Source organism: Epinephelus fuscoguttatus, linkage group LG11 (genome assembly GCF_011397635.1).
Source record: "Epinephelus fuscoguttatus linkage group LG11, E.fuscoguttatus.final_Chr_v1".
NCBI lineage: Eukaryota > Metazoa > Chordata > Actinopteri > Perciformes > Serranidae > Epinephelus > Epinephelus fuscoguttatus.
Genome location: NC_064762.1, coordinates 11482867 through 11627045, shown reverse-complemented (window position 1 = coordinate 11627045; position 144179 = coordinate 11482867). Strand labels below are relative to the sequence as shown.

The following is a 144179-nucleotide window of genomic DNA, read 5'->3' as shown; positions in this document are numbered from 1 at the left end:
TAGACACAAAAACCACTTGGTTAGGGTCAGGAAAAGATCATGGTGTGGGTTAAAATGAAAAAGAAAGTGGCAAACACATAAGCCGTGAGCCTGCTCCGCCTCAAGCCTTTCCCAGCTGACCCAGAGCCGGTCGCGGCGCACCATACGCCTGCCGCGAGCCGTTCAGCACCGCGGACAGTCGGACCAATGGGCTGTCGGACCAATGACATGGACCCCTTTTGGCAATAGAAACAGATTTATGGCATTATCCCCGCTGGAGAACAGTGATGTCTCCGTGAAAAACAACCACTTTATGTGGCGTTCAGCAGGAATTGCACTGATGTCTCAGTAACCTACAATCGTTTGTTCATAGCGGTATCCTGGCAGGAAACACAAGGATGATTCAGTGCGACACAACCACTTTTCGTGGCACTATCCTGGCAGAAAATGTAGCATTGTGTCGGTAAAAAACAGTCGCATTTCGTAGCACTATCACCGCTGGAAAAGCAGGAATGTCTCTGTAAAAAACAGACAATCTTCATGGCTCTACCCGGCAGGAAACGCTGCAAGGTCTTGGTAAAATGCAGAGACGTCTTGGTAAAAAGAAAACACTTTTTGTGGTACCATGCATCCCTTTTTTGTGGCTGTATCCCGGCAGAAAATGCAGCAGTGTCTCAGTAAAAAAGCTGCTTTTCATAGCAGTATCCTGGCAGGAAACGCAGGAATGATTCGGGAAGACACAACCACTTTTTGTGGCACTATCCTGGCCGAAAACACAGCATTATTTCAGTAAAACACAACTGCATTTTGTGGCGCTACCACTGCATGAAAAGCAGCGATGACTTGTTAAAAAACAAGTACTTTTCATGTCCAGGTGGAAAAACAGAGAAGGGTCGCTAGAAGATGCCCACTCACTAAAACGCGACCAGTTTTGTTGGTCTCTAACAGTGGTCTGCAGCTTGGCAAGTGTCTCGCCCAGGTGTCACGACATCCACCATCCCCTGCCTCCACCTACAGATGACAAAGTCAGCTCATACACTACGTCACTTTAAAAACATTCATGTGATATTTATGTGACGTATCTGTGGTTTGCAGAAACGTACATTGCCGACACTTTCTCCTGCCGGCTGGGCTGACGGAGGAGAGAGATGAGAGAAAAGGAGGTGATAGAAAGCTGGAGAACATGATGGAGAGGAGGCGAGAGGAAGCGGGGGATTGAGGTGAAAGATGGGGGGGGGGGGGGGGGCTGGTGTGCATTGGAGGAAAAGGGGGGGAGAGGAATGAGAGGGCGGGCCACAGTAGATACAGATGTTGTGATTGTGTTTGTGTCAGTGTGAAATATGATTACTGTTCTCTCTCATTAGGGAGCTGATCACCCTCGTGCCTGCCACACACACACACACACACACACACACACACACACACACACACAGCAACAGTAGGAAAGCAAAGGCGCTAAATGGGTAAGCACGAGCATGTCAGGATATGTCGAGCGTGTGTGTTTGCAAGTCTGCATTTTGCACATTTTTGACTTGTCTGCATCCGTGCATGAGTGCGTTAGTGCCAACGTGTCTGCACGCGTGAATTCTCACATTTGTGTGTTTCTGTGTGTGTGTGTGTGTGTGTGTGTGTAGACATCGACATGTGTACGTCCTCTCCCCCGTCGTGGTAGCTGGTAAGTGATTCCACAGGCTGTTGGCGGGGCTCCAGCCCGGCTCAGAGAGGAGGAAAGACAGAGAGAGAGAGAGAGAGAGAGAGAGAGAGAGAGAGAGAGGGAGAAGTGAAGGCAGAGGAGAAACAAGCAAACAGAAAGAGAAGGAGAGGGTGAGAGGGAGAGAGGCAGCGGCTGTGTAATTAGTAGCAGGTTTTCTCAGCCCTCTGCTTCTGTTTAATTAAAAACTGAAAGAGGGAAAGAGGAAACAAGGAAGGAGAGGGAGCCCGCAAGAGCAAAAGAGAGTTTTGCATAGTTATTTTGTTTTTGCCAGGGGCAGGTGTGAGGCTGGCGCTGGGAAAGATGCCCAACAGCTCCAGGCGTCTCCCACCAGGCTTTGGGAAGAATAGTTAAAGGGATGAACTCCACCAACAGTTTGATTCATTCAGAAAGTGAATTAAAAGTGAATATATTTGGCTTTCTTTCACCTTGAATGACACACATGACGGATTTGATCTTGTGAAGTCATGAGGATGAAACTGATGAGCGATAATAGAGGCGATGATGTCGGAGGCTCCTTTTTTTTATTTATCCTGCAGCTGTGTATCAGGGCGATGATGACTCAGCAATATCGGCAGCAGTCGAGGTGCTGATGAAGAGTTCTTTCTGTCTTCTCTAACCCAGGGCTATGGATCCATATTGCTGAGCACGCTCTTTCTCTTCCACCACAAACTCCTTCCTTTGTCTCTTTACTCCACCTCAATCTTATCGCCAACTTTGTTGCTGTCATTAGTCTCGGCTTGTTGGGGATCACGGCCCTGTTTTTCCGTTTCTCAGTTTCTATTTGTCCCTCGTGTTCCTGCTCTGTGCCTTCCCTTTATCTTTCTCCCGCCGGTCCGCCACATATAGAAGCTTCCGCTATCAGGATTGTTTTGTCACGCACTGTTTTCTCACTTTCACACAATCTTCACCTTAATGAAACACAGTGGCAGAGGCTGCTGTTAGTGTTTGTTTCTCTGCTACATGCTGACGAGGAAAATCCCTGCTCTAGTTTTTTTCAGAGCCACCTTTTTTATTCTCCTAAACCTGCATTAATTGATTTTTTTCGGCCACCTGGGGGCAGCACAATTGGCTGTAAACATATTATCACCTCGTAAAGTTTTTATAGCGAACATCTTAGCAAACAAAGGGGAATGTTTGACTCTTTAGCTCCTGTGGCTCAGGGGGTAGAACAGGTCGTCCACTAATCAGAAGATTGGAGTTTCAGCCTCGGCTCCTCCAAAACCCCAAATTGCTCCTAGTGGCCTTGCTAACTTTGTGTGTCTGCTGTTTGGTGCAGGACATGTAGTGTTTCGCTTCTTCAAGGAATAGTGGAAGGGAACCAAAACAGTGAAGCTGCGAGCTGTAAAACCAAAACAATCAGCTGAAAGATGCTAAAACGCTCTGTAACACAGGGGAAGTGCAGATTTGGGGCATAATTCTTTGTGGGTTTGTCACTACAAGCAACCCCTGCACATTAGGCTTCATATCGTCATTTGATTCATGGTTAATATAAAATACTGATTTCAAATAAACACACAGATTTGAAGGGACAGTTCACCCCAAAATATTTATCCTCTTACTAGGGATACTAAGTACACCATTAGGCTATTTGTTCAACCAACTAAATTATCTGTATCTATAGCCCCTTTTACACTGCCAGACTTTCTAAAAATGTTGGGCCGTTTTGCCGGCAAGCTGCGAGCATTTAGACACACAGAGCCAGATTGGCAAGTTGATCCGAGGTGCCCAATTTTCTGCCTCGTAGGGTAGACATATTGTGTCATTTTCAACCTGGTCTGACTCTGCAGTCATCAAAATCCGGCGCTTGGGCAGTGACTTGCGGCATCAGACACTGACCAAAAAAAAAGCCGTCCTTTAATATCAGCATGAGACGCGGTGAGTCGGCATTTTGGTTAGGACATGCAGCTGGACAAGAACGAAAGTGAAGGCGGCGAAAGTCTAAGTAGGGTGGTCGGAAGTGGTGGTGGATGAGTCCAACAAACACCAACTTTCACCCGAGAGAGCGCTGTTTGTGTCCCGTAAGATTCTAAAACCAAACCTTGTTCTTTTTCCCTAAACCCAACCACTTGTGTTTGTTGTTGAAGGAAAAAAAGTCGTCAATTCATGGTGTTGCACTGACGTAGTGTGTTTGTTTTGAAAGAGACTGTATGTAAGCGTTCAATTTCCTGTGAGAACAGAAGTGTATCTTGAAAGAAGACAATGCATGTAACAGGCAGAATTTGACACGGCGTCCAGAACATCAACAGCCAACACACCCAGGGTACCTTTCATGTTGTATATGGACGTAGAATGTCCATGACTAAACATTGATAACAAAACCTTTACTCACACATTACTGTTTTCCCCTTATGAAACTGATTTGTAGCAGTTTTGCGAGGCACATCAAAATGATGATGTCCTGCAGATAAGGGGGGCATGGACAAATTAAATGTTTTATCATTTAATTTAAACGACTTGTTGCTTAAAACTGGAAAAAATTGTACAGAGAACCATCAGCACGGCTAGATAGACGTGAGAATATTTCTTTGCACCAAACCTTTATTTATTTGTGAGGTTACTTTGTGGTAGATGTTCCAGGTTGCTGTAGAAATTCAAACAGTGGGAGCTGCACAGCACGACCAGCTCTGAGCTGCTGGCGATGGCTTGTTAGCTGCATTCCAGTGATACAGCCTAGACACCGCTCATCCTCTCTGTCTTCACCTCCTCTTCCCCCTGTTTCTCTCACTGTATATCAATATATTTCCTTGTCAAGCCATGTTTTTCTCTGTCCCATACAGTGCTCTTTTTTTCTTTTAATGACGTGCTCTGCCTCTTTCTTCCTCTTTCTGTTTCATCTCCACATCTTGAGAAGTAAATGAGAGAGATGAACGAGCATTCGGTCAGGTAGGGAAATAAAGACAGGAGGAAAATAGAGATGGGGGGAGAAAGAGAGGGGGAGAGAGTGAGAGAAAAAAGGGGAGGGGAGTTGGGGAGTGAAGAGCTGCTGCCAAAGCCAGTCAGGTGGAGGAGAGTGAGGAGTAGTGAGATAAGGAGACAGCCAGAGAGCGGGAGCTAGCAGGCACCCGAAAGAAAGACACTGATACCCTCTCTCTCTCCCCCCTTCCCCTCACCACCACCTCCTCCCTTCCTCCCTCCACTCCCAGCCTCCTCTCCTCCTTTGTGCAGTGTCTCAACGGAGCTGCGTTTGAGTGGCAGGCCGTCACAGATCAGCTAGCAGCTAAAGCAGAGGGCTCTGCGTGTGCGCGTATATGTGTGTGTGTGTGTGTGTCAGCCAAGGCAGGGGGCTGCCAGCCCAGAGCGAACAGATCAGGGGAGAGTCTAAGTGGGTTTATCAGTGCCGCCGAGAGCCAACACACACTCACATGCACACACACACACACGCATGGCATCAACATGAACACACAACTGTCGCACACAAACGCAAAGTGAAGAAACAAAGAAGTGGGGAGTAAAACACACACAGTCAGATTTAGGCATATGCTCATGTGCACACACACACACACACACACACACACATATACATACACATAGAGAGGGAGAAAGGGGTATTAGACCCAACCAAAGCAAACCTGTGAGCGTGAAAGCGCCTTACTGCCTGCCTGCTAGCAAGAGATGTGACTGGATTCTTAAGCAGCCAGCTAGAGAGTGAGGGCTGCTAAATACACACACACACACACACACACACACACACACACACACACACATACACACAGCGCTCATATCTCAAGGTTCAGACGAAGGCTCGTGCCTCATTCTTCTTGTAGCTCGGTGCCTCGAATGCCCCTGCATGCTTGTTGAGGTAACGATTAGGTGTGTTTGCTCGCCGCTGTCTGTGAAATCCCCGAGTGTCATATCTTTATTTTGATCACATTTATTGACTTTTTGGGTCATTTTTAAGGAGGTGACGTTTTTATTGGATGGTGTCGTTTAGACAGAGGCGACAGAGGATGAAGGGGGCGGGGGGGTGGGGTGAGGGGTGGGGGGGGGGGGGGGTGTTAAGTATAAAGTACACCTTCAGCTCAGTACATGCAAGGACACTGTCTGATATCAGACAGAAATGTCAACTCGTTACACTACGTTTCCATCTTCAGTCTGACATTGCGTCCACTCACTGATTTCAGTGGGGGAGGGGGATTTGATTTTTTTTTTTTTTTTACCCAGTCAATAGAGACCAATATATCCGCCTGAATCTGACGTCATTTTACAACCTGGTCTCACTCCCAACTCATCAAATACCAACCTGTGGTCAGTGTCCATCTGCGTGAGATACCGAGGCATCCTTTAGTAACTGTATGAGACACACCAGGCACTGGTAGTTTTGATGCTCAGAGCAGCTGCTGTAGTATGGAGAGCATGACAAGCCACATAGTGGGCAGTAGAGGAAATGAATGGGTCAAACAAACTCTGGACTTTCACCCAGGAGACCACAGTTTGTGTCCCACACGTAATAAAATGTAACTTTGGGGTATTTTAATAACAGCGTAATGTGTTAGCACCAGTTAGTAGCAAACATGCTAGTTTTAAGCCAAACCATGATGTTTTTTTCTTAACCTAACCATGTACCCTTGTTCCTGAAAGTACGTTTTTAACCTATGTTCAAAGTTTATTTTGAAAACAGATGTTTGCATTTAAAGAGCAGAAACTATACATTTCCTGCGAAAATTTATTGCAAAATAAAGTTTATTTTGAAAGACACAATGCATGTAATGAATGTAAATTGATATGCTGTCCCTAAACGTCCAAAACTGGCGCAGGTGGAGTACCTAGAGCGTCAGGGCCACTGACCAAGCATCAGTATCTGACGAATTGGGTGTGAGAATGTGTTCCATTTTAAGTCCATGCCATGTTTTTACCAGGGTTTTAAGAGTGGGGCAGAGCAAAATAAAAACAAACTACAATGTCAGGGGAAAAATACAGGACGTTGATTTAGATCAGCCTCAACAGCGGTCGCCATTGTTGTCATTACTCTTTATTAGTTCCAGCAAATTGCTTGACAACGGCATTAAGCCTAGTTCACATTACATGATTTTCTCCCTGATTTTGCGTCGTGGAGACTATCATAATCTTTTGAGTGTTCATACCTGGCAACGTGTGTGTGTGTGTGTGTGTGTTTCTGTCAGCAGGAGTCTTGCCAACTCCGTTACGACCTGTGTGTGCACACCACAAGATTTCTCCACCGAGCCCTCGCCGACAGAGCCCCAGATAACGTGGTGACATCATCAAACTTGGAGACGACACATCGTAAAGGCATGGATAGTCTTTATTATCCTGGGTCCAAACACAACGCACTCCCTGTGATCCTGTGGACGCTGCCATTGTTGTTGTTGCTTGCCTTCCGGCTTGTCAGTGTTGCCAGATCCTGGGAGAGAAACAAGCAACCAGGGCTATGGAAACAAGCCCAAAAGAAGTGACTATCATGCGTTTAAATAACTTATTCGACGGATATATATAGAGGAAGGTGATGTTTAGAGAGCAAGCCCAAATAAGCAACTCCACTTTAGAAACAAGCCCAAAAAACCACAACCCGTGACTACCAATATTTGTAAGCGACTTTACAAAAAAACATGCCCAAAGTCGCGGCTAATAAGCAGACCTGGCAACCCTGCGGCTTGTCTTCCTCACATTTCTTCCATCTTCCTGCGTGCTGACGTGACACATATCCCACCTCTCACTGGCTGATGCTCTTTGTCAGTTGTGTCACACTTCTCCAGTTTTCTAGCATGCCAGATATCCAGTCCCAGTCGCAGACGAGGGGGTGACTTGCTCGTAGGCTTGTTCACACATGAGGACTCGTCATGGCAGACTATCTGCCGACTCACCTCCGACCCAAGGTGGCTCTCAAGATCCTCTGCGACGTCAGAATCGCAGTGAAAATTGTGTAATGTGAACTAGGCCCACCTGTGGCTAGTCATAAAATAAAAATATTAAAAATGATATTCTCCAGCTAATCATAATCAAATCAGAATGGCACTAAAACAAACTGAAGTCATTTCACCTCACATTTTGTTGAGGAACAGATATTTTTATTGTATCTCAGAGAATTCACATCTTTCTTTTGGTGAAAAGAAAACAACTTTAAAAAGCCAGGCTTTTCAGCTACTTGAAACAGCAACATATCTTTTTATATGAAATATGCCGATGCTTGATTTTTGTGTGACTTTTGTATTTTTTTCAAAGTTGTTGGGTATGCACCCTGTCTTTGCAGAGTCTCTTATAATTGGTGGCCCAGACGTCTTTTTGGCTACTGCTAGGCAGAAGTTCACAATCATCCAGATAGGAATTCACCATGATCAGCTTATTGTGAGTGTTTTTTATCAGAAGGCCCTATAAACTTATTCACTGTCCCATCCCTATCAGTGGTGCTGATTGTCTAAACAATAGCCCCTCGTTAGCCCTGTGATGTGTACACTGCTCAATGTAAGGGTGAACATTTCTACATTAAAATGGTTTATGGACACAGATTCATGAATGTTTGTAAGTTTTTCATTGAAGACTACAGCGCTGATAAATAAATTATGCATCAATGAAGAAGAGGAAGAAGTGGACTCTTTGTTTCACCTGATGAGCAGCAGTCGGTTTAGTCAGGTGAGTGTGTCAGTAAGTAAGTAGCCTGTGGCTACAGTGGCTTTAAGTTTAGGCTTAGCCACTATATTATCTGTACTTCATTCTTCCGTCTCTCCTGATTGAACTGTGGCCAGAGGCATTATGTCTTTGGGTTGTCCGTCCTTTCGTTCATCATTGTCATGAACGAGATATCTCAAGAACGCCATCTTGAAACTGCGCTGATTGTAGCCTATAGATCTTCTGTGCTGTCAGGTTGAAGATGTGTGTGAAGCATTCATGTTTGAGAACTTGTAGCTTCTTTGCAGCAGCATCCATATTTGAAACACTGTCAGCTGTCATATGAGTCTGGACAGACGTGGACGTAAACTGCAACTTGAGTGGTTCACAGAGACGACTTGAGGCGGTAATCCTAGTTTAGTTTTTCTTTATGCTGTTGATTGCATTCCCTAATTTGCTTGTGTTTTATTTATTTGCAGCACTTTTCCTAACGTAACATAAATTGTATATTGTTAAAATAATGAAGACGTTTTTCTTTGTGTTTTTTTTTTTCATTTCCCTACATTTCCTTAAACTGCTGTGCATTTAGCTCTCACAACCACTGTAAAAAAAACTCCACCCATATAGCATGTAAAGCCAATAATGAGCCATCATATTTGTTTCCAAGTTGGTCTCCATATATGTTAAGTGTGCACGATTAATATGTTAATTAAAACACGAGTGTGCGCGTGTTTGCTCGCCTGTGTGTGAACCTTCTCCCTCCTGGTGCACTGTGTGATATCTCTTTGTGTAGCAATGGAACAGGCAGGCCTAATTACGTCTTTAAGTGTGTAATTAGGAGCGAATGTAATTGGTGGTTTGCACACACAACACACTCCTGGTTGGAAAACACAAATCATGTCTGACACAATGCCTAACATGGCTATTTACTGCCGCAACGACAGGTAGTGTATGCACTGGCATGGAGGTTCGGCATGCACATTCAGACATAGGGTGTATGCAGCATTTATTTGAATGAAGACAGGACTGTGAGATTATTTCACTTTCAGATAAAGTGTTGATTTTGTGGGCGATATTTTTGCATTGCACTGCTCAAAAAAAATGAAGGGAACACTTAGTGGTCACAGTATAACACCAAGTCAGTTAAACTTCACCAATCTGTCCATTCAGGAAGCTCAAGCGATTGTGAATCAGTTTCAGCTGCTTTGGTGCAAATCAAAGTGACAACAGGTGCAATGGAGAGGCAAAAGCAAGACAACCCCCGAAAAGGGAATGGTTTTACATGTGGTGTCCACAGACAGTTGCTCTCTCCTTATCCTACTGACTGATTCTTCTCTAGTTTTGTGTTCTGCTAGTGTCCTTGTCACTACTGGTAGCATGAGGTGGTACCTGCAGCCCAATCAGGTTGCATGGTCACAAGAATGTTTGCTGTGTCTCAAGAACATGGAGGAGATACCAGGAGACCAGCCGTTACACGAGAAGAGGTGGACAGGGCCGTAGAAGGGCATCAACCCAGCAGCAGGACCGGTATCTGCTCCTTTGTGTGAGGAGGAACAGGAGGAGCACTGCCAGAGCCCTACAAACACTTTCAGTATGGTACCTTTGGAACCAAAAGTAACCCTTCAGACATGGTACCTAAACCCTAGTGTTTCCACTGCAAACAGTCCTCTTAAATGAGGGCGGGGTTGTTGTCACTTACTTTATTTATCGTCCACAGAACGAGGTTGCACGCCGACACTTTCAGGGCAAAATAGGCAGAAGTGAGAGTCTCTCCCATCGGTACCATCCATAGCTTTTTACAGTAGAAATGGAAAAAAGCGTACCGAACTATACCATACCGTACTGCACGGTGGTAACAGGGCTAAAGAAATGTGGACATGCCATCTACATTTGCAGAACAGCCAAAAGGAACGCCGTCTCTGAAATGCTCTGTGATTGCTCAAAGTCTCCTGTCATCGGCTGGATTTTCTTCCCTGAAAACAGTCAAAAGCGGGCGTAGAAGTCTGGTGTTTTCTCAGACCAGCTGAAGTACTATATGCTCAGAGATGATTGTGGGGTTTTCGCTTAGTGACACCAAAATAAAACTGCCTATCCTCACCTTATCACATATCAACGTTTGGTCATGGACTTTCCACATCAAGATACGACATGCAAGGTACCCCGGGTGTGTTGGTTATTGACGTTCTGGGACGCCATGTCAGCTTTAGCCTGTTACATACATTGTCTGTTTTCAAAATACACTTCAGTTTTCACAAGACATTTAACTTTTGCATACAGTCTCTTTCAAAATAAAAGCACTATGTCGGTACAACACCGTGATTTGACATTTTTTTCCTTCAACAACAAAAGCACGTGGTTGGCTTTTTAATCTTACAGGAAGTGAACACCAGCAACCTGGGTGAAAGTCGATGATTGTTGGACCCATTCACCACCCTTCCCACACACCATAGTTGGACTTCTGCCACCATAACTATAGTAAACTTTTGCTGCGTTTCTCCCTAATGCTGCCAGGCACCATTAAACAATAACGGCAATTGGCTGTGTATCATGCCGACATGAAAGGACGGCAGAAGTCTTTGACCAAGTGCCAGATTTCGACAACTTCAGAGTGAGACCAGGTTGTTTACAGAGCTCCCTCCAGCTCCACAGAAAACAGGCTGAGTAGTACTTAACTGATCTTCATGTGTAGAGTTGGTGGAATGCTCCTTTAAAATAAATCAAAGTCGTCATTGAGTAATTTCTGTCCGTCAACCGATCAATTTAATGATTATTGCTTTAATTTTAGAGTGAATACAAAATGTTTATGGGGCCAACAGTGGCCTCTACTGATACTGTACCTTGGTTTCCACACACACCTGCTCACACACACACACACACACACACACACACAGAAGGTGTAGAAGGACAGAAGGAGAGGGCGCGCAGAGAGAGAGATTGACAGCGCCGGCCTCCAGCCTCTCTCCTGTCCACAGAAGGGCTGTTTGTTTAGAGGAAATGACACGTGCTGCAGAGGAGGAAATGATCTGCTTGGCCCTATGTAAGATCCTCCCTGGCACCAAGACCACTGCACTCAGCTCTTTTCTCTCCTCCAACACGCCCTCACACACACACAAACACACACGCACACATGCGCACACACACACACACACACACACACGCTCCCCCCCTCTGTCCCTTTCTTCCCTTCATCTTCTCAGCTCTCCATCCATCGCTCGTCTGTCACGGCAGGAGTGCAGCCAATCCATCACGGGTCGGAGCTAGGCGAGCCGTTAGGGCGTGTGTGTGTGTGTGTGTGTGCGTATGTGTGTGTGAATGAATATGTGAGTTGTGTTTGTGTATCAAAGTACCACTGTAGTGCACACTGAACACCCTCTGTGCGCGTGAGTCCATTTTATGTTTGTATGCAAGCTCCCTCACACACACACACACACACACACACACACCTTTCCTCGCTCCTTCACCTTTAATAAACAGTGTGACTGGTGTGTGTGTGTGTTTGTGCGTGACACCAAGGAAGTAGATTGGCCCTGCCTCTCCCTGTGCTCTGCTGACAGATCGTTGGACCATGGCAGGCTGCAGAGAGCCACACCATGCTGGGATGGAGACTTATGATGAAATATCAAATTATGTAGCAGAGGAGTGTGTCTGCGTGGGGGCTCGCATGCACACACACACACATATATTTGTACGACAACACACCTAATCGAACTGTTGCCATATTCCACTATAAGTCTCCCACTGAGTCATTATGATCTGGTGGCGGCAACAAGCCAGCTTTACTGATGGCCTGTTGTTTTATTTACATAATACGTCTTCTTTAGGCCGCTGATGTGGTCTCTGTAAAACCACTTTGGATTTATGAGGCCATTTTCACGCTTGTTACCACAGGAAATATGAGTGTCTATCAGCATGTGTTAGAAAGGGAAAGAGTGAGAGTCGCAGCTACGAGCGGCGCTGACAGCTGCACACACACTGACATGCATTATGTGTGGGGATACACACACACACACACACACATACACACACAGGTCGCCGTGCTTTGTTTTGTGGTGACAGTGAATTGTGGCTGTGTGCAGAAAGCCAAATTCAGGCTCATAAAACATACCACAGCTGAGGCTTTGCACGGCTCTGTGGGAAGTGTGTGTGTGTGTGTGTGTGTGTGTGTGTGTGTGTTTCAGGTTAACCACAGAGTAGGTCTCCAGAGTTGCAAAGCCATCCAGGGGCGCATCGGGATCAAGTTAAGCCCAGCAGGGAGCTCTTGGCTGGGCATCAGTATGCACCACCACAGCCTCCCTGCACTGGATTTCATCAGTCGAGTGTGTGTGTGTGTGTGTGTGTGTGTGTTTGATGTTAAGTACCTGAGCTGACAGTGTGTATGTGTGTGATGGCGACAACGTATCTACAGTGAACTAAAACTAAACCAAAAACCAGGTCTGAAAAACATTTAAGTTAAATGATATAAAAGTAAAAACTAGACTTTAAAAGTAAAAGATATAAAACTAAAACATTATTACACACTTAGCAAACTAACTTAACTAAAATAAAAATGTACTGGAAATTTCTTTAGCTATAGAATTAGTCAGTTTGGTCAAATTTGTCAGCACAACAATGAGGAGGCGTTGGATATCGATGTGACTGTGAGTCATTTACCTTCGCACACCCCCACTATAATAAAAAACCTCAATCTAATAGTAAATCTTATAAAAACGTAACCGAAACGATCAACTGTACTAACCCTAACCCTAACCCTAACTGAACTGAAAACAAAAATTTAAAATGAAGTAAGAATGAAAACTAATAAAAAATACAAACTATATAATAATTCTGCATGGGAAGCACCTGAGCTGTTTGTCTGTAATTATTTTATGTGAAAGCATTGGTGTGTTCTTGTGCATTAATGCCCATGCATCTGAATGTGTGTTTATACATGCAGGGGCCCTGTCAACATTGATTCCTTACACTACTCGTTATGTTACTTTTCCGTTACACCCCATAACACTGGTCACGGAGTATCTCCCCAAACTCAGATGTGTGCCTCTGTGTGGATGTCTATGTAATCACTGGTCAGTGAAGCCAAAGCTAGATAGCGTGTAAATTATCTTGGGGTTTTTCTGTTGCCTGTGACCTGTACTTCTCCAAAGATCTGCCTGAAAGAAGTAGAGTCATTCATGGAGCAACACTTCATCCACCACATATCCAGCCACAAGCTTCATCACTTCTTTGTAGCTGCAGCTGTCCACAAGTAAAATCCAGTTTTGGTTGTTTAGCCAGTGCAGAGCTACAGCCAACCTCAGCGGCAGAGGAGGGCTCACTTTTGGTGGGGCGTATTTCCTGGAGCTTCACGTTGTTATATTGTCAGTTCTAGTAGCCGAGGTGTTTCAGACTGGAGGTTTGAGGACGTGTTTGTCGCAGTGGATAGAGTTTTACTATGACTACCTGCAGCAACAGTGTTCTTGTCATCTTTCCTCCCAACAAAATCAAGGTAACGGGAATATTTCCACCTGCGAGGCTCAGCGTTTCCATCTTCCAAACTAGCTTGCTGCTTTGTGACGTACCTGTGCAGCACGACAATTACTAAAATGAGTCTGCTGATGTGATTGTTGTATTCAAGTCAGTAGTGACGTGATAACAAAAGTAACGTAACGAGTTGTTTGGTTTTGGGGCAACTGTGATATTATTACTGAAATTGTATTAGTAATTAGTTACACTACCCGTTACTGGAAAAAGGAATATTAAATGCCCATAAGTCGGGGACTTATCTTCTCTAAATCTTTTTGTGAAATGTTGGATACTGATTTTTAAAGGAATACTTCACCCCTCAAATAATCATTTGCATATCAGTTACTCACTGTTACATTGACTCGTGCAGTCCAATCCAAATCTCATTTACCCTGTCGTATGCTCAGTACGTCCCAAACTTTTAAAACACTTCTACATAAACAGTCTCACACACAGACATTTAGCACACCTACTGGATTCCCAGTTCACGGTTGAGGCATGATCATGATCCAGGGTTTTTTTGTTTGTATTCTTATCTCTAGGATTTTATTTGTTAGTTTTCTGTTTGTACTCTTCCTCGTTTCATGTTCATTCATGTTTAAGCTGTTTCTTGTTTTATTTCATAGATTTACTCCTTATGTGTCATCTGCTTTTATTTTCTGTCTTTGTGCTTTCCCACCTTAGAGGCCGTTTACACGTACACGGTGATTTTGATAAACTGAGACATCTTCCTTCATTTGTGCCCTTCGTTTACACGCAAACGGAGATTTCTCCTCTGAAAACGAGTCTTTCTAAAAACTCCGGCCAGAGTGGAGATTTTGGAAAACTCCGGTTGCGCGTTTGCATGTAAACTGAGATAAACGGAGATAGACAGAGTTATAGGCAGTCGACGTCACAGTATGCTCCGGAAACCTGTGTCAAAAGTGCGACCTATGTTGCTATGGTGACAATGGATACATGGAAGGCTTGAGCTTCTCGTTACACTGCCACCTACAGGTTTAGCATGCTCTTGTGTACATATACACAGGTAAGTGTAAACAAAGATCTTTTTGAAAACAGAGACGGTGAAATGTCCGTTTATGAAAATAGCCGGCAACGTGTAAACGGCCTCTTAGTCTTTGTCAGTCACTCTGATTAGTTTCACTCACCTGTTCTCACTCCCCCAATCAGTGCCTCTCCCTCATTACCCAGCGACACACCTGCCCTGCGTCAGCCTCGTTAGTCCCTCCCTGCTCCAGAGTTTTTCCCAGTCTGTTCCTCTGCCTCATCACTTTATTCCCTTATCAGACTAGTTTGTATTGAAGTCCTGGTTTCCTGTTCGGTCTTTGTTGGATCTTTGATTTTTGTTTTTGAGTGATGTTCAGTTGTTGTTTCCGTGGAATAAAGAGTGACCTGTCTGAGCTCCTGTCGTCTGCTGACTCCTGTGTTTTGGTTCGCCTTCTCCACACCACATAACACATGCAAGAAAAACAAAGTTCTCCCCCCAAATTCAATATAACATGTGGTGAATAATTAATATAAATAGTCATTTGGGGGGAGAGATATTAATTTAAACAGTCGGAGAAGGATTGCTCACATCTCATAGACACACACAATGCTGGACATGGGGTCACAAGTTGACACTAAATATTTGATTAACCCCATTAATTATGTCGTACAAACAACACCAAAATTTGTTGGTTTTTCAGTGATTCATCGCTGCAGGTCCAGCAGCCCCCTAGTCATCAAACATGAGTGTTTTTTTAGTGACACGTTGCTATGTTTCCACCAGGGACAGTACCATAAAAAGAGATCATTTCAAGCCAGAATCTGATCTTTCCTTAACTCCTTACCAGGAACTTTTTGTGTCCAAACCTTATTTTTATGCCCAAAACCTGTTACTCAAACGTTGAATCAAGTTGTTTGGTTTTGGTGTAATTCTAATATTATTACTGAAATTGTATTAGTAATTAGTTACACTACTTGTTACTGTAAAATGTATATTATTACTGTTACTGCTCAACAGTGGTCGTTATGGTACAAACGTCAAGTTTAAATCATTCAAGCAAGTGTTTGACAATTTGTAAATTCAGCCTCCAGCCAAACAACAGAATACACAGTTTTGTATGTATGGATGTACTCACATTAACATAAATCATTGTAGCTGTTAAACTGAAGCAGTAAGATGAGTAAGAACCAAATTTAAAAACAGTATAATAAACTTCAGTCCACACAATGTCCAGCTTGGATTTTGATCATGAAATGAATCAAATTCCATCTGCTGATGAAGACCATGTGAAATGATCGAAAGCTCCAGAATCGATAATAAATGGACTTCGAGGTGAAATTGTTTGGTCAGCTGCTGTTTCCAAAGTCAAGAATAAACTTTTAAATTTGTTTGGATATTTAATATGAACAGTAATACATGGCCCATGAATATTAATAACTACAAGGCTGTTTGATTAAAGTCAAATTAAATTTGTTTTTTCTTCCACCATAATGGCTCCATCAGGGATCACCAGCCAATTTTATTTTGTGAGTATCTGATATTAATTTGTACAAAAAGAAATGGTTCTTCTCTAGTAATTGATGAGGTGTGGGATTTATTTGCAAAACTGAAATTATGACAAGAAGATGACAGAAACAACAGTCGAAGCCACATCGTACCGTTCAGCTGGGAAACAAGCACACCGGAATCAAAAGCAATTTCAGTATCGATGGCTCATGTTTCAATAAAAATCAATGGTACTTGCCTCATGTCAGGTAGGGTCAGCTCTCCAATTCAATTTCCTCCCGAGGTAGAGCTGCACCGACAGAGGTTAGAGGAAGGAGGGCATACGTCTCTGTGTGTGTGTGTGTGTGTGTGTGTGTGATGTCCAGAGATCACATGTACAAACGCACATGCACACACGTGGAAGACCAACATGGACCGATCGTAACAGCCTCAGTAAAGCTCCTCCAATCAGCAATAAGCTGCAGTGATGACAGTGTTGTTTCATAGGTTACATTTTTATCCTATGTAAAGACACCATATTTTGATGTTCCTCTCACAAGTCGGAGACAAGAGTGAAGTTGTTGCTGTTGGTCAATGGCCATTGGTGAGAATCTGTTGCCCTAGTCTTTACATCGTGTCCTGCATCTGTGGCACTGGTCAGCCCTTTCCAGCTTTTTCTCAGACAATTCGGCATGTTGAATCAGTGTCAGAACTGGCAGAGCCCGTTCTCTGACTGACAGTACAGCTCAGTGCAAGAGAAGAGAAAGTGAGGAAAGTAAACAAATAACTAAAGTCAGAAGAGTGTGAGATTTAAACAAACTCTTCATATCAGGTAAGATTATTTTTTTAGCCACTGAGCTCTTTAACATCATTAATTGCTAGCGCAGGGTAAATATCATTTGCTCTTTCAACATCAGGTTGCGTTGTTAATATGCTAACTGGCTAACTAGCATTTTGAATTTGACCGGTCAATCTTCCGCTTTGTCCTTTTTAAATGACAAACACAGACTTCCGCCACCTGCTGGTATGGAGAGTTGTTTACTCTCACACAGGTACAAAATACTAGTTGGTGTTGTCTGTAGTCTTTGCGGTGTGTTCAGGTGCAACTTTTTAGCCGAGACACAAGTGACATGAGGCGATGCAACAGTCCTTTGTTGCCACTAGTTCTTTGATGTTCACTGATGTTGGTTTGGTGTGTCTGCCTCAAGATGAAGAGCATACAATGAGCTGTAGAATCCAAATAACCACATTATAAATGTTATAACCTAGCATCCAAATCCTGCTGATATTCTTCTTCCAAACCAGCAAGTTCTCATCCCAGTGCAGCTTGATCAGTGGCACTACACTTCAAACTAGTTACACCTCTAGTATCAGTTTTTGGCGCTCATGGCCAGTGCTTCAGTTTCCGCTTATTAAATGCATAGTGTCTTTTCATAATAAACCTCTGAGTCAACCAATTACTTTAGGTTAAGGCGACAAAACTACTTGGTTTGGTTTAGAAAAAAGACCATGGTTTGGGTTAAAATAAGCACACTGAAGATGGAAACTGAGTGTAACTACTTGACAACAAGTTGATAACAAGTTGACAAGTCTGTCTGATATCAGGCGAGCTAAAGGGTGGCTTGTGTTGAAGAATCAGACACAGGCCTAGACACACCAGAGACACCCAGTGATCTCGTTGCCACTAGTTCAGAGAACTAGTCAACAAAGGCCCCCTATTGTGTTGCCTCATGTCACCCTGTCTCGGCCAAAAAGTTGCACATGAACACACCACAAAGACAACAGCAGACGGCCAACCAACTCGATGCTCTGAGCCTGTGTGATAACTCCAGCAGACGGTGGTAGTCTGTAATGGTCAATCAAAAAGGGAAACTAGAAGACCGTCTTGACGCTAGTTAGCCAGTTAACACATTAACATCACAATCCAGTGCTGAAAGAACAAAAGATATTTACCATGCGCCAGTGAACAATAACACAAACTATGGCTGAAGAAAAATAATCTAACTTTATGTAACAAGTTTGTTTTGGTCTCACTCCCTCTTGTCGTTAGCTTTTTGTTTACTTTCCTCACTTCTGTTTCTTTTTTCAGTGTTACCTCTCTCAGCGACAGCTCACCGGCTCTGTACCGTAGTTGGGTGAGCCAGTAACATCAGGCACTGAGCTAAACTGTCAAGTAGAGTGATTTCATTTACTGACAGGCTCTGCAGTCACCAACGCCAATTCAACATGCTGAATTGGTGGGAAAACAGCCAACGGCGTAGGACACACCACAGTGACAAGGGCCATGGGTGCTCAGTGACAGCCCAACACTGACCAACAGTCTGCTGTTGGCTTGGTGTGTCAGGGCCACAAGAAAGAAAGGTCTGAGTCACCGAACTCCAAGTACTCAGTCTCTCCTCCTCCGTCCTTCTCTACTGTAAAATTGGCACCATCATGTGTTTCCCGACTTGTCAATGCTGGAACGGCATTGAATGTGATCGTGAAGGACGGTGCATTTGGAAGTCAAAGTTCGCTTTAGTTGAGAAATCATGGCTCTGTGCCACTCGTCATTGAAAATAACTGTCTTACCCTGCGCAAAGTCGCACTTGAACATTTAGTGTGTTGTCTTTCACACTGTAATTAAAATGAATTCTCTCCCACGATTGACAAAGGGTTTTTCAGTTATGTGCTGGGCTCCTTCATGCACACAAAAGCGCACACTGTTACATTCGTATACATTCAGGATGTGTTGTACAATCCTCCTGGGCTGTGTGTGTACACATATAAAATACAGATGAAATATAGTCCTTCAAAAAGAAGGCAGAACACCTCCCACTTCCACTCACAACCCCATCCCTCTCCCCCTCTTACACACACATACAGATACACTTTACACTGGCTACGTGCTGATTGGACACGGGCAGGGGTTTGCAAACACAACTGCTAGTGACAGGAACTACGCTGAGCGAGAGAGATGAGAGGAGCCCCTGCAGTGCTGAGGATTGGGCCGCAGTCCTTCATGCTCTTAACGATGAAAACATCAAAAAACAAGACGAGCGGGCGAGGACACAGACAGCAAACGTCTTCATACGCTCAGAAAGAAACGCTGTCAATGGCCTTGAGGCTGGCGGGGTTGTATGTCTACCTCATCAGCCAGAACCTCTGTGGTCATGTGAGTTTATGAATGTTCAGGTGCTTTCAAGGAAGAAAGGAGAGAAGGAGGAAAGAAAGGAGCATGGATCACTGACCCCCAACCACCCCATTCCATTCAGATTGTGTTGCTATTTCCCGACTGATCTATGCCATCTGGCTGCGGATCTGAATTTTGGCACCCCATCCATGTGGAATGCCCCGACGCACGGCTCAGCTCGCAGTGAAATGAAGGGAAAATGAAAATGAAATGAGCTGAGCTTCTCTCCTGATCCTGGTCTCAGCTCTGTCCTCTGCTCAATCTCATCACCCTCCCTCCGTCCCTCCTCCCCTTCCTCCCCTCCTTCCCCTCTGTATCATCATCCTCCTCCTCCATCCTCTCATCCCTCCCACCTCCCTCACCCCTCCTCCTCCTCCTCCTCCTCCTCCTCCTCCCTGCCGCCACCCCTGGGTAATCAGTGTGCTCTCTCATTCCGTGGCACACGGAGACACATTGATCTGGCAGCGCGCACTCACGCTCGTGAACACACACACACACAGGGGTTGACTCTCACACACATTAACACACACACACATACATTGATCTGGCCCGCAGGTCAAGTTCAATAGGAACAGCCAAGCAGCCCTTTTTTTTTTTTTTTTTTTTTTTTTTTTTACAGACTAGCTCTGCGGTATACTGCAAGGAGCTCTCTCTCTCTCTCTCTCTCTCTCTCACACACACACACACACACACAAATACACACACACTTGATTTATTGTTATTATTTTTTAACCAAACAGACCCTGGCACCTGACTTTCACAATGAAAATTCACAAAGTAATTAATTTTCATACTTTCAGTACCAAAAGTGTAAAAAAAAAAACCCCAACATATTCACACAATTTCAATTCAAATTCAAGGTTAAAGGTTAAAACGTGATTAAAATATGTAATTCAGGATGAGCCTGGGTAAAGTTTTGGTCATAGTTTGTACAAATAAGTGAATTTTCTTGTTAGATCTGGCCGATATGAGCACACAGATGTTTGGCTACATGCACAAACAGTCCCTGGCACCTGAATGTCGCCATAGAAATAGGCAAAATAAATGAGATCACACATAGCTACATGATTAAATGACATCCTCAAGCATCCATCACCTTTATTTTTAATACTTTTAGACTTGAACAAGTCAGAAAACAACATTTTCATCATCATGGGTCAAGTTCAAGAGTACAGGTTGGAAATTGTGTAAAATATGTCAGTATTGCATCTGAGACAACGCACTTGCATATTAAAAAATAAGGTGGAAGTCTTCTTGAGAACATAGGAACCTCTTATGGATGTCTGACCAGCCACCTCGCCTGCTTACATGTGGTCTAACTATGAAGCAAGAAACCATTTCCACTGACCATTATTCTTTTTTATTTTTTGATATTATTTCATTCTGTTATTCTTGTCATTTTCTCCCTGTTAGTCATTATTATTACAATTTTATCTTGTCTTTACTGTCAGTGTACTTGTTCGGGGGGGGTTGTAAAATGTTAAAAACAAATAAGAAATAACTGAAAAGAAATATATGTCATTATGAATATCTCTGGATATGGTTTTGGTCATATTTTCACTTACATAAAAGTCAGAAAACACCCTGGTTGAGCCCACATGATCCACTTCACACAGATGTTTATGCACAAACATACCCTGATACCTGCAGTTCGCAATAAAAATAGGCAAAATAAAAGAGCTCACATATAGCTGCATGAGTAAACGACACTCTCAAGCATCTATCACCTTTAATTTAACACGTTTGGAACCAAACAAGTCAGAAAAACAACATATTTTCATGTTAATAAGACAAATTCAGGGTTAAAGGTTCTTTTTTTATTAAAAAATGTCATCTTGAATAACTCCAGATTAGGTTGTAGTCATATTTTCAGTTATTTAAAAGTCAAAAAACGCTCTGATTGAGCCAACACAGTCTGCTTCTGTTTCTGTCCATATCAGACATTTATTTTTTGAACAAATAAGTGTCTATTTTCCAGTGAGATCTGTCAGATAGGAACACACAAATACTGTAAACACTCACATACAGCTGCATGATTAAATGACATTCTCAAGCATCCATCACCTCTAATTTTAACACTTTTAGAACCAAACAAGTCAGAAAAACGACATATTTTGTGGTCATAGGTCAAGTTCAAGATTACAGGTTAAAATCTGATTAAAATATGCCATTTTGACCAAGTCTGGATAAGGTTTCAGTCGTTTCACTGATGTTAGAGTAAAGAAACACCCGGGTTGAGCCAACACGGTCCGCCTCTGTTTTTGTACATATCAGATACAAAACATGACATTTATTTTTGTACAAATAAGTGTGAATTTCCCTCTGAGATCTGGCTGATAGGAACACACAGATGCTGTAAATACATGCATCGTACAACCAAAGAGACGTGCACAAAAAAGACAGAATCAGAGAAACACTCACAACACGCTGGAGACACACGAGCCAACATCTCGGTGAGCAGGAGCATGCTGGGATTGTTTGGGAGGGGGAATCCCACTTGACTAAAATCTCTCTTTTCCTCTCCCTCTGTAATTTTTTTTCACTCTTTTATGATTCTGAAGTAATTTATCCCTCAGAGAGAGACGGAGACAGACAGACGGATGTACAGAGAGGGAGAGACAGCGGGGGAGAGGGAGAGAGTCCCACATTTGGCACTACACTTTGATTTAGCGAAGTAAATTTAATTTTGTTTGCTTTATGCAAAAAAGCGGCGTCGGCCTCGACTTCTGTTGATTTCCACTGGAGGCAGAAACATCGCTAATGGGAGCTAGCGCCGCACTCACCACAGCTACAGGGCTACGACACTAACCGAATTAGCCTCATGCATATATTTAATACAGACCTGCTGCACAAATTAGCCGAGTAGTATGTAGCCTAGCACCTCTCCAGTGAGGCTTTGAGATCTGAGCTGCAAATTAATTGGCTAGGTTGCCTCCAAGAGTAGCTCCTCTGTTTTTCCCCCCACCCTGAATTATGCTTTCCAATTGGCGAAACACATTTGATATGCATGGGGGAAAAAGCGTGTAAAGCTGTGTTCCTTCACAAAAGCAGTGTTTGCTCTCAGTCTGTGCATCTGCCACTCATATAATGGGACTAGATGTTGTATCGTTGTACAAGACGTGCAGCCCTGAATATACAAGATGCTCATATAGGCCTGCTGCACTGCTCTGATTGGGTATTTGAAGGTGAATTTGTATGTTCATTACCAATTCCACATGCTGGGAGACACTGTAATGAATTTAAGCAAATCTGTATCCCATGGTAACTAGAGACAGGAAATACTGGGGGACTGTGTGATTCCCTGAAAACTGTCACTGCTTAAGATACATTAAGAGAAGGGGAGGAGGGGGGATCTTGATAAGGAAGAGAGAACTCCATTTGTGCTTGTGTTAGAAAACAAGTAAGAGAAGAAGACAGAGATTAGTTTGATTACCACACTGAGAACAACCATTATTGCTCCCCGAGGTCTCTCCCCCTATCCATCTTGGTTCGATCCCTGGACATACACCTTGGCTCTGTTTCAGGGCGAGATCTTTAAATGTAGTTGTGGTTTCAAGTCGAGCCTCACACCATCGCTTTTAGGTAGGACTCTTTGTTTCTCACATCTTGATCTTGACCTTAGACAGTGTTAAAGACAGTTTTGGTTGCACTACGATACATTTCAGTACATGAAGCGCACAGATAGGGTTACTGTTGTCATGTACACACAGGCCTAGAAATACACACACATGCACAAACAGGACCTATACATGCATTAAATGGAGAAATGTCAGAGAGGGGGCTGCCTAGGACAGTTGCACCGAGCAGTTGGGAGTTCGGTGCCTTGCTCAATGGCACCTCGGCAGTGCCAAGGAGGCAAATTGGCATCTCTCCAGCCACCAGTCCATGGTCCGTAAGGGAACTTGAGCCAGAGACCCTCTGGTTCCCAGCCCAAGTCCCTATGGACTGAGCTGCTGCCACCCCAAATGAGTGGGTTTACCTGCCCAAGTTATTTTAACTTAGAGTGAGACCATGTGGAGAAGTTTGTGCTTTTTATACGGCATATGTTAACAGGAAATGAAGTTGAAAAATACTATTTTAGTTTGCAGATAAATTCAGGAGAACATCATAATTTCTCAACCCAGTCACCAGAATAAAGCTGGCATTGTATTTTTCTGCAAACCACAGATACATTTTTATGTCTCTGCATTTCATATGTAGTGGATATGTTCAAACTTTATGGTTCTCTACGTTTTCAATTTTATGTTGTGACAATGCTGTAGTTAACATTTGGTTAGGTTTAATGACAAAAACCACTTGGTTAGGAAAACATCATGTCTTGGCTTAAAATGCCTGGTTTGGTTGGTACAAACCAGGCTGGAAATGTAAAGATGTGTTGTTAAAAATACATGGTTTTGTTGGAATAAACTCAGCTGGAAATGCCCCTGTGTATCGTTAAAAAAATAGGTAGTTTTGTCACAGCAAACTCAGCTGAAAGAGTCCTGATTTGTCAGTAAAAATGTCCAGCTTTTTTGCAACAAACACAGCAGGAGATGCCCAACGTCTTAGTAAAAAATACCCAGGTTTGTCGCAACAAAGGCTGAAGATGCTCCAATATGTTGTTAAAAAATACTCTATTCTATTGAAACAATCAAGGCTGGAAATGTCCTGATTTTTCATTAAAAAAAATCAGTTTTGTTGCAATAAATGCAGCTAGAAATGTCTTAAAAAATACCTGGTTTTGTCACAACAAATCCAGCTGGAAATGACCCGATGTGTTGTTAAAAACTGCCTTGGGTGCGTTCCAAATTTCACACTTTTATTTTTACTTTTAGTTGGTACCGCAGCTGCCCTTCAAAAGTATGTACTATTACATGTAGTATGCACACAACAGGGACACACACTGCTGTCTCATAACTCTGGACTTTAACCCTCCTGCTTTTGTATCCGTTACCTTGGGGATAAAACAAAATGCTGTTCACCATGCTCACCAGAAATGGAGATTAACTGGCAGAGACCTGCTGTTGTTGTTACTTCACAATGTATGCAATTTTAATTTTTACGTTATAACTGAATACAAGGTAGATTCTAATATGTTATAGTCACCACAGTAAATTTAAACACTTAATATTCCTATTATTAATATTCGAGTGGTTGCCGTCAGCCATCAATGCAACTTCTGAGAACTGCCAATAAGCCGTGAACAAGTGGTCATGTGCTTGAGGCTGGCATGCTGCGTTTCATACTGCAAAATACATCCTGGTATTTTGGCATACTTCATTTCACATGCTAGTCTATGTACTGGGACATACTAAATCTTTTTCTGGCATACTATATTGTATGGATTTTGGAACACACAGCCTGTTTTGTCACAACAAACATGGCTGAAAATGCCCCCTCCATTGCCTGAGGAGAACCTCAGCTCATATATGTGTAAACTGAACTACGTTACTTTAGAAATGTTGATATGATACATGTGAAATGTACAAATGTACCTTACATACATTTTATTCTGGCGACTGGGCTGTGCTTTCTCCAGCTTTTAAGTTAAGGCCTGCTGTGGGTGCTGTATGTTGCAGCTGAGGGGGGAGCATTTTTAAAAAGGCGACACAAAAGTAAGAGGTCCTTTGAATAGAGGCCTCCCTCTGCCCTGCCCCCCAGCTGGTAGGATGCAGTGTGATGGTGGGACAGCTGGGGTCTCTGATGGAGGGACAGCAAACAGCAAAAAGTGTGGGTGGTGTAGAGTATACAGCAAACAGGTGACAGTGTAAAAACATTGCACACACTGCTGTTCAGAAAAGACATTCATTCATATGACCCTCCATTATTGTGCAACTCACTCGCATATCATCACTTTTAAAGTACAAATAATTGGAGGTACAGTGCTCAGCTTCACTTTAAAAACTAGTGACAACATGATGGACTGAAGTGGCTCAGACCTCCATCAAAGATTCAACTTCCTGCAGATGCAAACTCTTGTTCTGCCATCCTCCTCCTCCTCTTCCTCCTCTTCCCCTCTCCCTCCACATCCCTCTGCATCACTGCCATCCATTCATCTCCAAAACAGGAGAGCTCACCTTCGCCCCCCTACTCCGATTTGTAATTGACCAATTTACTAACTAGTGTTTGCACCTGTGAGTCATCAGTGTGCGGCCACCAATTGATCATTTCGCTTCAGCGTTTTGAAGCACAATGCTGTCCGCACCAACACAAGACACTTTAGTTATGAAGATTGTGCCAAATACGGTGGATAGTGTGCGGGGGTTTGGGGGGGAAAAGTGTGATTTAGAGTTGGCATCTGAGTGAAAAGCGGAAAATGTGCCTGCAGTTTTTTGGAGAACTGGTTTCAAGGGTTTGGGACGGGGGTGTCAGGTGTTTGTCATTGTGTTTCAGGTTCAGGTGTTAGCATGTAAACAGTTCAGACAGGAAATGTATTAAAACTATTCATACTTTGTCTTTAAATGTACTCAGTGTGAGAATCTCTGTTGGTGTAAGACACATCTGTAATATTTTAGATCACATGTTGGCATTCTTGCAGAGTCTATATCTCTGTAGACCTGCTTATACTTGTTATTTTGAGTGCATAACTGCATTCACACTGAGAAGGACGGCAAAATGCAGTGCACTGTGAGTACCCAGATAGTGCGCTCTAACAGTCAAAAAGTTGAGTGTGGAACATTGGATATTTCTCACCCTCACCATGGTCACCACATTCCCTACATAGTGGAAAGGGGCTGGACCACGAAAAATCATCTGACTATCGTGGTGAACATGGCCTCAACTACAGCCCAGCACGAAACAACAACATCAGTCTTCAACATGTGCCTACGCCTGCCCGGCTCCTCTAGCATGTCTCCCACTCCATGTCTCCAAAAACTAAGGCAGTGTCCTCCTTCTTGGTCTCCTCCTCAGAGGGCCAGCACACTACTGCATGAAACAGGCAGAGATGTAATCAGAGCAAACCAGCAGCAGCTGTGTCAATCAACTCACCTGGTACTACTCTCATTAGCCACCCCCCCCCCCCCCCACACACACACACACACACACACACCTCTCCCCTGTATCTGACTACTAACCACACCCACCTCCACAATGTGTAGTGGTATAAGCAAAGACAGTGGATAAACCAAGACGGTCCACTGCGAGTCAGTTTCCTGTATCAGTGTCACATGGGGTTCGCGACCACCACGCCCCTTTAGGAGACTAACAGCAGGTCCTGAGTCCATTGACTTCAGTGGGGGAAATGAACGTGATTACAGATTATGGCCGATTCTTTCGCCCCATAGTCACGGAAGCAAATATTGGACCCATTTATCACAAGCCACATATCTTCAGAACATTCCGACACCAAAATGGCAAATTTCAGACGGACAAATCATGGGAAAATTTACTTTGTTAAAGACCTGTCTCTGTCTCAACAACACACTCTCACGAGATCTGGCAACAGATAGCTCCTCTCTGGTGCTGAAATCAGTGCAGTTTCACCAAAGATACTGGATTAAAAAAATATTTTTTCCAGTGGATGTCTTAGTTACAACATGATTGAGCTAACCGGAGTAGTTTCATGTCGTATCTGACAACGGGAGGCTTTTAACAGATGTAACAGATCTTTGGTATAAGCTGTGTGATCTACGGCTGAAGTTACATTTGGTGCACGTTAATTACCATCTTCTCTGTAGAACATATTAGTAGCCTGTTAGATCTGTGTTCAGATGCTTGACAAGCTGTAACACTCAAAGAATGTGGCAGCCATCGTCAACTCTGATCATGTGGGGCTAGAGCAAGCTGATATTAGGCACGGACATCCATAGATATAAAAGTTGCTGCAAAAGCACGGCCATTTTTAATACAATAAATAAATAAGAAAATAATGAAGAAGCCAAGTGAGCACACAAGCAGATATAGCAAGCAGTGAGCAAAGATTGTTCATCAAAACGTTGTTGTGCAGCGGCCATATTTGATTGGAGAAAACACTACCCTGTCACAATTTGTGCTCTATGCTAGTATGGTTTATACAGTGTACTACATGTAAGTGTACTGAGGGAAGTATCTAGATAAGAAGATTGATGCTGCTGTAAAACTTCAATTAGTAGCCCAGGCTATTATTTGTTATTTTGCTTAAATCAACAGGCTTATGTTATTTTAAGAGTCCATATGGAATGGGCCTTTAATTCCTTTTATGTTCAATTGTTGCTTAGCAAAGATGGGGAAATGATCCAGTTGTGTTTTTAAACCAGAATGAATATTACTTGTATAAAAATTAGACTTCGAACAACAGTTACAAATTAAAATAATTTAATTTAGCTCCTGTGGACGCCTTTTTATGACAATCTTTTTACAGCACCCAAGGATTACGGCTTCCGAAATACTGACACAACACCACTTTATCCTGTTAAAACAATATTCACAACTTGGATTAATTTTATGAAAAGCCCTTTCTGTTATCAGCGGACCCTTACGGACTAAAGGAATATGAATAACTTACTGGATAATCAAGGAATGGACACATGTTCTGACTTTATGATCGCTTCAGAGGAGGAGAGTCACCTTTTTTTTCATTATGCTGGTTAAATCTGAATAAATTAGTCTTCTCTGGTGCTCAGTGTTTCAGTAAAATAAACTTAATTGAATTGTGGAGAATCTGAATCTTTAAACGTTTCTATATGTGCGATCTGAACAGCTATCTAACATTAGCTTAAATGGGCAGCCAACAACCTGGTTTCATAAAGAGCGTATAAAAATGAAATGTTTGGCAACCAGACCCGACGTTTAATTGAGACAGGCTATTATTTGTCAAAATCTGTAGCTACACCAGGCTAGTAAACGGGACTGGGCATTTAATTGAAGTTTTACAGTACTCTTGTGTGTGCAGTTAGCTTATTAGCTTAGCACAGACTGGGAAAAGCGGGAAGAGCTAGCTTGGCTTTGTCCAAAAGTAACAAAGTCTTTAAAACTCACTGATAAATATGTAAATCTTTTTACACTCTTATTAAGTGTAAAAACAACAAGTTGTGGTTTTGTTGTTTCCCTGTCTCCAGTATTTGTGCTAAGCTAAGCTAAATGGCTGCTGGCTGTAGCTTCATATTGAGCCCACAGACATGAGACTGGTATCGACTTTCACATCTAACTCTTGCAAAGAAAGCAAATGAGGACATTTCCCAAAATGTCGACATTATCAATTTTACTGTTTTGGGCTCAGAAATCTGTTCCTAACGATTACAGGAAGCAGATATCCAGTTAAGAAAGAGACGTAAATCTCTGCATTGGTAGAATTAGCTGATCAGACTATAGACGTGCAACAGTTTTTTCCTGCTGCTGTCTGTCCATAGCTACATCGATCAGTATCGGTAATTGATACGCAGACCTGTGCTTGTAAGATCAATCAGAGCAGTGATGTCCGTCCTCCATTAGGGTGTGAAACAGTCAATCATGCATGTCAGCTCTCTGTCTATAAGTCATTCTCACCTTCGTTATTGCTGCGCCGTGTGTACGACCGCAGACTGTTTGTTTCTCACTCTTTCACACACGCATGCCACACCTCCTCAAACACATTTATGAGAGCTGTACTCACTCTGCTCATCCTCATCGACGAGTCCAAATTTACTGGCACAATCTTCTAACTAGACGGAGTGCACATCCACATAGATACAACGAGATATGTCGCTGCTGAAGGCCCACACAGCACTCATTCATATCGACTACACTGGCACGGTAACCCATTGTGTGTCCATTTGCATGGACGGCTGCGGATTTATCTGTACTGTAGGCCATAGTGCCGACTTGTGTATGGACGTGTATGGAGATTTACTCCTGTTTTAACCCCAGGGTTAGCCATCAGTATTGATTGGAACAGACTTAGCCTGATTTTAATCCCTGCTTGGCCCAAGACTATCGATCAGGGCGCTGAGCTTTCAAGTGGGTTTAACGACCTACCTGCCCCTCCTCCCGCCCCTCGCTCCCCTGTTCCTGATGCACTCTGTTTCTAGTTGGGCAGAAAAGGGAGAGGTTTGTTATTGCACCCCAAAGCAGAAGTGACACGAGGTGTTAAGCTTGTAACCACGAGCCCACACACACACACACACACACCGGGCCATTACAGTAGGCCGTGACAGCAAGCTGCCCGTAAAATATGACTGCACTCATGCTTTTCCTATCTGGAGTTTGTGTTGGACATTATAAAGCAGGAGACGAGATGAATCTGTGCACCGCGACAGCAATGTCACGGTAAAAATACCTGCTGGTGAGTTATGACCACTCACCTAGAGGTAGGAGCGTCCCTTTATGTCTTTATGGGTTCTCTGAAGACAGTTATATGGGACAACATGGGAAGTCTTATAGGAGTCCTGGTGCCTTGGGAGTTGAGGAGTGTCGTGAATTTATGGTTCCACAGGATGGTCACCGCTCTGATTGGTCCGGCACAGTAACGCTGAAAATGGAGAATCTGAGCTTTAAAAGTGTTCGAATGTGTGTGTGTGTGTGTGTGTGTGTGTGTGTGTGTGTGTCTTGTGTGTATGTGTATGGGTGTGTGTACACGCACGTATCTGCTTGCCGGCCCTATGCAGAAATACAAATTTGAGTGCATTTCTGCTTCTGGAAACATTTGTCATTGTGTGTTCACTGGGTGTGTTTGTTGGGGTGTGTGTGTGTGTGTGTGTGTGTGTGTGTGAGGGATGGTTACTGTGCTTGGCGTTTCTCCTCCATTTGTCCTCCCAGAGGCAGATCAGGCGAAGGGGAAATAAATTGGAGAAAGAGAATAAATCAATGCTAAACTGAGCACCAGTGAGACCTCCTAACCCTGAAACTGTCACACACACACACACACACACACACACACACACACACAAAGTGAAACGTGTCCAGGGAAAATGGTGTGTAAGTCCACATATCCATACAAACCTCAACACACACACACAAGCTGAGGGAAGGGAAAGAAAGGGGGTGGTTTGGTGGATAGTTTCTGCACTGACACCTCCACTATTTACATTACATGTACACACACTTCCACTATCACCACCACTTCGGCTTTAACAGAAATTATAATTGCACTTAGCCTCTGTACATTAACAGACACTGTACCGATTTGTTACTATTCAATTGACATTTAAACTGCTTCTACTACTTACATACCAACTGACACTTCAACTACTCACAGTACACTTCATCTATCTCCAGCGCATTAACTTCAACTGACACTCAACTGGCCTTTACACACTGGGGACATTTTTTTGTGTTATAAATAATCCTGTTTCCAGTTTTGTCAGTGGACCCTCACGTCTACGTATGACATGCCAGGTATCTTCCTTACGTATGTTGTTGACGTTCTGAGACACCAAATCAGTTTTCCCATATTACATACACTGTGTCTTTTTAAAATAAAAAAAGCTTGCTAGATGCACACTGTCTTTTTCAAGAAATAAACTGAACATTGGTAAAACACTTTGTATTTACGTTTATTTCCTTGTGTAACAAAAGCACGTGGTCAGGTTTAGAAAAAACAAGGTTTTGCTCAACATTTAAACAGGAAGCAAACAGCGGGCTCCTGGGTGAAAGTTCTGGGGTTCGTTGCACCCATCCACCTCGACTCCAACCTGCCCTGTAGGGGCTTTCCAGCTCCTTGTATTACACTGTTACCACTGTTTTGAACTGATGCCATCCAGCAGCATTTTAAACTAATACTGCTGCAAGAGGTGGATTAAGGCTGCGAGTCAGGCAGACAGTAGGTGGAAAGCACCCTTTGAACAGCATGGGAAAACAGTCTAACGGATTGACAGGCTGGTAAAAGAATGGAGTAAAATATATTGTATTATTTTGTGTTTTTTATTCTATGCAGTTTTTCTAGTTATGTCCAAGAAATGTCCAGATTGTCTGTGTTTTCGCTTTGTGTGGAGCTACACACTGTCCATTGCTCTTTAAAAGTCAGTTTAACTGCTTTCATTGCTCATGCTGAACACTTACAGTTCAACTGCCTACAGTGCTTAGACCTTACATTACACAGAATTATTATTTTCCCTTATTTTCTGTCATATATATAACGTGACGATGTAAGATGTTCATATTGAGAGTGACCAGTTTCAAATAATGAGGTAAACGTGAGTAAAAAATAATCCCTGTGAGCAAAAATATCGAAAACCTCAGGCTTCAGACCGTACTGAATACTTTGTTTCCAGCATTTTTTTTCTAAATTTGAGCTTTATATAATCATCTGCTCCAGGCATGCTACTGCAAGTGTTTAAATCACATACACTGCTACATGTAGCTACATGCTAACATCAGGGAAACATATAATTTCGGGTGCTGACATTACTTTTCCCTCAGTTTTGGGTCATATTCCTGCTGGAACATGTTTGATCATCAGGGTTTTGGTTTAGAAGCTTTTAGGGGTGATTTGTAACAGTAGAAAGTGCTGCTATACTCTGTTACAGTCACGCCCGGCTGCTTTCAAAGATGCAAAGACACTGAGATATTGACCAATCAGAGCAGAGGGGGGCTTAAAGAGACAGGTGTTAAAACAGAGCGTTTCACAGAGAGGGTGAATAAGGTTGTTCCAGCACAGACAGTGTGAGGAAAATGAAGTGTTTTTTGAACATAAGAGCATGTAAACATGTTCAAGAAGAATCCCTAAGTAGAAGTATGAACTTGAAACTGAACACAATACGTCCCTTTACAATTTTGTGGGCTTTCTGCCTCTACAACTGGACTCTTCAACTAATTTCACTGACAATTAGAATACTCCGAGTTACATTTAAACTGCTTTTACTACCTACATACCACCTGACACTTCAACTATCCACAGTGCACTTCATTTGTATCATAATTTAAATTGTTTTCATTACCCTTTAAACACTTTGGACTGACAGTTTAACTCTGCTAAATTACAATTAAAATTTCAAATGCTTTTGAGCAATTTTCACTTTCAAAAGACACTTCAAATCCTTTCAGTGCTTCGGCTTCAGCTGACACTTCAACTGCTTTAAGGGCTGCAACTTAAACTGCAACTCCTGTTCAACATCTCAGATGCAAATAGTTAACTTTTTACAGCATTTTAACCTGTTAACAGTGTTTTCACCTGCATTTTTTTAGTGCTTGTCTTTAGGATTGTCTCTCACAGCTCTCTGCTCTCGAACATACACAGCAAACACGCTGTAGTGTGCATCGTATCAGAAGAAATCAGTGTATCTGTGAGTATGAGGAAACATGCTGGATGTATTTTCTGACTGCAAAAACCAAAAGACGGAGCACCCAAACAAGACATGCTGACATCGCTCAGCGGCTTTCACAGACACAGTCTGCACTGTACTGAGCTGAGGCTACACAGTCCGGGCTACAGATGGAGCCGAGCGCTGGCGGTTGGGGGGCAGAGGGAGTGTATAGATTGGGATTATGGGGGTGCATTGGAGAAAGGCTCTTCAGTGTGTTTTCTATTCAACCTAAGTCCTCTAAGACCTCCTCATCTCTTCTGAGAGCAGCAAGCTGAGATCTGATCTAATGCCGAGTGCCACATGCGAGTGTGTTTGTGAGAGAGACACAGCACTTTGATGAGAGCCTGCTGGGGATGTGAGTGTGTAAAAGTAATGAACGAGTCCGGAGTGTTTGTGTGCGTGCGTGTGTGTCTGTATCCTTGTGTGCTTACGTTTAGGGGTAATGAAGGAGTCCAGGGTTTATATATTTCTGTGTGTCTGTGCACTCTCCCTCATCCCTGAAGGGCTGTTTGGGGTATTCTGTGCAGATTTTGCTCAGGGGGGAGGTGGGTTCTTGGGGTCTTGCATTCAGATGTAATTAGCCCAGACAATGGCCTGGTTAAAGCTGGAATCCTTCGAGCCCCCTCTCCCTTTGATTGTGTGGGCCAGCTGTGGAGGAATGGCCATTATCTCCCTGTGTCCGGCAGCATAAAGAAGCCCCCCTGCCTCAGTTACCCCTGCGCTAGGGTTCCCACAGGGGGAGGGACATGGGCCGGTCACACACTGGTCTGGAGAAAGTGAAAGCAGCCAGAATACTGGTTCGCTTGCAAACATTCACTCACATAAACGGCTTCACCTCACACTTGAACCACTCTTTCTTACACTAATGTGCGAGAGCGGGTGGCACTATTTACACAGGAGCAAAAATGTGGCTGTTTTACATCTGGATTTGACTTGAATACGGTTTTATCAAACCAATCGCCAGAAAAAAATGAACTTTTCTGCAAATTAAGGCTACATTACATTTCTACTGTTAAATACACTTCCTTTAAAGTGGCTATTTGGTGGGCTTGCCTTTTTCTTTTTTTGAAAGATCCCTCCAGTTCATTGTGTTACACCCCCCATTCCCTAGACCTCTGGCAGGGATGTAACACTACGTTATTATGTAGTGGATACACAACAATGCTGTGGTGAAGGTGTGGTTAGGTTTAGATCCGAAAAACACTAGATTATTGTTAGGAAAAGATCATGTTTTGGCTTAAAACACAAAAGCCTCTGGAAAAGCAGGGAAGGGTCAGTAAAAAACACACAAGTTTGTTCGCTCAAAAGCTGCTGAAAAACGCCCAGGTTCAATGGCTTAAACACCACTGGGAAACATTGTGAAGACTCAGTGAAAAATGCCCAGGTTTTGTTGCTCAAACACTGCTGGGAAACATTGCGATTAGTCAGTAAAAAATGCCCAAGTTCTATGCATTAAACACCACCAGGAAATGTGAAGTGTTGGTGAAAAACACCAATGTTCAGTTGCTCAAATGCCGCTGGGAAACATCACGATTCATTGGTGAAAAACGCCTATGTTCAGCAGCTCAGCAGTGCTGGGAAACACCATGTGTCAGTGATAGACGGCCAGATGTGGTGCCGCAAACACCTCTGGAAATGGCACAAAGGGTTGCCAAAAAACAATTTGATATTTATTGGTCTCAAATAGAGGTCTGTAGCTTGGCAGCTGTCTCACCATCCACCATTCCCTCCACCCCCCAGTCTCAAACATCAGCTAATATATTCACGTTTAGTGGCACAAAAGCTGCTGGAAAAGCAGGGACAGGGCCGAGAAAAACCTCCTAGGTTCAGTGGCTCAAATGCTGCTGAGAAATGCCACAATGTGTTGGTGGAAAACACCCAGGTTTGGTGCCACAAACATCGATAAGGTCGCCAAAAAACAACTTGTAATTTGTTCGTCTTGAACAGTGTTCTGCATGTCCTAAGTATCGCTCCCAGGTGTCATGCCCTCCACCTCCCAGTGGCAAAATAATCAGGATATGATACATATGAAACGTACACGTTATGTTGCAGAAACACACAATGCAAACATTCTTTTTCTGGGAACTGGGCTGATTTCACAGCTGCATTTCTAAACCAGGACGAAGAACATCAACTTTGCCTGTTTTCAGAATTCATACATGTTACATACATCTCAGACAGTCAAATCTGTGACGTCATAGGGTATAAAGTCTGGAGCTGCTCCATGAGCAATGAATTGGGACAGATGTTGTAGATAATACCGGGAGCACCCAGGGGAATGATCAGAGTGTATGGGTACATTTTCTGTTTCAGAAATGAGAACACTATAATAGAATAAAGCTCATTTGGGTATGAAACAGAAAACAAACATTCTGTGGAACCACCAGATTAGGCTCCCATTCACTGTCCAGATTTATACCTGATGACATCGTAAGTATGAGACTTGCTTCTGCGGTTCCTGGCTTCGACAGAGAGTAGCTCACGTTCACAAATATTGTTCGAACAGTCATAATAACATATTGGAATATGAATTAAGTGAGTTTTCCTCTTTAAAATTGACATGTAAAGAGACACAGATGTCTTTATCTCATAGGTGTTCTACAGTGTGCGAGTGTGTGTTTGTTTTTGTTCCATCCGTGCGTGTTTCAATCATAAATATCTCATAGAGGGTTCTGCCTGCGCATAGGGACACTTAGGCCCATTAGACTTGTGAAGAAATTGAATCTTTACAGCACTGGGGCCATATAATTACTGTTAATTTAACGCTCAGATTCTTCATCATTAACTCTCACTCTTGAATACAGAACGAGGGACGCGGAAACACAGACAGTATGTGTGTGGAGCCGCTGCATGTGTTGAAAGCATAGCCAGCCCTTTGACTGAATTAACAGCGACCTCTTCGTCTTGTAAGAACAGGACTCGCATCGTTTATGCGTTATTAAGTCCTGTAATTGGGCAGCCAGTAGTTTGCATATTAGTCTATTAGGGTAATATGTTTTGCCTCTCTCAACACACGGCTTGCCAGAGCCCCTGGCGACACATTTGGTAATTCTCAGAATTACACCCTAATCATAATCCAGTGTTCTTTCGATCCCTATAATTTAATGTGCGTCACTTTATGTCTGCGCATCCTCAGCTTGATTATATTCAAAGTATTTATCAATTAACCTATCTCTTCCAGTTTGGATTTTTATTGTGCTGTGCTCTTTAATTAACAGTATAAGGTGGGTGTTATTGTCTTCATGTGCATTGGGTTCAACTATGAGTTTAAATCTGCTAAAAACATATACACATGTTTTCATTGGTGGCCATGATGTTGCACTGCACCTCTGCTTGAAGGTGAAACTTGCATATTTCCATGTCCTTTGAGGCTCCTTTAACCTCTTAATAGCTGTTATGTTTTACAGCCGGTGTCCCACTTTGAGCCAATAAAATCACATCTCCTAAATACCAGTAGTTGCCAAAGTAGGTCCAGGGACCCCCCAGGGGTCTAACAGGGTTTCAGGGGGGGCTCAGCAGAATGGGGATTAGTTTAATTTCAATATCGTTGCATTCATTTAAAGATAGGGCCAGCAGATAGTGCAAAATTAAGGCTTTGATGAATTTTCACCGACAAACTGCGCTGTTGTTTTCTTACCAAACAGTGCCGAGAGACAGAGCTGTATTATCACAGTCAACACATTTACAGCCCCCCGCTGCAATGATACTGAGTTAAAGTACAACTATACCAGAGTGTACTGAAATTAAGATGCTCATTATACAGAATGATGTGTTTGAGCAGTGGTGGATCCATGGGCGGATTGTGAGACAATGGACCCCTGGGCACAGATCTGCAAAGGCCCCACCACCTCTACTACACAGGAGCAAGACACACAGACTTTGTGGTGGTTTTGTGTTTCTTTGTAGTCACTTTTTGTCTCCTTGTGGTTGTTTTGTGTCTTCTTGTAGTTGTCTGCGTCTCTTCAACATGATTATGTGTCTTATTGAGGTCATTTTGTGTCTCTTTGTGGTTATTTTGCGCACTTTTGTCGTTACTTTGTGTGTTTTTGCAGTTCCTTTGCATCTCTTTGTGTCCTTTCTTGTGTTTCTTTGTAGTCATTTTTTGTCTCCTTGTAGTTGTTTTGTGTCTCTTTGTAGTCGTTTGGGTCTCTTCAATGTAATTTTGTGTCGTCTTGAGGTAATTATGTGCCTCTTTGTGGTTATTTTGCCCACTTTTGTAGTTACTTTGTGTGTTTTTGCAGTTCCTTTGCAACTCTTTGTGTCCTTTCTTGTGTTTCTTTGTAGTTATTTTTTGTCTCCTTGTTGTTTTGTGTCTTTTTGTAGTCGTTTGGGTCTCTTCAATGTAATTTTGTGTCGTCTTGAGGTAATTACGTGTCTCTTTGTGGTTGTTTTGCCAATTTTTGTTGTTATTTTGTGTCTTTTTGCAGTTCCTTTGCATCTCTTTGTGTCCATTTTGTGTCTCTTTGTAGTCGCTTTGTGTCTTTTCGTAGTCGTTTGGGTGTCTTTGTGGTTGTTTTGCCCATTTTTATAGTTATTTTGTGTGTTTTTGCAGTTCCTTTGCATCTCTTTGTGTCCTTTTTGTCTTTCTTTGTAGTCATTTTTTGTCTCCTTGTAGCTGTTTTGTGTCTTTTTGTCGTCATGTGGGTCTCTTCAATGTAATTTGTGTCTTCTTGAGGTAATTATGTGTCTCTTTGTGGTTGTTTTGTCAATTTTTGTAGTTATTTTATGTGTTTTTGCAGCTCCTTTGCATCTCTTTGTGTCCTTTTTGTGTGTCTTTGTAGTCATTTTTTGTCTCCTTCTGGTTCTTTTGTGTCTGTTTGTAGTCGTGTGAGTGTCTTCAATGGAATTTTGTGTCTTCTTGAGGTAATTATGTGGGTTTTTTTGGTCGGTTTGTGTCTCTTTGTGGTTGTTTTGCCCTTTTTTTTGGTTATTTTTTGTCTATTCGCAGTTCCTTCGCATCCTCTTCGTGTCCATTTTGTGTCTCTTTGCGGTCATTTTGTGTCTCTTCTTTGCAGGTACATGTTCATTTGACATTCTACATTTGGCAGGTGAAGGCCAGGGGTCCCCCTGACACTGTAGGCCCCTGGACCTGAGCCCGGTAGCTGGGTGGATCTTATAGATCAGTGGTTGCCAACCAGTGGGTTGTGGGTCCATTCTGAATGAACCACAAGTGGAACACAAACATGTCAGATTTGTGAAGAACAAGAAAAAAAAAAACACTTTATTTTTAAATACATTAATTTTCCGGCACAGAGCTTTTATTTTGAAGTGCTGTTTTGTTGCTGTAGAGTGAGTGACTAATCAACAGCTACCTAACAGCGGCAGCAAACTAGCTCATCAACATGGCAAACTGCAAGTATGATGCTGAATGTGTTGAAGTGTTTGGACCTCAAACTAATGACTAAGGAGACTGTTATACATGACATAGAGGGCCATAGGATGCCACCTAAAGCAGGGGCCCCAGAATCAACCCCTGCCCCACCACCACCACTGAAAACCCCCACAAATAAATAAAATCATAAGGGAAAAAATGATTCAAAGATCTAATGTACTCCACACCATGTGATATGGGCATGAGTTAAATAAATGAATTTTTTTTCATTCATATTTTTTTAGGGGAGAGGGAAGCTTAGCTCGGGCGTTGAATGTACCAGGTCCGGCCCTGTGTTTGAGAGTGTAATATGAATATATTTATATATTTCAGATGCATTACAGCATTTTAATGTTGGTGAATCTAATTGTTGCTCATATATTTTGGGTAGTTTATTCAAAAACAATGCATCAAATCTTATGAGGTCAGTATTTGTTTCGTATGTAACAGTTTAATCTGAGTGCCTATAGTTGTCAAATAAATGCACTGGAATAAAAACTTGTAATATTTGTCTGTGACTTGTAATATAGTTTGAGTTTAAAGTAGAATAAAATGGAAATACTGAAGGAAAGCACACCTGAAACTGTGTCTGGGTCTTTCCTCTGCTGTGTGAGGCAGATATGTGTGAAGTGCTTGTCATGGAAACACTGAGCTCTTGTTAGCTTTCTGTATTTTTGTGCATTTGAGGGTAGAAATATTTTTTTTGCCTCCCCACAACATTAAAAATCAAGGCCTGCTCCTGTGTTGGTAGGAGGTTTGGAGGGAAAGCGAGCCTCGCGTGCCACTGTGTGTGCACCCATCTCAAAGTTTACCCAACAAGCAGGTGGAAGGGGGCACGGTGGGCGCAGAGCAGGCTGACGGATCCATTCTTGCAGCCTCCTCTCTTTGGCCCCGAGCTGCCCTCTCCGCTCGCCCCCCATTATTTGTCCCGACGGCCGAGCGCGCGGCCCCAATGAGCCCTTTGGAACGGAACGAAAAGAAGGAGCGAATTGCAGCTGTGACGTGGGCGTTGTTGTTCCATTCACCGCGTTCGCCATGGCAACGGGGCAGAGGCCCTGGAAGCACGCAGCCCCTCTCTCTGGACAGCGTCCTGAGGGCAGAGAGGCAGCTGGAAGTTTCTCCTCGTGATCACTGCTCACTGTTTCATGGCGCAAAATATCCCAAAAATCCTCCTTGAAAATGCGTGAAAATCGGATTAAATTAAGGTTTGGCTTTTCTGAGTGTTTGGACACTGAAAGTTTTATTCCCGAGCGCATAAATGTGGTCACCACATTAATAGATGTGGAAATTCTGTGTATCTTGTGCAACTTTTACGCACCGTTTTGACGCACGAAACCAATAAACGTGACCCACTGACCCAGATTGATGCAAATAAAGACTTTTTTCTTTCCCTTTTTCCAAAGCTGAGTCTTTTCTGTGTTTACACTCGGCAGCCCGATTTCTCCCTCCACTTTGTACTCATGCATGCTGCAGGACTGCTAGTATTGTTGGGCAGAGTGATTGGGGTTTCTGTACAATCTCCCGTGACCAATGAGCGGGGTGCTGTCAGGGGTAACCACATCTGTCAACCGTTCTTGGCCAATAAAGAGCGGAGCGAGGCGGACCACAGGTGCGCGCCTCTGCGTCCCCTTGGCACAGCGCCCGGGAGATGCTGGAGAGAGACGCCTAGCTGCCCCGTGGCGCAAAAGAGTTACTGTCAAAGGCAGCCTCCTTTTAACTCCGGCTATCACTCTGGCTCCGATAGTTATGGCGACCGCAACATCCAACCACTATAGCGTCCTCACCACCCCCAGCAGCGCGCCGCCGCCGCACTCGGAGTCCGGGAGCATGCAGCAGGCGGCAGCGTACAGGGACGCGCACACCCTGCTCCAGAACGACTATAGCACGTTACCGGGCGGTGGACATCCGCTCAGCCACGCGCACCAGTGGATAACGGCGCTGTCTCACGGTGACAGCGGGGCGCCCTGGCCATCTAGTCCCCTCGGAGAACAGGACGTGAAGCCCGTGCTGCACGACAGTGACCGAGAGGAGCTGCAGAACTCCAGCAGTCTGCAGCAACAGCAACAGCAGCAGCAGCAGCAGCAACAGCGACACCCTCACCTAGCGCACCAGCAGGCGCATCACGACGCCAGAGCATGGCGAACCAGCACAGCCACCACGCACATCCCCGGTATGGCGACATCTGAGGGCCAGAGCCTGGTGTATTCCCAGTCCGGCTTCGGTCTGATGCCGGGGGGAGAGCAAGGGGGGATGCACCACCACCCCCTGCGGGACGAGGACCACCACAGCCACAGCCCGCACCTCAGTGAGCACGGAGGCGGCCCTGGGGCCCACCAGCAGTCTCTCTCACACCATCACCAGCACGGGGGCCATCCGGACCACTCGGACGAGGACACACCGACCTCCGACGAGTTGGAGCAGTTTGCTAAGCAGTTCAAGCAGCGACGCATCAAGCTGGGCTTCACCCAGGCGGACGTGGGACTGGCTCTCGGGACGCTGTACGGGAACGTCTTTTCTCAGACCACCATTTGCAGGTTCGAGGCGCTTCAACTCAGCTTCAAAAACATGTGTAAACTCAAGCCCTTGTTGAACAAGTGGCTGGAGGAGGCGGACTCCACCTCGGGGAGCCCCACGAGCCTGGATAAAATCGCGGCACAGGGGAGGAAAAGGAAAAAGAGGACCTCCATCGAGGTGGGCGTCAAAGGGGCTCTGGAGAGCCATTTTCTCAAATGTCCAAAACCGGGAGCAGCGGAGATCAACTCCCTCGCGGACAGCCTGCAGCTGGAGAAGGAGGTGGTGAGGGTTTGGTTTTGTAACAGGCGGCAGAAGGAGAAGAGGATGACACCCGCTGGGGGACAGATACCAGGAGGGGAGGACATGTACGGGGACACCCCTCCTCACCACGGAGGACAAACTCCTGTGCAGTGACCCCTGCGCGTTATGAGCAGAACACGGACCCGTTAACGGAGGAATAACGCCTCCTTTATTTGTTTGATTCTCTGTGCTGGACCCGCTCGGAACTGGACCTCAGCCAGTTTAAATGTTGGACCCACGGACACACACACACACACACACACACACACACACACACACACACACACACAGTGGGGATATACAGTGGCACTCAAGCACTAAAAATACGCATAGCAGAGAGGCTTGTGTGGAGAGGTTTCCTGCCTGCCTGCCGCGGAATATCGGGATACGGCTGGTGTGTGCTAACCAAAAAAATAAAAAATTAAAAAATAAATATAGAACAAAAAAAAAAAAAAATCAGCCACATTGATACAAAACGCTTTTCTATACCTTCAACCCGAGGCGCCCATGTGTCGTTATGTAATGTGTCATTAAAGAAAGGCAGAGGGGCCGATGTGGGCACGAGGTGTCCGCGGGGGGAGACGTATGAAGACAAGCTTTGGGGGGCTCGAGGAGAAGTCGCAGTCGGTGTGGTGTGTGGGTAAATAAACGCCATCTTTCCATCATAACAAAAGCAACAGGGGTTCTTCGCAGCTTGTGGCAAAGAGAGGGCTGAAATGGCAGACACCTGCTGTACGATGTTCTATATACAAGCCAATACCAGCCAACTGCTTCTGTTAATATTATTATTATTATTATTATTATTATTATTATTGTTAAAAAAATTCTGGTGATGAATTTAAGGTGATGCATTGGGTGTCAGCTGCAGCCATAATTTATTTAAATTTTAAAAAAAAAATACTTGCGTTAATTATTTTAAAATATTCAGACACTATAATAATAATAATAATAATATTGAGATAGAGACTGGTTCACTTTACTGCTTTCCTTTCTGTGCAGACATCTCTGTGCGCCTGTTTACAGTGTGTTTTTGCTGTTTGTTATTTCTGTACTTTTTCCAAAATGCTGTGATGAGAAAGACCGAGACTGTCCGGCTGGATGACTCAAAGCAATCCAGCCCATTTTTGCCTTCCTTTTACTATGAAAGATTTAAAAAATAATAATAATAATAATAAGACAAAAAAATAATAAATAAAAAAAAGACAAACTGAATATAATATCCTGGTACCAGCTCTGGCCGCAGTGGCTCTACTACTACTGTATGACTCATTCATCCTCTGAGAAGATTATTTGTGGGATGTATCTCAACTTTTTTTTTTTTTTTTTTTTTTTAAATATGGCTTCGTTTGTTTGTTTGTTTGTTTGCTGAGTTTTTCTCTCTCTGTCAGTCTGTGCCAAAGCACAAACACAGACACGTGTTCTTGTGCCACTTAAATCCTGTGATTAATAACCTGGTGTGATGGTGGGGGGTTACTGAGGAGGAGCAGTTGAGGGGGAGGTGATGAACCCTCTGACTGGAATCTGGAGAAAATATAGAAATTCAGAAACTCAAATCTCGTCTGAAGGATGGAGATGAGCGGAAGGGAAATGTAATATTTTAATAACCCCACAATGTGAATTTTTAAGAGAATTTCCACGCGACGTTTTTGCATTTTTGGAAACTTTCTGAATGTATCAAGCCAACGTGATGTCCCCTTTTTATTTTCCTTTAATTAATTATTTCATTTAAGATAAATCATAGCAATATTTTATGATTTGTTTTATAATAACCGCACCACAATAATGTCCTCATCTACACAATAACTGGCCCTTTATTTAAATAAGGCCCAATATGACATCACGTTTAATCCTTCAGCTGAATTTGAGTTTCTGAGGTGGACAAAAAAAAAGAAAAATTAAAAACCAAAACAAAATAGCATAGACCTGAAATCTGTGATCAAACGAAGAGGAAAAAGAAATCAACGATTGCACAATTTCTATATGCTTTTTGTCATTAAATCGTATTTGTTTTCTATAAAACTGCAGTCTTTGCACGTTTATTGATGATTATTACGTGTATTTATACATTATTTATTTATGTATCCTCATGCACGCGGCCTTGCATTATAATTATGGATTTGATCACTCCGTCTCGGCTGCTTTAAAATCGTCCTTCAGCTGTTTTCGATGTTGTGAGCACAGACACCCGTGAAGATGCTCACACAGACGGACAGTGGGCTCAAACTGAAAACACACCGTAGTGTTAATTAATATTTCCATCAGGATAAATATGGAAACTAAGTGACAGTTATGACGAGGCGTAATTCAGAACACCAAAAACAAGTGAAGCTTTTTCTGTTTGCAGACCTGCCTGTGTAAAACAACCTGCACACAGTCACACATCACAGGCCTGACTGCAGGTGTGGTGCAGCAGCTGGTGCATTATAAACTACATTTATTAGTGTATTATGTATAACCTGGCCTGCTGCCTTCATTTTACACCCTGAAATAATTATTAACATGTATTATGTAGCGTTTCCGCGTCCTAGAAAATCATTTGAATAATTGTAGAAATGTTAAATAACACATGCAACACGGAGATATTGTGTTAAAATTTAATTTTTGATTAAAAACAGAAGCCTGCACTGCAGTGTAAATTTAAAACAATATTTAATTTAACATTTGTTTTCACATATTCTTATATATTTTGATGCAGTAGCTTTTTCATATATATAATTTGACCTGTTATTTGGTTTCATCATCTTCAGCACATCTTCTTCCTCATGGTTGTTTTCACCTCATGGCTTAATATTTCTACATGTTTGGGCTGCTCGGTGGTTAAAACAGTCTGCTGGCGCCACCTAGTGGCTGGGTTGAAGTGGATGGAGGGTGGAAGGTGGCTGCTTTATCGTCAGTGAATGTTGACATGTCTTTTAATTTAGCAAAGCTCTTTTTGAATTATAACTTATAACCAGGGCCGTAGCTACAGTTTAGGACACTGGGTCACACCCTCTGTGTTTTAATCTGGGATTGCAGGCAGTTTATCAACACGATGGGAGTTACACTCTTAAAAATATGCTCAATTTTTAGTCTGATTCCAGTTATTTTCATGGACTTTAACACCAGTGACTCGTGGCTTCACTTGGACTTGAGTCTTTTGACTTGGAAATACCTGATACCTTCCCCCCGAGCCAATTTGGGAAGAGAAAATTAGACGTTTTTCCATTACGAGATGAGTTAGATACAACAAGACTGAACGGAAACTTGCAGAATTAATCCTGTTGTGCAGTGTTTTAACAGATAAAAACAATTTCTAAAAGTAATCCTAATTTTTTTTTAGATTTAATATATCATTATTTTATATATTATTATTGCTAAAATGGCGTTACATTTAATACAGAGTGTATTATGACTTGTGAAGGACCCAAAAGTCAAAGTTCAGGACTTCAGATTTGGCTTGGAACATGACTCAGATCCCTCTGTCTTGACTTAAGACTTGAGACTTACTTGTGACTTGCAAGACGTTGACTTGTCCCCACCATTCTTTTACAGATCTGTCCATTCACAGGAAGCTTCCTGGACATGATGATGTCACCTGGCACTGATTAAAAGGAAATAAGTTCAAATGCACTGTTATTTATTCAGAGTTTTGTTAGTTGTGTTAAATTTACAATCAGATGATGATTTTTTTGTCTTTGAAATAGCTGCTCCATGTAAATAAAATGTGCAGAGAATATAAATTAATGGCAAACTATGAAAAAAAAACCCTAATTAGATTATTTTATGGGAGGTTGGGGGACTCATGACCTCAGGGAATCGTGGTTACGGCCCTGCGTGTGACCTGTGACTCTTATTTATACTGTATAGTGACTTTGCTGAGGTGGACAGCACTGCTGCTGATTGGGAAATATTTAGTTATATTTAAAATGTTCAATTCTAATTCTATGTTGATTTTTTTTTTTAATAATTCAATTTCAATTTTATATAGAAAGCCAAATATCACAAATCACAGTTTGCCTCAGAGGTTTTACAGCACACAACATCCCTCTGTCCTTTGCTCCCTCACAGCAGATAAGGGTAAACCCCCCCCCCCCCCAAAAAAAAACTTAAATGGGGAAAACTTACAGCATCAGATCTCTGAGAATCTCTTTCATATTCAAGCAAAAGGCAGTAATGTAACTGAAATACTTGAATTGATATTGAATCGAATCAAATCTGTGCCTTGTGAATTGGAATTAAATTTGTTCGAGAAATATAAGGTATGCCTTTACTTATACATACGCACTACTTATATATCAGTAAAGACAAGTATAGGGACAAACAAACAGCAAAAAAAGAGATTACATAATGTAAGTCAGAGACATGCGGTAAAAACGAAAGGGGATAAAATAAACTATCCAAAATTTAAAAATAAGTAAATAAATAAAATAAAAAAGAAGAAGAAAAAATAAACAAATATACAACAATAATTTTATTTTTACAGTTCTCACATTTGACATATTTGGTTCAGAGGAATTTACTGCCTCTACAAAATGATAACAACAACAACAACAACAACAACAACAATAATAATACACAAATTTAAAAGTAATGCCAGAGTGGATGACAAATTTCCATGTCTTTTTAAATATACTCTTACTCTGTTTCTAAACAACTACAGAGAAATCACAGACTTTAATTTTCCTTTTGACAACTGAGTTATTTTATAATCTCAGCTTTGTTTGTATTATCCGGGCTTTTATTTTGAAATCTGAGCCAATACGTGCCATTTACAGGCAAAAAAAAAAAGAAAGAAATTTGAGACAGAAAAAAAGGATGTATATTTGTGGGTTGTTGTGTGTGTGTGTGTGTGTGTGTGTGTGTTAAACCAGGTCTAAACCCAGCTCTCTGGAGGACCCTGTTGCCTGGATTCTGTCCTATCAGCAGACGACCATCTGCCCTCCTCCCGGCCCTCACGCTCGTACAGGCATCCTCTGCATTATTCATATTTTCTGTACACACACACACACACACACACACACACACACACACACACACAAAGGCACATTCACTCCTCCCTGCACACAACGTCCCACCTCACACATCATGCACACAGCCACGTGTTAGACAGCCAGCTACACACACACATACACATACACACACACACACAGCTGCTACCTCTGACACTGTACGCCATCTCTGACTCACCAGAGCTGGTTTATACTCTGGTGTCATTGTCAGCTCTGAATTGTCTCCTCTGTCTTGTGTGGAAGGAGATCTCCCAGGGATCCCACACAATGGCCGCAGAAATGCAACCAGCCAAAGTCATCAAATATCATTCGTCTGTTTGTCTCTCTCCCTTTTCATGCCCTTTTTTCGCCCTCACCCACGCTCCGTCTCCGCAGCGGTGCTCCCACGACTTTCTCTTTCTCTGCCTTCCTTTTTTTCCCCTCCCCATTCCTCCAGAGCTCCGGCACAAGCACAAAGAAAAGGGCAGAGAGCTAATTCTTCTGCATTGTTGGGTGGGCTTTGTATTGTCATATGGTAGCAGGCACACAGGGAGAGGGATTAGGAGACAGATATATGCCAGAGCATACCCACCTCTAAGTGTTGATACAGAGCAGGCAGTGGCGACCCTAGAATGTTTTCAGGGTGGCGAGATGGGGGCCAATGAAAATCTGGGGTGTCGCACCAAAACTTAAGATCATAACTGAATTTCATGGATTTGCTTATGTTGTTGGGCGTGTGTCTCAGGTGTGCTGTGGAGGTACTGAAGGTGCAAACCAGAAGCAGTGATGCTCAGTGGATGTCACCTGAAGGAAGGGAGAGACCAAGTGAACAGAGGAGGCAGCTTTTATACCTTGGAAGCCCAGGTGAGCCTCATCAAAGCAACGACCCTCCCATGTCAGCCGCCTGCCTGATGAGGCTAGCTGGGACGTTCTCAAGGACCGTGGGAGGGGCGTCACACTGGGAACAAGCCTTCTCAGGTTTAGAGGAGACTCGTGGGTACACAGAGGCTGAACCTGTCCACACTTCTCCACACTTGCAGACTTTGCGGGCGCGTTCCCAGGAAGTCTGGGAGTGCTAAGGGCTGTCCAAATCCACAATTCAACCAGTCCACCAGGGGCCTGAAGCGGCCTTTCTGCAGACTTCCAGAGACTCTAGACTTCACTGATTGAATTGCCCACAATTCATTGCAACATGGACATGATGTTGTAGTTTTTTTCCAGTAGTTGGCTAAAAAATATTCTGTAGAATATTAAAATGCTACTTGAATCATGTAGGCCAGAAATAATATTTAACAACACCATGGCACAGAAATATGTAGAAATATAGGCTATGGGAATCAAAATGCGTTGTATTATTGAAGCCTACCCTATAGGTTGCACAGTGCCAAATTTATAAGCTGGAAAAGTGGCCGAAAAAACAACTAAGAAGACCTTCTGATGTAACTAATAGATTATGATATACCCAATTTTTTAAGTCATAGCCCAGTCCGTATTTACAACCATCACTATATTTGAATGACTGCAGTCTGTATGTTTTACAGAAATCAATTTTGTTCAGTCACAAAACTACCCTACACATGGGATTTATATCTTGTTATCTACAAGGACAGATGAGCAGACAGAATATGACAGTATTTAAAATGACTGTAACCGCCGCCCGAACGTTTCCATGGCAGTCTCAAGATCTGTCTATCAGCAGCTTGCAGTCTCTCCTCGCAGGCTTTACGTGATGACAGTGAACTCGTCACAGTACATACAACTGAAGGCCGCGAGGGCTCGGTCCTCAAGTCCAGAGGGTGGACATTTGGATTCAGCCATAGAAACCAATTTTATTCAGATATCTTGAGGCGACAATTCAAGGCCCCCATTTGAAAATTGCCATGTCAGTTGTTATTCAGCCCCCTTCCCAACAAGCTACGCCAACATAGTTGATACCAATGGACGATTCAGTTGTCTAGTTTCACAAGATACCCTATCTTTCCTTACAAACACTGTGTAATACAGTGATGTGGGCGTCCAATTATTTTGCCAGAAGGGGCGAGTTGGGGCAGCAATTGCATCAGGAGCCATGGACCCCCTGGCCTTCGCTTGGGGGCCAAACTGAGAGCAGGAGTCTTCAGTGTTTTCCAGGCCAATAAAGGGCCCCTTAGCTGAAAGAGAGACGGAGCAGGGACCCCCTGCTGGTCTACTGTAGTACTGCAGTCTAATGTATATAATTGAGTTGCATATTAAACTGGGCCTACAATAACATGTGCCATGAATAAGCATAGCCTTTAGTGCATACAATACTGAGCTATCAAAATAATGATTATTGGCAGATTCACAGATTTACAGGTGTGTCAGTGTCTCGAAAAGTTACAAAACAATCCACCACAAAAATGTCCCACTTGAATAATTATACACCTAATTGGCCGATATGTTTCAATGGTATGTAACTGTTAGCTAACCAGTTTGCCTCGCTGTTATGGACAGGTACCCAACAGTGCTTTAGCCTTAGCTAGCTAACATCATTGCGCAAGGATTCATGGATAACAGTTAGCCCATTGTCAATGTTGTATAATGTAAATGAAATGTTTGTTTGTTTTTTAAAATAGGCAAATATGGCTTTGCTTTGTGTTCATGTGTATTTTCAGACATATTTTAATTTTTGATAACAAAATAAAAATGTAAATTAATATACCAAACAATAATTTGGTGACCCCCCTGCAGTAACTCTGAGGACTCACTAGGGGTCACTGACCTCCTGTTGAAGACCCAGGCCATAGGTTGTCTAGTCTTTCTTTGCTAACTTAAAAACTGAGCATGCCAGAGTCTTTTAAAGACAGTTATATAGGCCAAAATAAAAATGATTTTGCCAGAGTAGAGGCAGCGTTTGTATCAAGAGGGCCTTGGACCCCCCTGGCCCCCACTCAGGAGCGCCACTGACAGCATTATTTTCCAATATATAAACGTGGTTTTTCATGCACAATTCAACACAATAACTGAAACAAAACAAGAGGAAAATACCACAGCTATATTTAATGAAATATTATGAGGAGTCCATTGTCATACAGCTTTTATCTCTAGGTATGATACATTCATAAGAACCTTTTTAATGAGTACAGAGCGATTTTCTTTTAGACCACATTAATTTGATGTTTTCCCCCCGGCTCACTTATTTACAGTTTGATGAGATATCACAAGTGTTTCAGCTCACACAACACCACAGAGACAATATGGCTTCTAAAGTCTACAAGCAGAAATCTCGATGGAGAGCGACACACACACTGCGGGGCCGAACCCCGACCTCTGACCTCTAACTGCCGAGGAACACTGAGACAAATGAAGTCGCCCACAGACTGATCTGGAAGTTGCAGTTCTCCTGCGCTGGGTGAGCTTACAGAGGGACACCGATCATCAGCCGATCAGCAGGACGGATGACCTCACCATGCTGATCTGAGCTCAAGCAACGAGTTCGGTTTTTTACCTCAATATTTCGTTGTTATGGTTTCGACTGGACGTGAAGCTCTGCAGGGTAAAACCTCCTCAGGGGTTTCTTTTTGCAGCACATGAGGGACTGTAACATCTGAACACAATGGTTTCAATATGATGCTATGAATATAACATTTAGCACATGACATCTCAAAATCATGGACACACATGCAACTACGGCAATGACTGGCAACATGAAGATATGCAGCTGTTTCAGTGGACGTCAGAGAATCTACAGTATTGCACAAACACACGGATCAATACACTTGATTGACTCTCAGCCACAGAAGAGAAACACGTGTAAACAGAAGAAGATAAGTGCAAAAACGATTAAAAGTGTCTCTTAAATTCAAGCACATCCACCATTGAAATCAATAAATATTAACATGAGATTAATAAATAATAAATTAACATGACATATATAAAAACATAAATCGTATGCTGGCACTGATATAAAGTAAACAGTCTGACTAATGTTGAGAGAAGGCAAGAACATGCAGGCGACGGGTTTTAAGACACAGAATCAAAGTTTGTTTTTTCAGTTTCAGGCGATATTACTGTTTGGAAATTAATCTGCAGCACACACACGCAAAGCCTTTATCATCTCCTTACTAAAGGCTTTCATTTATAGCCCAAAGTATTGATGCTGTTGGCGTTATTTTGTCAACTAGAGAACCCAGAATGCCTTACAGCAAAGGAGCTGCACAGATTTTTAAACATCATGCTATGGTACCCATCAACATCATGGTCTTACTTAAAGGTATACTACGCAGGATTTTCCCTTAAGAATCAATGTATAAACCAATACAGATGCACCTTAATCCCTCTCAATCTTCACTTACGGCCCACTCTCAGTGTGTGGTGGTGTATTTATCTGCAGACACTCAACTCTCTGCCTGTATTTTCCATTTGCAAAACAACAAAAAAAGAGGCAAAACCGCCACAAAGTTTGTGTCTTGCCCGTGTGTAAGAGAGGTGGTGGGGCCGTTTGTATATCTGTACCCTGGGGCCCACTGTCTCATAATCCCCCCATGGTTGCACACAAGAAAAAGCTACGAAAATTGATGACGTGGCACCGAAAAAACACAAATACAGCGAGGCTACGTGCCAAGCTGAGTGAATCTGTGGTTGGCTTTCACTTTGACTTTCAGTAACCGACAATCCTGCGTAGTATACCTTTAAACAAATGACATCAGAGTCACAACTGCATCTTTACAACCCTTAAAACCCGACCCTTTCCTAAGTGTCAGATTTATCATGTCGTACTGTTAATTCCTTTTTCACAATATACTGCTACATTTTAATGCTACGTATTTGTAACGCATTATAAATTTTTTGTTCACACAGTGCCTGACTGGTGCTGAATTTTAGAGTTTGAAACAGTCTATCTTGGCCATTATGACTTCCTTAAAATGTATGTGTTTAAAAAATACTGGTCAAGATATTGATTCTAAGTTCTTGGTTTAGTTTTAAAAGACGTGTACTGACTGAGCACGTGACATGTTGCAGTAAGAAATAAACTTATCAGTGCCCTCTAGAGGACAAATGATGTCATGGGGACAGTTTCCAAGTTAAATATATTTTTGGCATTACATTGCTGCACTTTCTTGATTCAAATTATGCCAGTGCAAACAGTGTATATCTGCATTAAGGCCTGGTCACATTACGATTCGCAGTGATTTCTATTCATTCCAATGGATTCGCCTGCAAAGTAACTTCTACCACCTGACTGAACTGAACCATGACAGTTTGTGTGTGTGTGTGTGTGTGTTGGGAAGGAAAGGCTCGGTTGTGAGTCCGTGTGCCATCATCACACACAGAAGGTGACTCATGCATGTGCAACATGGACAGAAGCAAACATACTCTAACTGTACACCCCTTTGTTTGCATCTATATCTCTCGCCTTCACGCACAGTAAGTTTGAATGTGCATTTGCTGAGTGACAAACACACATGAAATGGTCACACACCCCGAACACCACGCAGCCCAGCATATTAACCTGCATCTGCTCTGTTATTGCTGTACATCAATCCCTCAATTTAAATCACACAGCGTCTGTGTAAACAAAAACTTATTTTTCAGGATGGCTACTTCTTTGTGTGGCTGATTCATCGAGAGGCACCGACAAACAAATTGCATCATCAAAACAGAATAAATAAGCCAGCTAAAGAAATGTAAATATCATCTACGTGGAGTGTAAAGGGAGCGTTTCATTGGCACGTACCAGCCATGCACTTTCATTCAGACTATATATCTATGTCATCTATTTCTACATGATTGTGTGACTCGCTCTCAGTGCTCAGATGCATGAACGTCTATTTGACCTTAAGCTACTGTCCTCAATGACGATCTAAACTAGAGTTGTTCTAGTACCAATATCAGTATCTGAAATGTTTCCGATACCACCTAAAATGCTGGATCGAGTATCCACGAGTATTCAAGTCTAAGCACTGATACGATAGCATGTAATTTAATGATAAGTCTTAAAGTAGTCTCGCAGTTCTGCCGTGCATCCACTGGCATCTACTTTTTTAGAGCAGTGAAGAAGAACTGCTTTCCAGGTAAATAGTGTTTCGTTAGCTGTTGGCAAAATGTCAGAAATTTGGCAAAATCTATGTCGAATTGAGAGAGAGTTGCTGCCTCATGTGAGGGAGTTCAAGTATCTCGGGGTCTTATTCATGAGTGACGGTAGAATGGAGCGTGAGATGGATCGGCAGGTCAGTGCGGCTTCTGCACCGGACCGTCATGGTTGAGAGGGAGCTGAGCCAGAAGGCAAAGCTATCGATTTACTGGTCCATCTACGTCCCAGCCCTCACCTATGGTCATGAGCTCTGGGTAGTGACTGAAAGAACAAAGTCGCAGATACAAGTGGCCAAAATGAGTGTCCTCCGAAGGGTGTCTGGGTTCAGCCTTAGAGATAGCGTAAGGAGCTCGGACATGTGGAGGGGAGTTCGGAGTAGAGCCGCTGCTCCTTTGAGTCGATAGGGGTCAGTTGAGGTGGTTCGGGTATCTAAGGCCCAGGGGACGCTGGAGGGATTACATCTCGCCTCGGGGTCCCCCAGGAGGAGCTGGAAAGCGTTGCTGGGAAGAGGGACGTGTGGAGTATTTTGCTCAGCCTGCTGCCCCCCGACCCAGCCTTGGACAAGCGGATGAAAATGGATGGATGGTATCAGAACGGTACTCCGTATCAGCCTATTCGCCAGCTCAGGCATTGGAATCAGTATCAGACAGGAAAATTGGTATCGGAACATCTCTCATCCAAACAACACAGGCACCTGACAATGTATGCTGCCACATTACGCTTCTAATGCAGGGACAAATTATTGTTATCATTCTTTTTTTTTTTTGGCAAAACAATTGTCTTAATAACAATAAGTGCTTACGGCAGATTGCAGTTTACTACCCATTATCTTTCATTAACTTTTACTGCACTACTTAAACACGGGCAGCAGGCATTACTGTAACATCCCAGCTGCGGAGACAAACACAGGAGGTCCTCGTACTGATCCTAGACCAGCAGGGTGGGCGTTCATGGAGACTACTACAAGACAATCTGAAGGAGAAACACCTACAGTATTTACACCATATGACAGAGGGGGTGATTCTATATCTGCAGGCTATCTATACTATTTATACTCATATATAATCAATCTAATAAATCCGATCCATTTATATATTTACACTGAGTTCATTCACATGAATCATGAATCCCTGGACAGGTCCCTACGATGTCATGTCAACACAAGGCGTTAAGGGTTCAGTTAGTCAAAACACACGAGGCTGGGCGGTGCAAGTTGCTACGAGGGACATCGGGGGTCAAGCACATGTCGTTGCCGTGGAATCGGCGACGTGACAACAGGCGGTGACTGCAGGTGACCACGTGGAGGAGTTTCTCAGCAGTGGCGTCATTTACTCCTGGTGTTTTTCTAATCTTGTACTGCTTCTTCTCTGTTCTCTCTCCCTCCACTGAAACTTTACATTTCTATCTGTCTCACTCCCTCTGCTGCAGTAGGTCCTCCAATACGGTATGCACGTGAGACCTCCTCAACGTCTCCACTGACACAGGAGACACTAACAACACTCCCCAGGTATGTTCTGATCAGAGAGGTAGGGGGCATGTGTGCAGGCGGGACGCAGCTCCCTCCTGTGGTGTGCGTATGTGTGGCGTGTACTACACATGTACGTTTCGTCAACACTTGGGCTGGTCGATTTCAGAGCACTCCGTGTCCATGTCAGAGTCATACAGCGAGTGGCCTGTAGGGTCGCTGTCGGGCGACATGGGGTCCTTTGGTGTTTGAGCCTGGGAGGTGTGCGTGTGTGTGTCATCGTGGAAAGTGTCCGAGCAGGAGAAGAGGCCCAGGTCGGGGAGTTTGGAGGGCGCGTCGCTGCTCTCTGTGGTGTCGCTGTAGCAGAAGTCCTCCAGGTCCACAAACCACTCGGGCCAGAAACGCCGGCGGATGCGCTCGCAGTACATGGCCAGGTTGATGAGCTCACCTGGAGGAGGAGGACAGACAGACGAGTGGGTGAGGTGGTCTGAAGGTGTCGTGCAAGAAAAAACATTTCTAATACACAACATTTTCCAGGCTGAGAGAAAATGTCACTGATTAAGAAGCTGCAATTTAACTTGATGTTTTCATGTGGATGTTACAGTACGTCCTCTCAAAATGGATACAGAGGTCATAGTGGTGGATATCTCAAACTGTCCTTATCGTTAAACTTAACTTTGGATATGTGAGAAAACACAGCATGTTCCTTTCCAATGTGTGTGAATGGCTGAACTCACCTTTGATCAGCTGCTCCGGCCGTGTTCCTGGTAGCGTCCACATAGCCGGGGCCAGGTGACTGAACACTGCAGCGTCTACTGTCGAAAGCTTAGAGCCCATCAGATACTTCTTATCACCTGAGACGCAACACAGGAAAAAGACATGTAAAAGAAGTTAATACGGGAAACAGGGGGAAGCAGCTAGCCAGGCTCTGTTCATGCATACATTTGTACAGAAAATGTACACGAGAGGAAATGAGATGAGAGATCGATTGATGCATTCAGGGTCATGAATCTTTAACCTCACTGAGCACTGTTTGTAAAGTAACGACTCTTCCCACCACAGCTCTGCTACAGCCTCTCAGATCTGCCTCTCTTACATCTCCGACCGCAAACTGCCAGAGGTTGTGTTATCGATTCCAGGCTGCAGTGCCAACCTTTCACCACAGGAGGTCAGTATTGTGCTTTTATAGGACGAGTATAAACATGATGTCACTGGTTACAGTTCTCCTGACACATTGAAAAGCCATTGCAGTGATTTTATTTTGCCAAATAAGCTGTTGATCTGCATCCAGGGTAAACTATGTGAACAAACAGGCGACACAGATTGTCACACTCTCTCTGTTTTAATACAGACTGCACTCATAAATGCACAAGAAAAACTAATTTTGCTGCACTGAAGGTTTTCACGTGGCCATATTTGAAAGAACACTTCACCCGCAAATGATCAGTTGTATATCAGTTACTCACCCCATGTGACCTTGAATTCCTAAAGAAAACTTTGTTTTTCTTGCATGCCTCCATGGAGAACGGAGAATCACGGAGAAACACTTTCTTTTTTTTAATTGCAAGACAATACAAAACTCTAACAAAGCAGTGAATACAAAAGTGAATACAGGCCGGTAAATTAATTGTTGTCAGGGGATGAAGGGACACGGCTGTGTTGACTGTCGTGTGTGTTTGTGTGTCTTTACTCTACAGGTTTGACAGGAGAAAGGAAGAGAGAAGAGGAGACAACAAAATATAATAATAATAAATAAAATAAAATAAAATAAAAAATACTAATAAAATTTAGAAAAAAATAAATAACAAAAAATGTAAAAGACAAAAACTAATAATAACAATAATAAATAAGAAAAAAATATTAACAAAAACAAATTTAAAAAAAATAAGAAAAAAGAAAAAACACAAAAAAATCATTAAAAATAATAATAAATAAAAAAATACTAACAAAACAAATTTTAAAAAAGAAAAAAACTAAAAAAAAATCATTAAAAAATGATAATAATAAATAAATAAATACTAACAAAAACAAATTTTAAAAAATAAGAAAAAATACTAAAACAAATCATTAAAAAATGATAATAATAAATAAGAAAAAATACTAACAAAATGAATTTTTTTAAAAAAAGAAAACTAATAAAATAATAATATATCAACAAGAAATATTAATAGAGAGAAAATACTGATAAAATTTTAAAAAAATAAATAACAAAAAATTTAAAAGACAAAAACTAATAATAATAATAAATAAGAAAAATACTAACAAAACGAATTAAAAAAAACAAACAAGAAAACTAATAAAATAATAATAATAATATATCAACAAGAAATATTAATAGAGAAAAAATACTGATAAAAATAAATACAAAAAAAATATTATTATTATTATTATTATTATTATTGCAGGTGGGTTGTGTTTCTTTATTTCAACTGATCTGTCCAACTATGGATCTTGGATTATACTGCACGAGTTGTGTGAGAGTTTGTAAACACATGTTTTCATATAGTTTTGCTGTTGTTAAAGGCAGGCCCCTATGACTTCAATTCATCAATCATTTTCTCCATTTTTGTATCATCTGAGGCATGCGAGAAAAATTGTTGTCTTCAGGAATTCAACGTAATACAGGGTGAGTAAACAAATGACCATGGGATGGGGGTGAAGTATTCCTTGGGTTGACTCACATTCTTCTCTGCAAAAACATCCCCCACATGATCACAATAACCCCAAAAAATATACTATACTATCTTCCAAAAGATGTGCATCATCATTATTATTATTATTATTCCCATATTTCTCACCTAGCAGAGTTGCCAGGGTGCGCATGTCCTTCTCCATCAGGGCGTAGACTTCCTCCTCAGAGAACCGTCCAATCCCGTGCCCGTACATCTCCCTCTTGACAATCCCGCCAGTCAGGTGACTCAGGATCCACTTGAGCAGATCACTCAGTGGCCCGCTCACTGACAACATCTTCTGGGTCTCCTCCAGGTTGTCCACCCACTGACAGTAAGCTATGGTCCTGCAACACAAACACACAGGTGCATTTGTACACACACATAAACACATCTCAGAGTTAATATTTTACCTCATGCTCCTTATCATTAAACTGCACTACGTCTAAGACAATAGAAAACTGCTGTCTGGACTTCACTGGTCCCTCACCAGTAGAAATGCTCCTCCACCATTTTGGTGATGGCGCGAGACACCGCCTTCTCCTGCGGCGTCAGGCTCTTGTTGAGGCTCGCGCCCAGCCTCTCCTCCAGGAAGTCGATGATGAATTCGGTGCCACACACCTGCTCCTGGTTGTATTCAATCCATGGCATCTTTCCCTGTGGCGAAAGCTTCCCATCAAAGTAGTTCTGCGAGAGAGAAGGGATTCAGGAGAGGAGCGGAGAGACGGAGGAAAACCACAATAAAGAAGAAGACTTTAAAAGCACAGAATCGAGAGAGTGGCTGGCGATTGGTATTTGGAGAATTAAATTGGATCAAGACAAAACATTTAACAAAACATTTAAATGAAATTTTAATTATCCCTTGCAGGAAAACTGAGTGACGGCAGCAGCAGAGACTCAGCGCTGAACAATAATTAATCACAGTAAAAGTAATTAGAGCAGTCGAAGAAGAAATGGGGATTAACACATCCTCACACTCGGTCGTAAACACGCCATGTGAGGGGGTCACCTGAGGAGAATAAAAGCAGGACAGCTGTACCTTATAGGGCAGATCAACCATACGGAGGTAGGTCTCCATCTTAAGGCAGAAAGGGGACAGGGATGGGATGCCAGTTTTGGGCCTGGAGAACTGGTGGAGTATGATGGCATCTTTAGAGTCCAGCTCTTCCTCCTTTCTGTGTGGAGGACAGATGATACATTATAGTCACTTTTACTGGATATGGACAGACCTAGATAGATCCAAACTGCGTGTCATGCAGACAGCTGTCAGTCAATCCGCAGTGTTTAGGATACACGTCATTGTACACGCCCATTTTTCAATGTAAAGTTTGAGGTGAGGAGGAATTTAAAGTAGCATGGACAAAACGAAAAGACAGGGAGGAAGTGTCACAGTTTCTAGCCAGAGACATGATGCCCACGAGCACCGTGGAGAAAGACAGGTTCAAGAAATGAACTAAAGAGACAGACTGCAGGTGCGAGCTCCCAGGCAGGAAATGTTTTTCTCACACTGCTCTGCCGAGCTTTACGACGCGCGCTGTGAGAAGCTGGAAAATCATTTGGTGTCTTCAGATGTCAGACATTTTAGGATATTTTTCAAACTTGCAGCATCATCAAATTACATATCGTGATAAATATCGATATCAAACTATACGGGGAAATTATTGTGATAATATTTTGTGCCATATGGCTCACCTCGATTCCAACATGGCAGCTGTGTCACAAGCATTCTCATGTTACAGCTAAACAGTACACTAAAATATGTTTCTGAACACATTTGAGGTGAGAAATAGGCAATGCAGAAACAGAATTTTGATTCATATTTGATCAGCGCTGCCTAGTGTGACAGTTTAATTTCAGTTCACAAGCAGTGATTGACAGAGAGACTCCTTGGCTCTGATTGGTTGTTTCCTTCAGCCGCAGTAGATTCTAACAAATGCCATTAGAGGCAATAGAAGAAGGAACATGATATTCTTTCACAGAATATCTATCTCATGTAATACACTGTGGATGTAGTGACAGTTTGAACAAACATGACAAAAGTTATTTTCATAAAAGTTACCAACTGTAGCTTTGAGAGGATTCGACTTCCATTAGGAGACAAAAAGCAGATCCCCACAACACTGGAAATTAAATTTCAGCGTTAGGTTTCAGGTTACCTCTCGAGAGGCAGTGGCTAGGGTTTCATGTAACTATTCTTTTCAGTATTGAATAATATTGCAATTATTTTCAAGATGAATTGTTTGGAGGGAAGAAATGGCACAAAAATAGTGAGGGAAAAAAAGTCCATCGTAGTTTCCCAGAGTCCAAGATCACATCTAAGATGTCTTGTTTTGTACAACCAAATCCCAAAAACCCCAAACATATTCAGTTTATTATTATGGGGCAACCAGCAAATACTAAAATTTGGAGCCAAAGCAGACACTAGAAGATTTCTGCCTTGAACTCCTTTTTTCTCTCTGCCTGTCTCTCTCTACCCCTAAAAATATCTTTAAAAAAAAAAGAACAAATAACATCATCTAATAAGAGATAAAATGAGGAAGGCTAAAGCTAACAATCAAGATAATAAATGAGAAATAACATCAATAAAATAGCAATAAAATCAGCTCAAATAAAGTCGGGATATGCTTTCTGATAGAAGTACATGTTTAGATGAAACTTAAACTAAGCCAGTGACTCAGACAGCCTTATATGTTCAGGCAGGTCGTTCCAGAGCCTCGGGGCCCTGCTGGCAAACGCTCTGCCCCCTTTGGTCTTCAGTCTGGACTCTGGAACAAGCAGAAGACCTCTGCCCGAGGATCTCAAACTACGCTGAGGTTCAAAAGGGACTAACAGGTCTGAATGTAATCTGGAGCCAGGCCATGAAGAGTAATTAATAAGTTTTGTTAAAGGCGCTGCATGTAAGAATGTGGCCAAAACGGTTACTGCACTCAAATTCAAAATACTGCCGCGAGTCGTGTCCGCCCCCCCTCCCCTACAGATTCGAGGTTAGGGCTGTCAACGAATATTCTAAATTAGAATTTAAATTCGAATTTGAAATAAAAATGGACCTTCGAATGTGAAAATTGATATTCGATTGTAGAGGGAAAAAAAACCACCACCGCAGCTGTCCTCTTTGTGAGTGGGCGTTGGCATCAGACGCGCATTTCTCCACGCTGGTCGACAAGTGGTTCTGCTCCCAGCTGTTGTCTCCGTCACCCGGCTTGACACATTTGCTCGCGGCTCGTGCAGAAAATAGACCAGACGCTGAAACGATCGCCTGCGGCCTCGTGCCTATGACCGAATCACAGCCGTGACGATATACAGTACAACATCACTCCCCCTTGTGTGATATTGCTTAAATATACTCACTCTAGTGTTTACTTTATTTTCCATTTTCCTTGCTTCTGTTTTTCCTCTTCTTCTTCTTCTGTTTTGAATCTCATTTCGCTCGACTTCCTGATGGGTCCTAGCGCCTTGTGGGGCGGGTACAGCTGACCCAGCCAATCGTGCTCATTGTTCAGAGACAAACGTCACCCGTAAAGTGCAATTGGCTGGAAACATGTCACATGGGAACAGATGCCTTCAGGGCTCACAAAAAACACTCCGGCATACTGATTACAACCACACATTCATGAAATGGTCAAATTATCGTACATTTGGCCTTTTTTGGGATTATTGATCGTACATCGTACAGAGGGCCAAATTATCGTACAAATACGATAATTATTGTACACCTGGCAACGCTGACTGTAACTGTTGCTGAGACTCTGCTGACTGTGTGACTGGTAGACGGCGGTGGGTGGCGCAACAGGCCAAAACACAAATTCAAAACCTAAACATGATTTGCAGACTGCAAAAAAAAATTTTTAAATGCAAATATTCTGGCCGTACTATTGTTGTCGGTGAGATCAGTATGTTATATGAACATTATTCCTTCGTCTCTGTGACATATTAGGATGATTTTATGACTATTTGCTTTAGATTTCTTACATATAGCTCCTTTAAGCTGTTGGGGGATGCTTATCATTTTTTTTTTTAAATGTGTGTTTTTGTTTTTGTTGAATCAAATCGCTAAACGCTAACTAACACAAAGTATTACTCCAGTTGCACTGGTTGTACTGGACTTAAAGAAATACTTAAACATTCTGGAATTCTGGGATGTACACTTATTCACTTACAGCAGCTGAGAAGACTGGTATCACTCTCGCATCTGTCTGTTAGCTAAATATGAGGCTTAAAGCTAGCAGCCAGTTAGCTTAGCTTAGCATTGAGACTGGAAACAGCTAACCTTGGGGATGCACGATAATATCGGCACGTCATCGGTATCGGCCAACATGCTTTTATGATGTTAATTCCACTACAGAAGAGACTTGATGATCACTAGATTTAGATATGATGATATATCATTACCAGTATGGTCAAATGAGCTGTTACGTATCAGCATATTGGATATCGGCAACAAATCTAATATCGTGCATCCCTAGCAAAGCTGGCTCTGTCTGCTGATGACAAAATCAATCTACCAGCAGCTGTAAAGCTCACTGATTAACACAGTACATCTCAAAAACTTGAAGTGTAAAAATGACAATACAGAATGTGACGTTGAGTGCACACACTTTGGTCATAGAGATAACACAGCACATATCTTCCCCGTCCCAGACAGCCTATATATTCTCTAATTTTGGTTTTACGAGGGTTATGTGTCAGATAATTTATTAGCTGGGAGCAGCCACCTCCTGGAGCCTCTCTTGTTTCTCGGCAACCTGACAGTGACGACAGAGCTGTGCTAACTGCTTCCCTCTGTTCCCAGTCTTTATGCTAAGATAACTTACATGTAGTAGGATGTAGTGTGTGTGTGTGGGTGTGTGTGTGTCCTATCATGCCTGCATAAATTACTGATCTGCATCCAAGGTCCTTTAACCGGCCCCTGAGTGACCGTCAGCCCCCGGGGGCCATTTTTACTGCCAGCAAAGGCAAAACTGCAATGTCAAAATCATGAATCACACCCGTGTTAAAGATCACGTTGCACTCCCATGGACACAGTTCATGGACGAGGCCTGTCCAGGAGACGGCGACACATTCACGTGTGCACAGTACAGCAGAATGAAAGGGAGCTGTCCCCCGTGTGAAGTGCTGAGACGTAGAAAAACAGGCCTCAGAGTGGAGGAGCTGTTTGTGTCAGAGTGGTGCTGAACTGCCTGCAGGTTTTGGTGCACTAACCCAACGACAGCACGGTGTCTACTGTATATTATGGGGTGGTATTTAACGTCAGACTGGACAGAAACAATAGCTTGCGGAAAGGGAAGCTGCAGGCAGATGAATATGTAACTGCACAACGTAAATACATAACCTAGTGTGTTGGAGCTGTTTACATCAGAGCGTGTTTTGCCTTATAGCTGCAGTGCTTCAGTCTGAAACCAAACACCGGAACGTGTGTGTGTGTGAGAGGAACAGAGGGGGGATCACAATGAAGCAAACACAACATGAACCTATACATCATGTCGCTTTGTCCTTGAGATGAGTCAAAGTGACCTGCTGTCAGAGCCTGTAATGTTACATTATATGAGAGGGAATGCTCCTGATAAACAACAGAAATGAGGATTTGTGTTTATTGTTTGTTTGTTTTTAATCCAGATTGTTTTGGATGATGCAGCCAGAGATGTGAGGCATGACCCCTGACATGCATGTGCTGTTAATGCACAATAATAAGCCAATAAAGATGGAGATGATGTGTGTTTGTGAGGAGGAGGGGGGCTGGAGGTGGTGGAGGGTTCAGTTACATCACAATACACCCACTCACGATTCCTTCTCCTCCGCTCTCACCCCGCCCAGCCTGTCAGGATTAAGTAATCTCAAACCCAGGAGAAAATACAGCAGAGCAGGAGGAGGTGTGCAGCGGAAATATGAGGTTTGTGAAGGTGCATCCTCTGCGCTTTGGTACCTGATGGCCAGCAGTTCGTGCAGCAGATAAGCAGCAGCAGCCAGCAGAGCCCCTCCGGTCAGATACAGCGTCTTCCGCCACCACGAGTCCGAGCCCAGCGCTGACATGATCCCGCCGTAGTCCTGCAGAGGGTAGGCGATGATGCACCCATAAAACGAGAGCTGCTCATCGGGGCCCAGCAGGCCGGAGGAGAAGCTCTGGTTCTGGCCAAGATCAACCACACACGACCGCGTCCAGGCGAACCCGACGCGCCAGTACATGCTCTCTGTCTCCGGCCACTCTCCGCCTCACTCGGGCAGCTCGGGGCTTCATCAGCGGGGGCGTCATCATGGGTGCACGCGGCTGCAGGCGCGGGGCGACGGGGCGAGGAGCAGCCGGCTGGACACAAGCATCCCGCCCGGAGCTGGTCCCCGCTGCGGGGTCGACATCCTCCGCAGCCCGCTCGGAGCTCGCTGGCTGTAGCCTCCCTGCTCTCGCGGTCAAGTCACACACGGGAACAGCGGCGCTTCCGGTGGGGCCTTTCAAAATAAAAGCTGATTTAGTGTTGCGACATTCTTGGAGGGATGCTGGACACCAGTGTAAAAGCAAAAAAATGGACAGTGGGCTATTTTGATTGTTAATATAGGTCCAATTCAATTCAAATTTTATTTGAAAACCCAACATGAGTCACATTTTATTTCTATTTATTTTGATTCTATTACTTTATATTTACATACTTTCTATTTCATACTCTTATCCTTACTTCTTTCTCTACTGTAACACATCACAATTCTCCTCAAGGATCAATTAATTATTTCTGATTCTGATTCATACCACATCCCTCTGTCCTCAGACATTAATAAAGGAAATCCTCCTCCCAAAAATAAATGTACATGGGAGACAAAGTTAGGAACCTCAGGAAAAGCAACTAAGGAGGCCTGCCATATGTCTGTATGCAGACTAATATGTTACAGATATAATAATAAGAGCCCTGGACCCTACGTGGCCTACTACTGGTACAACTGTACTGATTTGAGGTCTACAGAGCCGCTGCTACTACCAGTACAACATGGTGGATTATGAGACATCGGGCCCCAGGGCACAGACATGCAGACGTCCCCACCGTCTCTCCTACACAGGAGAGGGACACACAGACTGTTTTTTTTTTAGTCATTTTGCATTTCTTTATGGTAATTTTATGTCTCTTTGTAGTTCCTTTGCATCTTTTTGAGGTCATGTTGAGTCTCTTTTTTGCTGTCTTGCATCTCCTTCTAGCCCTTAACCATTTTTCTGTAGTTTTATTTGTCATTTGAGTCTCTTAGTAGCTGCTTTGTGTCTATTTTTTTTAAGTCCATTTGTGCTTCTTTATGGCCATTTTGCATGACGTAGTTCTTTTGCATCACTTTGTAGCTGTTTTGTGTCTCTTTGTAGTTGCTTTGCATGTTTTTGAAGTCACATTGTGTCTCTTGTAGTTGCTTTGTGTCTCTTTGCAATCAGTTAAGTCTCTCAGTAGCTGCTTTGTGTCTATTTGTTATCCATTTGTGTTTCTTTATGGTCATTTTGCATCTTTTTGTGGGCTATTTTGTCTCTTAGTTGTCATTTTGTGTCTCTTTGCAGTCATTTGAGTCTCTTTGTAGTTGCTTTGTGTGTTTGTTAAACCACGTTAAGTCCCTTAGCAGTAGCTTTGTGTCTCCTTGTTATTTTGCTCCTTATTGTCATCAGTGTGAATCTCTTTTTGTCTCTTTGAAGCAGTTTTGCATCTCTCTGTAGTCATTTTGCAACTCTTTGTGGTCATTTTGAACCTCTTCCTGGTCAGTACATGCTAATCAGAGTGACATTTTGCAGTTGAAGGATATGGGGGGGCCCCTGGGCCGATGCCCAGTAGGCCCGTTCAAATCCATCCACTGGCATCCAACAATATATAAATGAAAAAGAAATTTGGGTTGAGCTCATTTGCAAAGAAGTAAAACCTAAAATCAAAAAACAAAATAGTACACAATTTGAATAGAAATCAACCCCATAGAAAATACATTAAAAAAAACACCAAACGTCACGTGATGCCTATTTTTGGAAAAATAAAAGAAAAAAGTAAATTTCATCCATTAACGCTTTGCTGTAGCACAGCAAATATTACTTGCTTCTTGTAAACCACTATCCCTCATTCATCTTTGCAGCAGTACAGGCCTTTCTCACAGCGTATATCTAGCATCTTATAAGTATAGGAAAATCATTAGTTACTAATAACGTTACCTATGGCTCTGTTGTATTCAAGTGTCCTGGTGAGAGTGGCATTAGAGTGTTCCAGTAAGCACAGTATCAGAGCCCTGAAATCAAAGCAGCTGAGTGGAATTCAGCCATGATTAATGACATTATTCACACCTGAGCTTTTCCTGCAGTGACGAGTCAAAATAAATGTCTGCTGTGGAAAAGGCCTGTTTACATCTGTGCTGCCGAAACATGTCAAACTGTAAACAAAAAATAAGGCTATCAGCTTTTTTATAGTCAAGTCAAATTTATTTATATAGCCTAATATCACAAATTTGCCTCATGGGGGCTTTACAGTTTATACTGTATGCAGCAACCTCTGTCCTGGACCCTTACTTTGGACAAGGACAAACTCAGAGAGTGTCACTTTTCAACCTCTTATTCAATCTGATATTTCCGCTGATTGCTGCCGTTTTTTTACCCTAGAGGTTTTATTTTGAAGGGGAAATCCTCCCTCTTGCGGCAGCTTTTTTCTCTGCCAGCTTCACACAGCTGATGTGACGTCACGGGCACTGACTGTACCCCCTGGTACCAACACCTAGAGGCAACTACAGGTAAATACATCCTCTGGTGTTCAGTGTATTAACTTATAGTTTCTTAAACACGAACAGGATGGAAATGTTTAATTTCTTGTGTGTACTATGTCACAACTTTAACTCCAGCTCAAAAACAGACTTTTTATAATATCAAACCTGATATGTAATATGTTATTCTCTGTCTCCGCCACTAGAGGTCCCTCCACTGCCACTGTGTTGAAGCAGTGACTGTATGTATTATATAGTCTGTGTTGAAGTGACATTGAAGTTAGGTAATGGGACAGAGAATGGCTTTGGTAACATCTTGAATAACAGCAGTGAACCACTTTGTGTTGCACACCATACATTTTATTACCATAAATGATCTTCCAAAAATCATAAACAGAGACTTCAAGTAATAAAACAAATTTAGGGCAATGTGTTTTTTTTAACCAGGAGAAGTGAGATTATTTAGGTGAGGTGAAGCCCTTTAAATTTTCACGTGTCATTCATGTGAACAGTCACGTAACAGATGGAGCCTGCTGAAGGGGAGGAAAATGCCAGACGGCAAAGCAGGACGAGGATGCATCCAACTTGCCTCGGTGGCTTCTCTGGCTCACTTGTCTCTTTTCCTCGAGTGACGAGCAGCCTTTAAAACCATGTTTGTGTACCTTTGTTTGTTTATTCCAATCTTGACAGAATGAAGTCTACAGGAAGCCACTGAGGGAAAACAATAAAGATGCATCCACATAACGCAGCAACATCCAACCCTAAAACATATCCTACAGTCTGAACGGGACAGTGTGCTTTTATGAAGTGTTTTCTCTGTAACCAGCAGCTTTCATGTTGTAAGGCTTTTCAAGCACCGTGTTTTGAGTACAGCCACACACAGCTCCCACTGTATCACATCACAAAAATATAGAGACATCTACAGATATATGCACACACGTATCGCCACAATTCAGCGGTTAAATAGATGGCAGATCGAAAAGAAGAATGTACAACCAAAAGTTTGCAGACAAATCTAGAACGATTGTAATTTGCGTTAAGTCCCAAAAAAAACAAAAAAACAAAAAGCGCCTTTCTTTGACAAATTAAAAAGTTTTACAAAATATAGCTTTACGCAACAAATTATTCTACGACTAAAGCAGAATAAATGAAAAAATAACAACAATAAAACAAGAATAAGCTTCGCAGCAGACGAACAGAATCATGACGGTGAAACAAACGGGGGCACTTTAATCTGAAGCACAATCACAAAGATAATCAGCTCATGATTTCCATTTGAAAGGAAAACTTCACCCCCCAAATGACCATTTGTGTTAGTCACAGTGTGAGCTCCATGCTTACTGCGACAGCTTGTTGGACCATCACAAAGGGGCGGGGCTTAGCGAAGGGTCAATTGCCATTTAACAACAGTGAAACTATATCAAAACATCTGTTATAAACTTATGATCCTAGCCTCATTTATATGCTCAGTATTTCCCAAACAGACAGCCTTTTCCGACAGGGAACTGAGCTGAAAGTAAAGCTCATCCATCCTCTCTTCAAAGCCAGACTCCATTGACAAAAACAGTAATTTTACCTCACTGAACAGAGGAGCTGCTGGTCTACCACTGCCTCCATTAGTTAGTTTGTCTGTATTATTGTGTGACTTTGGTGAATCTGAACTAAACTTTTTACGCACGAAAGTCACATAATGACATGAACAAACCAAATGATCAAGGCAGCGGTAGACCAGCAGCTCTCGTGTTCAGCAAATTGAATTTACTGTTTTTGTCAATGGAGTCTGGCTTTGAAGAGAGCATAAACATTTTCACTTTCCGTTCAGTTCACCGTCAAAAAGGGCATCCGTTTGGAAAGTACTGAGCATACGACTGGATAAATAAAGATTTGGATTATACTGCAAGAGCTGTGTGATGAATGTTTTGATATAGTTTTGCTGTCATTAAACATGGACCCCTATGACTCCAATTCATCAAGAATATATTTTCTGAGTTTTTGGATCTTTCAATCACTGTGAAGGCATGTGAGAAAAAAGTACGTTTTCTTCATGAGTTCAACGTAACACAGGGTGAGTAAATGATATACAAATGGTGATTTGGGGGTCAAAGTGTTCCTTTAAGTTTCCTTAATTAAGCAAAGACATGAAAGATAAAACAGATGAATAGAATTATAAGGCTATTTACAAAAGGGAGGAGGGACAGGGAGGGAGGAGGTGGAGTTGTCATGATTCAAAACAGTAAATTCTTGTATTCAAAGAGTTAATTTTACCGTAACCAGGAGCCTCTCATGGGATTTTTTCCTGCTATGGTTCATGATCAACCAGCAGAGACCTCACAGGGCATGGGCATCCAATCACATCACAGTTGCACTGGGTGATATCCAATCAGATCCGCACGGGATCAGATCACACTACAGAAAAGACTACTATAGTCCCTGAGGAATGAAGACCCACCCAGACTGGTCACGCATATTGTACACTCACACATACACACACACAAACACACACAGTACTTGTGATCAAGTTTTCTCGAATCCCGCGGAGCTCCACGTGAAAGGACTCGCTCCTCTGGGCTGTTCAAGGATCATCAGGATCATCACGACGACATTAAAGCAGGTTTCTACTGAACCATCACATCAGTTTTCCCCACAGCCCCCCCCCCCCCCCTTTACCTCCAAATGTTCCTCAGTTTTTACTTCATTTCAAGTCAGGAGCGCAGCACACGGCCTCAGCGAGACACGTCAGCAGCTGCCCGCTCAATTCATAAACCCATAATGATCAAGGGGGAAAAGTGAAGACGTGGCTCTCACAGTTTGTCGGGGGTGTTGGTCAAAGATCGGCTGGAATGTGATGTGTGTTTTCTCCAGCTGACGTCACAGAGGTCGTGCTGTGACACCCCTCGCTACATCAACATTATGGATTCGCACGGAAATGTAGACACCACGCTAAGACTGGCTGTAGGAGTTGCTCTGGTTCCCATTGGAGCTCTGGTCACTCTCACTGTGGACAACACAGATCCAGATGGAAGACATAATTACATACAGCTCATTAAGACACAGAACAAGGTGTCTGGTTTGCTGATGTAGTTATATGTTACTGTGACACCAGATAAATGCAGCTAAATGCTATTTATATACAGCTCAAACAATTTACTACAGCCAGAATCTGTCAAATAAAAATATAAATGCATGTGCTGCATGTGACGCCAGGGTTACACAGAGATGGATTTACCTGTTAGGAGGAGGTTTGGGTTTAGGCATCTTGTTCAACACAGCAGCTATCTCCTTCCTGTCATCGAAGTTTTTCCACTGGTCATAGAGCTTCAGGATGACGCGGATGATCTCCAGGATCTTGACAGGAAACACAGAAAAACAGAAGTTTAAGTTCACCTCCACTCAAAATTGAGGTCACATTCCTCTTCTGAAGGGGGCGATGTCTGCGCACTATCCAAAAATCTGAGATTCAAACGTACGCCGGGCAGCTAGATTAGGTACATCACTATTAAGAAAGCAAATGGCTGTCTAATATGAGAGACACACACTGACGAGGGAACAGACTTCAACATGACACCGGCAAAGAATACTGACACCTCCAGAGCAGAGCAGAGTTAGCATTAGCACGGTGAAAGTTTTGACCAGATATTACTCTATGTTTCACAAACATTAACGCTGTGTCAGTCACTGCCAGTTAGCCAACAAGCTAACAAACAACATAAACAAGAGATGCTAACTACACTTAACATTCTGATATGTCTGCTAGTCACCGATTTCAGTGCACAACATACTCTTCATCTGAGTCTGGGTTTGACTGACGTTCAAACATGTATGGCTGACTCCCTACCATGTTTCCTCTGACGCTAACTGACTTGCAAACGTGTCAGGTTTGTAAAAAACAAACTTAATTTTGAAGTACAGTGAATTTCCAGCATGGAGCTTTCATTTTGAAGTGTCATTTCCTGCTGTAGAGTGAGTGACTAACTGACAGCTACTTAACAGAGACAGCAAACTAGCTCGACGACATGGCCAAACGTAAGTATGATGCTGAATATATTAGATCATGTGGACCTTGAACTACTGACTACAGAGAAATCTGGACCCTGAGGCTGGACCAGTTGGGAACCACTGCTCTAGTTAACGCTGAGCCTACATAATAATCCCCATGTTGCGCCCCCTCAGATGGACTACAAGCTCTGGTTAACAGCTTTAATTGCTCAAACATGACCTTCACAGTGACAAGTGTCACCTCAGCCTGTCATAATAATTATGAGATACCGCGTCAAAAATAATTGCATTCAACAGTATCATTGCCATTTTGAGACTGTTTTATACCACTGATATAATGATAACAGCACCATAACGCGACTACACCCTTAAAAGAATATTCAGACATTGGAATTATAATGTGAAACTCTGAGAAAGCAGACGTGAGGACAGAAGCACCATGACCAGAAACTACAGTTACTTTGTTTTTTGCTGTTAATTCTGGCATAATGTTGGTTAAAATGTTGGTGACATCATTATGTAAACGAAAATGCATATAAACACAACAGGTAATATCGTACAATATACGACTCTGATGTTTTCTGCTGACTTTAATAAGTCAGTAACGTAATTATTGTGACAGGTCTAGACCTCCTGAATAATGTCACCGTGACTTTAATTCAACAGTGTCCTTATGTTCCAACCACAACTCAATTGTTTCATGTTAAAATATTTATACATGATGTGGATACAGTGGATGATTAGTCTGTGTGTTAGATGCCCAAATCCCCACTGAACCTGGCATTTTTATTTGTTTTGGTGTGATTTTTAAGCCTACGTTGTTTAATGTGTTTGTAATCCTTCTGACAAACACAACAAAACACAGACAGCAGGAAACCAGACTGTGGCCACAAAGGCATGCCAAACTCAACAGTGGCCAATGCTGTGACAAAAACACTGAAGCTAAATGTGAAAACAGAGAGGAGCATCACGTATTTTCATAAAACACAGACACTGCCTGCATTTATTGTAAGCTTTACAACACCTGTGGTGACTTTTGGGATACGAGTCAGCTCAGCCTCGGGCTAGATGGTGTGAAGAGATCAACAGGGGAACTAAGAGATGACTCACACTGCACTGAGCTGCCTTAAAAAGTGACAGGTTGCGTACTGTAACTTCTCTTGAAGGGGCAGACTGACGTGTTTGATTCTGGTTTCTCTTCACAAAATAAAATGTGACATCGAAAGACACGGATCTGTGTGTCAAGGATACACGTGGATGTGTTTTAAACTTAAGTAGTTCAGATTCTACGACAGAAACACGTATTTTTGAGAGTGCAGCTGAAGTCGTTCTTACTTTGTCCATGTCGACGGAGAGCTCTGCGAACCACTGCCGGGCGTCTTTCTGCTGCACCACACAGGCGACATGCAGACAGGCTGTGGGAGGAAGACGACTGATCACGTTACATCTGATAAACCTCATTCCAAGCCAGTAACTGCATTAAAGAGCTGCGATGAGCAATGCATGGGGACAAATCTTACCTAAGGCAATCATGAAGGGAGGGTAGAGCAGACACAGATCCGTCCTGTATGTGTCATTCACTATTCGCCTGGTTCAGACAGATAACAGCACAGACACTGAGCAACAGCAGCGAGATCTAGTATTGTCAAAAGAGACAGATAAATGTACAGAGAGTGTCGTACCAGGCCAGGGGCAGCAGCATGTCCTCCTGTCCCATATCCTGCACGTACTGCAACAGCGGTCTGTAGGGGTGGTACACTATCAGGCAGCAGTCCTGCAAAAAAAAAAGGCAACAGTAAGTGATACATCCGAGCAAACAATCGAGCAAAATACAGCCTTTAGTATAGCAGCAATAGAGAGGTGAAGTCCCTCCTCTGCTGGTGGACCACCACTGGACTTTATTTTGGAAAAAAAATATGTGCGGTACTCAATGGTAAGAGACAAATAAGTTCTTAATCCTTTCTGACTAATGCCATGAATTTAAAAGTCAAGAAACACCATGTGCCTGGCCAATAAGGTCCCAGTTGGATGCCAAAAATTGCAATGCGGTCATGAGACAGACAGTCAGATGGTGGCGTTGTTTCCACATCCAATAATGGTCCAGTCAGACCATTATTGGTCTGACTACGTCACGGTAAGAGATTACCGTGACGTCCACTCAGCATCTAAAGACTAACATTACTTGAAGCCTGTCCTTTAAATATAGAAAACATCTTTATGCCATTTATGTTCATCCAGTGGTAAATTATATCCCTGTCTCTTCATTTAAGCCTCTGGTGTTTGTAAGAGTCAAAGGTCTTTATCCAAGCTGTCTTTGATTGCACATGCAGCCTTCAGAGCACTGCCACAAAGTCAAGTGACTGAGCATAAGCACTGACAAAGTCAACACAGAAATTAAGATGTCTGGATCAATAGGTCAAGCACAGGACTTTGACCCAGGAGACTGTGGTTCGGATCCTGTGTAAGTCGACGTTAGTTTATCTGTTCATGTTAAAGGCTCTCTAAGTCTTCCTAAGCTTGAAAAGTTTTTGTCACATACAGCAAACATCTCCTCACAACCTGCTAGCTACATGTCCTAAAGGCTAAAAGGCAAGCTAGCTCCGTAAACGCAAACAGAAGTGAAGTGTTTTTGTTGCCATTTGCGGAGCCTGGGCTGCCTACAGAGACCGGACTTTTTCACAGCATATTCAGAGGACATGTAGCTAGCAGGTTGTGAGGAGATGTTTGCTGTGTGTGACAAAAAAAATGTCAAGCATAGGAAGACTTAGCATTTAAGGTCATATTTTGGACGACCAGCTGATGGCCAGGTAATGTTGATGGCACTGGCACACTGGAACTATTTTTAAACCATGACAGGAAATCTGGAATGAATGTTCAAATGTGGGTGATTAATCTACATCTCAACATTGCTGGGACCAATTAGTTTTGTGGGAAATCATTCCCCGATCTCTCATCTCGCCCAGCATACGTCACCGACTCAGCTATGTTCCACACACAAATGTAATGTCGTCTTACCTGATGTGTTCCATCCAGCAACTCCTGATCTTTTTAATCAGCCGGGAAGCAAAAGAACGAGCAAGACCCGTTTCTCGTGCGAGTACATCCCAGTTTCAGTGAGACACAGCGCTGCTTGTCTTGTCTTATACTTCAGCAGTTACAGTTTTATGACAAAATGTGAACTTCATTTAAAGAAAATTCTCTTTTAAGTGAACAAACGTGTGTAATTCATGGTGCAATTCAAATGGGATCAAAAAATGTATGTATCTCATCACTGACTACTGTACATATTTCTTCCTAAATAAGGTCCCATGGTGGTCCACCAGAGGGAGTGGGACTTCACGTCTGTATGATGCAAAGCTGTCTCTACTCACCATCAACTCCAGCAGGTAGAACTCACATTCTAATATCTGTCAAAGACACAAATAAAAAAAACTTTATTATGTTTCTCACTGAATATTATGTGAAATATATTTACTGTCTACCAGCAAAATCTATATTTTGCTTTAGTTATTCCGCTGCCAGTGTGAACACCATCGCCCTATCCAAACTGTTGACCCCATAAACTTTATCACTTCCAACAACACTCGGCCGTTATCGTTATATTGCCCCCATTTGTCCCTGTGCCACCGTCACAATTACTGTGTCTGCAGGCTGGACGTGACAAATGATGCGTAGGACTTGCAGCGGCCCGCTAACTCATTCTGTGCTGTGCGAACCACTCCCTCCTTTTATCGCTCTGCAGTGGCTCACTATAAATAATAGTTTACACAGCTTTCTGGACAGGCGGCATGTCACAATAGCCCCGGTGACGTCCTGGCAACTGGGTGGAGATGCTGGATAAATAAAATACTGACGGAGGACACCACTTGACACCACAGTGGGAAATGCTGCACAGAGTGAATGCATGCACGCTGGCAGCCGTGGTCGAAGCCATCTCCCACAGCAACAAGATTTCTATCGAAGGTTTGCGAACATTAGCTGTGGAATCTCACGTAGTGATAGACACCAACGTGGCAACACCGTGATACAGTGTAAGTGCGCTGTAATATAGCACTGCAGTGCATAAATAACTCTGCAGAGGAAGGAGAAAATGAATCAAGTGGTTGAATTATAGCTGATCCACTGGAGTATGGTTAACTTAATGGGTTTGAACTGATGAATTATATCAGTCTTTGTCACACACTACAGTAAGTGTGAACTACATCTATCATCTATCATCTGTCTCTTTTAAATGTCAAGTTATCGCCTTCAAATCTTTGCCCCTGAACTCAAGTCCTTCTTTTAAGCCTGACCCTTACTCAAACTTTGTTAGTGTCATGAACATCCCTTCAACACAAACACACATCTGAGCACTCAAATTAGTGTCTTGCCTTTGTCAGTGTTTAAGACTGCTGGCAGGGTCCTGACTTTACGTGACTAAATGAGCAGACACACATACACAAGCAGACTGAGACAGCAGATTAGCTAGTGTGTGATTAGAAAAGAGCAGAGAAACAGAACTGTGTTTTAGTCGACTATGTCAACCCCACAGCTTGTTTAAACATTACATTTTTTTATTACAGTGAAAGTAAAATACCAAAAAAAAAGGGTACTGGTACTGAATTAGACACCAGAACTGATACCAGTACCAGAGAGTGAACCTTGGCTTGTAAAATATGGTTTCTCCTCTGACACCCTTTGTTTTGTTGGACTGTTAGAGGTTTGTTTCCTTAGGTTTGTGATGCAACACACAAATCCTGGGTGTCACTGAGACTGTCATTGATGAACTGCATTTTAGAGGCAGAAATGCTCAGCCATGGCATTGACTACTTATTTCACTCATGATATGTCTTTCAGCATGTAAGAAACATCATATGGAAATGTTCACAAGGTTTAAAAACTCAGTTTTCAATGGGATAGATCTAATATGTTATTTCTACTGCTGATTTTTGCATTGCACTTAGTGTAAGTCGTGCTGGATAACAGCATCTAGATGCCCAAAATGTAAACTGTTACAGACACATTTTACTTACATGATTCATTCTGTAGGGGAACTCCTTTGGAAAGGCGTAGGAAAATCTGGTTTTCACTGTTTGAGAAAACCAAAACATGATTTTATTGCCTCCACTGCTGATGAAACAAAGAGATTTGCACTAGGTTATGAAATATGCTCCTCAACATGGTGACTTACACACTGATGTGGCTGCAGAGATCAGCCTGGTATTGGACACAACACCAAATTCCTAAAAAAACATAAACGTTAAAGCTCAGATTAGATAAACAGAGCACACATACTGTACAACAGGAGCTGCTACTTCACTAGTGTAAAATTTATGCCTTACTGGCACCACAGAAACTTCCATACCTCAACTTTAGACGCCAGGAAAACACAGGTAGGAGCCATGAGCACTGGATCTATACTTTTCAGGGAATACCTGCAGAGAAGAGGAGATAAAGATTTATCAGCTTTGGACAAGAAGGATTTAGCGTCAATGACGATCATGCCATACTATATACATTGAGTAAAACTCAAAGATATGCACCAGCCTCAGGTTGACCTCACGCTATAATATCATTTTATCAGTACGATGCTATTTAGGGAGAATTTTTATTTATTCAACCTTTATCTAACCAGGAAGTCCCACTGAGATTGAAATTATCTTGTACAAGAGAGACCAGGCCGAGGTGGCAGCCAATCAAAACACATTCAAATTAGGGCTGGGTATTGATTCAGATTTTCCAGATCGATTCGATTCGATTTTCAAGGACTCAGTTCGATTCGATTCACGATTCGATTCGATTTAATTCAGTTTAATATCGATTCAGTCAAGTATATTTCAATTATGATACAGAATTTGCTTGGATATTAAGATATTTTCTGAGAACTAACGAAGTATATTTAACAAGGAACCCTCTGACCTGGTGCATTACTATTAAAAATACTGTTTACATTAAGAATTGACCCCAAAGCAGTACATTAGTCATCATGTACTTTTATTTAACATTACCTGACCAACACATACAAAATAAATATTTTAAATTAAATCTAATCACAAGGCAGACAATTTAAATAAAGTGGCTACAAAAAATGTAAACAAAGGACATCCACAAGTTTGCTGCCTGTAACCGTCTTATAAAGCTTTTGTGCAATACACTACAGTGGTTGTGATGCACACACTGTATCAGAAGAGCTGTATATACAATATACGTAGGTGAACCCTGCAGCAAAGTGGACCCTCTTCCTCAGAGAGGATCTTTGCTCCCCAGTTTGTTCCTGGCGGCAGAGCAGAGTGAACCGTCTTTCTTCTCAGAGGATCTTTGTCCCATGAGAGCAGGCACTAACAGCTCCATGTCCGCAGTGTAAACAACTTCGCTGGCGATTTGACAGTCACTAGAAGCACATTATGACCCTTTGTAAAAGTTTCTGTGTTGTACATGAGCTAATGTTAGCTGCTAAGGAAGGACTGAGAGGCTGTCCGGTGTATGTGTGTGTGTGTCTGAGTGTCTGAGGAGTGTCAGTACGTTAGCTTGTTAGCCGTTGCGTTGCTGTTTGTCATGTTAACGTTATCGTCGGCAGCCCTGAATAGCTTGTAAAGCTTTAGCATAGTTAGTTAACACATTTGTTATCGGCCCATGTGTTTACTGCTACAGAAAATTAATAAATCTTTGGTTTATTTGCACAACGTCGCCTCTCTGCCGTCTTTTATCACACTTTTATATATATATTTTTTTATATTTATTTAATAAACATGCATACATTATTAGCGTTATATTTTTAGGGGAAAATGTGAGTGAGAAAAATGCAACGTAGACCCATGCCTTCAGTGGACGCACTCCCACCATTGTTTGCTGCTCTGTCTTCATTCAGTGTCCGGCTGTCTTGCGAGATCTCTCGCCATGACCACAGGTGCTAAATGCTGATCTCGCAAGATTATCTGGGTTGATAGTACTGCTGCTGCAGTCTGCTACCGGCTGTACAAGACGTCCACAGAGGAAAATAAACAGTTATAGTGAAAGATCGACTTTTTAATTAATGAATCGATATTGTGCCATTTAAAGGAAAATCGATTCGAATCGATTAAATCGATTTTTTCAACCCAGCTCTAATTCAAATGCAACAAATACAACATATAACACAAAAATCCACAATAAAACAACAACTATTCAAACATAGCGGCCTCTCATGAAAAACAAGCACATGTCTCAGGCACTACATTCTGTATGATGCCCTTAAATTCATCAATGGATATAAGTGTATCTACTTTTAGATCTTCCTGTGGATTGTTCCATGTCCAAGGTGCAGAGAGAAAAATGCAGTTTTCCCCAGATATGTTAAAAACCAGGGTTCATTAAACAGCAAACACTTATAGGAGTGTAGCTGACACACAACGGGGTGCAGACGTCACCTTACCTGGCATAGAAGCGTTTGAAGTAAACGGTTGCAGTGGCAATGACCTGCTGCCTCAGCTTCAGGTGTTCCCCCAAAGCTTGGATCACTGAAACAGACAGAATAAGACATTAAATAAGTTCAAGTAAAACAGCCTGACTTCTTTATGTAGTTCAAAATATGTGTTGGGTTATAAATAATAAATACAGGCACAAAAAAATAAAAGGTAACAACAATATTCATACACAGAAAGTTGAAAATACAATCTTATATATGTCAGATGAACTGTATAAGAAACACAAATGTGGTGCTGTGTTATTAGATGTACTCTAAGCATTCAGCAGATGTTGTCAATGACAAAACTAATTTAATAAATTACCATTAGCAAAGAAAATCTGCAGCTTCCAGTACTCCTCTTCTGACAGAAACTTCAGATCCTTCTGACGCTCTTTCATCAGGTCCTGCTTGTCCAAAACCCACTGCAGACTGTGGCGGATAAAACAAAAAATATTATTTCCATATACTCTTAATAACGTCGGTTACTCAGTACAAACTGTCATCAACCAAGCTAGCGGGTAGCGCAACACTTATCAACAATAACCCACTGTGTTAGCCTTCTGTTTCACCGTCGTAAAGCACTAACACTACAAACAGAAGCTCGTCTAAATAAGCTTTAATAACAGCCTTTATCTTTAATATGTTTGTTGTCTATCTTTGTTTTAATTGCTCCTTCATATCATAGCAACAGTTCAGGAGCAACTGTTGGCGCAGCGGCACAGACACAGCTAACGTTAGGCCTCTCAACACACACGGTCATTTATTAAATAAAGACGCAACACGTCGAATATTTAATTAAAACTTACTAATGAGAACTTTGCCAGAAGTTTCCAGCCATCTTGTAGCAGCTGAGGTAGAGAAGGACACTTTATATCGATAAAACTCTGTTAGAAAGAAGCGGATAGCACAGGGAAAGTAGTTATGCTAAGCTGACACTGGAGTGACAGCAAACACCGCCCGGTGACGGATAGAAGCCACCGTGGAATGGTTCCGGACTTTTAGTTCCGCCTTTAAAAAAATGTCAAATAAAAAAAAGAATTCAACGAGTACATGTATGACTATTATCTTATTATACAAATAACGATATCCACCAGGGAATACTCGGATGAAACGAGTATCCGGTACAGATATTTTATTTTACAGGTGTCATACAAGTAAAATGTAGATAAAGGAAAGTCCTCATTTTGGTAACTATGTTTAATTTATTACTCTTGTGATAAAAATGATCTCTAAATTCTGAGGCTGTTCTGTAAATACTTTTCTCATAGGTAATAAAAATTACAACTTCTGATCAATCCATAGAAATTGCAGGCTTAAAATAACAACTTCTAATTAGGCCCAACCCACTTTCAGTTTAACCACACCCACTTCTGACATAAACCCCGCCCACTCCGTGTATAGATACCGATAATTTGGTTGGTTGAACAGATACAGATTATGGTGTACTTGTTTATCCCTAATATACAGCTTTTCAGTGGTGGGAAGTAACTAATAGGGGTGGGAATCACTAAACGTTATCGATACGTTATCATCAAGATACTTAAGTCACGATACAATATTATTGCAATTTTATATATGTTACAATATGCTAAGTATTGCAATAAAATATATTGCGAGTCATTACCTTTTCTTAACTGCAAATTATGTCCAAAAATTTTGTCAACATCTGTTTTATCTAATAAGATAAAGTTTTCGGTCTGTTTATCTCAGCTTCAGCCATTTTTTGTTTGTTTGTTTGTTTCCTTTTTTGCAGTAAAAAGCATCTAGTGGACTGAAAAACAGTTAATTATATTATTCTAGTAGGCTGCCTTAAACTTAATTTGTATTTGTAATATTATTCATTTATATAATTAAAAAAATCAATACTTGGCACTGTGTGACGATATGATATTGCCACAAAAAAATATCGCGATACTATGCTGTATTGATTTCTTCCCCCACCCCTAGTAACTAAGTACATCTACTGAAGCACTGTTGTTAAGTATAATTTTAAGGTATTTGTACTAAACCTGAATATTTCCATTTTATGCTACTATTACTCCACTACATCTCACAGGAAATTGCTGTAAATTTTACTCCATTACAATTAACTGACAGCTTTAATTATTAGTTACTTTACAAATTAAGAATTCAGTAGTCAAAACCTAATATTAAAATGGTGCTTGTGCTTATGTGTCGATAATAATATTCCAATATTATGGTATATAATCATGTAATCTCTCAGAAAGGGTCCATTCTACCCAACAAATACTTTAAATTTATATTTTAAGTACAAGTTGCTGTTAATACTTTTGTACTTTTACTCAGGTGAAATCCTGAATGTAAGACTTTGATTTGTCACACAGTATTTCTACAGAGTGGTTCTTCCACCAACTGCACGCTTGCATCACTGTGACTGGGAAAAGATTAAAATAATAGCCTGGGTGGAGGATTGAGTGGGTGGGTGGGTGGGTATGTGGATTGACATTGATGAATGTGCTATGATATTAAATACACTATAAGCAAAACACCGACAGTAACGTTATGAGTAAATGTACAGTAATATGTGCAGTTAATGTAGGCACATACATTCTTGTGCAGGTAAGTCAACAGATAATTTCATCATTATTATAAAATGAAGATTCTTTCTGCCACCTATAATAATTTAATTGACGTCACCTTGATAGATGTTTGCAGGGACACTCACCCTGGGTTGGGGAGGTTCAACATTCCTCTGTGGTGTTGAGGGAAGGGCTGAGAGTATAAAGACCCCACCACAGTCTGAAAGGTGTGAGTGACCAGTTTCCAGTCCCCAGCTGAAGTCTCAGAAGTCACAGGAGCGTCAAAATGAGCCGCAGTCCAGAGAGGATATCTTCATACCGCCGGCATTTCGAGGGCACCTTGGCCTCCACTCCTGCCTACCAGCTCCGGGTGTCCAGTCCCTCTCCCACCCGCAGGGAGACCCGCCACCGGTCTGCCAGCTGGAGCCGGAGTGGAGGGACGATGGGGCGCAGGGCCATCTCCGGTAAGGCCCGCATGACCAGGTGAGACTCCTTTTACTTGTTTTTGATTTTTTTTGTGTGTTTCATGTTCCCAGTAAAACTTTAATGAGAAACAAACCCAACAGTTCTTACAGTGTGAGTGCATTATAAGCAATGACAACCTGGCTACCTAGAACCACCTAGGGTTCTTCGGCTTGTCCCCATAAGAGACTCCCTCTTTAGTTTCTGGAAGAACCTTTTTCAATGATCCTTCTCAGACACTTGTTTCCAAGAGTGTGGGGAGTAGATGTTGGTGGTTTAAATCAGTCATATGTGCATCTGAATGTTTTCAAAATGAAAAATGACAAATTAACTTTCATTGATCAAAGCAATGGATAATCCACTGAAAACTCTCTGCTGGTCTTCCTGTCTACAGCAGTGTGAGTATGGGAGCGCTGTGCTTTGGTATGTCCATGGGTCTTGGGCCGAAACTGGATCTGGATGCGGCTTCAGCAGAGAATCAGGCCTTCATGACGACTCGCACCTCTGAGAGGCAGGAGATGGTGGCCCTCAACGACCGGCTGGCTGTGTATATTGAAAAGGCAAGAGGGACCAACCAAATATATTTGCATATTTCACTCCTTAAATGCCACACAAATTATCATCATTTTAAATCACCGACATCTGAACTTTGCAATCTCACTTGTTTTGGGCATTTGCCACCCTGAACTCTCTGAGACTTTAGCCCATAACTCTCTCTTCAGTTTTACCAAAAAGCAACACATGTATAAAATTATTACTTCTTCGTACTTCCAACTTCAATCATCTATGTCTACTGTATTGCTTCTTGTAGGTGAGAAACCTGGAGTCCAAGAACAAGCTGCTGGAGGCTGAGATCGAGGCCCTGAAGAGCCGCCATGTCAGACCATCAGGCCTCAGGCAGCTGTATGAGTCTCAGCTGAAGGACCTCAACAGGGAAGCCGAGGCAATGAGAGTCCAGAGGGTGAGGGACAATAGGTCTCATGGTTGCAACATATTTTTAGATCAGGGTTTGTTAAGCCAGGCGTAGTTTAAAATATGGATACTCCTTTCCACCACATTACCTCCTGCATGTTTCCATTCAACTGTTTGATCACTGAATATCTGATCTGTACAGGATATGTCTCTGGCAGCCAAGGAGGCCATGTTGGGCCAGTTGGACATGCTGAAGGCCAAATATGATGATGCTGTGAACACCCGGAAGAAGACGGAGCTAGACATCGAGAATCTCCGTCCGGTAAGAAACAGTAGAAAGCCTTTCCACAACTTTGAAAATAGTGAGAATTCAGTGGCATATGAGCAAAACATGACTTTCATTTCACCAAACCATTCAAACTTTATGTGATCCACTGCCCCAGGATGTAGATAAGGCAACATCAGCACGGATCGCGCTGGAAAAACAGCTGCAAAACCTGGAGGTGGAGCTGGCCTTCCTGCAGAGAGTTCACAAGGAGGTAACATATGATCGTCTCTCCATCCCATCCACTGCATACTGTGTTCATAAGTCAGTGGCTGGTGGCTGGCATTCCTTTCATTCTGTCATTAATGGTTTAATGGGCTGGTAATTATTACAGTGACAGCTTAGACTTCAATCAAGACCTTGTTGATGGATAGAGTGAGCAAGGCTGCAAATATGGTAATTATGGGCATGGTGTGAGAGGCTCATAGGAAGCTGAGGGGGGAAGCAGTGTGACTAACATGTGATGCAGAGATTCCTTATTCCATACCCAGACGAAATACTGTTTTAATGTAGCCCAAACGACAATGACTGGGGTCCAAGCAGATCTTTGAATTTCGTACATATTCCTGTAGCCATTTAGGAGATATTAACTTTTTCACATTTGTAATTGGCCAAATGTTTTTGATGAGTTCTCCAAAAAAAAAAAAAAAAAAAAAAAAGATTTTGAGGAAATTGAGAAAAATTTCCAGTGGTCTTCTGCTTTAAAAATTTGACATTTTTAAAGCAAAAGACCACTGGAGCAAAGGTGCAGATGAATTTAGCAATTAAAATGATGAAAGAATTTTGACTCTGAGCCAAGGTGTTTTCAACATAATTGCGAAAATGTAACTTGATTTTTACAGCACCGTCTTGAGGTAAGTGAGTGCCATTCTATTACCTGAGTCATTGGTGGAATTTGCAACCCACTTGCCAGTTTTGGTGACTTTTGGTCTTGTGATTTTTGCTGCACAAACATGTAGCAGAGAAAGAAAGACAGAAAGAAAGATGGCCATCAATGCTTGGACTAGAAAGTAATATGGACCTGTATTTCAAACTTGTTTCAGTGCTGCATGCAACTCTATTTTTCTAATTCTGGTTGTTCCACTTAAAGGAAATTGAGGAGCTGATGCAGCAGATTTATTTAGCAACCACCAAGGTGGACCTGACCTTTGGCCTCCCGGACATGTCTTCTGCTCTCAGACAGATTCAGTCTCAGTATGACAGCATTGCCGCCAAAAACCTACAGGTAGTGTGCAACAGTGAAGCCACATCATGGTCACTTCAAGTCTTCTAATGCACGACAACAGGGACAGTTCACTCCAAAGTTGTCCTACCTGTAGTACTATTTATCAGTGTAAATTGTTTTGGTGTGAGTTGCTGAGTGTTGGAGATGTCTGCCTTTTCTCCAACATAACAGAACTAGATGGGACTTGGCTTGGGGTGAACTGTCTCTTTAAACCACATTCACGACCTGTAACAAATACTGGTATGTCATCAGCATAACTGACACACGTGATCCTCAGTATTTGGGTAATAGACACTGTTAATGTCTGTTGTTCTCCAGGAAATGGACTCTTGGTACCGGACAAAGTTCCAGGACCTGACCGATGCCTCCACCAAATACGTTCAAAGCACTCGAAGTGTGAGAGAGGAAATCGCAGGCTATAAGAAGGATGTGAGTATGATTTTCTCTTGTTCATGCTCACTACGGCTGTTTCTTCTCAGCATAAAACAACTGTGGGTGCATGTGTGTGTGTAGCTTCTTAGCAAGGAGCGTGAATTGGAGGCACTGAAGACGAGGAATGAGTTTCTGGAGGCTCAGATTCGTGATCTAGCGGAAAAATACAAGAAGAAAGAGGAGGACTTGCAGGTGACTGACACGATTGTTGATACATGAGATGTTTTTAAGAATATAAAGACTTTTTCTAGTCATCATCTGGCCTCAAACTCCTTAAAATAAAGCAATTATGTTGTATTCTACTGCACCAGGAGCGTATAGAGGCGATTAAGCTGGATCTGAAGGTGACCAAGGAGAAGATTGCGCTGCTGCTGCGGGAATACCAGGACCTGCTGAATGCAAAGATGGCTCTGGAGATAGAGATCACCACCTACAGGTGAACAAAACATGCCATTTAAACAGAATTAAACCTGACTTACACAGGATATTTTTCGTTTTTGATGCAGCATTCACTCTACCTTCACTCCCCTCTGTTATGTATCAGGAAGCTGATCGAGGGGGAGGACAACCGTCTGAGCACCATGGTCCAAAACCTGTCCCTAACTGGAGGCAGGCATCTCACTTCCAGTGTTAGCGTGCACGCCTCAGCTTCGGCCTCTGATAGCTCCGATACTGCTGCCACTTCAAAGCTAGACGGACCCCCCAGTGCCACGACCAGCAGCAAGACTGAGAAATCTGCGGGTGCTGCCAGAGTGGAGGTGGCCTCATCAGACACCCAGACGGACGGTGACGTAGAGGAGCAGGCAACTGAGACGTCTGAGAGGAAGACTGTCCTCATCAGGTAGAGGGCACACAACGTCTATCTTCCCACATTTATGATTTGTTAATCAGAATCCTTACTGGTACGATAAAGTGTCTTTTTCTTCACCCCTTTTTTCCCAGAACAGTTAAGACAGATGAGGACACTTATGAGAGTGACACACAGGAGCGCACCATCACCATTTCTGGAGCGGCGGACGACACAGATGAAGAATAGACGCACGTCTCCCTGAACAACCTATATACTGCGCACCAAAGTTCCATGTCATGCTATTTCGGTTATTTTAATGCTTTAAAAATCCTAGAACTCAATGTTGAATTGGAAAGAAAACACAACCTGAACTCAAGCATCATGGAGAGTTTGTATTAAGAAAGTAACACTGTGTTCAGTCGCTCTGCTCTGCCTGCTTTAACCCCTCTGCCTGCCTCACACTGCCTTTCTGCTCTTTTAATCCTCCTGTGTGTTGGGAACGTGTCTGTCAAAGTAACAAAATAAACAGCAAGTAATCATAGTTGTGGTTTTTATTTAAATCAAGAGTCTTTTGTCTTTTTGATTATTTATTCAAACCAAAGTAGCAAAGGCTTTCCGACAGATTCAAGGGAAAAACAACTGCTACAACTCCCCTTATGTAAACTTGTGATTTCACTGTTTCAAAAAAGTAAGAAATTACAGTAACTGGTTAAAAAAAGATTCCATTTCGTAGACGGTAAATGAGAAGTTGATTGAAACAATTAAAGGAATACTTCACCACCCAAATGATCTTTTATATATCTATTACTCACCCCATGTTACACTGAATTTGTAAAGAAAACTTTGTTTTTCTAACATGCCTCCACGGTGAGCGAAGAATCCAAAACTCAGAAAATTCCTGATGAATTCAAGTCAAAGAGGACCATATTTAACAACAGCAATACTATATCAAACATCTGTTTACAAACTGACAGGGAAGTGAACTTGATGTCAAACTTATCTATCCTCTCTTCAAAACCAGACTCCATTGACAAAAACAGTAATTTTACCTCACTGAACACAGGAGCTGCTAGTCTACCTCTACTTTGATCAGTTAGCTTGCTTGTTGTTATTGTGAAACTTTGGTGTTTTAAAGGATTATTTCGGATTCACCAAACTCACACAATAACACAAACATACTACAGATGGAGGCAGAGGTAGACCAGCAGCTCCTGTGTTCAGTGAGGTAAAACTGCTGTTTTTGTCAATGGAGTCTGGCTTTGAAGAGAGCGTAGATTAGTTTCACAATTAGTTGAGTACCCCGTCAGAGAGGGTTTTCTGTTTGTGAAGCACTGAGTATACGAGTTTGTAAACATATGTTTTAATATAGTTTAGCTGTTGTTAAACGTGGACCCCAATGACTTCAGTTTATTAAGAATTTTCTCTGGTTTTGGTTCCTTCATTCACCATTAAGACATGCAAGAAAATCGAAGTCTTCTTCACAAATTCAACATAACACGGGGTAAGCAATTGATGTACAAATAGTCATTTCCGGGATGACGTATTCCTTTAAAACCTTCTTTATGTGTGTGCGAAGACAATTGATGTTTTAATTATGACATAAAGACAGTAAAGTAGCTTATTTATGTTACACAGTACCCCTGAATATACAGGCACATGGTGGCCTGTTTGAGATGCAATAACAAGCCTTGAATAGCATGACTTAAAGTGTCATAAACTCCCTTCATTGTCTCCCCCCTGCTGTACCACATCCTCACACTGACAGACAAATATAAAGAAGTAGAAAATGACAGTGAAGTACCAAGTGCAATTAACCCTACAATAGAATTTGACATCTCACCGTGAAGAAGCAATTGTGATAAATTACTTCAGAGATTGATGTCGTCTGCTGGGATTGTGTTCTAAAAGCACCGACTGATTAGTCAAAGTGTGATTCTGGGTGTTTCTAGTGCAATGCTTTGGGCTCGTCCCCCACTCCCCCTGCGAGACGATACACCGCAAGGCTGACTTCATGTGCGAGGGCATCGGCGCTCTCCTGAAACACAAATATGTATCAGAGAATGAAAGGAAATAAATATAAAAAATAGAAATAAAAGGACAAGAAGATGTCCAAAGGAAAGAAAATCTCACCTGTGTCTCTGCCTCGGCGTAAACTCTCACCACGTCCTCTGTGCCGGAGGGTCTCACAAAGGAGCGGGCCTGTTTGTAATTCTTCACCAGACTGTCGATGGCCTCTTGCAGTCCTGCCGGGCTCACTGCTCGCCTCTCTGCGTCTGTCGTGTCTATCACCCTGCGGTCTGACACCTGCAGGAAAAAAAATCAAGCACAGATACAATTATCTATAACTGTTCGTGCACATATATTCGTGTGGACGTGGCTCTGATAGGCGTACAGGTTATACACAAAACAGCAAAAGCGTAACATCACAACTCTGCTCTCCTGCTGTCTTTGAAAGCGTTCTTGACCGAGACACCGACACCTTGCCAGGTCTAGAGTTACTGCAGTCACAGGTATATCAAATTGAAGTACTTTTATTAATAATAAAGGCCTTGATGGTGAAATTTAAGGACTCATAATGAATATCATGTTTAGGTCAAAACCAGACAAGGACCTCATCAAGTCAAGAAATCACATTTAAAACCAATATCATATATTAAAAAACTACCAGAAGCAGCTCCTCAGGATGTTGATGATTGTTACATATTATATATCCATTCAGCTACACATTTTCTCAAACATTCATGGACGTCTGAGGCCTGTTTTGTAGCAGCTCCTGCATGTTGACAAGAAACAATTTTCCCCATATCAGAAATATTATACGTTATAATACATAAATTAACGAGTACCTTGACTTTAAGCTGCCTGTTTGGCAGGTCGCTGTAGATGGCGTCCCACTGCTGGACAGTCATACCCTTAATGGCCATTATGGCCTCGATCAGCAGCATGTCAGAGATGGCATCACCTACAGTCTTTACAGGATAATAAAAATAAAAATAACACATCACAGCTGTCAGTGAGGGCAATAATAATAATGACGCAGTTTTGCTTTATTGGTGCAGTGTCTGTTCACATGTATGCATGTCCACCTGGTTGATGACATTCATGGTGTTCTGCAGCAGGAGAGCTGCTCTCTTCTTCTCCTCGTTGGTGCTGGAGTTCTCAGCCAGCTGCTGGATCTTCTCCTCAGCTGCTTTACTGAACAACACCTGAAACACATCATGAAACACACCTCAACACACCATGATATGTTAGGCAGTGGTGGAATGTAACATAGTAAATTTAAAGCTAAAACAATGGGGGTTGACAGAAAATGAATAGGCAACTACATTCACCAGCCACTTTATTAGGTACACCTGTTCAACTGCTGGTTAACGCAAATAGCTAATCAACCAATCACGTGGCAGCAACTCAATACATGTAGACATGGTGAAGACGACCCGCTGAAGTTCAAACTGAGCATCAGAATGGGGAAGAAAGGTGATTTAAGTGACTTTGAACGTAGCATGGTTGTTGGTGCCAGACGGGCTGGTTTGAGTATTTACAGGGATTTTCACACACAACCATCTCTAGGGTTTACAGAGGATGGTCCCACAAAGAGAAAATATCCAGTGTTGATGCCAGAGGTCAGAGGAGAATGGCCAGACTGGTTCAAGATGATAGAAAGGCAACAGTAACTCAAATAAGCACTGGTTACAACCAGGGTCTGCAGAAGACCATCTCTGAACCAACAACACGTCCAACCTTGAAGCAGATGGGCTACAGCAGCAGAAGACCACACCAGGTGCCACTCCTGTCAGCTAACAACAGGAAACTGAGGCTACAGTTCACACAGGCTCACCAAAACTGGACAACAGAAGATTGGAAAAACGTTGCCTGGTCTGATGAGTCTGGATTTCTGCCACAACATTCAGATGGTAGGGTCAGAATTTGGCGTCATGGATCCATCCTGCCTTGTATAAACGGTTCAGGCTGCTGGTGGTGTAATGGTGTGGGGGCACACTTTGGGCCCCTTAGTACCAACTGAGCATTGCTTGGTGTGATTTGTTTAAGTGTGTCTGATCTACTCACAGTTCCGTGACCGTTGGCCTCGAAGTACACGCCAATGTCGAACTCCTGGGCTGCATGATGAAGGTGCTTCACTCCAGTTTTGGTGCACCTCACTATCACCTACATTACATGAACGTGTGTCAGCGTATTCAGTCATTATTCATGAGCATTTCATTTAAACATCCATTTTACTTAAAACAATTGTTCATCCCATATAGGTCATTATATAGTTTAACTGTGTTTATATTGGCATTCTGGGGGGTTGGGGTGGCGGTGCAGTGGGTGTGGGAGTGGCTATGCCTGGGAGAGCTGTGTAAGTGTATTTGTGTTGTTTTGCTTCATGTGCTGTGTTGTCTGTATATTTGTGTTCAGAAAACAAGATTAATCTGAAGGGTCTTTTCTCACCTTCATGGTGTCTTCCAAGTACTTTGTTGAGCTTCCGTTAGCATAAGCAGTTTGCACAACTGCTATCTTCAAGTCTAGACCAGCCTGTATGAACACAAAGAAACTGTTTACTTAGGATGTGTGTACATGGGCCTGTTAACCGCTGCCATGTTTGTATTTGAGCGTGTACCTGTGTGAGCAGCTCTTTAAGGAAAGTGCTGATGAGAGTGGCGATTTTATCTCCGTCCAGCAGGTGAAAGTGTCCTTCAGAGTCAGCGTAGTAGTAAACAATTCGGTCGGCGTCGCCGTCGAAGGAACAGCAGCGCTCCCCTGGGTTCATCTTAATGCCTTCACACAGAGAAAGAAGAGGAAACAGAGATACGAGATGGACGTGGTGAATTAAAAGCAGCACCTGTCTTTCTAATGTTTAAGTTTTCTCTTGGTGAACACTGAAAAATCTAGATTACCTTGAAAAAGGCAAATATAGGGACACAGAATTTGGCACAGATGTCATATAGAGTGAGTGTAAGACCAAATATAACCGTCATCATTTGGGAAGTTTTCTGATTAATAGTCTCCATCTTGTGGTCAAACACTACATCTGTGTATCCATTCCTAATAAGCGACAGAAATAATTCATCATACCTACTGTTTTGTTGTCACTCTATTTATAAAAATGATTTTCCTTTGAGACAAATAATTTCCAGCTGCATCTCAACCTGTTGCTTCTTCTGACAAGACCTGAAAGCTCAGTCGCACCTGTTGGAGGTTTCTGCTGCACTTTGACAAAGTCAGCTCCACACTGGTGGTTGAGCTTTCCAGTGCTCCCGTCATTGAACAGCGATATGTGCAGCTCCCCCTTCAGGTGACTCTCCATCTCCCGCACCTTTAGAGCCCCGATACCATTGGCGCCGTCCACTGAGAGGTGCTTCTGGTCATCTGTACAGTTGGATGCCTACCAGAGAGGAAAAAGACGGAGGGAAGGAGAAAAGAGTGATTCCTGGATGCACAAACACACCCACATGCACTGAATGAAGTCATAGTAACACACGACACGCCCTGTTCCCTTACATTCTTTGTGAGCTGAATGAAGGCTTGGCAGAGTTTCTTATAGTATCCCTCCACTGTGGCTTCTCCGTATTTACCGCTTGTGTTCTTGCAGCAGACCATGTAGTGGAGCTGTGGGGTGGTCACCAAGCCGTAGTCTAAAGGAACGAGAGTCAGAGGTCAAGATGAGAAAAAAAAAAGAAATTAATAAAACTACGGTGAGAAAACAAATGAGTTTAAAGTGAGGTTAAACAGGTTTAATTAAGCCGACCTTTGCTGTGGCCACCGAGTGCAGAGACTCCATCCAGTACTGCCTGTGAGAGGCTGGCACTGCTGCTCCTGTAGTCAGAGGACACGTGTTTTTTAGTCTTGTAGAGTGAGATAGTTTTATGTCACAGTGAGAACAAATAACGCTAAGGGAGACATGGTAAAAGTGCATGTTAGTTTGGAAATTCTGACCAATCAAGAGCAGTTTTCTCAGCACTTTCACTCAATAATAGACCAATTTCAAAAACTTCTTTGTGTTAACTAGTTAAAGGACAGGGAGAGAAGCAAACAGCCTCCTTCTGGCAGTGACAGTCAAACATCAATGTGAAAGGGGTAATAGTTGGACAATCGTCACTGCATTCATCACAAAAATCCTGTGATTCCGACATCTCAGCTGTTACAGGTTTTTACAAATGGTGGTAACTGGATGGTAACTGACTTTGGTGAATTTAGATAAGATAGAAAATGTTATCCTTTAAGATCATATACCTTGTGTCTTTGCCAACAAACACATTTGCCTCCTGGCTCATGTTTATGGCCTCCTTCTCGATGATGTCCTTCAGTGCAGCGAGCAGATCCTCCTGCTCAGCGTTGGCCAGCTGGGTGGCGTAGCCCTCCCATGTCGGCGTCACCATCTCCCCCATGGGGTCAACCAGCTTCACCCCGTTGTCCTCCTATACAAGAGCAGATATAAAGAGAGAGATGAGAAAAAGATGGAAGGGAAGGTTATGATTATGAGGTTGTTTAAACTGGTAGGATCACATAAAATTAGCTATTAAGAATATAAAAAAACAACATGTAGTCAAATAAACAAGGTGAGGACTGGAAAATAAAACCAATGATCTAAAATATCCACACAGAAAACAAAATAAATCACATGTCTATTGCATGAAGACGTTAATATTTCTGATGCCCTTCTCACTTCAGGGTTGTGCGACGCAGTGACCATGACTCCGATGGTGGCTTTGGTCTTCTTGGAACGCAGAGTGGCGAGCAGTCCCATCCTGAACATGATGTGGTCCAGCTGTTTGGCGTTAGTCCTGAAACCAGCAGTACCATACTGCAGAACCAAGCCTGAAGGCTTCGGGTGCAGAGAGGACTGGTTTGATACCTCCTGAAACTGGGCCATCACTGAAACACAACACACAGACATTAAAAAAAAAAACGACAAGTCAGTGGAGGAAGTGTTCCCCCGAATTCTGTGACTTGTCAGAATCCATGATCCAGCCCCCTACATGAGCAGAATGACCCCTGTCACAGTTATATCATCATATTAAAGGTTTATCATTAGAGCTGAAACAAATAATCAATTCATTGGTTAGCTGCCAACTATTAAATTAATCACCAACTAACTAGATATTCGATTAATCAGTATTTTTTTATTTTATTTTTTTTTTTTAAGAAAATAAGGTTAAAATTCTCTGATTCCAGCTCCTTAAATGTGAATATTTTCTGTTTTTCTTTACTCCTCTATGACAGCAAACTGAATATGTTGGGTTGTGGACAAAATAAGACTTTTGAGGACATCATCTTAGAATATGGGAAACATTAATCAACATTTTTCACCATGTTCTGATATTTTTAAGACCAAACAACTAATGAACCAAAAATAATAGACAAATTAATCAACTGTGAAAGTAACAGTTATTTGCAGCCCTATTTATCGTAACTTTATGCCACTATTATTGCTGCATAAAGAAACATTTTGATGCGGTCTCTGGTTGAGACTGGGTGAATTTATACTATTTTATATATATAAAATACACTGAGAAATCTTTCGGACTTCTTTTTACCCATACAGATGAATCAAAACATAATGAACCTGTCTTTAAAACACCTGCTGAAACAACCTGGACCAATCTTTCATACAACAAATCAAAGGACAAGAAGAGGGCAAAGTTTGCACAGCAGCAGTGTCTCACCACCCACTGAACAGATAAACTCAATAAACTGAATCATATCAATCGAATGACAGAGCAGCTCCCTTACACTGACGTTAACTTACTTAAACTACATTAACACACAGTGAAAACTGGGACTTCCGGTGCTGAACGTAAGAGACAAACTGAAATTATAAATGTTAGCGCTTTAAAAAAAAAATTTTTATTCACTTACTGTTTTGTTTTCTGGACGTTCAGCAGTGAGTGTCATGAGACGCTTCCTGTTTCCACCGGTTCCGCCTCTCCTTGACGACGTGACTGCAGTTCCGTGTACGTCACGTGACGTGCGTAATGACGCACAGCGTGCCTTTTCTCAATGTATTAATTTCTCAGGATGCAGGGACGACCCAAACACCACTAACAAGCCAAGTTACTACATGCAATCACATTTATTTATTTATTTTTGCCGTGACATGCATGTTCTTAAAAAATAAAAGCAGTTTTGCAAATAAAATAAAATTGAATAAAATAAAATAAAAAATAAAAGAAAAGGGGGAAAAAATCAACAGGCTTTTTTTTTTTATGTCCGTACAGAACGAATATGGAGTCTGGACACATTTAAAAGGACTGTGTATGCTCTTTTCTCAACAGTATTGAGGGCCAAATTATAACCCTGATTTATTATGTGATCACAGTACAGATTTTAATATTTTATAACATATAATTTTGGCTCATTCTCCCACTCTACCTCACTGCATTCTTAAAACTAAAACTTCAAAAGTACCCTTGTTATATGCATATTGCTAGCATGTTATCCAATGGATATCTTAAATATTTTAATCTTAGTATATATATATATATATATATATATATATATATATATATATATATATAGTGTATTGTGGTAGCCTGTATTCTTTATATTGAACATTAAATGTATCTAATATTATTATATATTTATTATATATTTCTAATATATTATGTGATCATAACACAAATATTTATGCAAACTAATTTTTGTCCCATTCTCCCACTCCATGAACCATTCTTAAAAGTCAAACTAAAAAAAAAAAGTATCCTCATTATGTTTATTGCTAGTATGTTATCCTATGGATATCTTAAATATTTTAATCTTAGTATATACATCTAGTGTATTGTTGTAGCCTGTATTCTTTATATTGTAGGATACATCCTATACGTATCTAATATTACTATATCTTATATATTTATCATATATTATCTGATCATTATTATCGGATTTTTATACAAAATCTTATAACATATTTTTGGCCCATTCTCCCACTCTTTATACCTAAAAGTTTTGTTTGTTTGTTTTTTTTTTTAAACTTGTTTACTTATTATATGTATATTGCCAGTATGTTATCCTATGATTATGTTGATATATATTTAAATACAAATTTAATATGTATTTAATTTTAGTATATTTATAGTGCAATAGGCCTATATATATATTCTCCCACTCTACCTCATTTTTTAAATGTATATTTAAGAGTATATATCTTTAGTATATTTTGTAGTGTTGTATATACATTATATTATATTATAAATATAACCCTAGAAGAGACAAAATGTATATATCAGTACAAAATTAAGCCTTAGCATATTTGGTAGGAATAAGATATCTATAGAATGTACAATATAGGCTTCTATGAAACACAATAAATATACTGAAATTAGAATATTTAAAATAGCCATAGAAGAATCCATGGGATAGCATACTACCAATATACATATAACAAGTGTACAGTTGTTTAAGTTTTAGTTTCAAGAATGCAGTGAGGTACAATGGCAGAATGAGCCAAAAAAATATGTTATAAAATTGCCCACTGCACACACTATCTATCTATCTATCTATCTATCTATCTATCTATCTATCTATCTCCAGAACATGTTCCACCTCCATCATCTGTCACTGCCTCCTATACGTGCAGACCTGTGAGATGCATCTCCTACATGCAGCAGCATATAAGCTCCAGTCACGCTTGTGCATTAACCCTTTTGGCGCATAGTGACATGAGTTTCTTCTATGACTCCCCTTTAAGAGACGAGGGATGCGACGTGTGTCACCCAACCCTGTTCCAAGCACCCGCTGGGGGAGGAGAGTCTGGATGGACGTATAGATAGGCCAAATAAATAAACAAACGACAGGAGCAGGAGGAGGGGGAGGAAAGAGAAAAAGGAAATTCCCTTCTGTCTTTTCCTCTTCCCGAGCATCTTGCGCTGCGCAGTGTTGGCGACACCACCGGGGAGCGGTGCGCATTTTCTGTCGATCCGAGGACAGCAGCCACATCTCCGAGCCTGAAACGGGCTGAAACACCGCAATCTGACAGCCAGAGGAGGAAACTGCGGGTTCTTCTTTTATTTTGAAAGCTTCTTTTTAATGCACTGACGGTGGAGCAGAGACAGCCAAACCTGATGCCCCCTCCAAACGGGATATTTGGCCGACCTATGGAGTGTTGATTTACAGTCGTTTTAACAAGAATATTTTTGAGGACACGCGGAGGAGCCTCGCTTGCACCGCGTTTTTCATTGGCCTATTTTTGCATTAAATTGCTGCGGGGTGAGAAAATAGCTTTCATTGCCAGTTGAGTGTTACATAACCGAGTGGCATTAGCTGTCCAAGGTGCTGAACTGAACGGTCGGAGCCTATAACGGGACGAGCCGAGGGGAATTCACAACCTTGCGTAAGTCTACTCATGTCACCGCGCATATCATCAACGTGACCGCACGATCTGATGCGAAAATAACGTTTATGTGCTGCTTTGAGCTCATTCTGTGCGCTTTTCTTCCGCCCACACAGAAGGTCACAGGCCTATCAATCCGGGGAAGAGGAAAGGAGAGCAAGGGATCCGCTCCGGGAAGCAGCCGGGTGATATATTCATATTCATATTTCCTCGGCCCTGTGGGTGAAACACATTCCTGAGGTGGTCGATTCAGCGGAGAGAAAATGTCGGGGCAAACGCTCACGGATCGCATCGCCGCTGCGCAATACCAGCTAACGGGATCAGATATGGCCCGGGCTGTCTGCAAAGCCACCACTCATGAAGTGATGGCGCCCAAGAAAAAGCACCTGGAGTGTAAGTCTTCTTCCTCTTTCCTACCGGCCTCACAGAGCCCATGGCCTAACAGGCTGCACTACACATCCACCCAAACCACACATGCCATCACAAGCATGTAATTATCAGCAGCCATTTGTTAATGCCCTGAGCTTTAATGGGTGTGGTGCCATAATGAATTGATGCAGCCATGGTGATGACCCCTCGGCTGACCCTTGGTGTCAGCCTCCAGTAAAGATGATGGAAACCCAGTGAGAGGGAGGGTAGGAGAGAAAGGGAGAGTGCGGGAGGGAGAAAAGGTCATATTTTAAGGCAGACTGACAAGTCATCCTCAGAGCAAGACCATTTCATTTCCCTTCTCCTGCCAAGCCACTTCCTTTAACTTCACATCTATGGGTGTAGATTAGTGGTAGTGGGGGGGGGGGGGGGGGGGCAAAGGGGGCATGTCCATGTGCATTTGCCCCCTCCTCCCCAATTAAAACATGAAAGTAGCAGAGCATAGATGAATTACTGAACAGGCTCAGGGGCCCCATTGGCCTGTATCTACAAAATGTCATGTAAATTAACAGGTACTGACCAGGAAGAGACTGAAAATGACCGCAAAGAGATGGAAAGGGACTGCAAAGAGACACAAAATAATGAAATTGCCTCAAAGACACAAAGTAACACAAAATGTCCTTAAAGGGGCACAAAATGACCAATAATTGGTACAAAACAACCTTAAAGGGACACAACCCAGCTAAGAAGAGACACAAAATTATCACAACACACATGAAGTTGCCTCAAAGAAACACAAAGTTACCTCAGTAAGACTCAAAATAACCTTTAAGAGTCACAAAACGACTGAAACAAGCACAAAGTTACCTCAGAGACACACAGAATGACCTTAAAGGGACACAAATCGGCTAAAAAGAGACACAAAGTGACCAAAACAAACACAATGTTGCCTCAAAGAGACACAAAGTTACCTTGGAGAGACACAAAATGACCTTAAAGGGACATAAATTTACTAAAAAGAGACTCAAAAAGATGAAAACAAACACAGAGTTACTTTGGAGAGACACAAAATCATCTTTAAGGGACACAAAACGATAAGAAACAGACACAACATGACCAAAACAAACACAAAATGACCTGAAAAAGACACAAAATTATCTTAAAGGGACACAAAATGACTAAAAAGAGACACAAAACAACCACAAAGAGACACAAAACCACCACAAAGTGTGTGTGTCTTGCTCCTTTGTAGAAGAAGTGGTGGGGCCTTTTTTTATATCTGTGCCCAGGGGCCCATTGTCTCATACTCCGCCCATGCAGCAGAGGATTTTTACACAATAAACTGATGCTAAGAAGGAGCAAAGTATTTGTTGGTGAAAACTTTCTGGTGGAGGACCCATAAAGTCCCCGTTTCATATGTGTCCCCTTCAATGTTGAAACAGAAACTTACACCTTGTTCACACTGTAGATTTATTGTTAGTCTGGATTGTAAAGAAAGTCTAAGTGTCACACGTACTAAATTAAAAGGTAAATTCCAAGATAGGCTGTTGTCTGAATAACATGCAAAGAGAACTATTTGGGTTTTGTGTTGTCTATTTGTGTGTTTAAGCTTGTATAGGCGTCATGGGTGGGTTATGAGACACTGGGCCCCTGAGCACAGATATACAAAAGGCCCCACCACCTCTTCTCTACAGGACAAAGACTTTACTTTACTCTGCCTGGTATAGTGCCATAAAGTCATGGCTGAATAATATTATCAAACCTCACAGCTTTATTGACACATCACCAGATGACAGCAGAGGCAACCTTATGACAAATCATGATTAATCACTGTCACCTACCACAAATAGTGAGTCAGACCCAAGCAGTGGCGTTGCACTGCATACAGATGACTGCTGGTCTGACTGGCATGACTTGTCTTTTTTTTGTGTGGTGTCTGTGTGTGGTCGCTGGGCAGGTCTGGCCCTGTGTCTTGGGCCTGGACCTTCTATCTTGTGATCCGCTCCCCTGCTGAATAATTGAATAATCAGCCAATGACTGCCTTGCATTATTTACACAGCCAAAGGTGACCATGCTAATGCTAGCGATGCACCAGAGACCGTGGCTCCCTCACTCTCTACCCTTTGTTTCCTCTGTTTGTCTTTAACTCTCGACTGTAGAGACTTCAACTGTTGAGCAAACTGTCACTGGCACAAGCCATGACCTGCTTCTCCAACAGGAAGCCACTTCTTGATACCACAAACTCAATAAGACACAGAATGAGCTTAAACAGACACCAAATGATCTTAAAGGGACGCAAAAAAGAGACAAAATGACCAAAACAAACACAAAGTTGCCTCAAAGAGACACAAATTTACCTTAGTAAGACACAAGATTACCTCTGAGAGACACAACATGTCCTTAAAGGGACACATAATTACTAAAAAGAGACACAAAATGACCAAAACAAGCATAAAGTTACCCCAGAGAGACACAAAATGAACTTAAAGGGACACAACACGGCTAAATCGAGACAAAATGACCAAAACAAACACAAAGTTGCCTCAAAGAGACACAAAGTTACCTCGGTAAGACACAAGATTATCTTGGAGAGGCACAAAATGTTCTTAAAGGGACATAAAATGACTAAAAAGAGACACAAAGCGATCAAAACAGACATGCAGTTTCCTCAAAAAGACACAAAGTTACCTCTGAGAGACACAAAATGGCTAAAAAGAGACACAAAATGACCAAAACAAACATAAAGTTACCCCAGAGAGACACAAAATGAACTTAAAGGGACACAACACAGCTAAATCGAGACAAAATGACCAAAACAAACACAAAGTTGCCTCAAAGAGACACAAAGTTACCTCGGTAAGACACAAGATTACCTTGGAGAGGCACAAAATGTTCTTAAAGGGACGCAAAAAAGAGACAAAATGACCAAAACAAACACAAAGTTGCCTCAAAGAGACACAAATTTACCTTAGTAAGACACAAGATTACCTCTGAGAGACACAACATGTCCTTAAAGGGACACATAATTACTAAAAAGAGACACAAAATGACCAAAACAAACATAAAGTTACCCCAGAGAGACGCAAAATGAACTTAAAGGGACACAACATGGCTAAATCGAGACAAAATGACCAAAACAAACACAAAGTTGCCTCAAAGAGACACAAAGTTACCTCGGTAAGACACAAGATTATCTTGGAGAGGCACAAAATGTTCTTAAAGGGACATAAAATGACTAAAAAGAGACCCAAAGAGAACAAAACATACATGAAGTTTCGTTGGTAAAACAGAGATTGGACGGTAATTACTGATATCATTTTTGTCACCAGTTTTGTAAATAGGAATGATTCTGGCAATTTTGGTCATTTTTGGCACAACGCCATGAAGTAAAGACAAATTAACACAATGAGCAAGCGGTTTTACTATGTGCTTTTGTGAGCCAGGGGTGTCGTTCATTATTTTTCCGTGTAACAGTCTTCTCTGGGATGGTTTTACTGATTGAGTCTGTTAATTCATTGATCAAACTATTGTATGCGGTATCGGGATCACTAGCATTATGTACATTTATCCAAGCTTTGCTCTCCAGCTTTTCACACAGCAGCTGTAGAGTTCTTTCCTTCAGTACTTTACTTGTTAACTTGCTATGAGATGGTGCAGATTTATGAGCTATATTTAAAAATGGTACAATAAAGAAATGGTCAGATATATCAGATATAACCACCCCAGACTCCAGCTTGGTATTATGGATATGGTATAGGTATGATGGTCAGAAAAAAAGAACATGAGTGTAGAATATTGCTAAAATCATTTTAATTGTATCATTCTTAGAGATGTCCATGTTAAAGTCCCCAAGGAGTATGCATTTATTATTTTTCCTGTTTACTGCATAAAGGTTTTCCTCAAGTTTACCCATGAAATCAAAAGGGTTTGAGTCGGGTGGACGATAGATTGCTCCAGTGATAAGATTATAACCTTTGTTAATGTTGATATTGATGAAAAGGGAATCGGAATGATCATCATCCAATACCAGGTTATCACAAACATACATACATACTCCTCCACCTGTTCTGCCCAATCTATTTTTATGGTAAAATCTGAAACCCTCTAATTTAAGAGTATCTATGACTTATCATTTAACCAAGTTTCACTACAGGCCATAACATCAAAATCACGCCCACTAATGGAAAGTAGAGAGGCTAAGTTATTGTGGTTTTTAGACAGACTTCTGATATTAAGATGCAGCACAGAAAAGTTGTTATGGGCACTTAACCTTTTAAGATGTTCTGGATCATATTTATGACAGTTAATATTTATAGTGCTATCAATACAGTGCTGAGTATCTCCATTATCCCAATTTAGGTTACCCATATCTATCTAAAGCTGTCGTCCTACATCTGAGTTTCCGAGAAAAGCTATCATACATGAGACAGACATACATAACACATACACAAACCTACGCATAATGTTCTGTATTTAACCAAGAATGGTTTTTGGCACCCTCTGTATATAATACTTTAAACATATGGGAACTTATATGTTGTTAATACTATCAAAAATATAAAGCTTTTATTCAACCAAATAATAAATGCAGCAAAATCAAATACATTACAGGCTTCTATCCTACGGGCCTATATCTACCTGTAGGCCACACACACACACACACACACACACACACACACACACACACACACACACGCACGGTGATGTTGTCTTCCATCAGGTTTTTAGTCTGTGAAGTTGTGCTGGATCCATTTCTAGGGCAGCTCAACAAGCTTCTTGTATGTAGGCCACTGTGCTTCTCTTGCATGTGTGTCTTGGCTGGAGGAAATTCCTAACCTCAAAGAAACTCAGTGTTGATGAATTTTTCATGTCTCGATATAGTTTAGGCTGAAAATAGGAAGTAAGTGCAAAAAGGCCGACTCAATAATCAGCTCCTTCTCAGCATGATTGATTTAAGACATCTGATGACAGATGAAAGCAGACAGGTCGTATCTACTCCTTTGTCACTGTGACACAGTCCGTGACCCTTGGGGTGGGCGTGGGTGTGTTGTTGTCGGTGGCGGTGCAGTGCAGTTGCCATGGTAACGGATTGAGAGTGTCAGGGGATGGCACAGTAATGACAGAGGGCGACTGTGAAAAGGAAGAGGACAAATGACAGGGCTGTCATCTGTGGAGTGCAGAGACTTAATGAATGAATGTGTCTTAAACCAGACCTAAAACACTGAATTGTGTTTCAGTGCAGGTAACTAACAAATTGTTTATTCTAATAAGCGTCTTCTGAAGGCAAAGTGTAACTGATGAACAGCCTGAAGTAGCTGGCATGAATGCTGGTGTGTCACAGGTGCCTTTGGAGCCGTGATTCAACTGCAAAATAAAAGCTGCAACAGTAACAAACGTGTGCAGCACTTTGCTCTGTATGGAGAGCAAACATCCCATTTTCTTTTTTCTTTTGATGCCTGCGTTTGATCTCAGTGCAGGGAATAAAATACGACTGTGAAAAGGAGTTTTATTTCTCGCTATTAGCTGGAAAACACTTGAATTTCATATTTCAGTTCATTTAGTGGTGTAGTGTGTAAACAGCACTGTACTGGAGGGCATGTGCTACAGATTTCTAGGGAACATGTGGTCCGTGCAAGGTCAGCTAACAGAGAGTGGAGTTCACTCAGCACCAAAGGCACTGGGTTTAAATTCATCTGAGGTCATGGTGAAAATACTCTGAGTATAGAAACAGCTTTTAGAGGAGTGGAATCATCGTATTGACCTGAACAGGAAGCTGATTACTACATGTACATGAGCGTAACAGCTACAATATGTGTCCAGTCTGTGGTATGCATGTGTGAGTCACTAGCTGGAGCCACAGCCAGCGTCTCTGGATGGCGAGATGAAACTGAACTAATTACAGATATAGTGCTTAAAGGAATAGTTCAACTTTTTGGGAAGTTACTCTTATTTGCTTTCTTGCTGAGAGATAAGAAAAATGATATCACTCTCATTACTAGATATGAAGCCATAGCCAAAAGCCAGTTAGCTTAGCCTAGCATGAAGACAGGAAACTTGGGGAAAACAGTTAGCATGGCTCTGTCTGAAGGTAACAAGATGTACCTAACAGCATCCCTCAACAGGGTTTCTACATCTTTAGGGGCCGTGCACATGCCGCGTCTTTAACCACCTGGAAAATGTGAAGTCAGGCGCTGGGTGCTACTTTTGTGCCTTTTTTATGTCAGCTTTCAAGAGTGTGGCGGTAGGTTGCGTCTGAGGTTGCTAAGCAACCTTAACAAGAAGTGTATCATAGCCTATTTACCTGAAATCCTGAGTGCTGAGCTGATCTTCTTTCAGGTGCTGTTTATAAGTGTGTAGGCCTATCGTCTGTGGGACAGATGTAAAGCTCAAAGCCTTTTAATGAAAAGTTTGGTTTTATTTGCATTTTTGTTGTTATTATTATTTCTAAGTAATTTGTGCCCTAACTAAATCAAAATCGACTGAGTACATCAGTTGTAAGACTGAACTTTGCATAGAAAAATAGTAGAGGCTCTCTAAGGCCCCTCTTATTCCTTAAAGGTACGAAATGTGTTAGCCCACTCTTACACTAGGTTCTTCTCTAAACGTAGCTAAGGCCAAGTGATTGCCTGCTTTTACTACTGGAGTACCAACGTACAGTACACTATCCTGTCTATGCCCAAGAGAGGGAAATCAGGGGTCCAAAAAAAGAAAAGAAATAAAGGTAACTGACTTTGTTAAGAATAAAACAATTTAAGGGTGCAGGAGAGAGACATGGATCAAGAGAGGAAGAGTGGGGGACTCACACTCCTCAAAGTGTTTTTAAAGAAATGTCAACATTTGTTGTGGTTATATTTTTTGAAATTTTACAATACAATGTCAGAAAAAATGATTAATTAAATCCTACTTCCACTGTCTTAGCATTTTTAAGACTTTTGAAGGATATGTGAAAAACCCAGTCTAAAGCTCGCTAATTAACACATTGTATCTCTTTCAGTTAATCCATACAAGAACAAGTGTAAAAACGACAAGCTGCTGCTTTACATGGGGTTATGTGCCAGACTATTTCTTGGCAGGGAGCTTCCTGAAGTCTCATTGTCACTGTGACAAAGTCTGGTTCTCCCCTGTTGCCAGTGATTATGCTAAGCTAACTGGCTGCTAACTGTAGCCTCATATTTCTGTCTGAAACCACACCCTACATGTACACAGTGCACTATAATTACTGCCTGGCATTTTATTAGAGTGTCTGAATTCTGAGTGTGAAATTTCCACGGTGTTAGCATTGTGCTAACTGCTCACTACAGAGTTAACTATTGAGTGTCTGTTGTAAAGGGAGTTGTCAATGAGTGAACCAGGGGTGTAGCTCCAAATTCTGGGCCCTATGTGTATGTAACCTCTGTGGGCCCAATGCCATTCCTCTCTTGATCCATGTCTCACACACCTTTTGAATTTTAAGAGTCAGTTTGCTGTGTTTACCTTACCTTTCTTTCTTTCTTTTCCTTTTTTGAACCCTGATTTCTCTTTCTTGGGGAATTCCCTTCCTTAAAGAGCCTCCACTGTTCTTTTATACAAAGTTCAGTCTCTCAACAGATTTATTCAGCCAGTTTTAATTTAGTAATGGCACTTATTACAAAATCAGCCCCACTCTTCCCCCTACTACCACGCTCCTGCACACAGCTGACATGTAAATTGGTGAGAGGCCTAAACAGCCTATCTGACAGGAGTAAAGCTGTCTAAACAAATCTACACATCAAATTCTATCTAATTTTATCTGGAATATCCTGGCTACTACTACAGTGCTTTCCTGTGCAACTATAAAAAAGATTAGAGCAGGCACATACTAGGAAACACACACACAAGCACACACTGGCACAGCATGAGGCCTCGGTTCATTCTTAGAGCTCTCCTGTGGGCCGTGGATTACCGTCTACAGTCTTTATTTAGCTCTGCCAATCCTCATTAGACGCACACACACTCGTATGTCAATGTGTGTTTCAGGTAATGATACCACAACAGAAAGCGTGGATTATATCCTACGATACGATGCGGCCCGTTAAACAGCCGTAAACAGATATAATAACACATCTACAGTTGTTATTGGGTGAATTGTGAGCTGAGAGTCTCGCTGAGGATGGCACTGCGTTCAACGTGCTAGTATGAATATTAACTTGTAGCTGTGCCAGCGACATGATAATGTTATATAATCACATTTCAGCCATTGTGGACCGTGTGTGTGTGTGTGTGTGTGTGTGTGTATGTGTCATCTGAAAAGGCTGCAGGGGAGTGTAATCTCCAGCCATTTCACAGAGAAGTGAGGCTAAATGAACAGAATAAACAAAAACAGGATGGAATAAAAATGTGGGGTTCTTCTACCTACTCTATTTTGTGCTACAAATATATTTAGATAAACCTGAATCATTGTACGGACTCATATCAGCAGCACTGGTGGTGATAAGCTGATAACAGAGTGTGTTATATGGTGAGCATGGCGTGAAACAGGTGGTGTCAAGACAGGTGTGTGTGCTGCATGGGGGGATGGGCAGCCACCACAGAAAGACCAGGACCAGTGATTAGTAATAATCTGTTTACAACCCCCCCAACCCCCCTAACCTCTCTGTCCAGCCTGACCTTGAAGGGTCCGCTGCTCTGACACTCATGTCTTTATTTCTCACACATTAACGTTCACATTAGTGCTTCTCTCGACTCCCTGCTGTTCCCTTGAGGGTCTTTCTCTTCATTCCCACCCCTCTCGTGCTCACCCGCTTGCTGTATTATTTTTGGTCTGCAGTTTGGTATCCACCTGCTCAAGGCAAAGCCAAGGCCTGTTCAATATAACGGCCTTCCTCTCCTTGTATTACCAGCAGTGCCTGCCAATATTTACTGCAGTCCTCTTTGGCACTGTGTATGGATACACTCAGTCCTGCCCTTGTTGCTAAGCTGTCAATGTCAGAAGGGATGGACAAAGAAAATGCATTTGCAGTATATGAAATATATTTCAAGAACTTAAAGCTGTAGCTGGTAACTTTTATAGAATAACTTTCTGTTATATTTGCTTAACTGTTACGGTATTCACACACCACTAAATGTGTTGGATAAAAAATGATATTTCTTTGTCTACTGTATGGCCATGTAGCATTTCCTATAACCTCATGTGAAAGAAAACAACCAATCAGAGCTGAGGAGTCACAAACGCAGCTGTCAATCCTGTCAATCGCTGCTTGTGAACCTCAAATGTCGTCAGAAACGTATTTTAGTGTACTGTTTAGCTGTACAATAAAAAGGTTTGATCCAGCTGCCATGTTGGAAACAATCAAGCCAAAACAAAACGCCGCCCACCAGCTGGAGCAAACTTTCTAGTAGCGTGTTCGTCAGTCGTCAGCGGTCGAGCTGGACATAACGTTGTCAGCAGAATTCAACATTTCTTCTTCGTTAGGCAAAACAATGAGTGGTCACATGACACTTTTAGCTATAAAATGGGGAAGTTAAAGAGCAAAGCAGCTGTTCTACGTTGATGAAGTAGTCCTTGTCGGTGATGCATCAGGACACATCAGTGTTTCACCACAGAAGATATGTGACTGGATCAAAATGGTGATCGTTTACACTTGTATTTAGTGCTGTCCACTTTTGATCGGATCATCCAAGTTGCATTTCAGTACCAGGTGTGAACACAGCCTAACTGTTTTCCAACTGCCCACATTATTCTGCACACCATAACACAACAAATATTGTGGACAACTTTACTCCTGCCACCTAAAAAGAGGCAAAAATTGGGTAATGTTACTATTTTTAAGACACATCACAGCAGGTAGGGTAGTCTTGGGTAATCTTTAAACCTATTTTTGTTTTACTACGCTGAAGCAGAGTTCACAGTGTGAATGTTAACCTGACAAATCTGATACATCTGAGTCCATGTCATAACAATTTGGGCTGCTCTAATTGCAAATCAATGCCAAGTAATTGTGTTTCTCAATCAGGGTTTGAAATAAACACCCACCAAGCGCCAGATGTGGGTAGATTTTCCACTATGCGAGTAACTTGGAAGACTATCAGGCACACTGGTGGGTAAATGTTTGCACCATATAATCATGTAACTGATTACTATGCTGAGTCTCTACTGCAGTTTGGCATCATTTACGGGGGCACTGCTCTGCTGCTCCTCTTGTGTGTTACACGCGTCTTAACGGTGCTGCAAAACTGACCGACTCGAGTGCTTCTAGTTTTGTAGGACCGTTTATAGTGCAGAAAACCAGCAGATGTGCTAAACTTGCCGCCGCTGCTAGTTAGCATGATGCTAACGTATAGCCGATGATTATGAGTTTTGAAGATAATAGAATAATAACACAGAGGCTCTGTAGTTTGAACCAAGACTGCAAGCCTACTCTATTGTAACTATTGCCTCCCACATTGTCACAGTTAATGCATTGAAGCTTCACTGCTTCTGTTCTTATCTGTCACATTAAAAGCCCTATATATATATATATATATATATATATATATATATATATATATATACACTGCATCACAGATTACACTTTTTCACATGCTGAGACTGTGATAATGAGTTGTTAAATATATTAAAACAATTTTTATATGGCCTTTTCTTTAAATTTGAATTCAATATAATACCTGATCTCAATAAAATGTACTGAAACAATTGCATATGTGACAAAAAAAAGGCAGTTTATTATGGCCAGTAAAGATGTGCTTGGCTTGTGGGTTTTTTCATCTACCTGTCCTCTCGGCAGGTGAGTCAAAACATTATTTCGGACACTGTTGTCAATACTTAAAACTGAATATCTGGCCAACAGAAGAACGTTTACTCAATTATATTAGATTTCTTTAGGTAATAGCATAGTAGGATATATAACATGGGTATATATTATTGACTGAACAAGTTAAAAGATCAGGGCTTTTGAGAAAAGATTGGAGGCTGGACCCCCTGAAGCCCCCCTCTGCTCCGCCTCTGGTCTGGACACTTTGTGTGGGACACCTCTCTATCTGTCTGAGTGTCTGAAGTGGCATCCAGGGAGGAGAGCTGACACAGCATTATTTTGTCTTTCTGCATTGTCAGCGTGTGTATGTGTGTGTGTGTGTGTGTGTGTGTGTGTGTGGGCCTCGTGCACCGACATCATTTCATATGTACATCAGGTCTTCCTCCTGGCTTAATATTCTCACGGGTGTCTAGAGCAGCTCTGCAGTGAACACTTAGCCTGTCAGCTTAATCAAACTTTAATCAGTGCTGTTCAAATTGTGTGGGCATTTGTCTAAGACTAAACTAGCCGTGCTTCTCCTTTTAATCATGAAATCCCCCCTTCTAGAAACCTACGTCATGCCATCAGACCTGTAATTTTCACATGATGATAATGATGTTTTTTGTGGCTGTGTTGCAGACCTGGTGTCAGCCACCAACACCACCAATGTGAACATCCCTCAAATGGCTGACACGCTGTTTGAGCGAGCCACAAATGCCAGCTGGGTGGTTGTCTTCAAGGCCCTCGTCACCACTCATCACATGTGTGTCCACGGCAACGAGGTTAGTGGCTGAATCTAATTTTATTTGGCGATAAAAGTTATTATTCAGTGTGAGATAAATATGAAGGCTTGATTTAATTGGTTGCTGCTTTGGATTTTTTGGAATAAATGATGGAAATTTTAAAATGGATCTGCTAAATTATCACCCAGTCCAAATGTATAGTAAATGTCTTTATAATTAACTTGTGTGGTCACCACTCTGGAGAGCTCACATTTGACCACATTACCCCAGAGTAATGAAAACAGTCCTGAATTTTTGGCAGCTCTTCCAAGCACCAAGTGTAAAAGAAAGTCATAACGACCTAACGTTAGCTAAGCTTGGAAGTCAGGCTAACATTGGTGCTACACTGAGTGACAAAAAAGAAAGGTAAATAATATCAATAAAACTGACTCTGAAAACAGTTTGCTTTGTATGTGTAAGGCAGCTACCTGTTTAAACCAGTAGGAGGTGCTGTTGCGCTGTCTATTTTGCATCAAATACGGTAGTTCACACTGTTTGTCCCTGTCAGGACACCGTAGCTTTGAGATGTGCTCTGTTTATGCCGCCATTTTCTTCAAAGTTAATTGTCTCCTGCCCTGTCAGGTGAGCCCATTGTAACAGCCTTTTGCATTACATCACACTATCAGCGTTTAAACCACACATTTTGTTCATTTGTTCGCTGTTTATTAACACTCCAGGCTACTGTCCGCCATGAGTTTGACTGTAAATTAATCGTGTTTTTTACTGTTTGACGTTGTTATTGAGGTGAGGCTATGAGTGTGGCTAGCATGCTGTTAACGGGTAACGTTAGACACTAAGCGTGGCGGGACAGAGCATTAGCTGTCTGTTAACTGTTAAGCTAATTTGAGAATGTATGATTTATGTTGGTGATTTATTCCTTTCAGAGAGTCGTTGACAGTTATGTGTATTTTGATTTGATAATTTATTTGTTAATTTTAATGATTGTTTAATAAGAGATTTATTTCCCTAAAAAAAGTTAATTGTCAAAAATGTCATAGTCAAGGTTAACCACAATCCCAAATCCTGCTTGTGGTGTCTCCTCTCAGTGAGACACCAAAGCCTTAAAAAGGTACTAGGAGAGATGCAGATGCAGTGGGTTATATATTAATTATTATTAGCTTAAATATAGAAACATAAATGTCAGTGGATAATAGTATTTACGTTTGTTTTTGTATGTAGTGTTTTTGATAATAACCTCAGTGTTCTGAAATAGTGAGGTTAGCCACTCAGCTAGCCTAGCTGCCGACTAAAATGAAGAAAGGCACCATGCGAAGGACATTCAGCTCTACGGAGTTTTACAGCTCTCTGTTACAACAGTGTAGTTACATAAGGTAATTTAATTTTTGGCAGCTAATTCAAGCACTGACAGCCAAAAAGAGCCACAGCACCCTAACCCCAGCCAAGTTCTGAAAGTCAGGCTAACATTGGCGCTGCACTGAATGACTAGCTAACGGTTAGCTAAGACACTGAAGTGATTATGATTAAAACACAATTTACAAAGAGAACAGTAAATACAGTACTTTTAACAAACAAAGCTAGCTGTGAAAACTAATGGTGTTAGCTTTGAACACATTCTTAGTAATACCCACTACCTAACATTTGTTTTTGAGTGTTTTTGATCATTTCAATAATCGCCTCAGTGTCTTTCAGTAGCAAGGTTAGCCAGTCAGCTAGCCTAGCTGGCCACTAAGATGAAGAAGAGCACTGTCTGATAAAGAAGGCGGTTAGTGCTACAGAGCTTTAGGGCCGTTTCATAGTCGACGCACACAACGTGAGCAAGCGACGCGAGCAATGCACTTCCTTTCATAGTCAACACATTGAATGCAAGTGACAAGGTGATACTTGAAATGCAATACAGCGCTCGCGCAATGGGGGGAGCTGAGTCACAGTATATTCTGGCTAGCTAGTGCTGCTGTAGCTAGCTAGTACTGCTATTTTATTAGAGTGCACGGCACTAGAACTGTCATATAAATGGGGGTGTGCCCGTACGAGTTTGCAAAGTTTTTCCTCCTCGCCCTCCATATTTCATACCTGCTTCTTCTGTGAATAACAAAAAGTGGCTAATTTCAAGTACATCGTTGGCAACGCATCGCCGCATCATGTATCAAAAAAATGGACAACACATTTTGAGATGCAAGCACGCATCATGGCGGCCAATGCGTCCCAATGCGTTCACGTCTGCATGCCTTTGCGTCGACCATGAAACAGCCCTTACTGCTGTCTTTAAAAAAAAAACGTGTAGCTATATAAGTCAGTTTAATTTTCTGCAGTTCTTCCAATAACAGAGAGCTGAAAAGAGCCATAGTAGCCTACATTAGCTAAACTCTGAAAGTCAGGCTAACGTTGGTACTACATTGAGTGACTAGCTAACGGTTATCTAAGACACTGAGGTAGTAATCAAAACGATCAAAAACACTGAACAAATGATAGATATTACTAACAGCATCTACAAAGCTAACTGTGTGAACTAACTGTTAGCTTTGTTCAATTTGTCAGTAGCATAGAAATATACACATCAATGGTTAATACTATTTACAGTTCTTTTTGTATATAGGGTTTTTGTTCATGTTGATAACCACCTTATCATCTCAGATAACCATTAGCTATTTTCTCAGTATGGCACCAACGTTAGCAGGATCTTCAAAGTTTAGCTAATGTTGGGTTGCTATTGCTCATTTTTACACTCAGTGCTTGGAGGTGCTGCCAAAACTTTAAGTGACTGACGTGCACCATGTTGCGAAAGCAAGCAGTGAAACTCTAGATCTGACTGTCCCCCTCATAAAGTTGACGGTACAAAATAAACCAGTAACTACTATTATACTATTGCTGTAATAACTATGTCCAAAGCTGACTGTGAAAATTGAGGTAATGAAATTAGGGATAAAATAGTACTGTGCACTAAAGTCGGACGCAAAGATAGTTAAATGTTGCAGTAGAACTTACAGAAAGTAAACAGATGTGCAGTTTGTGAAACAGATGCACATCACACTACATTGTACAAGCAGAGAATTGTTCTTGATAGTTTATTGTCTAATGACTGTTCACTGTGTTTTCCTATCTCTTCCTCAGAGGTTCATTCAGTACTTGGCCTCCAGGACCTCTCTCTTCAACCTCAGCAATTTTATCGACAAAACCGGCTCTCATGGTAAGCACAGTATCACAGTATCTGGCAAAAAACAAACAGGAAGAGATAAAAACAAAGGGAGCCATCTGGCAAATAGGAGGTATGACACAAACTGCAGGAGGGACTGGACATAATCACACACATGTGATTGTACTCACATTGACGCATACAAACAGATGCTGGCATTTCTATCTTTCGTGTCTAATGTCTTGTGTGAAATTATGCTCTCTTTAAGTTATTTTAATACTAAATTGGTCTTTTCATGCTTGTTCTTGTGTTGATCACAGCGTTTCTTAGACACATTTGTGTGTGCTTTTTGTGCAGTTAACTGTTAACCAGCAAAGAATTTATTGATGTACAGGTAATAATGGTCGTCACAAACACCAAATCTGCAGTTCCTGATGGTTTCGGCTGAATTTCGCAAACTTCAGGATACATGTACAGTATTACTTCTCAGCCCAGTTTTTAGGGATCTTTTTTTTTTTAATGTTTTTTTTTTCTCTGAAGTATATAAAGAATTGGGCAGCACGGTGGTGTGGTGGTTAGCACTCTTGCCTCACAGCAAGAGGGTTGCCGGTTCGATCCCGCTTCTGTGTGGAGTTTGCATGTTCTCCCCGTGTCAGCGTGGGTTCTCTCCGGGCACTCCAGCTTCCTCCCACAGTCCAAAGACATGTAGATTGGGGACTAGGTTAACTGATAACTCTAAATTGTCCATAGGTGTGAATGTGAGTGTGAATGGTTGTCTGTCTCTATGTGTCAGCCCTGCGATAGTCTGGTGACCTGTCCAGGGTGTACCCTGCCTCTTGCCCGATGTCAGCTGGGATAGGCTCCAGCCCCCCCGCAACCCTCAAGAGGAAGAAGTGGTTAGAAGATGAATGAATGAATGAATGAATATAAAGAATTTAAAGGAACAAATTAGCTAAATGTGTCATAATGATGTTGTGATGACAATGACTAAAGTGCAGGACTATGACATCAGAATCTCGTGTTTGTGTCTCTGTTTGTTTCTATAATGCTGTGGTTAACGTATGGTTATATTAGGCATTAAAAAGTTAGGAAAAGATCACACTTTGGCTTAAAATACCTGGTTTTGGCAGCACAATGCTGGAAATGCTGATGATGTCTTGCTAAAAACAGCTTGCTTTGTTGGTCTCAGATGCTGGTCTGCAGCTTGGCAGCCATCTTGCCTCGGTGTCACATCATCTGCCACCCCCTCCATCTCCTTATGATATAGTTGGCTCATATACATGTAATCTGAGCTATGATGTCTCCCTGCCTGCTTTCTCACATGCATTTCCTCTTTAGGCTACGACATGTCTACATTCATCAGACGGTATGGGCGGTACCTTAACGAGAAAGCCTTTGCCTATCGCCAGATGGCTTTTGATTTCACCAGAGTCAAGAAGGGGTACGTCAAACATGGTGTTTTGAGAGTTTGTGCTTATAGGCATTTGCCTCCTCTTACCTCTACTTTCTACTCACTGACTAGACAGCTCACTCTTTTTTTCACTTGTGCTATATCCAACAGCTGTTCTTATACATCTGACGCTGTGTTGTATTCTTTCAGTGCTGACGGCGTGATGAGAACCATGACCACTGAGAAGCTGTTGAAAGGCATGCCTGTTCTGCAGACTCAGATTGACACACTCCTGGAGTTCGATGTGAGTCAGACTTTGGCTTGATATCTGTACCTATTTTACAGTACCGTGCAGCATCACAGAAGTTTTCCCAGGGCTTCGCTTCACCTCTCATGTGTTCTCTTCCTTCTCTCAGGTTCATCCCAAGGAGCTGAACAATGGGATCATCAATGCTGCATTCCTGCTTCTCTTCAAGGACCTGGTCAAACTGTTTGCGTCTTACAATGACGGAATCATCAACCTATTAGGTTAGTAGACCTTGAGTATCTTTCACTTGGCACCTCAGAGATGAAGACATGCATCACAGAGAATCTGAACCTGCAAACCTGTTGTTTCCTGTACGCAGAGAAATACTTCAAAATGAAGAAGAGTGACTGTAAGGAGGCCTTGGAGATCTACAAGAGGTTCCTGACCAGGGTGACAAAGATCGGGGAATTCATGAAGCTCGCTGAGGTAAGGGGCAACCACCAGTCCTTAATATGACCTTCATAATGACATGTACTGTCCACAGTATGAGCCTGTTTACTCCTGGTATTAACGTACATCCTGAGTGTTTGAATCACAATTGGGCAGCTTTAAGTCTGTCTATTCACACCTGGCATTAGAATGCATCTCCACAAGCGCCTCAAGTGATCACTTGTGATTGATTCTCACCCCTCCAATCTCTATGCAAATAAACACATAAATCATTTCTGTTTGCAATGACCAAATGTGTTGTCATTTTTAACTGAAGTCCTATCATGCTGTACGTACACTAACCGCCACTGATATTCAAAATGGGAAAAATCACACTACATTGTAGAGCTGTGTGCGGCGCATCGATTCGCTCAGCCCCTCCTTGCCCCCCTCTGTCTCTTTCTGTTCATCACAAGACAAGCACACTCAGAGCTCTCCTTGTCTCCCGGGGTACGAGAGTGTGAGCTCCACACCGGCCACAGTTGGTGAGAGTCTGCCTGGCAGCACATACAGTGACGTGGACAGCTGTTAGCATCACACGGTTTTCATTGACTAACAGTTATTAACATGTCAAGCCGTTCGGTGTCGGACACAGCATGCTGCTGTGTTAGCTTGTGCTAACCAGGCAGACTTTGAACTGGGCCCAGGCGCGTTCCTTCAGCACTCTATCTAACCTGTGTAACAGCAGCAAAAGAAAATTCTGTCATCTGAGCGAGTCAGATAAACAAGGACGTAAGCTGAGCAGGTGGTTCTTTAATGTTTCCCAGGGCATATTAGCTGACGCACTGTGGAAAGAATGTGGTCATATGTGGCTCAGACTACATCTGAGGGTGCTTTCACACGTGCTTCAATGTTTAGTTTATTTCTTGGGTTTTTCCCGCATGGGAATTCTGACCAATCAAGAGCAGCTTTCTCACACAAGGCATTTGATCTGGTCCGCTTGTAAATGCTGCCGTGAGAACATGAACCAACTCTAGGCAATTATGGAACTTTGTAACAAAATTAGTCCCTGATTCAGACCAAAGCAAGACAACTCTAGGTCTGAAAGCACCCTGAATGTTGCCTGAGCGATCAGATCTCAAGATGCATTGAGGACACATTAGGTGCATTCACACCTGTTCTTAGAATTGTCCACTTATCAGCTGATCAACCAGGATGCATGTTAATACAAGGTGTAAACAGGGCCTGTGTCATATGTGGGGACTGTGCAGTGTGGTAATGCTGATTTTAAATTCTTTTCCGTCTTACAGACAGTTGGAGTCGACAAAAATGACATTCCTGACATCAACTACGTAAGTTAACACATACAATATTTCAACGCTTATGATTTCTCCCTGGAAGGATTGCGACCAAGAATATAATGCACATGAATACAGCCCATCCCACCTCACACACGCACACACAGATACTCCCATGACTCACCCACCATAAATCTCCCCACCCCAGTGTCTCCACCCGGGGGTAGTGGTGGATCTAGCAGACTCAGACGACGAAGACTGTCCTTTCACACCTCTCGAGGACCCGGTAACCACAGAAACACAGGGTGCCCTGGCTGAGTGCCTGTTTACAGGATGGAGTGTCAGCATGTTGATCCTAATTGAATTTCAGACACGCAAACCCTTTGTGTGTGTTTATATGTGCATGTGGTTACTGCAGTGAGATTTTCCAAAGCTCTGTCACTCTTAGATTTTACCACGTTTGGACTTGCACAGTCCGGGGATGTAGGAGACAAGTGAACAGGATTATTTATTGATTTCACCCGTTTCGATTTTCTGTCAGGCTCCCAGCAGTATCCTGGAGAGTCTGGAAACACACATGAACGGCCTGGAGGATGTGAAAGGAGGAAAGAAGGGGTAAGACACTGTCAGTTTGAGTGCCTCTTACTCTCAGTGCGACACTCAGTGTGATGTCAGATCAGAAGGATTAGGATCGCTGAGAGCTGAGAAACTCCCTCTTTGTTTTTTTTTTGTTTTGTTTTAAAAAGTACGTAACCAAGAGAAATGTTGGTAGAAACAGGCCTTAACAAGTGTTATGTTTCTATAATTTCCTTTAACCCTTCCTCTCTTTTATCCCCCTTTATGTTCATTTGGAATCACCAGTGAAGGGTGAGCATATACTGAATGTTTTGTTTAGAGTTCACTAACTTCTATAGAAAACTGTGTAGATCTGTTTTTCATTTCCCTCCCGCCAGGTAAACTCACACGTTATTCACATGTGAATTTTACTGCCTCTGTGATCTCCATGTGAATAAAAACATAACTGCACTACAGCTTACTAAGTCTACATGTGGAAATGTGTGTATTGATGTGATTACATGTGAGACACACATGTTTTGATAAACAGTAAGTCACCTCATGTGTATTATCACATCCTGACATGCAATGTGAATCAGTATATGAAGGGTTTTTTCTCCAAGTTGAATTGATTATCAGCACAAATTATAAATATTTGTCGACAGAATGAGGGTATTTTAAACAATTGGACACACAGAATGCTGCTTTGGAAATGGACTCTTCATATGATCACATATGATGCAATCTGTCGTGCATATTTGTTCATGCCTTTAAAAATAAACCCACCAAATAATTCTCAGTCTGTGTCCAGCAGGTCCGTCTATTTCACGCAAAAGAACTAACTTTTCCCTCTGCTCCTTCACTGTTTCAGGTCTCCAACAAAGGTGAGATGCACATTCAAAAAAAGTCTGCATCTTTATTGAGCTCTCACAGTCTGATGCACCGCTATAAAAGGGGCTTCTCTGGCTATCTTTCAGGGGTCTCCGACAAACAATGTGTCTCCAACATCAACACCTGCCAAATCTTCAAATGCTGTTCCCGCACTGCAGCCTCCTCCTGGGGAGAGTGCTGCCGCTGCTGCTGCTGCTCCTGCTGAGCCAGCTGAAGAGTAAGTGACCGTAAACTCTGTGACCTCCTCTCTGACGCTCTGAGAGTCTAAACATTCGACAATAAATTGTGCGACCTTTGAAATGTTTCAGGATGTACCAATCTTATTTTTAGCCACACATATCAGTTGGTTGCTCCATCATGTTGGTCCAGACTGAAATATCTCCACAACTATGTTAGAGGGCACAAAGGGGCTAGGAAAGGATTATGTTTTGGCTTAAAATACCTGGTTTGCTCACCACAAACATGACTGGAAATGTCACTTGTCTTGAACAGCAGTTTGCTGCTTGGCAACTGTCTAACCTACATCTCACGCCATCCACTATCCCCTCCTCCTGATGACAAAGTCAGTAAATATACATGTAACCTTGACTAGGGCTCTTTCATAATGTTGATATGATATGCATGAAACATAAAAAAGTAACATCTGTGGTTTGCAGAAGCGTACAAGTCAACATTTTATTGTGGCATCAGGGCAGATTAGCCTCAGCTGAAGGTTGTGCCACGTGCTTATTAGCAAATGTTAGCATGTTAACATATCATTACATATTTGAGTACAGCCGCAGATAGCTGTAGACCTTTACTCTTGTTTATGGCTATCACTGATAACAACTTGAAGGAGAAACACCCCGTCTTGTAATTTTAATGAGTGTTAAAAATAAATCATGTAGCCACCCTATAATTTTGAGCCATTTCCTTGCTATCCATTTCAGTGATACTAAAATCGGGCAGGTAGTTTTTCCATAATCTTGCTAACAAACAGATAAACAAACAACCAACAAACAAATCGAATCAATTGGCAGAGGTTATAATATTTACCTCTTTCTTCAACAAGCAGATGTGAAGAATTAACCTCTGCAAAGCATGTTGGGGCAGCATGGTGCCCATTGTCGCCTCACAGCAAGGGGGCTCCTGGTTCAAACGCGCAGTGGGGGGTCCGAACCCAGGGTCGGGGACCCTTCTGTGCAGAGTTTGCATGTTCTCTCATGTCAGTGTGGGTTTCCTCCAGGTACTCCAGCTTCCTCCCACAGTCCAAAGACATGCAGGTTAATTGGTGACTCTAAATTGTCCGTAGGTGTGAATGTGAGTGTGAATGGTTGTCTGTCTCAACCTGTGTCAGCCCTGTGATAGTCTGGTGACCTGTCCAGGGTGTACCCCGGTTCGGCCCACTTGACATGCTGCTGTGTTGTGCTGTGGCCTATTCAAGTTCTGGAATTTGTTATTTACGTGACAACGCCTGAACGCAACACAGGCTCCACTCCATTAGTGCCGTGCTCGGTTATAATTGTCTCATACTTGGGTTGGCTTCAGTCAGGAAAATGCGGCCCGAGCCGTGCTCTAGTGTGCTCACTTGTGTGTGCGTGCATGTGTCTGTGTGTGCGCATTGGGGTGAAACTCCACCGTACGCAATACAGAGAGCAGAGGAGAATTGAAAACTTTCAACCATGAAGAGACAGAAATGACATGCCATCATGTACATAAGATAAATAACATAAGGCTATTTAGTTTGTTTAATAAAAGGACAAGGTGTAGACCTGTTCTATAGTCCTGGATATGAAGCGTCCATAGCGCCAAATAATATAACGATAGTTTCTAAAGAGCTAAGCATGGCACCGGCTGTAGCACACCTGTGGAGTGCAGCAGTGAAATGGGTCCCCGCTGAAACACACGAAAATAAAGAGCGGTTTTCAGTACGAACTGGTATACCGCCCAGCCCTAGGGATAGGCTCCAGCACACCCATGACACCTAACAGGCTAAGTGGTTCCAGAAAATGAATGAAAGCGTGGTGAATTGATTCTCTCTCTCTGTTTCTGTCTCCTTCTCCAGTTCCTTGTTGGACCTGGATCCACTGTCTTCCTCGGGTCCCTCAGCACCATCAGCTGCCCCCACGTCTTGGGGAGGTAGGTCTCCGTCCTTCCGTCAACTCAGCTGCTGGTTCAAAATAACGCAAATCCACATTCTGGCATTTACAGTATATTATGCCACCATTACTGTGAACATCCACATAAAATGGTTTCTACAATATAGGAATAACCTCTTCAGCAAAGAAGAGTAAACTAACAGTTCTGTCCTAAACTGTTTCAGCTTGGGTTTGAACTAATGTGTTTTCCTTGTTACCTTGCTCTCTGCCTCCATAGATCTTCTTGGATCAGGTGAGTCAGACTCTTCTCTTCACCTCCAGCCTCTAACGTTACTCTAGATGTGTAGTAGTCTTTCATCATCCTCCAGGACATCTCAGTGTCAGTGATTTTTGTTCTTTCTGAACCAACTCTGATCTGAAATTGAGGTGATCTGGAAACAATGTCAGAGTTTAAATCCAAACTAATCGTAAAGATGGACTGTAATGTATAACTGTGACATGGTTACCTCCCTGTTTGTCTCCTCAAGCTGTTCTCTTTAGTCTGAGTAGTCTCTTTGTTTCTCTCTGCCCTCTCTCTCCCTTCCCTCCACATACTCCATTGTCTGTTTTTGGTTTTCAACGGGGGCTATTTTGGTTGGTTGTTTTTTATTTGTTGGTTACGACCGGATGGTGTTGGATTATTTAACTTTTAATTTTGTTAAAATTTTGCTTTGCTTGGTCAATTCCAAAAAATTCTTATCTGGCTTTAATTTGAATTGGACCTTTTGTTTTGGATTGCTTTTGTTCACTGTTGTCACGGTGACTCAACTGGTTCTTTTGGTTGCTCTTTTGGGGTTTATTTTTGGTACCTTTCTTTGGGGATTTCGAACGTCCCGTTGGTGCTCGCAGAAATGGGCGATTCCTTGCTATCTGAACCCACCCTCACGGCAGAGCCCGCCCCCTCCCCTGCAGCAGCAACGCCCACTCCTGCAGCGGCAGAGCCCGGAGTCTCTCTAGCTCCTCCCACTAGCACAGCAGCCGCCACCTCCCCTGGCGCCGCCAATATGGATCTGTTGGGAGGTCAGTGGGCTTCCAGAAAATTCTCTACGAAAGAATCACTCTGGGAAGCTCAACCCTAAAACCATCACACAAATATGATAACACAAAGACGACTGCATGCTCAGACACATACAGTATGTAGTCAGAACTATGCTGATTTATCACTGATACTGTCTGTACTCTGCTAACAACGGTGCATCATCAAAAACAGTGAAGACTTAATGATGCACTGATGAGCACTGCCACCATTATCAACTGCCTAATGTGCCCGGAAAGTATTCAATAATTAATACATAAATAATTATAAAACACAGTTTGTAAAATATATAAATGACCAGAAAAAAATGTAAAATAATTAAAGAATTTGACTCATTAGAGATCAGAGGTGTAGTGGAGTGTATACACAGGTATACAGGGTATACAGCCATTGGCACATATAGGAGAGTATACCCACTTTCTCCATAGTAACCTACACATCTACATAGTAGTACACCCACCTCATCAACGACCACTACACCACTGTTAAAGATGTTATTTCATGACTTATTTTTTTATTTCATCATAGACAGTTTTATTTCAAAATTCTCTTTTTCCAAGTGTCTTTTTATTTCATAATCACATTTACCCTGTAACACTTTCACATCATGTCCTTTTATATTATAGTCTCACTTTTCGTAACAGTGTTGTTGTGAACACCCCCTCACCATTCAGCCAATCACATGCAACACTACAACTGTGACCAGACTTAGCTAGTCTGGGGCCGTTTAGTGGCCGTTTTTTATTAAGGAGCCGGAGCTAGGGCGAGAGAGACAGGATCCGGAATTCGATGGATGTGCCTTTCCATCAAAATAAAAGCACCAAGCTAATAAAAATGTGGTGAAACTTTAAGAATATATTTAAAGAATATAATTTACAAGAAAAGCCCCAAGCCATTAAGTTAACCTTTTTCTTTTGTTGTAAATCGATGGTGCGCCAGAATTTAAAGTTTTACTTTGGTGAATTTGGTGAATTCCGGATCTGCTCTCTAGACCAGAACCACAGTCCAGACAAAATTCAGAGTGAATGGAAACCAGGCTCTCCCCCGTTCCCCGTACGTGAAGAGCCTGGTAACGCAAGGCTAAGACTTAGTCAGGCAAGTAACTGTTGTCAGCTAGAGCAGTGGTTCCCAACTTGTGGGTTGCGGGGTTCTTTGTAAATGGACCGCAAGTGACTTGTGAACATATTAAGTTTGTAAAAAAACAAAAACAAAAAAACACCCTTTATTCTAAAGTACAGTGACAGCTTTTAATTTCAAGTGTCAGTTCCTGTTGTAGAGTGAATGACTAACAGACAGCTACTTGACAGAGATGGTACACTAGCTCGACAGCATGTTCAAATGCAAGTATGACAGTGAATATCTATAGTTGGGAACCACTAAGCTAGTAATACACAGACACAGTAACTTCACCTCCTTTTATGCTAAGTAGGTATCTTTTCATGCTACTTACCACGCTGGGTTGTGAGTTCAGATTATTATTACTGAGCATCAAAGTGAAAAGATAGTGTTAGCAGTGTTAGCTAGCTCCTGTTAGCTTGATTGACTACAAACCTCTGTGGTTGTGTGTCCTTGTGCAGTGCAGTGCTAACTGTGAAATAACCAGCTGGCTGCTCCTGTGGACCCAGTTGGCAAAGGCTACATTCACATAACAGAGCTTAGTGCTAATTTTTTCCCCTAGATCTGATCTTTCTGTCTAGACTGTACACATTCATGTTTGAAGTGACCCATATTTGACATTTGTCAGATATGCCCTGAATCGCCTCATGTGCGAGCAATAATGTCACACACGTGTGCTGAACGATTAACAAAAAATGTCACATTTGCAAGACAGGCATTTGGGGAAAAATAAATGATGTAGCGATGCAGGTGTACATCTCATAAATGATTTGCTACAGAGGTTTGATTATAATTCATCATATGTTGAAGATATAGATGAGAAGAAGAAGGAATACAGAAACCACAGCCAAAGCTTTACTAGTAGCCATTGCTGGTAGTTCCGTGGAGAGAGAGGAGTGGGTGCAGGAGAGGAGTCAGGGACCGCGATGTGGAGGGTTTCACCTCCAAAACTTAAATGTCCAGGGCCGCATTCCAATATGTCTGTCGGCGCCTCACAACAAAGCTGTCACAGCAGGACCAAAAATTAAGCAAGCTGTCCCCCACATAAAATGTCTGGCAGTCAGCTCTACTGGCTGGAACTGGGGCAGTGAACCGCAGCAGCAGTACAGCTGTAGGAGCCGTATGTAGTTTGGTGAATGATCTGAGCCTGCACTGTGAAGTATGATGTGGAAAACACACATGAATTTTAATATGAACGTTCTCACGGTGGTCGCATGGTCCGTAATCAGATATGTATCAGCTTTAAGACAACATATGGAAGTGACTCAGATGGGATTTTTATGTCCAGACATCTCTCAACAAATCTGGTCTGTCTCACATGACAGCAAAACATTTTGATTTGGGCCACATTTGCTTGTAATGTGAACGTTACAGGTGATCAGCTTTCTTAAAGAGAGGCAGGAGGCATGTGATAGGCTGAGAAGGTGAGAGGACAGTGACAGGTGACAACACTGCAGTCATGATGACACAAAACGTAACATTAAATCAAAGTATCATTGGGGCAAATGTCATTATGAAATAAAAGACTTTTGAAAAATGGACGATAAAAGAACTCCAATAAAACCGTCATGATGAAAGTAATGATGAAATAACATTTCTTAGTATTGAGTTATTTTATTGCACAAATGACTGCTTCATTTATTAGTTTTACACATTTATTCACCTGATTATATATTTTATAGTCATTCATTTATTTAATATGTCCCCTTTGGGCCTCCTTACAAAATAGTATGATAAGCACAGAGTCATAATTTCTCTGTTGCACAAACACAGACACAATATTCCTGCACAAACGCTCACACACATGTCTGCATTATGTGATTATGTACAGCCACACACTCACCTTGGGCTTGCACATAAACATACTGCTACAGTCATTCTCCACATGCGTCTTGTTTGATAGGCAGACATGCTTTTCTTTGACCTCAGTGAAAAGCAATTCTATCAAACCCTGTCACATGGCTACAGCTACAGATGGCAGCTGTAACACTTGTAGATTTCAGGCTTATTCTGTTCTTTGTGCAGTAGGTTAATCCTTGCTGTAGTGCCTCCTGTCTGTATTCCCATTTGTCTATTCACCTGTCAGTCATTAATGTCCTGTATTAATGCCGTAAGCTAACGTTTGAATACTTTTCTGTTGAATGCGCTAAGCTCACTTTTATTACCCTGATGCTCTCTTTTCCTCCTCATGTTTCCTGATTCCTGATTTTCTCTTTTCATCTGTTCTTCCTCGTCTGTCTCTGTCTCTCTGGGTGTCTCTGTCCTCTGCTGGGGTCTCTATGAACCCCAGATGCCTTTGCAACACCTGCTCCTGCCACTGAGGCCTCTGCAGCAGCAGCTGAAGGTGGGGCCGCTGCCACGTCTGCCCCAGCCGCCAACGCTGGAGCTGGTGGGTGACACAACGTCTGTCTGTGTGTGTGTCTGTTTGTGTGAGTGAGTTTGAGTCAGTGGTGGAAAATAGCTTAGTACGTGTTTACTGTAAGCGTGCTAGTTTTACACTGCAATACAGGAATAAAGGTCTTTGTTCATTCCCATGTTTTCTACTTGGATCATTAACCGGTGGGGATGCTAACTTTATGCTAGAGACCTGTTAGCTTTAGCCTCTTTATTTTAGCATTATGTCATGTATGTACAGCATCCTTATTTAATGTGATTGAGCTGGAAAGATTTTAAAAAAAAGCAGCCAAAGGCAACACTGATAACCAATCTTGAAGCTAACATTAGCTTAATGAGCTTCCTTGGTAGCGGTTATAGTTGTCCTTGTTCCTTTTTTGGAAGACATTCTGACATATCAGAATAGGAAAACCAAAGGTGTTGGTTGTGTGAAGACTGATGTCACTGTCAGAGAGAGGCTAGCTGTTTCTGCCTGTTAAATCAACTCACCTTCTGTCAATGCTACTGCAGCCTCCTTTCTGCTCCCACTTCCTTTCTCTTTACACATACAGAGCCCTTCCCTTTGTCTGTGCACGATCACAAATGCCATCTGTTGCTGATTGGCTTGAATACTGATGTGTGGCTCGATCCAAACCACTTTGTTTCCCACATACAGAGCCGCGGCTGTGTGTGCGCTCAGGATTATTTATCAGCATTTTATCACATAACAGACGGCTAGCTCACTATGAGAAGTGTATTGGATTAGAATCACAGACTGCACTTTTAAGTAAGGCTTAAAAAGTTGGATTCATAATGGAATATACACTCACCGGCCACTTTATTAGGTACACCTTGCTAGTACCAGGTGGGACCCCCTTTTTATGTCATGGTGGCATAGATTCAACAAGGTGCTGGAAACATTCCTCAGAGATTTTGGTCCATATTGACATGATGACATCACACAGTTGCTGCAGATGTGTCGGCTGCACATGCATGATGCCAGCCTTCCGTTCCACCACATCCCTTAGGTGCTCTATTGGACTGAGATCTGGTGACTGTGGAGGCCATTGGAGTACAGTGAACAGATGCAGGTCGTCTTGACCATGTCTACATGCCTAAATGCATTGAGTTGCTGCTACATGATTGACTAATTGAGTCAACTATTTGAGTCAACAGGCAGTTGAACAGGTGTACCTAATAAAGTGGCTGTTTAGTGTATCTATAATGTGGTAATGCTGCCTTCAATTAAGTGAAGGATCTGAATACTTTTTCCACCAGTGTTTTGAGTGCCATGACGATGAAGGAAACAGATGTCTAGTAGCTTAACCAGAGGCACAATGGGACCCTGGGCCTGGACGTGTAAGAGTGGATTACAACTCACTTAAAATGAATCATGGTGGTTTCTTTCTTGTCATATGTTCAAATTTTTCTTCAATTTTTTTTTGTTTGGGACTTTTGGGGCTCTGATATGGACAAAAAATACATAGTTAACAACAGTGACCTCACTCAGAAGCGCTGGCTCAGGGGCCCCCTGAGCTCTTAGACCCACTCGGTGATATACTCATGAGCCTAACAGGCCTGTATGTGCTGGTGTTTATGTTCTTGTTGGTGTCAGGTTTTAATCAGTTTCATCACAAGGCTTTGTGCGGGGACAGTAGGCGTACAGATTTGTTATTGGTGTCAAGACTGTGCTATTGTTGTTACCATGGCGATCAGGGACAATACACTTACTTGTCTTTTATCTTTTGGCATCAGAAGATTTGTGCGTTTTCTGTTATGGAGAGACGTTGCCTGTGGCAGTTGTCTGGTTTTAATTGTAGTTTAGCTGTTGTTTGTGTCTCAGGTTTATATGCCGTGAAGGTGTTTAATATGTTTTTGATCACAGATGCTATTTTTAGCGGTTTCCACTGACAGCCGGAGTGTGTCGGAGCTGTGCACATTCTCTCCTATTGTTCCCCTTTTCTCCTTTCATGTTCATTGCTGTGTTTTCATCCTCTTCACATAAATCATGTATCTATTTTATGTTGTGTTAAAGTCATTGTCTAACATCCTCCCTTCCTATTCATGTGTCACATTTCCTCCCCACCTCTTCCCCAAAGACCCCTTTGCTTCCTCGGATGGTAGCACCAACGCAGCGTCTTCAGGTCTAGACCTTTTCAGCATGATGACAGCAGAGAATAATAACCCGGGTAGCTCGCTGGATGCCTGTTTCACCTCTGTGGTGCCCCAGCCCTCCCCCTCCCCTTCCCCTTCACCGCTCTTCACCTCCGCATCCAGCACCATCACCACCACTGCAACCATTTCAGCTCCCAGCGCGGCCAACCCTGCGACTGATCTTTTCAGCGGTAAACGTTAGAGATGTGTGTGGTCCGGTGTTAACCTTAATGTCTTGTGCTCTTATTGATTAGCACCTTCCTGAATTCCCTATCTGATACTGCTTGTCATCCTCTCCCCTCCTTTATTCTCCTTTTGTGGTTTCATCAGACTAATGTGCTCATACTGAAGGTCTTTTTCGGTTGGCTGTTGTGTGCGAGAGCATCCTCACCATTTTAAAGCATTTTAATATTCCCATCTCTGGGTGCGCATGTGTTCGTAGATCTCTTTGATTCCATGCCAGATACGAGCTCCACCAAAGCAGACCCCGCTCCCAGTGTTGACTTGTTTACAGCAGGTACCCTGTTGCACCCAACTCACTCTCATATCCTGTCTTGCCGTGTCTGTTCTCCAGCTTTGTCCTTGGCTTTGATCAGAGAAGGAGAGAACGAAAAGGAAATGAGATTGCTCTCTTATGGGTCAGCTAAAAGCTATTGAGCTGTCTGAAACATTTACTAAATCACTCTTTCCCATTCAAGCATGTTCTGCGTGCGCTGGTTTATAATTGTGCATTATGATGAATCACAGTTTGTGTGTGTCTACGTCCGAGTGTGTTTGGGCTCTAAACACCATCTCCACCTTGCCCTCCCCAGCGGATGTGTTCAGCTCCCCTGCCCCCATCCTGTCCTCCGCACCCCCACCCAAAATTGACACGGGAGCCATCATGAACCTGTTTGGTGGTGGGTAACTCATGTGACTGCCTGCTCTCACTCTGCCTCCCCTGTCCATGAATGCATCACGAGAAGAGGAGTACAATCTGGGAAACAAGTTTAACAACTGATATTAATTTTAGGCTTTATGGTCAGAAATACTGGGCGGATTTGTTGGTGCATGTTTGACTTTTGTTGCTATGGGAAATCATGGAGGTATAACATGTAGATGAAACTTGAACCAACTCAGTCTCACTCCCAAGTCATCAAATACCGACACTTGGTCAGTGGCCCTCGGCGTCAGATACCAACACACTGAGGCACCCTTTAGTGGTGCTACAGGTATGAGATGCACCGGGCAGTGGCAGTTTTTTTTGCCGTGGAATTAAGAGTGAGAAGGTCCGCATAGGGCGAGTAGGAGGGAAAGTGCATGGGTCATAGTATTAGGGCTGGGCGATATAACGACTGTACGATATATTTTCAAACAAGATATAAATTAAGACAACACCGTTTATATCAGTATAGGGTCAGGTTCCGTTACATAACACATACCAGTGTGCATCTCTCTTCCATCACACTTGTCACAGCTCCGCCCCACTCACTCACTCACTCACTCACTCACTCACTCACAGTTTCTCCATCAACACTCAGACACTCAGAGCTGCTCCTCTGTTTATTCTGTCTGTTCATTAGTAAACAGTGTGACATCAGTCTATATGTTGCACGTGCTTCGCTAAATCAGTCTGTGAGATGAATGAAATGACCGCAGCACGCTTAGTTTGTGTAGTGGATCATAGCGCTTCTTGGTAGTTGTAGTCTTTTTCGTGACACTGAGACAGCGCCGGCGACAGATGTATTTAAAAACTGCAGTGACAAAGGACGTTTCATGTACAAGACGTATATTACGCAGACAAAGTGTCTCTCACTCTTTCCCTCTCTCGGCTTCTCTGTTGATTCTCTGTGCATAAATCAGATTAACAGCCTAAATAGATAAAAATATTTTCCAGCACTAGATTCATTTGAAAGGCCAACAGATGGAAATTACTTTTAACTCCCCCCACAAAGATTTTTAATTGTTTCAGACCTACTTGATACTTTTATGGTCATGTTATAGTTTTGTGTCCTGTGCTGCAAACTTTTAAACGCTGTAGCACCAGTGCTGTGTGCAAAAAGTTAACGTACAGCCCTGCTATTTATTTTATATAATTTCATTTACATGTTGTGAGCTGAATATCATCAAACAGGGAAAAAACATCCCTGACTTTGCATTTTATTTTGATCACAGTCGGTTTTTATAAAACTGCTTGTGACATCTTAAATGTGGCTTTGACTTGCAACTGAACATGTAGCTCATTTCATAGAAAATACCAAGATAAATATTGTGTATCACCAGCTAGCCTGTAAATACCGAGATTGAATTCTTGTCCATATCGCCCAGCCCTAGCTAGTATGTGGAGCACATTGCACTAGTGACATATTTTACATGATGTTACAATACGTCAGTAACAAACTTACTTATTTTAAGTTAAACCATGATGTTTTCTCACAATTTTAACCACGCTGTTCTGTTGCCTAAATCAAAGAAAGTGAACCTATAAACCTACACTCTGAGTTTACTTTGAAAAGGGACTGTGTGGATTTAACAAGTCGGCACCGTACGTTTCCTGTGAGAACAGAGGTTTACCTTAAAAAAAGACAATGCTTGTGAAGAAGGTAAACTGATGTGCTGTCCCTGGGTGTCCAAAATTGACCTGTAGGGCCACTGACCAAGCGTCAGTATGAATGTGTTATTATTTATGAACTTCAAGCTATGACTTCAGTCCTGGAATTCTGTTGTTTTTATTACTTTCGTCTTACTCCTGGCCTTAGTGATTTTAAAAATGCACGTGGACACTTAACTGCGACTGTCAAATGAGTGTGCCATTATGATAAGACGTGTGTATGTGTGCCTATGAGTGTGTGTTTTCCAAAAGCAATGTTTCCTGGTTTATTTAAATGTACACATCATGTACCTGTGTATTCTGCCTTCCCGTCTAACTCTAAACACTTTGTTTGGCATTACCAGCGTGAAGCCGAAGCCTCACTATTACCCATTCTTTGCCCTTATGCTGCGATGGGAATGGCTCATCGACCTGCTCTGACCTGGCATGGCTTGGTTTGGTATATTTTGGGTTGACCTGCCAGAGTCCACAGGGGGAGATGCCACGGCCGCTGCTGCTCCTGCCGCCCCCGGTGCAGAGCTCATGTCAGGTAAAAAAATAAATAGATAAAATGTGAAAGGTCACTCTGCATGTGTAGTTTGTACAGTGGAGGGAAAACTAACATGTTGCAGACATTTTACAGAAATATTTGCATTTCTGTAAAACACACTGTGCTGCAGCCATGGATGGATTACTTAACGGACTTAAAGGGCACAGGGTTTGAATTTAAAAGTCTTACATCAGTCTTTTTATGTTGATTAGTTGTAACCCAAATACAGTCTACAACTCCAATATTTGTTTACTGTGTCCTTCGTGTTATAGCAGCACAGCACACTGGGGCTACAGTAACATTTCATTCAAACACAGTCACATTAGTAAAGCTATTTAAATAAGTTTCGCAGCAGAGTAGCTCTGCTTTAAGAAAATATAACCTGCATGTCACACTTTCTCTGACAGTTTTATTTTATATAGCGTGCTTCTTCATCTCCAGTGTGAACTGCATACTGAAGTTAAGCTGCTGTTTTTCAGCCAACAGCAGAACCAGAGAGCTCTGGTTCACCAGCAAAATGTTGCTGAAAGAGACATTGTTTGTTGTGTTTCAGTCTGGATGTCTTGCTACTCTATAGGAGGGGTGGGGGCCTTTTACACGTTTGCGCCTCCTCATAATCCGTCCATGACTGCAGCTCTTGTTAATCCATGAGTAGCTGCATGCGGCCTTGGTGTTATCCTTGTAATAATTTGTACTTCAGAGCCACTTTATTGACATCTTCCTTACAGTTGTTTACAGTAGTGACTATGTTTACATGCACAGAATATTTTTGCCCTTAGTCTGAAAAAGACAATATTTCTACCAAGCTGTTTCCATGGCTACTGAAAATGAAGATCCCACTAATACTCCTGTTTACATGCAGTTGGACATACTCAAATTAATGTGCTCTAATATGTTTATCGCCACAAAAAAGTGTTCGACCAGGCAAACACAGCCTCCCTCTTTCATTCTTTCAACCACCCCCTTGAAAAGGTTGGCGTTGCGATATTTGCACATATCCAAGTCTTTCGTAATGTTTGAAAGTAGGTGTGTTTCTCCTTTTGCCCTGAAATGTGGGCTTTCCTTTTGGGCATGCAGCTCTACCACAGCCTTGCAAAGTTTTGGTGAGTGTGCAACGTATCCATGGCAACACACAGAGATAAACATAAACAGGGAAGGGGCCATGTGTTGCAAACTTTCGGAATAAGCCTAATTTAGACACATATTCCCAATGTGCTGCGTAAAGCCCAGTTCAGACCAAAGATTTGCAATGTGATGAAGCAAATTTAGAACGTTGCAGAGAAAAGTTGCAGTGGTGTGAACTGGCTGGTCTGAGCTCGACTCAAGCTGGCTGATGGTGTCACCTGCAACTAAACTAGTCAGTTCGCTGGTTGCTGGTTTTAGAATATAAAGCATGTCACCTGTTTCAACAGCCAATCAGCTTGTAAGCTTGTAGTGAAGTCCACTGGTCAGGTCAAAATGACTGCAGACGGCTGGTTCGCCCTCTGTTTCCGTCTTCAAGGTGTCGTTGTTGGATGGTGGGTAGCTGCTGCTGCTTGCTGTACGTGCTTATGCCCTCACACACACACATTCTCATTGACTGATAAATAACGCTGGTTAGCCAGTATCTCACTATCACTCTCCTCATTCATATTTTAAGAAGCTACAAATTATATTAAGCCACAAAATAAACCTGAAAAGCTGCAAATCAGAACAGAAGTACAGAGAGTTGTTGCATAGAGATGATACACTGTCTCATCTAGTTGCATTGGTGTGAACCAGCAGACAGCGCATTGCAAGTAGATGCCTGTTTCAACTTGTCTTGTCTCAAATCTTTGGTCTGAACTGGGTTTAAGCGTCCTAAGGATGTTCCTAAAACCCAACATATGTCGTCATATTCCACGCGTCTTTGTTGGAAAATGCAGCATTTGGAAGAACACCTAATTCTGAGAATCCAAATGGAATATACTGTTTCCATTACCTGTATTAAAATTCATAATACTGTCACATTCAGAATAATAGTGGCATATTCATGTGCATGTAAACGTAGTCAGTGTTTGCCTGGTCATAGTGGCTGTTTTGTGGCGTCAGTCAGTCACTGTTTCTATTAACTTTGGTAACAGTTAATGAAATGGTTAACTGTTAGCTAATCTATGTTTTATGTATTTATATATTCATTCTAACACTGAATACCAACTTGTTATTCAGTTAAAAACTGATTTGTTTTGACTGTCATTGGTTCAGTATTGAAGCAAAGTCACTGTGGAGTCCTACAGATTCAAACTAGGTCCATATATGGTTATATCAACGTCATCACCGCATCACCGTCATCTGCATAGTACTACTGTGGTCATTGCTCTCCGGGGGGAATTCCTCCCGTCGATCTTTGCCACCTTTTTCCACCGCTGGTAACCGTGGTAACAGTTACCATGGCAACGTGAACTCCCTGCTCACCTGGTTGCTAGTCATCTCCTGTCCTGTGCTATGGGGTCTTCATGTTATATAACTGACGGTCTGCAATACTACTGCTTTGAGGCTTAACTCGTTCTTTCCCCTCTCTTCCTGTCATTCATGCGATAAACTCTCATGGTTTCATTGTCACCTGCTCCTTTAAAACCTCATTGCATTTTTTCTCTCTCTGGCATCTGTGCTTTTTTACTTTCCCCTCTCTCTCTCTCTCTCTCTCTCTCTCTTTCTCTCTCTCTCTTTCTCTTTTCCTCCCTCTCCCTCTCCATCTGGCTCTTGGGCTGGCTCATTGCTTGCTTCCTGCCATTTGATTGGGTGAGTTTCCTTGCTCTTTAACACGCTAATTTCCCACAGTGCACTGCTGCATTGCAGTGGTGCAAGGCAAGCTCAGCTGCACTGTCCCTTCCACCACGAGATGCTTGACGGTTACAGAGAGTGTGTGAAGTAGCAGTATTGTTTTTTAGTGCTTCTTTAGCAATTAACCCAGCTCCTCTGTAGCTGCAGTGCTTTTGCTCTCATCATAATTTCTGCAGCACTCACACACACACACACACACACACACACACACACACACACAGTAGAAGCCTCGAAATGATTCAGATGTACCACCAGGCACTTAAAATGTATTCTCACTGTGCATGTTGTTATGATGGTACAATGCTGCTCTATTTTTTCACAGATACAGTCACAAATTCTGCTTTATATGTATCCCACATACACATTTTTAAAGTTGGACTAGTTCTTACTTTCTATGGCCATATTGCAGATTACCATAGTAGTAAGCAGCTGACCCGACAGATGTCTCCTGTAGCAGATATTTTACACACATTCTACACCGAAACCATTTATGCTCACCTAAATACACTGAAATAGCCTTTACAGTTTGCTGTAGATGTTATTTAATTTCTTATTTTATGATATTAACCTCTCTAGCTCACACGCCAATGCTCCCTTCTTCTCTCTGTTGTCATGGAGACATCTATTGGTTGTCATGGTAATCCACGGTAGTAAGGAGGACTGCTAGTATGAGGATCGCTTGCACTGAAGGATGCTAATATCTCCCTCCCTCTCCCTCCTTTTTTCCTTCTACCATTCCTTCCCTCCTGTAGTATTTGATGGACTAGGGGATGTAATGAAGCCCACTTTGACCCCTCAGGCGGGGGATGTTGACACCTCCATGGCTAACATGGCAAGTAGTAAGTAGTCATTTAGACTTGATAGATATGGATTTCAGTACTTTGGGAAATACGCTTATTCACTTTCTTTGTGAGAGTTAGATGAAAAGATGGATGGCACTCTTCTGTCTGTTTGATACATACGCTGAGTATAAGAAGTGGACATAGCTGTCCCATCGAAGGCTCCTTTAAATGCAGCCGAGAAATGTTGCCTTCTTTCCAGAATTTGGAGCATGCAACAGATGAGTCCTTAGTGGCCCAGCCTATCCCAAGACGCCAGTGACGATTATATATTGAGTTAACTAACAGTTGTTAACTAGCTAACGGTTAACTGTTATACTATTAGCTTAAAGCACACAGCTTTAACAGTCTTAATTTAATAGGTTAACCTGAAAACGGTACATCAGCCTGAAATATATCAAACAGTGGTGAATCGTCTCCTCGAGTATTATTACAATCTCTGGGTCCATCATTTAGTGCTAACTAAGTTACTAGCTTACTCCTTATTTCGTCAAGTGCAGCTGGTTGCTAGGTAACAGGAACGCTAACAGTTTCTGGGTGAGCAACTTGTGATGCAACCAGGAAATCCTGCGCAGACCAGACTGTCCCATTTTGGAGACCATTCGGTTTGGCAGATGCGTTCCTCAAAGGACGTGGCCGATGTCGACCGTCGAAGGCTGCAGCCCCTGAATTGAGATACAGCCAGTGACGCACCCTTATCAGCTAAGGCTAAAACTAGCTAGCATGGTTAGCAAGGTGAATTTATAATTAATGTTAACTGATATTATGCTAATGTTGGCTAGCAGAAAAACAGGCTTAAAACAAAATCTGCTTACCTTGAAAAATGAACAGCAGACTCCTTAAACTGCATTTTTGTACAACTGAACGCTGAATAACATATTTAGTAACCAAAATGTTACAATTAACTTTCATGAACTGAAAAGTTCCAAGACAAAAAACACAGACTATACCCAAAAACAAGTTATCAGCTATTTGAATGTACAGATTGGAGAAGACATAAAACTAGTGATTGAGATCATAAACTTATTAGGAAGATGTTTACCGAGGTAATAAACCAAGTGAGAGGCTCATTTTCTCAAAGACTTGTAGTCTACAATTGGAGCTCTTTTTGCAGCCAGTGGAGGCGCCTCCTGCTGGCCATTAAAAAAATACAGGCACTTCCAACCTGGAGGCTACATCCACTTCTTTTATAGTTTATGATTAAATAATATGAAGCTTCTATCAGAATCTGGTAAGCCTATAGGCTTTTCACACTGCATTCTCTCGGGTTGACCCTAGAGACCCTTTTCACACACACATTGTTAAACCAGGGTTAACCTAAGCTCAGGGCTATGCGCTAACTCATGTTAACAGTCTAAAATTCTGTTGTTTACTTACCCCTGTTTCACACTGGCAGCTTTTAGCCCTCAGTTGAGTCCATTATCAGGGGATAAACCTGCAGTTTTGGGGCTAACCCTGCTCCAGAGCCTGGCCGGCAAGCCCTAGGCTAAAGCCGGGATAAGCCCACCTCGACTGTGTCAGGACTGTGCCAGTGTGCACTTCTTCTTAAGCAGTATGAAAAGCCTTCTAGCTGAGCATAAAGAATCAAAACAGGGGAACAGCTGGCCTTGTTCTGTCAACTGTAAGACAATATCCACCTACCAGCACCTGTAAAGCTCCTGAATTAACAGATCATATCTTGCTGGTTTAATTTGTTAAAAAAAAAAAAAAAAATTCAAAGTGCTCAGAAAACTGCTCAGAGCAAATAACCCCCTATTAAACAGCAATTTTTTATTTTACACTTCAGTTTTTGTACAGATTAAACACACAAGATATAGTGTATTAAAGAGTGAGTTTAGTGGTGCTGGAAGGTGGATTTGTTACTGTTAGAGTTGGGCTATGTTTCCACTTTTGTTGGTTTTGTTGGAACTGATTGGTAGCTGTAGCCTTACTGAACAGACCAATCTGAGAGTGGTACAAATGTGGTTTAATCAGCGTATTTCCCAAAATTTTGAACTCTTTCCTGAAGGCTTAGAAGCAGGTGGTGATCAGCTTATAGAGACTGGAAGCAGTGGGAATCAGCTAGCATGGGTCTGTCCAAAGTCTGTCGAGAAAAAGTTGCAACACTTAATTCTAACATAAACCACACGTTGGGATTTTTACATTTATGTTTGGCTACAGATTTTTAAAAAAGGAGATACAACATGTTAAATAGTGACCTTTAGAGGTGCTGTGGTAGGCTAGCTGTTTGCAGTCTTTATACAGAGCTAATTGCCTCCTGACTCCAGCTCCATAATTCCTTTTTATACATCATATGTTGTCACTATAATGTCAGTAAATGAAAACAGTGATTTTGCAGTACTCTCTGTCTCTCTGTCTTTCTCTTTCAGATCTCACAATGGGAACCGCAGCGGCACCTCAGGTAGCTCCCCCCTGTTGGGGTGCTCCCATGGTAAATGTTGTCTGTGTCTTATAGCATGGAGTGGAGCCGCATGGCAGCAACAGACAGGGCATAGCAGCAATCACAAGCATTGCCTTCATCTGGCTCTCCAGGTTTCAGGTCCAAACACAGACCCAGGAAACTGAGAGGCGTGGCAGTGAAGAAACAAGACTTACAGCAAACCTGTAGCAAACTATAGCAAACTATAAGTAACTGGTGGATTTTATCTAAATGACACTTCTCAGAGGACCTCTAACAAAGCACTGGTGGCAAATGTTTATAAAATGGTTTCAAAGGCCAGATTTAAAGGTACTGTATGTAACTTTATACATGAATTAAATATTTTTATTCCCAACAGATTTTAATGTAACTAAAAAAACTGAGACCGTCCCCACCTTTCTTGGTTGCCTATTACAGCCTGTGGACTGACTTCTAGGACTCAGGCCAGATTCAAAGGATGTGCCGTTATTCGCGGTGTTGAGCCTTGGCGTTCTTGAGCTCCGCTACAGCGTGAACAATGTGCAACACTAGTTAACATTAGCAAATAACTGGAGTCTGTTAGTATCAACAAACAACCAACACCCACCTCTTGGTTGCCTATTACAGCCTGTGGACTGACTTCTAGGACTCTGGCCAGATCCAAAGGATGTACCGTTATTTGCGGTGTTGAGCCTTGGCTTTCTTCAGCTCCGCTACAGCGCTAACAGTGTGCAACACAGGCTAACGTTAGCAAATATATGGAGTCTGTTAATATCAACAAATGACCGGTACCCATCACAACACAGAATCCACATATGCTGCATTTCCGGTATAGACATTTTGCAGCTGCAACCCGGCCAAGATCAACCTTTACTTAACGTCCTGTAGGAAATCCAAATCCGACAGAGCAAGACTGAGCACCTGAGAAATGGGGATCTGATCCCAAACTGACTCTCAACTGCCCAGAGTCCCCTTCTGTTGCTGCAGCTAGACAGATTAGACATCTCTGTGAACCCTGGGGCTGGAATTTGCACTGGCTGATTTCGAGTTGCTACAGCAGCTAAAGTCCAAGCTAAAGTCCACTCTCCTCCCGTAAAAGTGGTGTCCTAGTACCAGGGATTGAAGCGAAGGGTCCGCAGGCTGTGCTAGCTAGCTAATTCTTGTCTCATTTGGTGTCTGATAAACAGTAAAACCATCAAATTCAGTGCCCCATATCATCATTTAAGTTACTCACTCGGTGCTGAAAATAAATCCTAACATTTCAGGAAGTGCTAACATGTTAAATATATTGTGATATTGTGGTTTTACCAGGCTAACGTTAGCTAAGGTTAGCTTGCTTGTTAACGTGGATGAAATGTTAGCTAACCAACATAGCAAAATACTTTATTTAATCATTAACATCTTTCTATTTATCCAGACTCCAGACTTGGTAAGATCGATATCTTGTAATTTGCAAATTACTTTATCAGCTAATGTTACGAAGCAATGAACGCCAGATAAATGCAGCCTAGCATAGTTGCAGCTAGCTCTCTACTTTAGCTTGCTTGCTCGCTAATGTTATCGCTAGCAAAATCATATATTTTAATAATAACTAGATACCGGGTGCCAAGATAGTGCCTATGTATGCTAACAGAGTTGCTCTCCTTATGCATACGCCAAAAAGTTTTCTAGCTTCCAGGTTTACTTCCATGGTATGCAACCCAAGTAGTGTTTCTCCTGCTAGCCTTGTCTACCAGTACCCACTCTTTTCATAGACTTTACATTGTGATGGGATCTTGCCTGCAGGTGACTTAAAGGTCTCTGCGAGAGGTGTCACTAATAACAAGGATTTTCTGAAAGTTACATACAGAACCTTTAAGCAGACTTCAACATGCAGTCTGGCTCAAAGTCATTGTTATATTTCTGGAGTATCTACTGGAGAGTGATGAAGAGGCCAATGATAGTGCCAAATAAAGAAGCTGTTGCTTGGAAACAGCTTCTTCTTCTTTTAAGTTTATATTTCCTTTCAAGCCTGTTAGAGTCCAGGCCCACCACTCAGCTCTCCCCCTCATAGCTGAACTCACCCGTTCATTGACACATTTGCTTCTTCTGGGTATTTCGGTTGTCTTTCTGGTAACAACAGAAATGACATTCATCTGAAGGCTATCCGCAAAAAAGCTTCCTCTCTGCTCTTGTGCTCCTGCGCATGTGTAAACTAAGGAGTATTATTAACTGTTAGGTGAAGTTAGGGCTCTTGTGTTTTTTGTCGTGTACCTTTTTCTGTCCAGGTTTGGCGTGTCTGTCCGTCCTCACTATCACTTTCATGTGTTGCTTTTACGCATTGTGTGATTTTTTTTGACATTTGTGTGTTGTTTTGCAGTGTTTGTGTGTGTGTGTGTGTCTGTCATATATGTAGTGTAGTAACATCCCAACTCCTCCTCTCCCTCCCCTCCACACCTTTAGACCGTACCCATGGGTGTTCCTCCTTTTATGGGGACTCACCCCAGCTTCAGCATGGTAAGACCACCAGCCCAGTAAGGTCTGGTAATGTCACCTGACCCAGTCTGGACATTACAGGACATTGATGGACAATTATCCCTTTAGGTGGCCCTCACACCCATCAGATGGCCGACACTGTGTCTTACTGTCTCTTTTTCTTTTTCCCTCCGTCTGTCTCTGTAAGCCCGGGGCACCAGGAGCTCCCATGATGCCCATGGTGAGGCCAGGCTTTCCTGCGACTGGGGCAACCCCCGGAGCACCGGTAACACACTCACTCTTATATTGATTATACACGCTCGTAAACATGAAGGTCACAGTCGCTTTGATAAAAGGAGTTTAAGTGCTAAATGTAGATGTGTCTGCAGATGTCTCCTGGAGCAGCCCAGAGCCCCAGAAAGCCTCCACCACCGAGGAACGCTCTGGATGACCTCAACATTAAGGACTTCATGTAGACTGACTGACCTGTAAACCCCCAAGGTATGAAGAAAGCCGCAGCTTAAAGAATTGAGATGGATTCTTATCGTCTGTCATGTCATAGCAAAGATTATGGAGCAGAATCCTCTGTTGCACCAGGGAACATTAGCCACATGTGAGCTATGTTTAATCCTGTAGTCTTGGCCAGCTAATGCGCCTTGAATGTGACGTTTGGAGAAAAATATGAAGTGTCACAGGATGATTAAAGGTAGTGACGTTTCTCCTTTAATTCCTAAATAAATACTGGATACTCTCACTTCTTCAGGCCTTTAAAACAAGTCCTACAACCCATACGTTGTTTTTTTGTTCTATGTCATTTGGTCCTAACTCTTAATATGACTCACAGGAGCATTTTCTAGCAGGAGAGCAACACAAAAATGACACATGTTAACAGTTACCGTTTTCAACATGTGGTTAATGTTGTGAAATGGTCACAGCTGGGTTTAGGAAAGGTCACAGTTTGGGTCATAGACTGTACATAAAGATGGACTACATGACAGCTTCTGAAAAGTGAAGCCAAAACATCTCAGTCGCCTCCTAGTTGCTGGCTGCAGTACAGGTTATAAACTCCGCCCCCCTCCATGTTAGCAGATGGGACATAGGCCAAACTAAAAACTCAAGTACACATTGAATAAAATTTCCCGAAGATGGTTTCCATCATTTTATGTAGGTCCTATCACACTGATGTTTGTTTTTTCTGATAAGTTTGCTATTACTAGTAAGTTGATGCCATAAAAAGGGGACGTGAAGTCAGGATTGACAGCTCGTGTTTGGTTTGACAGTCATATCTGGGATATATATTGGCTTTATTTTGTACAGTCAGAGAAAGTGGAGATGCATTGTCCATCTTTTTATACAAATATTGGTTTGGGTTAAATAAAGTATGTTGTTACAGAACTTCAGCTATGTAGGATCATACACAGACCTATGTAACGTGATGTGAACTAAGTACGATTATATATATAGAATTATATTATAAAATAACTCAACGCTGACTTTCGGACTTTTGGTTTAACATGGGACATGAACAGTGGTCTCATGGGTCAAAGTCCTGTGTCTTCCCCGACCGTCTTCCCATGCACTTTGTCACTCTTTGTACTCATCATCTTACTTCCTCCTTTGCTCCCACCATAATACTTACGGTCAGTAGAGGTCGCCACCTTACAATAAATGTCAATATAGATCATAAAAAGCTACTAGAACAAACGATCTATGTGGTTGTGTTTTGGGGGATGGCGGTCTCCTTTAAAAATACTGCAAATTATTAATCTCAGAAAGGAAACGTATTTTTAGTTGAACTGCTCACAACATATGTCCACATCAAAGACAGGAGCTGTGATGAGAACACAAGTAGACATCCTCTTGATTTAAAGTTTACTTATCATAAGTAGCACTAACAGAGACGTAGGATTTGTTCAACACTGGGGGGGACACGTATGAAACAGGGGGTTTAGGGGTTCCCCGCCAGAAAAGTTTGAGTGCAAAACAATAACTAGCATTCAGGTGATTTTTATGCTCCAATTTTTGCCTTTTCTGCAACAATTTATGGTGAAAATGTCTTTAATTTTTGTTTCCCCTGCACCTTTTCTGAATTCTAAACCTATGAGTGCTCAACCTGTGAAAACAGTTGCATAATGTGCACTGCGACTCTGTAGGGAGCTTTGTCAAGTCTGAGAGGATAACATCATCGTGCTGCTGTCACGTTATCTCGGCTTGGCCTTGGAGATTGTAAATCTAAAACAGGAAGCTGGTGTTGCACACTGAAGGTTGTGAAAGATGTGAATTAACCAGGTTGGGAGGTTCAGATGAAAAGATACTATTAGTTGCATCAGAGGAAATACAGGATCCAGCTTGGCCCTAACTACTGACTAAAAGTCAAGATGTCTGCTTTAGGGGTGTAGCTGTGTACCAGTGTTGATGATAAACGTGATTTTTAAAAAACAAAATATTGATATAATGTTAGTCATACACAAATGATAATATCGTATAAATAATCCAGTGCCACTCAAATCATTTCCGTTTCTTTCTCTTCTCACATTGTTTCCCGTCACCATCTGGTGCCTTTTCACTGTCCATTAAATGTAACTGCTCCTCTCTTTGTGCGATATTGTGAAGTTATGGTTATAGACTGTCTCTTCATCTCCCTACACTTGTATTTTGAGCATAATTTATTGAATTTGGCTGATTGTTATTGTGAACTCTTTTGGCCGCAGTAATCGTGTGGTGAAAATCTGATATCGTATCGTCCTAATCTGCGTCAGTGTTGAACATTCCCTGTGTCTCTGTCTCTGGAAGCCCTGATTCTCCCTCTCTGTCTCACCTGTCAGAGCATATATAATTAGACTTCACCTATTTCTGTTGAGAGCACTTGCTTTAATTAAATCTTCTCTCTCTCTGTCCTCTGCAGGTTTGTCATCGTGTCTGGAGCTCTGTGGATGTGGATGTCTGCACTCCCCCCACTGCCTTCCCCTCAGTCATGCCCTCAGCCCCCCCCATCTCAGCCAACCAGCCATTACATCTGCGATCTCTGCCCTCTGAACTCCTACCACCCCCCCCTCCTAAAATAAAACCTGCCCTCCTTATCTAATGTTGTAGCACAACTGTGAATGTGAACCCTAGATACAGAAAAACAAAACTCCGTTTATGTGTGTGTGGGTGTGCGTGTAACTCAGTGTTAACCTTTACTTAATATACTACGGAAAAACGAACAAAAAAAATAAATAAATGTGTATTTAGATTCATTCTGGATTTCCGCGTATCAGCTGACTTGGAATGGTGGATAAATGTTGGTTTCTTTGCGCATCTCCCAGACGAGGACCGTGTTGTTTAAATGTGGACTGTGTTCGGTGTGTGTAACTTCACTGGCCAACCCCGACTCCCACTCCTCCACCCCCACTGTTGTCCAAAAACTAATACTGAGCTATGTTTATGTCATTAAAAACTTGGTTGTACCTATATCTGCTCGGCCATCCATCCTCCCACGTGTCTACTTCCAACAAAATGTACCTGAAAACAACTTGCGATCGAATCTGGACTTATCATCGAACACATCAAGTTGTGTTCAGTTTCATTTTTACTTTTTTTTTTTTTTTTTAGGGATCGTGTGAAACATGCAAAAATTTGTGAACTGTGTTCGAATTGACATATGCATTTTAGACTGTTTTAAATGATAGATTATTTTCTTTATTCTTTATTTTGTGAGAAAAAAATATCATATATTTTTAGTTAAATTATAAGGTTGAAATAAGGCAAGTAGACTTTAAAAAAAATCCCCGCCTTCTTTGTACATACCTCTCAATCTGTAATCAGAGGCAGTATTGAATGGAAACTTCGCCCTGAGTGTTTACTGTTGCGCCCCCAGCTGGTGTGGAGTGATACTGCATCGTAGCATGCGACAGGTCAATCTGGGATGCATCAAACTCTCAGAGAGGTCCTTCCTCCACATAAGACGTTAATGGAAGGAAGTGTTTGTGTATGTGATTGGGATGTGGCCTCTGTCCTCTCTGCAGCAGCGCTCGGTACATTTGTTCACATGCTGCAGGTCTGGAGGACTCTCACTGTTAAGCACTCAAGTATACGCTGGATGTTCTGTGTGTTGTTTATTTCCAAAAGTGACTGTATCTTAATCCATTGTGGCAAGTGTTGAAAGAAAAATAAAGATGACTACGACACGTTTAAAAAAAAAAAAAGAAACAATAAGAATGTGGATAAATAATGTTTGCTAAGTATTCAACATGAAGGCTGTGTTGTTTTTCTTTGGGTTATTATGGATGGCATCGTTCTTTCTCCCTCACCCCCACCTGCATGTGAGTCCAAATGAGATGCAATAAAAGACAAATACACTGATCCAAACGACCCTCACGGCTCATCACTGATCTTTGCTCTACTTGTTTGAAAACTCAACATTTTTATTTGTTACCAGCATGAAATATTTTAAAAAAGTTGTTTCTGTGGCATGAACATTTCAGATGCTGTAAAATTTCAATTCACAGCCTGGGCTATTTACTTAAATCACTGAACGCAACAGGCCCATATATGGGACAGGTCTTTAATTTCTTACACAAACCTTGCTCAGCAATCAGTCCCTCCAGGATCTCCTGGGCCAAAAATCCTTGAGTTTGTGACCAATTTGCTCAAAAATTGCGTTTTTTTAAATTTATTTATTTATTTTTTATGTGATTTACTTGCAGGAAATTGCGGGAAATGATAAAAATTGCAGCTAATGACAAAAGGAGAAAAAAATATTTTTTTTTCCAATTACTACCTTGCTATAATAATCATACTGAATATTACAAAAATAGCTGCAAATGTTTTTTTTATAGTTCTCTTTAGTTTTATTAGTTTCAAAACATGGACTCCAATAATGTTGCAAAAAATCCTGAGTGAATATTGTAGCTCTCAAACCAGACACTGTGACTGTAAAACAACATGTAAGCTACATCTTCTGTAAACAACATTTTTATCGCAGTTTTTTGCATGAAATTGCGGCAAATCACAAAAAAGCTAAGGAAATGATCGGGAAATACAATCATATGAATATTACTTGTATGAAAATTAGGTTTCAGATAATATATCAATTATGAATCATTAATTTGATCTATCTCCGACAGACAGCACATCAAAGAGAGAGTGAGTTATGGCACAGCACCCGGCACACCGACACAACACCACAATCCTCACAACTTGGATTAATTTTTATGAAAAACCCTTTTGATTCTTTTGATCCAAGGACCCCTATGGACCAAAGGAATATGAATAACTTACAGGGTAATGGAGGAATGGACACATAATTTGAGGTGGCCAACAACCTGCTTTTATACATCCAAAGAACTTCTGTTAAAAAGAAAGAACTGCTTGGCAACCAGACCAGGCGTCTAATTGAGACAGGCCTTTATTTGTCAAAATGTGTAGCCATGGGCCAGAAAAAAGGGCTAGTTGTTGAAGTTTTGCAGTATTTTAAATATCAGAAAATAAATATATTTTTCTTTGATATGACGTAAAATGAGGACTGACAGGTTTTACTCATGAATGCTTTTATACAAAAGTAAACAAAGGAAAAATGTTTACATGGTGCAACAAAGGAGAAAAAAGGGTTCGTCTTTTACAAAATTACTGTTTTGGAGTTTTGCTTCATAGACAAACAAATGTAGTGTTTAGAAAAGGTAACTGAATTTTTCTCACAAACTAAAGAACATAACTACTGTCAAATACTTTAACACACTTTAAGCAATTCATTTACAGAGACTTACTGCTTGGGATTTCCCATAGTCTCTAAATGATAAGTGGCTGAAAAGCCAGTGCACGCTACTATGACGGTCCCTTGTGCACGCTATTGGGCACATGTCATCTTTTGATGCTTTTGACTGTTTTATAAATAAAGAAATAAACATGATGGAGATGGGTTTGGCTTTTTCAGGGACATATATATCAAATGGCACTGTTTTTAATTTAATTGGAGTTCTTCTTTGAGGACAGGCATATTTTTAAGGTGGCAATCACTCATAATTCTCATAATCTCCACCCAGCACATTGTTGGGGGGCCCACTCTCTCTATGGGCCACCTCACAGGCCCCAGTGTAACCGCACTGCCTGCACTGTCTGTATACGCCCCTGGTCCCATGCATAAACGTTACCAAGTGTTAAGACTTGGACTCTGTCATAGTCATGTGCATTCGTCTCCCCCAATAAAAACATGATGTCATAGCAAAGGACTTTTATTTTTACAAAAGTAAAGACATTTCCACCATAAAATGATGCCGAAAAGGTGAAAAGTGATGCAGAAAAAACAACATAATGCATAAAATTAGGTGTTTGGCACTCAAAATTTTCTGGGGCAGGACCCCAAACCCTTGTGTGTTTCATACGTGTCCCCTTAATGCTGATACAAAACCCACATCCTCGGTCTCAGTTATTATTTCAGACAGCTCCAGGGCCCTCCTACATTAGTAATGAGAGACCAGCAGTGGCTACATGTTTCCATATTTTGGAAATACATGATGATAAATTAATAAAAGATACATCTGACCTGACACCCACACTCATTTACAACATTAAAAACTTCATAACATAATGGTGATGATGTGCTGTTTCATTTGGGAAGAAAAAGAAGCAAACATATTGATTCACATACAAACATTTCATGAGCATGACTTAAATCTTTTTCAAATATCCCAGACAGCATATATTAATATTGTCGTTATATGTTTTTGCAGTATGTTGAAGCATATTTAATGTTGGACACAACAGATTTAATCATACAAAGGTGTGTTTAAAGCTGTGACTCATAACCTCTGGAGGCAGGAGGAAGTGCATTTTTGGAAGACATGATTGTAGTCCTTGACAACACTGCAGTCTGCACTCAATTCTGCTATTTACATTGTATTTTAAACATGCCCAGTATCTGATTCCAGTGTGAACTGGTCACAGTCCTGAACTGGCGTGCATGTGCAAAACAAAAGCAACTCAGATGTCACACACAGCAGAAAGATGGAGGCCACTCGTGTCAGCATTTAGGGTTTCATTATATGTTGGTGTGCAGTGGAAGCAAGTGAATCTGTGAGCAGATGATGAACAAGGAAAGAGAGACAAATTTCTAATGATTGCTTTTTTGAGAAGAAATGGCTGCTACTTCTGTGCTGAGGTGTGTGTGTGGATGCAGTCTCGGAGCCAGGGCACAAGGTGATTTTACTAAGTAGGACATGCTCCTGGATCAACTACCCACATCACGTTCCTGGACCAACACTGCAATCAACCAATCACAGCCCTCTGTCATCATCAGCGTGCTGCCCCTGGGCTTCTTTCAAAATTCCTTTGTGTCTCTTCAGTTTCCCAACTGGAAGTTAATACCATGAACAAAATCCTTAGTATCATTAAAGGGTTAGCAAGTTATCGTGCTAACTAGGAAGGCTATGCTGACAAGTAAGCTTGCCAATAGGCTAGAATATTGTTCACTATCAAAGAGTGTAGATAATATCATTTTCGGTTGCAAATTCCTGCGATTAACACATTTTCCCTCCTGTGTTGATCCTGGATCGATTTGGTTAGGTTTATCCAGGACCATCATCATCACCACCATGCTGATTATGGATAATCCAGGATCAACATGTCCTGGATCAAACGACTTACGCAAGATAAAGATGATGATGATGATGATGATGGTTCTCGATCAACAACCAAATTATCCAGGGTCAACATGTCAGTGATGGTCGTGGATCAATACAAGCACTGCAATCTTGTAAAAAAAAGTTTTGAATAGGCTATGAAGAAGGAGGGAAATGTGTCCTTCACAGTTCAACTGCAAAATGACATTTTCCTTATTCTTAATGTTAATAAACTTAGCCTCATTGGCAACCTTACTTGTTAGCATAGACTACCTACTTAGCAAACTAACTTGCTAATATTCTAGCCTATTGGCAAGTTTACTTGTTAGCATAGCCTACCTGGTTAGCAAGCTAACTCGCCAACATTTTAGCCTATTGGTAAGCTTACTTGTTAGCATATATAGGCCATTTAGTTAGCAAACTAACTTGCTGATGTTCTAGCCTATTGGCAAGCTTACTTATTAGCATAGCCAACCTAGTTAGCAAGCTAATTTGCTGATATTCTAGCCTATTGACAAGCTTACCTGTTAGCATAGCCAACCAGTTAGAAACCAAATTCTCTGATATACTAGCTTATTGGCAAGCCTAATTGTTAGCATAGCCTACCTAGTTAGCAAGCTAACTTGATAATATTCTAGCCTATTGGCAAGTTTACTTGTTAGAAAGCTAACTCACTAACCCTACAGTAGCTCATAATGTATTTGTTCAACGATATTGAGGATTTTCTTCAACTTTATTAACTTCATTTTGGAAACTAGCTTAGCTCTGAAGAAGCACAAAGGAAATTTAAAAGAAGCACAGCTGTGTTTGTTTGTCGTGCTGGTCCAGGAAGGCGATGTGGGATGTTGATCCAGGAGCATGTTTTACAAAAACATCACCTCATGCTGGAGCCAGGAGTGGTGGGATCTTGACGTGAATGGCTTTCCTGAAAAAGATTTTACCCATTAAGGCGTACTTTTAACTACATCTGTAAGCGCCTCATTTGTAGGTGACATAACTGAACTTCGATATGGCTGTGTACAACAAGGCCACATTGCCAAAAATCAGACCTGTATCTGATTTTGAACCACATATGAAAGTGGCCCAAATCAGAGTTGAAAGATCAGACTCCATATGATTTGTGCTACTCACACTGTAATGAAAAACCCAGATATGATTCACGTATCAGAAAAAAATAAATCAGACTGGGACATTTTTGCCTGCAGTCTGGACGAAGCCTTACACTATGCTACTAGTTACTTTTGACTTATTTGTACAAAGCATCTAAGTCCTACTCTTTACATTAAAACATCGACACATAAGTCAAAGTTTAGGACCACTCCTATGATTTTGTTTGTTTGTTATACACACAGACCCAGATGTTTGAGTCTCTCTGAAACTGAATCTTTTTCAAGGTCCATCTCTTTGCAGTCAAACCTCTTTGCAGAGATGTGGATCTCCATGGATCCAGTGACAGATCTGAGCGTATTTAGGTGGAGTAATCCTCACTGCAACATTAAAGTCCCTCTGCTCGCCCCCATCCGCCTCCACCCATCGATGGCCTGAAAACACCCCAATCACCCTCCGCTGCCACTTCCCTTTCCTGCCTTCCTCTCCCACTTCCTGTCTCAGACGAACATAAACGCCTGCGCCTGTGGCGCCCGGCTGTGCGTCACAGTGCTGGTACATCAAATCCTCTGACTCGTTTGCCACTGAACAAAACCGATAAACCACCTTCTCGTCTCCGCGCCCGTCCAGCAGGCTTTTGTCAGCATCGTAGCCTGAGAAGTGGATCCGTGCTGGGAGGGAGGCGGAGGGCGCCACTCCCAGCTCCATGTACTTTTGCTTGAGGGGTCGTTTCAGCTCCAGGAGGGCGTAGTCGTAGTCAGGGGACACTGAGTTGGTGGAGCTCTTGGTTTGGATCCATCCTTGGGGGATTTGGGTTTGTTTGACTCGTGTCCAACGGAAGACAGGCTGCTTCCTGGGTTCGCTACGTCGTATACGGCGTCTTCGTTTCCCTTTTCTCTCTGACTCACCCATATTCCCATGATCAGCTGCACCCTCCTCACCCTCTCTTCTTCCTCTGCGCCTCCTGCCTTTGCCTCCCTTTCTCCCTCTTCCCACATCTCCATCTATACTATTCTGCTCCTCACCTTCCTCTATCACCTGCTCCTCATCCTCTCCTCTCCTCCCACCCATCCGCTGCCCTCCTCTCCTTCTACCCCCTCTTCTTCTCTTACTCTTGAGCTGCAGCACCCCTACTCGCAGCCTCCTGGCACTCTCTAGGTAGTCCTTCCCATCATGGATGCAGCGTGCTGCTGTTAGCACATGTTTGTGGGATACCAGGACTCCGGAGCAGCCTGAGGAGAGACGAACAGCGGTGGAGAAAGGGTAGTTGGTGATGAAGTGCGAGTCAGAGATCACAAAGCGTCCATCTGCTCCATAAACCCGTCGTTTCCTGCGGGTGCGAGCTGGTGGGCGGGCCGGTGCTCCTGCAGACGTCGTGTTGAAACCCCACAAACTGATATCTGTGTGCGTGCGTGTCCCGTTCTCATACATTGTCTCGTATCCCAGAATCCTCTCTTGCTCATCCTGGTCTACAGGTGGTAGGCTGCTTTGACACTCTATTCCACAGAGTGTCTTCGCTCCTCCTCCCTCCTCATCCTCCTCCTGCCCTCTGAACAAAGGCACATTCAAAGGCTCAGTGTGTGTGTCCAGCAGCAGCGGGAGGCTCTGCCTGGTCCACCTGTACACCTTGCTGTTCTCATTTTTACCAAAAATTCCAGGAAGTGTCAGAGTTGCTGCGCAGAGCAGCACACACAGGAAGCGACTGGCTCCCATCCCGCTGAAAAGAAAGAGACACAAGTTAGTGTTTGAGCAGGAGTCTTCAACCCTTCTCAGGCCAAGGACCCCTTAGCTGAAAAAGGCTCTAACACATTCTAAATCCAACCTTGTCACATATTGACATTTAGTCATGGACTTTCCATGTCCACATACGACATGCAAGGTACCCTGGGTGCATTGGTTGTTGACGCTCTGGGACGTCATGTCAGGTTCTTTTCTCAGGAAATTTAACGTTTACTTACAGTCTCTTTATAAATAAACTCACATTCGACGGTACAAGACCACAAATTGCAAATAACATGGTTTGGCTTTAGAATCTTACAGGATGCTAACACTGCTCTATTGGGTGAAAGTTGGCGTTTGTTGGTCCTCCATGTTGAGTTTCAGGTGCTTCCATCAGGTTGGGGGTTTTGCCTCCATGTGTAACACTGGATTCTGTGTGTTTGTATTGTACTGTCTGTTTTGTTGTACTCATGTCTACTGTGTGTATCCCAAATTACCCCTCGGGGTCATTAA

At 42.1% G+C, this 144179-nt stretch overlaps 7 protein-coding genes across 8 annotated transcripts in view; 3 read left to right on the top strand and 4 right to left on the bottom strand.

Moving 5' to 3' along the window:
* Positions 1–39474: 39474 nt before the first annotated feature.
* On the top strand, positions 39475–42700 carry pou3f2a (POU class 3 homeobox 2a). Its single transcript, XM_049589978.1, has one exon. The coding sequence runs from the start codon at positions 39475–39477 to the stop codon at positions 40870–40872; it is 1398 nt and encodes a 465-aa protein (XP_049445935.1). The 3' UTR covers positions 40873–42700.
* An 8773-nt stretch (positions 42701–51473) lies between these two features.
* On the bottom strand, positions 51474–64671 carry faxca (failed axon connections homolog, metaxin like GST domain containing a). The gene is made up of 6 exons (XM_049590590.1): positions 61832–64671; positions 56951–57086; positions 56402–56598; positions 56041–56258; positions 53980–54096; positions 51474–53690 (listed from the first exon to the last, which is right to left on the bottom strand). The coding sequence occupies exons 1-6, from the start codon at positions 62089–62091 to the stop codon at positions 53386–53388; spliced, it is 1233 nt and encodes a 410-aa protein (XP_049446547.1). The 5' UTR covers positions 62092–64671; the 3' UTR covers positions 51474–53385.
* A 266-nt stretch (positions 64672–64937) lies between these two features.
* On the bottom strand, positions 64938–76964 carry ccnc (cyclin C). The gene is made up of 12 exons (XM_049590549.1): positions 76825–76964; positions 76341–76447; positions 75986–76070; positions 73940–74009; positions 73766–73817; positions 73608–73663; positions 71967–72002; positions 70278–70369; positions 70116–70183; positions 69931–70010; positions 67826–67944; positions 64938–67594 (listed from the first exon to the last, which is right to left on the bottom strand). The coding sequence occupies exons 1-12, from the start codon at positions 76854–76856 to the stop codon at positions 67540–67542; spliced, it is 852 nt and encodes a 283-aa protein (XP_049446506.1). The 5' UTR covers positions 76857–76964; the 3' UTR covers positions 64938–67539.
* Positions 76965–78776: 1812 nt separating this feature from the next.
* On the top strand, positions 78777–83181 carry ngs (notochord granular surface). Of its 2 annotated transcripts, none has more exons than XM_049590588.1 (11): positions 78777–79041; positions 79415–79580; positions 79832–79981; positions 80135–80254; positions 80376–80471; positions 81348–81482; positions 81801–81911; positions 81996–82106; positions 82226–82350; positions 82459–82755; positions 82857–83181. In XM_049590588.1, the coding sequence occupies exons 1-11, from the start codon at positions 78845–78847 to the stop codon at positions 82948–82950; spliced, it is 1602 nt and encodes a 533-aa protein (XP_049446545.1). In that variant the 5' UTR covers positions 78777–78844; the 3' UTR covers positions 82951–83181. The 2 variants fall into 2 exon arrangements, with proteins under 2 accessions (XP_049446545.1, XP_049446546.1); XM_049590589.1 differs by having other exon boundaries at positions 78778–79041; positions 82862–83179.
* Positions 83182–84447: 1266 nt separating this feature from the next.
* On the bottom strand, positions 84448–90643 carry pgm3 (phosphoglucomutase 3). Its single transcript, XM_049590587.1, has 13 exons — positions 90565–90643; positions 89372–89580; positions 88939–89123; positions 88454–88521; positions 88207–88340; positions 87895–88090; positions 87326–87483; positions 87157–87240; positions 86773–86871; positions 85791–85910; positions 85551–85673; positions 84835–85008; positions 84448–84739 (listed from the first exon to the last, which is right to left on the bottom strand). Coding segments are annotated over exons 1-13 (1641 nt in total). The 5' UTR covers positions 90566–90643; the 3' UTR covers positions 84448–84649.
* Positions 90644–92307: 1664 nt separating this feature from the next.
* Positions 92308–137588, top strand: snap91b (synaptosome associated protein 91b). The gene is made up of 24 exons (XM_049590071.1): positions 92308–93034; positions 93151–93427; positions 104791–104933; positions 108003–108078; positions 109363–109465; positions 109625–109718; positions 109831–109942; positions 110041–110147; positions 111401–111442; positions 111930–112003; positions 112250–112255; positions 112815–112827; positions 112921–113051; positions 114879–114952; positions 115190–115204; positions 115801–115971; positions 119394–119492; positions 124684–124749; positions 128304–128390; positions 130760–130821; positions 133231–133284; positions 133451–133528; positions 133632–133743; positions 136148–137588. Exons 2-23 carry the CDS (start codon positions 93298–93300, stop codon positions 133716–133718), a joined length of 1824 nt encoding a protein of 607 aa, XP_049446028.1. The 5' UTR covers positions 92308–93034; positions 93151–93297; the 3' UTR covers positions 133719–133743; positions 136148–137588.
* A 1853-nt stretch (positions 137589–139441) lies between these two features.
* Positions 139442–144179, bottom strand: part of LOC125897327 (serine protease 23-like) — a 6012-nt gene continuing 1274 nt past the window's right edge. The window contains exon 2 of the mRNA XM_049590568.1: positions 139442–143664. Coding sequence (XP_049446525.1) covers positions 142251–143660 — 1410 coding nt within the window. The 5' untranslated portion in view covers positions 143661–143664 and the 3' untranslated portion in view covers positions 139442–142250. The remainder of the gene's footprint in view (positions 143665–144179) is intronic.

What these genes read in the sequence shown, in the direction of transcription:
- pou3f2a (XM_049589978.1), top strand. Translation starts at nt 39,475, where the DNA reads ATGAGCGGGGTGCTGTCAGGGGTAACCACATCTGTCAACCGTTCTTGG.
- faxca (XM_049590590.1), bottom strand. Translation starts at nt 62,091, where the DNA reads ATGTACTGGCGCGTCGGGTTCGCCTGGACGCGGTCGTGTGTGGTTGAT. An exon ending in TGGTTGATCTGCCCTATAAG is followed by an intron (nt 56,599 to 56,950) that starts GTACAGCTGTCC and finishes TCTCTCTCGCAG; the next exon opens with AACTACTTTGATGGGAAGCT. An exon ending in GTGGAGGAGCATTTCTACTG is followed by an intron (nt 56,259 to 56,401) that starts GTGAGGGACCAG and finishes TTTGTGTTGCAG; the next exon opens with GACCATAGCTTACTGTCAGT.
- ccnc (XM_049590549.1), bottom strand. Translation starts at nt 76,856, where the DNA reads ATGGCTGGAAACTTCTGGCAAAGTTCTCATTA. An exon ending in GCAGATTTTCTTTGCTAATG is followed by an intron (nt 76,071 to 76,340) that starts GTAATTTATTAA and finishes TGTCTGTTTCAG; the next exon opens with TGATCCAAGCTTTGGGGGAA. An exon ending in TTCAAACGCTTCTATGCCAG is followed by an intron (nt 74,010 to 75,985) that starts GTAAGGTGACGT and finishes TCTTCTCTGCAG; the next exon opens with GTATTCCCTGAAAAGTATAG.
- ngs (XM_049590588.1), top strand. Translation starts at nt 78,845, where the DNA reads ATGAGCCGCAGTCCAGAGAGGATATCTTCATACCGCCGGCATTTCGAG. An exon ending in AGGCAATGAGAGTCCAGAGG is followed by an intron (nt 79,982 to 80,134) that starts GTGAGGGACAAT and finishes TGATCTGTACAG; the next exon opens with GATATGTCTCTGGCAGCCAA. An exon ending in AGGAAGACTGTCCTCATCAG is followed by an intron (nt 82,756 to 82,856) that starts GTAGAGGGCACA and finishes CTTTTTTCCCAG; the next exon opens with AACAGTTAAGACAGATGAGG.
- pgm3 (XM_049590587.1), bottom strand. An exon ending in ACAGGCAGCTTAAAGTCAAG is followed by an intron (nt 85,009 to 85,550) that starts GTACTCGTTAAT and finishes TTTTTCCTGCAG; the next exon opens with GTGTCAGACCGCAGGGTGAT. An exon ending in ACGCCGAGGCAGAGACACAG is followed by an intron (nt 84,740 to 84,834) that starts GTGAGATTTTCT and finishes TTTGTGTTTCAG; the next exon opens with GAGAGCGCCGATGCCCTCGC.
- snap91b (XM_049590071.1), top strand. Translation starts at nt 93,298, where the DNA reads ATGTCGGGGCAAACGCTCACGGATCGCATCGCCGCTGCGCAATACCAG. An exon ending in TTCACCAGAGTCAAGAAGGG is followed by an intron (nt 109,466 to 109,624) that starts GTACGTCAAACA and finishes GTATTCTTTCAG; the next exon opens with TGCTGACGGCGTGATGAGAA. An exon ending in CGGAATCATCAACCTATTAG is followed by an intron (nt 109,943 to 110,040) that starts GTTAGTAGACCT and finishes TCCTGTACGCAG; the next exon opens with AGAAATACTTCAAAATGAAG.